Here is a 144,179-nt window from a genome sequence, read left to right as displayed (position 1 = left end):
TGGTCTGTGCTCGGTGAGAATGCAGTTCATATTTTCTGCTGCTACTGTACTGTACCCCTCCCATCCCCGCTGCTCGGGGAAAGAGGAGCGAGCAGGAAAGTTTGATGGCAATTACTTAGCTGTCTCTCTGTATAATGTCGATGCTGGTGATGTGAGAGGGGGAGGAATTATACTTTGGCTGAACTTCGAAGGACAAGCAGCTCAAACTGGCCTGACTCGTCCAAGGGAGCACGGGAAACTGAGACGGGGCTGGAGGCCTGTAAGCCCCAGTTCTACAGGCAGTGAGTCAGGATGGTGAAAACAAAACGCAGCAGTAGCAGCGAGGGTGGGAGAATGGAGCTTGATCAGATCTTTTTAGGCGTTTTTCTTGTTCTGTTTTTATGCTACAGCATTTAAAAAAAAAAAAAAAAAAAAAAAGAGGCAAATTACAGCATTTCACTGTTGTTTATATCAAAACATTCCTCATCCCATCATGAAACATTTTGAGGGAATATTTATCTAAAACCTTCATACACTCTCTCATTACAGTGCTGCTCAAGCCTCACAGCCCTTCTGCTGCCAGCGAACTGAGAATCATGGACAGCAGGACACTTGAAAGACGGTGGAGATCAGATGGTATGTTTGCAAAGGAAATTACACATTGACTTGCCATATATTATTTGTCCTCAAATAAATAATTTAATGGTCAATGTAGCCTTATAGAAGCACACAACCGCCTGTCAGAAAAAGAGTCAAATTTGATTTTAAATCTCCATCTCTCTCTCTGAAAGACAGATGAATTGACAAGCGTAATGTACACACACTCACACTCACACACACACAGAGGCATGCAAACCGAACAGACTTATGTAAGGACACGCTGAAGGACAAGCTGTCAGCTGATGTTCTCATTTTGTTAAATAAAATTCTTCAGTCTACCTATCTAATTTTCTCACCCTTCCTATTGCAAGGCCCTCTCTATCTGTCTTCCTCTGCTGCTCAGCGTGAACAGCTCTCTCCTCCTCTTTTTGCATGCAATATTCCCCCCCCCCCCCCCCCCCCCCCCCCCCCCCACCTCTCTCTCCCCCCTCTTCTTCCCAATGGACCTGAGCTGCTGCTGCACTGTAATTACACCGAAGCTGCAGGGACATATTTAAACATTTATTAAAGAAAAGTAAGGAGGACGGAGAAAATGAAGATAGAAACCAGATACCGACCAGACAAGAGTGCAGAGCAGAAAGGGGAGGGTATAATAGACAGCTCTTGTGGAAACAGAACAGAAAACAGTAATTGAATCCTTACACTAAAAATGTTCTTTTTGTTTTTTTCAGACACATCTTAGAGGAGTTGGCTGTTTTTGTTTAAAGAGGATTTGTGTGATACGTATTATCTACAGGAGCAAGTCTGTGGTGAGAGGAGGAGAGAAAGTGATAGGCATCCGTTTTCATTAGAGGAGACAGAGTGTAACATAAACTGGGCGGTGGGGGTCTTCAGTAAGCACTCACTCCCTGTTTGTCAGGTGAAGGATAAATGGCAGAAGTTGTTGTGTAACATTTTCGGCTCAAAAACTCTAATCTGTTAAGGCAAATCTACCGTCATTGTAAAAAACAAAACAGCTTCCTTCAGATTATTTTTGAGGCTAATATATGTCAGGGAGTAAAGTCAAAGCGCTGCCTTGAGGGGAGTTAATGTGTAAGTGAACCTCATCCAAAATACAGAGAATGAATGGAATTTTAAAGACATAGATGGTTTTTGGGGTAATTGTGGTATTTTTACAGCTTCCTCAGACTCACGCACACGCACACACTCGGGGATGCCTTCTTTTATGTCTGCATGTGAGGCTTGAATGCTGAATTCAGCCAAGTTTAGCTCGATAACTAGATGCCTATGGGATTCGGTGAAAAGGCAGGGAAATATCCTTTCTGCAACACTGAAGCATGAAGACTTTATGCTCATCAGTTTAGCCTTAGTTTTCCAAAACAGCCCTTACAACAACCCTTTTCTTAACCCTATTATTCTTGGATAAGAGAGCAAATAATGGATTTGCCACCTTGTACAGAGGTCTGTGTGCGCTACATATATTGTGTACCGTGTGTAATATAAAAACATTTGGCTCTTGTGTTTGCTCTTAGATAGAAGATAACATCACAGTCAGGGTATATATCATGATACAGTAATCGTTCTATAAATTCAATTAAAAAATGGTTTACAATAACCATATCGTGCCATACGTTTATCATTTCACTGTTTTCTTCTTTCATTTGGATTTTCCATACAAACAAAAAAAAAAAGCTGTCTCACACCCTGAAAAGAAACTGAAATCATCAAAGACTGAAAACAACAAAACTAACTTTCTTTCTGTTTTTAGGATCTGACCTACGCACATGTGCAGAATCAGGCAGGATGCATGGATCCAGTAGTGACACTCCTGCTGCCTAAATCCTGTTACCTTGCAAGGCGGTCGGATTCGCAAGATCATGTGAGAATCATGAGATCACAACATGATTCCAGCCCTGATTTGCTATACAGCCTGCTTCAAATACCTGGTAGAGACACTAAGGGATAGCTCCTATGGTGGAAACAGTATTCAAATCCCCACCGGTAGACACATGGTATAAAGTACATCACCCAACCCTACATGCATGATGTCATAGCAATTTATGAAGACCCATAATAGAGAGGAGGGCATGGTACAGCAGACTTATGGAGTCATATAGAGAGGAAGAGGTAGCAAGATTCATTAATATGAGCACAGATCAATATCAGAAGTTCTGTGCAGTGTGAAAAAAAAAAAAATTCTAATTACATTATGCCCTCAGTTAAAAAAAAGATGTCATTTGAAGCTAAAGCACCTCTTTGCTAAATCATGTACATAACCCAAAGACCTCCTCTTACTTTGCTAAACCATTGCAGTGCTTCCATAGACAATCCTACCCATAAATCAATGGAGCCTGGAGTGGTACTGGCAAACCCCACACCATTAAAGCAATAAAGAGACAGACTGACGACACCACCTACGCATCAATGACGACCACACAGGCACTACACCAGCTACAAAGGCATCCACACACAGAGGCGTTACTGCAATGCATCATGGAGACAGTGCATACTTTACCCAACCAGAGTAGAAAATTGAATGCATGCATATGCAGTCCGTATGAAGTACTTCTGTAAATGTGTGAGGGGTACAAACACATTTCTCTCGCTGATGACTTTGTGCTGAAGGGTGCAGGACGTCCCATACGTGAAACGGTTTAATTATAAGCTGGTCCTATTAGACAGGATGTGTTCAAGGTCAGGGCAAGCAGACAAAGGCAAGAAATTATGTATAGTTACAAGAGTAACTTCAACCCCGATAAAACATAAATAAAAACAGAGTGCAGTCATTTTTGAATGAACTGTGTGTTCCTGAGCTCATGCAGTAACATCCTTTACACATTCATGCGTTCACAAAGTGGTGATCCTCTCTCCGTCCTCGCTTGTGAACGACTGAGCCTTTCCAGGATGCCCCTTTCATACCAGTCATGATCCTATCACCTGTTACCAATCAACCTGATTACCTGTGGAATGTTCCAAACAGGTGTTTTTGGAGCATTCCACAACTTTCTCAGTCTTTAGTTGCTCCTGTCCCAATTTGTTTGAGATGTGTTGTTGATATAAAATTAAAAATAAGCATATATGTACAAAAATCAATAGAGCTAATGAGGCAAAGCTTTAAATGTATTGTGTTTGTACTGTTTTCAATTGAGTATATGTAAAAAAAAGATGGGCAGATTATCCCATTTTTTGGCATCGAGCTTGTTCAACAGAGGCAGAGGGACTGAAAGCCAGATTTTATCATCCTTTTCAAATACATTTCTAACTACTTTTTGCACTGATTTGCCACTTTGTTGGTCACTTTGCTCGTTGTTTTGCTTTAGGTTGAAGGGAGTTCCTCTGCCACTTTCTAATTTGCAAGACAGACAAAATCTTTTGAGCAATTCATGGCTCACGAGGCTAATGCAAACTGTCTGATCATAAAAAATGCTTTGTAGAGAAAGCAACAAAGCCATCTTTTCAAGGTTATGGAAGTCTCTCTGCACAGTGTAACACTGACACCTACAGGTTCCACTCTGTCCTGCAAAATGATTACATATATCTGTCTATCCATCCTCGTGCTGGATGACATCTTCCACATGCCTCTGAAGCTTTAACAGTGACACACATTAGGATTAGCATCATACTTTTCCATTAATTTACATTTTTCAGGGTAGGTTTTTGTGCATGTGTATAAAATGTTGTCTGATAAACTGATTCTAGAGGAATCCCTGATCCATATCTTCTGATATGTTCACTACATAGCAGCTTTGGTGCAAGAATGCAGGGATAGAAATATAGAATATAATGCAGGAATACTACAGCATAGTGTGATGGAAACACAGCATTTAAAAAGTTTTCAGTTCCAGTCATGTGAATTCAGGCCCCAAAATAGTCACTGAGTACGAGCGGAACAAATCTGTCAGACAAAGGAGATTTGAATGACAATGAGTATGAACACACAGATATCATCAGAAAACAGATGACCTCGTACTCTGGCAGTACAGATAAAATAGCGTTGAATGAGCAGCCATCTGTCTGGGCAGCCAAACTTTGAGTGACAACGTATCCAGCAAAGACAGGAAATAAAGACACAATATCAGACTGATGATGATGATGACCGATGATGATACTGGTAACTTTCAGGGTGACGGAGCGGTGCCGATCGCTGTGCTCTTACCAGTGTGGAAACAGCAGAGGTGTACATTGGAGTGTGGCCCGTAGACATCAACACAGGCTGCAAAACAACAGAAGGGAAAGGGTAATTGTGCAGGGCATGCGGATGGGTACAGGGGAAGAACAGTGGGTTTGTTTTGTTGTTTAGTTTTGGTTTTTCATTTATTATATCAGAGGGGATGCTGACAAGTTCACCTCTGACACCCATTTACACCAGAGGCCACCAAAACCAGGTTACCAGGACTGATACACGGACCAAGATCGTCACCTATGAATATTAATACTGAGGTATATCCATAAGAACACCTATAATGAGGTCATACTATATGCTTTGAATATGATACATGAACTTTTGGTGTTGTAGTACAGTGTTGCATAGAATCTGTTATAAACAGGGCTCCCAAGGCAAACCACGAACACTGACTGCATCTACATCCATTTTTACAGCATATATCAGTCTTCAGATCAGACACATGAATTTCAAGATATTAAAACCACTAAAACTGTTCCACAGTAATTATGTGAATGAGTCACTTGCCTGCATTAATTAATCAGATGATGTTCTGCACTGACTGTTACATAGTACACCATAAATTTACTTTGCACTATTCATAGTGTTTGCAAATTAGAATACTGGATTTTCATTTATGTTCTTGTTCATTGGTAGTTTTTATACACATTCACCCCTTTTCACCTAATTATATACATTATTGATCATTCTTTGTGCTCTACTAATCTTTACCTCTATATCTTCAGTATTTGTTGCCCTTGTGCTTGTTTGTTTAGTACATTGAGAGCAGTATAAACCCCGAGCCATTCCTGTGTACACATGCTTGGCAAATAAGGCCGATTCTGATTCTGTTAAGTTTAAACAACAAGACAATCAAACAGAAAATACACAACGTGTGCTTCATGATACAGCAGCTGGTTTCCCCCCAAACGACTCATTGATAGCTGACTGATGAAGAGCTTATTCAGAATCGGTTAACCAATGAAGAACAGTGGCATCGTTACATCTGTTATAGCAGGATGGATTCTACCCTGCACCGCTGAAGCTAAACAATGTACCCTGTGCCTATGAATTTTACAAACAGCAGCAGTGCAGCATTTTCACATGTCAGGAGACACTTTCCCTCCCGCTGGAGAAGTTTTATATTGCAGCAAAGCAAGTCATGAAAGTATGAATGTTGGGACAGCTGTATTTGCTGATCCAAGTAGAACTACCTTGGTGGTGATTCATGCTGATCCTGATGTTTACAGATACTACCTGTGCACCTGTCTTTCTTAATATAGACATGCCCCTCTATTAATGACTCCACTGGAGACATTTTGGACTTTTGCTCGCTGGCACATCAGCAATAGCTGTTACAATAGCAGAGTATGGCATTTAACTAACACTAATTACCACCATCAACACTTTCCTTGCAGGTGAATAAGTTAACTCAGGCAACCTTGTGCTTACAAGTCTTTGACCCTTTTGCTGCCAGCAACCAGAAGAGGAAGGTAGGGGAATGAGGGGAGGACAAGCATACAGCTAATAAGAGATGTGAAAGTAAAGCACGCGTAAAATGGGATTGATGCAGGCGAGGGTATCCACTGAAGTTACTCACCATGTCACACAGTAATGAACGGGGCCACCAAACCAAAAAAAAAATGTCAAGACTGAGCCACCGTGAGGACGCCATTACACTGAGTGAGGAAGCAATTCTGGTGCGAGGGGTGACACAAGGTGCAGATAAACCAAAGCCATCAACATCATCATCGTCAACAGCAAGCAACAAAAAAACAACCCTCGTTATCTTGTCATCGTGAACATTATGATGTAATTACCTCAGATTTAATAATGTATTACACTTATGTAATTATAACTCATCAGGCATGAAATGTTAATACTTGCACGACCCTCCTGACATATCAGAATCGAGCAGAATACACAGTGAAAAAGCAAAATGGCTCCAACCGTGTTTGTCCACAGCCATCAGGCAGCCTCGGATTGAGCTGGTCTCATAAGAATATCTTTTATAACTGTTCAAGGATGCAGACCACTGACATGAAATGATGCAAACAATTCACTTTGAACTGAGTGAGCCCAGACCTTTATACTTCATAGTGCATTCAGTTCTCCCTGAAGAGAAACACAAGACTTCATAAATAATGGCAGTATTCCAGAAATAGAAATCGGGCCAATCCTGGTTCCCAAAACACAGCGAACAACATCAACATGCTCCCTTTCATGTGATAAGAAAAAAATATCCTCAAGATGGAGTTTTGCTGGAGTGTAGGTGTCTTAATAAAATAGTTTTTGTTGCTGTTGTTGCAACTTCGATGTCATAGGAACATTTTCTCTGTATGCACGTATGTGCTTTAATGTCTTCTGTGTGAGGCTCTGTCTCTCTGTCTCTGCTGTGACGGGCTGCAGGTGAGCTTTGGCTGATTAACCAAGTGAATGATTGACTGTGTGAGTGTGGAGGCTGTTACAGGGAACTGATTGGTTCCAGCCTCCAAGCTTTCAGACGACGGTTTCTCCCAGCTCCACTTCCAGCCAGTCGACATGTTTCTGTGTGAAATGTATTTTAAACAAACCTTTAAACGGCTACAAATTCTTTGTTGCCGGTGGTATTTGGGAGCTGGGAAAGAAGGGAGTCTCATTTTTCATGTTGCGCCAGGGTTTCCCCCAGGCTGGGTCCTAACACTGTAGTTTTCATTTCAGTTACTTTTTCCCATCGTTTTACGTGTTGCCTGTGAATGAGTTTTTTTTTTTTTTTTTATCTCACTTTAAAGTTTTCATTTATTATTGTCTGCAAACCTACTGAGCACCAGAACTCAATTTCTGTAAATGGAGGAAATAGTCTGTGTTAGGAGGGTTGGGACTTTATGATTTAGGTGTATTTTTGCACAAAAGTATTACCTGGAGCAGCTATGCTGAGAAAAGGTTTTTGTAGCTTCGTTATAAACCACACTCTCCTGCAGACAGAAGTGCTTTTGTGGTGTGAAGAAACCAAAGTAGCGAGGAAACGACCGTATAGATCTTAGATCTGTCACTGTCAAAGATGTTCAAGTGTAGTTTGTGTTTGGTGTTTCTCTGTGTCACATTTATCGCTTTGTGAATGAATGGAGTGCTTTAGATGCTAGCACTCAAGCTAGTTACACAGCGTGCCTGCCAAAGAGATAATATGGCATGCAACAAAGATAAAATGATGAAGAAATAGAGCAGATTATGCATTCGGAGTGTTATAGCCTGCGAGGTGCGTTCCCACATTGTTTGTAAAAACAGGAAACATCCTCCCAAACAGTCAGTCAAATAGAATGTGGATATTATTGGAGCAGATTCTGTAATTAATTACTGCAATTAACAAAATAGTCGAGCAAAGGACTGATTTATATTCAGGCACGTGGAAAACCTGCATCAAGTACAGGACACAGAAACACTCTCAGCTCGCACAACACTTCATTCATTTTTAATGCAACCTATTGCTGATAGGTGGGTGAAGCAACATTAAGATTTAAGAAAGCTCCGAGGCCTGAGACAAGCATGCTCGAAAAACACATGAATAATACTGAGCTAATTAAGGGTATAAAGTCATGTTATGCAAACACCACTGACTGATGAGCAGTCAAACGGTTGTGTTGCAACCTCTTCAGCTTGGCTACCTTGTCGTGATGATTCTGGTCTCTCCTTCGCTTGTACAAAGACACCATCCAGCAGTAAAATGCACTGATTTGAATGAAATGCACGAAGCAAGACAGTGATGGTCCAGACTCTTAAGGACAACAAAGACGTGTAGTACAGCCAGCAAAATGTTTTGACTGTGCACGGACATTAACATCCTGCAAGGGAACTTGCATCCTGCGCATATTAAGAAATCTATTTTTGATGCTTAGTGAACGTCCTTGACTGAAGCGTTTTGCCTCCTACTGACAAATTTTGATGCGGAAGTGCAGACTGCCCACTCTTTTATTATTGACACTGCAGGTCAGTCTAAATATCACACCCTTAAAATTAAATACTCAGTTTAAGACAACAAATCCAGTGAAAAGACCAAAACTGTCAATGGCATGAATGGTGCATTTGTTGGGGACTATTTTCAGTTGCGGATTAATACACATTGTATTGTGAGTATTTATGGCAGCAGGGCAGTTTATGTGGGATTGACAGTAACTTTGCATAAACTACAATAGACTATAAACACATGATCATTGTTTTTCCCTGTTTAAAGGGGTGGCGTGATAATTTTTTGATACTTTATCTGGAGACTTATTACAGATACTAACCTTCTTACTGACAATGTAATTATTAATTATCATAAAATTATATTTCCTGTAGGTTACTTCACAGAAATACTGGCAGACAGACTTTCTAATACCACCAAGTGTCTGAGAAATGACTGAATGAGTCACGTAATGGAGCTGAAACACTGGAGGGCACACATCATATTTTAAATATTCTTTTAAACAGACTTAAATTACCTCATAATGGCGGATTTTAGGGAAAGGAGCAAGTCTCCTTCCCCGTCACCGTAATAAATCATGCATCCATCAGCTGTGAATAATTACTGATCCCTTGGCATGTGTTGGATGACAAACTCCAGCGGCACAAAGGGAATTAATCATACTAGCAAGAAAGGTCAGAAACGGATGGCACGCCTACCCTTTGCAAAAGCAAACAATTTCATGTTTTTGCTTTGTTTTATTAGTATTTTATCATGATGTCTGTGTAAAAATAAATTAAATGATGAAAAATGCTGTTTTAGTTCAGTTTCCTAACTGTTACAGTACATCACCCCTAAAATATCCCACAAATCTGGTTCAACAGAGACTGACATGTGCCACCTTTCTGCTGTCGACCTCCTCCAGCCACAGGCAGCTGGATTCATTATGGATCATCATGGATTATTTATAAAGTGACAGAGTCAGATTGTTACACATAAAACTTTTGTGTCCTGAAGTGTTTTGTGCACTTCTGGATTTCACCGCTGCTTTTTCATTTGACACTGTTCCTGAACTGAACATCGTTCTCACACAAATCTACACGGCCAGCTCAACCTGAACAGGCCCTGTATGTTTTAAATAGCAGCGGTAAAGCACCAATAACTCAGCCTCTCCTCTGTGCTTATTAAAACAGAGCCTTTTAATGGACATATTTGCTCCTCGGGGGCTTCAGTGTACTCCCATGAGGGAAATAGAGAAACACTTTCCCCCTCAAAGCAAATAAATACAGGAACTCTTAAGTCTTAATAGCCAGCGAGGCTGTTAAATTACATGTGTGGGCATATGAGATGGATTGTTATTGAGTATGCATTATGGCTTACACCTGCTTGCGTTTGTAGCTACAGTATGTATTCATTAATGCACTCCAAGCAATGTGACTCTGCTCATATTCCCACTGATGTCAGCCGTATCTTTTGACTGTGTGACCCGGAGTTCTGTGTTGCCTGCATCAGTGTCTCACAGAGGTTTGTGTCTCTGCGTTCGATTTTGCATTTGTAAGACATGCATCTTAAATACTGTAAAGAAGCAGCTGAGTGTCTGCACAGCTTACATTAGTGCCCACATGTGTCTGGATTACTCTTTCCACTGTGAGTGAATCTCTTTATAAACAAACACATACTACATGCATCTGTTCCTGCTGTTTGCTGTTAAAATTCTTCCTCTACAAAACAATGAGAGATTTTATTTCAACTGGAATCATCGCTGCTATTACACGTTAAAACCTATTAGGATCAATTGATCTCTGACCACATCCTGAACTGGTTCAGGTGATCACGTTACTCAGTATATCTTGTGTCCACTTGCACTTTGATTTCCATGCTGTTAAGCTTCCATATCAAATTATCCAATATGCATGTTCACACAGGCATGAAGCTGACACTTAAAGGTGCCATGGGCCGAATCTCCTCATAAAAGCATTATGTTCCCATCAAAGTATTTATGTAGAAGAATTAGAATTTCAAAAGCAGACAGCTCATCATTTCAAGTGCAAAGTTATAATAGATAATGAAACCACTTGTGTGTGAATGAAACTAAATGTAACAAGCTTAGAGGGTGTTGTGTCTCTGAGTGCAGCAAATTACAATGAGGGAAACCAAATTAACATGACTACAAATCTGTCTGGTGATTGAACTCTGGAGTTCAGACCTAGTATTTGTATTAACAACCTAGTAACACATCACTTTGATTTGAAACATTAGCACCCTTACTTATCCAATCAATACAGTTATCCACTTCTACTGTTGCTACATTTAGTGTAATTGTACAAGTGTTTCTGATCTGCAGCAAAAATGTGAAATATCTCTGATTAATCTAATTAGAATGCAGAGTGGCTCACAATTTATTTCAATATTTGGTCAAAAAGATGTTACCGATGTCTCACACACACACACTCCTGTGGTGAAGATGTAAGTGTGACCTGCTGGTCGAGGAATGATGAGGATGAGTGCTGACGTTGTTTTGTGCTTTCGTAACAGTCCTGATCAACTCAACAATGTACATAAATTAAGTGTGTGTGAGAGTGTGTGTCTTACCTTGACAGGAGAGATATGTGTGTGTGGTGTGTAGCCATGTATGGCCTCCATGGCAGCAAGGTTCTTGTCACTCATATGAAGCATCTCGGCACTTTTCCCTGGAGCCAGATGTGCTGGACTGTGCTCCAAGGGGGGCGTCTCCTCATCCTGGTACCTGTACTTCTGCAGACACACACACACACAGATGCAGGTGAGGCTGTTAGTCCCAATAGGTTTCATGTATGAGTGTTTTTTAGAGGTTGATGATGTTTAAGTTACAAACAGAATTGACTGTCAGCCTCATTTTTATAACCTTTCATCTCCTCATCTCCTTTAAACATTATGGTGTAAATAACACCCCTTCACCAAGGACACAGAGCAGTCCTCCCATCACGGGGGCATCTTTAGCCAAATGGACAATCCATACGCAAATCTCACATATCACATAACATGTGTGACGCCTACAAGTGCAAAGTGGAGACATCACAGGAGGCCTCCAAATATTGCCATTGTGTGTTGAGCAACGCGATCGTCCTCCACAACCACTTGGAGCAACCAGAGCCATGACTCATAATGGCTCTACAGTAGCAGATCATGCAGCTTCTTCCTAGTAACCTTACTCCCCTACCGATATCCCACACCTGGGCAGCGTGCCAGCAGCCCACTGCGTTAGCCACACACGGTAGGTTTCATTCTAGGCGTGATGACACAAAATCTGCACACAGCATTTTCCATCACAAACACATCAGAAGGTGGGCAGCATCGTTGTGGAGATCTGCCACACTGTCCTGTGGGTTAGTGGTGCTTGTGTTTTCGCTTCAAATCCGTACTCCCCCCCCAAAGCCCCCAAAGGCTCGCAATATGCTCTGCTGCACTGCAGATGTGAAGAAGCCTGTTCTAAACACAGAGAAATGTTTGAGGGATCTTCTGAATTTTGGCTGATGGCCTGATGGCCGGCTCCGCCACTCTCCCCTTTCTCTTTTTTTTTCTCTTTTTTTTTTTTTTGGAGGCAGACGGAGAGGGAGGTGCATCACCGAGCCCCGTCTCAGATGGGCTGCCTAGCAACCAGAGCAGAGCAGAGATTGCAGTGCCACAGTTGGGGCTGCCAGCATCGGTCCTGGATCACATTACACTGAGACAGCAAGAAAGAGAGGGAGTGAAACAGAGATGAAGATAAAGGAGAAAGTGAGGGGGATGGGTAAAAATGAAAAAGGTGAGGCTGTCAATAAAGGGAAGCAGAAAACAGCAGCATGTGGGTGGACCTGAGAGAAAATGAATAGTTGTTGATAGCACTGTTCCATAATTACATGTTGATAAGCAGGAAACAATTGATTTTTCTTTATTAAGTGCTGCAGAGGTGGGCATTGCTACATAAATGTAAACCCAGATTACATGTTATGTAACTGTACACCACCAACTTCCTATACACAGTATGTACACGTCGCATAAAACCGAGCAGCTCCTGTTTAATTTACTAAGCTCAATCTTCTCTATATGAGTAACTCTACAGAGTAAGATTGTGTTAAAGAGCACAAAACTTTAAACTCGGAACGATTAGTGAATTACACAGTTCACAGTGGGCCCTTTGGTTTCCTCGTCCTCCCCCCTTTCCCACATGACCAACATTCTTGCTGCCATGTTGCCTTCTGTCCCGCTGGTGGGGGATGTGACACTTAACGCTCAAGATAGGTTACAACGTGTCCTTCTGGACGGGGGCGTTGGTGCATTTCCTCTGACCAGTGAGGTGCATGATTGTTGCGCTCAAGATGCATTTATCTGTGGGCGGTATCTTCACTAAAAAGCTGCTCTTGAATCGCAGTTTGGTATGAGCAGCTGAATGCTGTCAAATGCAAACAGTATGGATTCGTGTGAAGTTAAAGGGACATGTTTCAAACATGAATTGCAGCGCCAACATCACTGACAGGCCAATTCTGATCAGTCAATAAAGAGGCACTTAGGTAATGGGTTCGTTAGTGGTCCAGCTAGTCACTCATCATTGCATTCACCTGGTGTTCCAGATATCAGCCCCTGATTTCCCAGTCCATACCCTTTTACACATAAGCTACACAAATCACACTTTCCACATTTTACCCACATTTGAGTCTAACACGCATGCTACAATCTCGTCAAAATGTAACTCTGAAAAGGGTTAATTAGAGTGTCTTGGTAACCAAATGGTTACGCTCGTGCCACATGGCCTTCGCAGCATCGCCAGTTCCTTTGATGCCTTGAAAAAACAAAAGGATTAATTAAATATACTGTGTAAAAATCATGGATTACATGGATAACGGGTATAGAAGGGCCTGAAATTGCTCATTTGTACTATTTCTCTAAGAGCTATGCACTTGATATTGCATCATCGAGTAGTAGCGCCTGAGCTATGGTATTTAACTGTACTACAAGTATACATTTTGTTGATAAGTGCCTTTTTTGATGATATTGTTCTATGTTTAGTTCAAGGTAGTGAAAGTGGCCTTGTGCATGGGAAACAGTCTAATTTTCCTGTTTTCATCATATACTTTCATCTGTCAAAATTAGGCCTCATGAGACCCTCAAAGTAGTTAAAGGCAGTAAGTGTATTAATGTTTTATATACAAATGAATGATCAGTGGTACATGGAGATAAGCCGGCACTATTTTAAATAGACACTTAAAAGGTGCGAAGTGTACATGGTTTATACAGCTTTGTTGTTGTTTTCTTTAGTCATTCTTGTAATATATACCAAGCTCTCCCATGCCCACTATATGATTAACACAGAGCTGGATTAATACGCCTAAAACCAACATAATAATTGATATTATTTGTTTTAATAAACACAATTGGACATCATGTCAATAAAATTTGTTTTCCTGGGGCCCGTTTTTCACACGCAGGGGGTCTATAACAGCTTGCAGCAATTAAAATCTGCTTCTAACTGTACAAGCAGCCCACTAAATTACCACTGCAACAAAATACCTCTGAGCTTTCCTGGCTTTATTGTATCAGTATATCACCATGGAAGGAATCCAGTACATCTTCAAGGAATTACGCTGTTGTAAAGGTCAAAATAAGGAGAGTCTCCACAGTTTGCAGTTGCAGTCGTTGGCCCCCCTGTACTATAATAAGAACCAAGCACTGAGTAGCTGAATAAGCTGTTCCTTTAATGGTTAAATGAGTTAACTGAATGTAGAGCAAATGTCAAATGCTATCTGCCATCATCTGAGTTTGTAATTCAAGGACCAAGCTGTTAAATTACTGTGCATTAGGTAATGGAATGAAAGCTAACCTCACCTCTCAGGCATATAATTTCCAAGAAAGGCAGACTGCAAACGCATTTGATGTGTAAGGTGTTACGGGAACCATGAGGAGCTCTCCAGGTATCATTTTAAAGGTTGCAAATCCTCACTGCATCGTCACAGAATTTAAGCTTTGGCAAGTTCATCTATTTGCATTTTCGTTAATGATGATTAATCCATTTTTTTTTTCTGTGTTTGGATTAATTTTAACAGTTGCTGCTCTTGTGAACTCAGAGGGATTTTATGCCGGGTGCTTAGTCTGTGCGACGCTTCACAGCGCTGTCAGAATTAACTATGTGCTGGAGTTTAGTTGCGTGCAGTACAAAACATCTCAGTGAGGTTAAATCTGGACAGGAAAATGTACTGGAATTAAATGGAATTTGAATTAGTATCATAAAGAGATGTTTAAATGATGACTAGCCACATTTCTCCTGCTCGGGCATCTGCTAATAATACATTTTCTGAAACCAAACATCTTATTTGAATAATAATCCAGGATACACAAGCAGTAATTTGCTGTCTAATAAATACATGACAGCAGTTTTTCCACAAATGCTGTATGCAGCTCATCTATGAGAGTTAAATGCACTGACTGACCTGTGTCACACATTCTGCTTTTCCTTGGCTCTCTGCAACTATGCAGCTAACTTTACGCATTTTGACTTTACCTCATCGACTTGTACACATAAATAACATACAGTCATTACTGTGCTGCAATATTTAAAAACAACTATTTGAAATTTTACTCACTAGCATATAAAGCACTCACACTTCAGCTAGTATGTTTAAAATCAGACTGAAGACATGTGAAAGAAATGACGCATTAGCTGCACGTCATCATTCGCTCATCGTCACTTTGACGGAGCGCTGATGAGAGAGTGGTGTTTGTCTCTGATGGTCATCTGAACTCCCTCTTTTCCTCTACAACCCATGAAAATACAGTCATTGTTGCCTTCTCAGTTGATTTTCACTCTCAAGTGTCGTCTCAAGCGCCAAACCCCAAACACAGCTTTCATCTCATTTGCATTATCACAACTGCTGTTGCCAGCCAACACCTACTAGTACAACTGTTTTTTTTTTTCATGTATATGTAAGCCTCAGAAGTAGAAAATTCACTCATCTTCTGCCAGTGCTAACTTCAGACTATTCTCCAAGGTGTTTCAGCACAACACTTTGACAAGTGTTATTATCCTGTAGCTATGTATGCTGCAACAACAACAGACTTTACATTTACCATGGGGCAGAATGCTTAAAGCTGCACCAGGAAGGGTTTTAATGTAAGACTTCATCTAGCCTAAATCAAAAAGCTGGGCCTGCAACAAAGAAGAGCTTCTCATCCCCCCACGGAGACGCTCTAGATTCACCCTCTTTGCCCAAATTTAAGTCTTACTTTGGGTGTAGTCACTCTAATCTCTTTGTAATGCTGAAAATTAACAGCAAACACAAAGCTTTTACTGTACCTGAACAACACGTCAACCACTGAAACATGGCTCTGTAACTGTAATTTGTAAAGTGCACGCCAAATTACACTAAGACTAAGAGAGGAGAGTGGAAATGTATTTCCTAATTTATGATAACCTCCGCCAAGGAGGTTGTGTTTTTGGTCTGTTTGTTTGTTTGTTTGTCAGCAGGCGTATTTTTCATGAAACTTGGTGGAAAGGCGTAGCATAGGCTAAGAGAGAACCCATTAAATTCTGGCGTGGATCTGAATCATGGGATGCAAATCACAAATTATTTTTCACGTTCATTAATATTGTGAGATAGGACATTTGGAGGAATAAATCCGACAGAGTATTAAAGCTCAGTAGTGACAAACATGGCCAACAATAGAAACACTCCATATCACAATCCACAGTCACAGGCAGCAGTAAAGTAAAGCGAGGCTATGGAAACATAAATACACAAATATGCAACTAAATATACTCTTACTCACATCCACATGTGAATTGTCTGCAATGAACTAGACCAGAGAAATTGAGGAGAAATGTTTGAACTTTATGCATCGCAAGAACAAACGATAACAATGAAGTCTGCAGATTTGCACATCATAGACGAGTGGACGTCTGGCCTCGGCCTGCGCTCTCCGACTACCCCTCTAGCTTATAATGTATGTATGAATTCATCAGATAAATCAAGCTCCAAATACAGCAGCACAAGCCCATTTGTGTTAAAGGTAGTCACTGAGTGCAGAGGGTCCTCCCGGGCTGCAGAGCGAAGGTGTTTCATATCGAGCATCACCTCGACTGCATCAGTACATGCGTCTCCGACAGGGAGCTAATCTAAGTGCACATTCTGCCCGGAAGCACAACTTAGATTGTCCAACTAAAACTTTGATCAAACATGTAAAAATACTTTCCGTGATGCATGTTTTGAAGCTCATTACTGTCCCACCCGACTTAAGACTTTCTCTAAAAATAAAAATAAAATCCCTAAAGTGCTGCTGGGCTTTCTTCACCACCAGAAGGCTGATAGTACTACAGTGAAACAGGAAAAGTCATAAAAAATAAATAAACTCCCTGGATACATGCTCAGCACTGTTTTAGAAACTCCACATATTTAGTCGTCCTTACATTTCGTTCTTAAATATTCGCTTGTTAATTTATGTTCATCTAACCCAAATTAATGAGATTCTGAATCTTGTTTCTGTGGGATGATTCATCACTGATAAGACCCACACAGATGCATCATCCTCAAATTTAATAATCAGATTAGAGTCATAGATACAGTAAATGGTGCCATAGTGGGTGCTTGGCTGCAGTGCTTCTGCTGAGGATAGTGCGGGCGGGGGGAGGTTTCCATCTTGTCTTGTCTGGAGCCTGCTGTCACTGAAACGTCATGCAAGAAATGAATGATATTTATATGATACGTAGGAAAACTGCAGACCATGTGGCCTCAACCAGGCTGGGTTTTTCTATGAAAAGAAATGGAGCCATGACAAATACTCAACGCTCATCTCACAAAAATAATGACTATAAAACGGACCCAAAACAACAAACACAAATTAATTTTGCTTGTGTGTAACAAAAGAACAGTTTTTCTTTTCATTGTATTGTCAACAGCCCCTACAAATCCACTGAAACAGCTGTGCCACTGACAGTTAAAACGCTTAATTGGCTCAAAAATATAATTCAAAGGCTTTTGGATTTTGCAGTTTACAGGTCAGGTGCAACTTATTCCCCTTCACAGGTCTCTCACTCCCACAAGGCTCAGTAGTCTTGATCATCCCCTCCCCCTCTGCCTACAGAGGCATGCACACACCATTTTTATGCTGAGTACATACATTTTTATGTATGTTGCACTTGTAGTGGGGTATTGTAGTGTTAACCCTCCCCCAGTCGCTCTCTGTCCACACACACAAACATGCAAGTGGAAGCCATGTTAGCGCACAGCACACAGCACTGTAGGGCTGGTTAATGGTTTCACTGGAAACAAACCAGCAATAATAGCAGCAGCATTCTTTTATCCTGTGATCATCCTGGCAAAAACCAGTCTGAAACAGCTCTTTGGTGCAGCAGTATTCTCTTTGCTGCTGTTAGCCAACAGCACTTTGAAAAATGCTCTTGTTTCCAATTGGCTATTCATACAATAAAAAGAGAAATTCAGAGGGTTGTCTCAAGCGTTAGTGAGAGATTTGTCTAAATACAGATAATATAGCCCACTCCAAAATATAAACAAATGGAAAAATTCATATTTTCAACACGGTTCTTGTGGTATTTTTAGATTGTTGGAGAAAAACGATATGTTCAAACAGAAGGAAAAGAGACTTTTTTTGCCTAATTCCTCAGTTGTAGCTAGCTGACTAGCAATGTATGCGCCAACTTTGCCTCGAGTTTCTCTAAAACATCATAGTTAGCAATGCGACCAAATGACCAATCAAATTGTGGAAAAAGAAAGGAACTAAGTCAACAATATATCAGTAAGTTCCACAGTCACGCATTCATCCACCATCACCTGCTGCATGTGTGAACTTTGTCGCTTTTTTGGTCAGATTCAATGATGGTCCTGTAGCAACATAGATTATGATGTAGGAAGAAGCCAACATGGTGGTGTCGGATAAACTGCCGGCGGTGTGTGGGAGTGTGCCTGCATGAGTTTGTGACATCTATGACGCCGATTCATAAAACAGATAAGATGAAACATTTCACCTCACTTCACAAATGTTTATGTCTACACACACCCACTCGCGTCTACGTGCAGTCACCCCGCATCCAGACTTCACCTGGAGTTCTGAGTCTGAGCACACCTTTAGAGTTTATGCGCTCTTTGAATTAATGAATATTGATGTCATTGACGGTGAGTTACTTACTGATTCTGTCTGTGCACCACATTGAGGCTGAATTTATTTCCAAAGGTTGATGATGCGTATCTGTGCCAGGTGCTTAGTGAGAGTGAGCTTTTAATATATGTATGCTTTTGTCAAGATAAATTAAAAGTATTTATGATGTTCAGTTCGAGTGAAAAGGGCCTCTATTGGGTATGCAAGTGGCCCAGCACCATTTCTGAGGCTCTGATGTGTTTACCTCAAGGCTTTAAGTGGAACACCATGTAACTAGGCAACCCATCTTGCAATGATATGCAGATTCAGCTCTGGTGCTTTTGACATTTGTAAAGGATTATGTTGGCAAGTTTGGATATTTGAGTTCTTTCAAATAAGCCACGAGACTCTCGCAGAAAACCCATACGCTCTGCAGTGCCATCCCATCAGTCAGACACAGTTTACTCTTACGAGCAACATCGCCTTGATTGCTAGTATGATTATATTTTGCATGGATTTAACAGATAGCGACAGTAAGAGCCACTTCTGTACAACGCTAGTTTTTCTTCCGTGAGTGAGCTACTTGCTCCTGCAACCTGCACATCCATCGCTCACACAACACCAGCTGCAGTGTTTGATAGCAGATAAGCTGGGAAGAGCAAGTTAGTGAGGTAGAGGCGACCCCGAATGATTCAATCTTTGACCTGAACGGACCATTAGTAAGTATCTGCTGCTGCACATTGTTGTTACTGCAACACTCCCAGCTTAGTGTCAGAGCTGAGGCTCACTGCTCTTTATAAAGCAAGATGACAAACAGCAGGATTAAATAGGTCAAATCCATAGGAGGAAATGTATGTTTGCAAGGTTATAAAAACAGTTACAGTAAGGATGTGAAATGTAAAACCAGTGCCTCGCACACAGCGACACAGACTGCACATTGCACCACAGCACGGCAAACCACCTCTGCTTTGATATCACCTGCGGATAGATATTCTCTACATCATTACTCTTGATCATTTGATTGGTTGGCTGGTAATGAGTGACAGCAGGTCGTTTTCTTGTCCATTTTCCAGTAAGGACGTCTGAGCATCGATTCTCGGGGTGAGGTAATCATCGATCTTGATATTGAGATGAAGCCACGCTGATCCCCGAGTCGTAAATCATTCATCACATTAATACTCCGTCCTCATTTAATCTCTACCCTTTTGGCTAGTTTACATTGTATGGCCCTCAATATAAGCACTGCGCTGGGTCATAGCTTAAAGACAAACTTCAGCGAGGCAGTCCGTCTTGATTAAATGTTGTGAGGCCATCAATGAGCATTAAGCATAAAAGAGCACATTAAAGCACTGCTGAATGCTTCCAACCACATAAAGACCCTTTTAATTAAGTTCCTGAATTAAAGATGACTGGGAGACTCTGCGCTGGGCTTTGTTTAAGAACAAAGGTTATGCAAACAAATAACCTTGGAAGATCACCTTGGGAAAATGACCAGTCACGTGGCGCCAATTGCAACATACAGTAGATGCTTAGCAAACCCATGGCGGCCCCGGAGAGGGGAGGACATTACTTGAAGAGGCAAAGCTGGAAATATATTAAAAAAAATTGTGTCATGATATAGGACACCGATAAAAAGCATGTCCCTGCAATATAGTGAACATCCCAAAAGACCTGGCCACATAAAACCCCACCAATAACAACCCACCATGAGACTGTAACAGACTGGACACAGGCTGTTTGAGGACTAGTAAACCTGCTGGAAATATGTAGTGTGTGTGTGTGCAGAGCAGGTATGTGGGCATGTTGAAGGGATATATCATGACACTAGATGAATTCTCAGGTTAACATGCTGATGAAAGAACACGCTTGGCACCATCAGCGCATTTCAAAAGAAAAGGATTCATTGTGCAATGATAGACCCTGTTATTATTATTTTAAGCCAGATCTGTTAAAACCAGTATTACTGTACCAAATCAAGCACAATCCATTTTAATTGAGAAATTAATCCCATTTTGAATTCTGCTCTTATTACAGAATAGATGTTTGCTGGGGAGTTACATTTCACTGGCTGCCCATGATAACTGTGGAGGCAACTTGAGTCTGTGGCAGGAGAATTTTAATACGTTTTCCCACAAGGAAGGTGTGGTGTCTCAGATGGAGAAACAGAGGAAGATACGAGCCAGGAGGGAGTGAGGCACATGGGATTATCTGTGCTAGTAATACTGAACATTGAGCACAGCAGGGTCTCCCCTCCAGAAACTCAGAAAGCAAACACCCACATTAATTCTACCAGCGGTGTCTCACAAACATGGAAACTGTTCTCGTCTATGAGACCAAATGTAAAAATAATCACGATTAATGAAACGAGGAACACATCCACCTATTTCACATCGAACTAATCAAAATGCAAGAAAGTGAATCAGATTCTAGCAGCAAGGCGGAACACAAACTGAATCCACAGACAAATTATCTGGAGCTCTGTACACATGTACACATCACTTTGGCAAGTGTGCGGACAATGCCTGGCCAGAGCGGACCAGTGTAGTCGGATTTGGCTTGGAAAAGCTAACAGACTAGCATGCCATGTGGAGGGAAACACTGAGCCGGCTGCCATACTGGGAACACCTGAAGCTGGGGGATGGTGGTGGTGGGGGAAGTGTGCATCGGGGATGTGATGGACAATCAGTGCATGAATGAATGACCATACTCTCACTTTGGAAAGAAAAAAAAAAACAGCATCTCCCACACAACATTTAGACCAAAAGCATACTGCAATCACAGCAATCACACAGCTGAACATAATAGCCTGTTTTCTTGTGCTGATAATAAGCAGCTGGGTTCTGATTCATCAGCAGGCTTCAGGAAACAGCAGGGGCACTGTGCATGTTGCCTGGTTTCGAGCGGTGTACGGTTTCTCTGATGAGGAATGATATTTAAGTGGCCCTGAGCAATAAAGTACATTTCCCCAAGGTCACAAGCATGCCATGCAGTTTGCTTTGCTGGGACGCAAAGCTTAATGAGAAGCAATCAGCATGGGTGAACCATATGGTCAGCCACTAACGGTGACCTGGAAGGCGGCAGCTGATGGTGATCCACGTTTCATTCATTAAATCTCAGCAAACATTCATGGTAAAGAAACACCAAACACAAACACGCCTGCCAAGGACGCCGTCGCCTGTTCCGAGTAAATGGAAATCGGCCGTCTATGAGCATAAAAAAAAAGATACTCTGTGAATGAGCTGCTACCTGAAAGCATATGGACGAGACAGGAAGCCGTAGGTGAGTGTGATTACTGCACTAATTGCTATAGTGGCGGTGCAACGAGAAAAGCGCAGTTCAAAGGAGCTACAACTGGCACGAGCACAAACGCGCGATTTCTTCCGGATCTCGCTGTTTGCACACAGATTTGTGCAAACTAAACAGTCCATATTATGTATGTCGAGAAGAGTCGCTGCCGCAACCATCCGGCTGCCCAGGCTTACCTTGCACCCGAACATGAGAGACAGGGTCCGGTTGCTGCAGATGACCTTACACTGGCACATGACCGGCGAGAGACACTTTAGATTCCTGACAGGCAGAGACATCAGTCCAGAGCCTCACAGCAGACAGACAGCACAGAGCAGAGCCCGTCAGTCCGCCGCCACTCACCCACAGCCACGGTACAGTTAGACGAGGGAGCCTGGGAGGGGGGGAGGGGGTGGGTAGGTGGGGAGGGGGTCAGGTCGGTGATGCCGGTTAACAGGCGGGCAGCCCGTTAGAGATGTGGTCGTGGCGGCACTCGGGTCCAGTGTTTTTATTAAACCTCAGATCACGCATGTTTGTCACGGTTAAAGCGTCGGTCTGTCGCTGTACGATGCCATGTTGTCCAAAGGTTTAACACCCACAGCATCACTCATGATTAGTACTGCTCTCTCTCTCTCTCTCTCTCTCTCTCTCTCTCTCTCGCCCCTTTGATTGACCGTAAAGTTTGTACTCAACGCGCAGCTGGAATCGTAAGGGGAAAGAGACTGAACAGAGAGATCCGGTGTATCTATTCTGCCCAAAGGCAGCGTGATAACAATATTGGTAGTAATATTCAAGTTAAAACACACACACACACACACACACACACACACACACACACACACACACTCACGCTCATCTCAAGGCAGAGGAAGCGAAGACATATTAAATGGCCACACATCAAACAGCCTGCTTCACCAGCACATGTTACAGTGTGATTACTGCGCCCCCTGTCGGGTATTTACAGGGACTGCTCCAGGAGCTGTCCAGGGTGCTGAATTGTTTCAAATCAGTGGACAGCTCTTGATGGCTGCAAAATGACTTCGCGCATCTGCTTGCTGATTGAGCCAAAAAAAAGTGTCATTCATCAACACAAGGTTATTGCCAGTGTTTGTCTCTGTCATCTTGCAGCATTTCATAAATGAGACAAAATAGCAGAAGAGGACCTTTTGAACTCATTTCTCATAAATAGACGGAAATTCATTCACAACAGATAGGAAAGCTGATGTGTGATCTACAGGTAAACAAACACACAGCCACAAGCAATAAATGAAGTAAAGTGAAAAAATATCGGACTGAAAAGGATATTCCTTCCTGTTTTTGGGTTAGTAGTTCTGAGTAGCACTGTTTTTGATTTCTTAATTAATATCCCCAGATCCCTAACAGGCAGTTCACGTGAGTGCAGGGCCACTTTTCACATTGGTGCTGTTAAAAGAGTTTAAATTAAGACAGAACATTTAAAAATTAACTGAACAAGATGTGTTTCCCTGAAAGTGCACAGTTAAAACTCTAGTGTTAATTAAGCACTGTTTTTAAATGAATGAATTGACTGAAACAGTGGCCGCAGTTATTTGGAAAAGGCAAGCATTGAATGGAAAGTTGCTTTTTCACTCAGAGGGCTGATATGGCTCCTGGTTGGCTGGTAAAAACTATTAGGTATTAACTGTTAAGATAAGCAATGAATGCAGCTTTATATAAACAACTTAATTAAAATTAGACCTGATGATTGATATATTAATATAAATAGTTATGCAACTGAAGTTAATACAAAACCTCATACAATGCATAATTATAGATAAGTAGAGATATAAAATGTACTGAAGATAACCAGCAGCATCAATAACAGGTCACCTCAGTATGTCTTTACAGACTTCTCAAGATGAATGTCTCATTTAGCCTTCATGTGTGTTTTGAGCCTCTCTTCCTGTGTGTGATTGTGCTGACATGGTGAGCCCACAGGGTGGAGTGAGAGAACCAGGTAGGCTAGATTTAAATATTGTGCATTCATCTCAGGACCGACTGCGGCGCAGGGCTCAACGCTGCCGGGTGACGTCAGCGTTAAATCGAACGCACAGACCGTTCCAAATACACCAGTGTGCTGCTGATAGTTTTTTTTTTTTCTTCTTCTTCTTCTAAACCTTATCACCCTCCCAGAGAGTAGGGGATATCCTGGGAAATCTGCAATGTGCTAAAGACATCAGTAGGATTATCACGGGCCTACAGAGGGGGATCATGAATTTCAACACAGTGTGAAGTAGACTAGTGTCACTTTCTGAGGAAAAATATTCTTTTTACACTCCCCTCAAAGGCAAGAAAGAGGAGCCTATAAATCGACAGATACAATCAATACAAAAAAGTGTAAGAAAGCACCCTGTACAGTAATGTAGAACAAAAATCTATACAGCTAGACAGCCCTCAGTCTTGATCACATAATATTTGAGATGTGTGTGTGTGTGTGTGTGTGTGTGTGTTTCAGTGTGTGGGCACAGCCTGGCTCACATTCTTCTTTTAATACTCCAGGTGCATGACGTTTTTTTTTCCTCTTAACAGTTGGTCTAACTTTATACTTTGACTCTTGTCTCTGATCACGTAAGAACACAGAGAAGACCTTTCAGACAGTTTCCATGGATATTGCTTTCTCCAAAGGAAAACTCTGTCCTTGAATGCAGCGGTGAATGTATTTTAATAAGGGACTCTGGCATTGACTGTGCACTGAAAAGCGATTGCAACGATGAGTAACAGACTTGCAATAGGCCGCCTCTTCAAAATCACACAAGGGTGGTTCCACACATTCTGCTCTACTCCTCTTTAAATTACGTCCACACAGTTTTCTCTGCGTGTTCCCCTTCCATCAAACTGCACTCTGACGGGAACTGACTGAGGTCTCCAAACAAGTTCCAACACCTAATGGTTTCATCAATGATCTGCCGTATTTCAAGAGGCTTTTACAAAGCAGACTCATAAAATGAAGGAATGAAGAAAGGAAAGGTTTGTAACATCGTTTGGTATTGATGACTGTAAGCATCTGGTTCTGCTTTGTCTTGAAGTAACCGTTGACAGAGAAAACGCACAGGAACCTTTTCATTTCTTCGCTGAGCTCTGGCATGTATAAGAGCAACGGAAGGGAAGCCACGTTAGCCCACACATGCCACAGAAAGGCTTTTTTTTTTGTATATAACGCTGTATGGATTATACAACAGAGGCTTTTCTACATTTAAAATGTACACATATTTGATTCAAGCTGCATGTTCAGACACATCATACGTAAAAATGGATACGACTGTACCGCCATCCATAATTGTTATAGAAACAGTGCAATTTCTATAGTGATCCTGTACTGTAAGTGGCTTCCCCTTTCCATTATAGCGATATGTAAGCGTGGGAGTCACATGGAAACCTGAGCTGTGGTGTTCCAGTGTTGAGTATAGCATTAACATCCTAATGCTGCATTGTGTGTGAATGTGTGTGTGTGTGTGTGTGTGTGTGTGTGTGTGTGTGAGAGAGAGAGAGAGAGAGAGAGAGAGAGCCCCAAAAGAGCTGGAGTGTTTCCATGACAACATCTGCAGGGGGTGGCAGATTCCTAACAAACAGTCCACTTGCCAGCAGCATCCTTGGTCACCCTATCTGTAAGATGACTGCTTGTGTCACGGCTGATTGTGTACATAAAAGCAGGTGCCTGTGTGCGACATCAATGAGACTCATGCCAGTGTTTTCTCCAAAACACGGAGAATATGAAGAGGACTAGAAGAACAAGCTTATTATTCGCCACTGGCTGTTACAGCAGCTCATTGAGCCTCCGAGTGCCAGAAATTGTGCTAAGCCTAATACGCTGTAGGTTGAGCCAGATGTGCCATAATTAGCATTTTCTCATCTCGTGGTCGAGGGGAACCTTTACATAAGAGATAAAGGAAGAAATGATCAAAGTCGCCACGCTAAAAATTTTACTGTGTACAATCTGATGCCTCTTCTTATGTCTCTGCACGCAGTTTAAATGTACTGCATGTTGCTCTGCTAAAAAGTCGCTTAATATTAATCATGGAATATTATTTAGTGTCCACAAATAGAATCAAATCTTCACAATTACAATAAAGTTGGAACAGTACAAAGACAGTCAATTTAAAGTTCGACCTCATCAGCTTGATTGATTTTTGTAAATATCTGCTCATTCTTGATTAGATGCAGCAACATGTTTCAAACAAGTTGGGACAGGAGCAGCTAAAGACTGGGAAAGTCATGAAATGCTCCAAAAACACCAGTTGGAACATTCCACAGGTAAACAGGTTCAGTGGTAATCCTTGTCGTTCATAAGCAAATCAATTCAAAAATCAGTGACATGACCACCACAACATCCATCTTCATTCGTCACCACAAAACCCACAAAGAAAAGTACATGAATGCGTCCTTTTAGCTAACTTACCAGCCAAACTTAGCTGGAAAGCTAATGTTAAGTTTAAACTATGTTACACTTGGCTTGGAATTGATTCAGCCTTTTATTGAGAAGACAAACCATTAATGTAAAAGATAATCAGGGGACTGATTCGTGGCCATATAACCAGTTAAACTGCAGGCCCTTTACTAGCTTACACAGCGGCTCATGACTACACGGTTACAGGTTGACCCCTTTCTCTGCTGTTTTAAGTGTCTGTTTAATCCTCTAATATTCAGTACACACATTTAATTTGACTTGCGTGCCTACTCTGTTACAATGCTGTCAATGTTGCCACAACGTGCAGAAAAACGTGTCCACCAGAGACCTAACGTACGCTTATCATACATCACGGTTACTGTTGTATCAGAAATGATCCAAAAAAGGTAGATTATAATTTCAGAGACACACTCTGAGCTTTGTGACAATACATTTTACAGCCAAAAGTGTTTTTTTCACAGCATATTTACCTTAAGAAAAAGAAGATTTTTTTCTCAACACATAAAAGAACACTTGATGCTCATGTTTATCTGAAAAATTCAAAATCACTAAATCAAAAAATAACTAGTAACTAAAACTATTTTATTATAGAATATTTGTCTCTGAGATGTAGGAGTATAAAGTCACATACAGAGGAAATTTGAATTTGAATTTGTGAGGAAATGTACTTAGTTACATCCCTCCACTAATAACACCGTTTGTTTGTTTGTTTGTGTGTTTGTTTGTTTGTTTGTTTGTTTGTTTGTTTGTTTGTTTGTTTGTTTGTTTGTTTTATAGGAGAAGTAGACTAGACTAGTAACTAGATATCGATTGCCAGAAAATGTCAAACATCAGTAAGATTTATAAGGTGTGCAGACTGCAACACTTTTCATTAATGTTGAAAATAAAACTTTCTTTTTCATGACCACGGTCATTTATATTTGGAAACTGTGGGAGATCATCAGAACTTCATGTGACTGGGACTTATAACAGGGACTTGACTTCATTGGCTTCATTCTCACTACAATAACTTGGGACTTGCCTGAGACTTGAAGGTTATGACACGAGACTTGCTTGTGACTTGCACACGTGTGGCTTACTGTACTCCCACCTCTGGAAGAAATATGACGGTGACAAAGAAATTATATGTTTCCACCCTATAATCTGTTTTGGAGTGCAGCACATTCAAGCTGTCTTCCTTGTTTTTAGCCTGTGTCCTTTAGCTACATGCAGGTAAGCCCACACAGTATTGGTAGGCTAACCTGCTGAGAGTGAAATTTTACAGTGATTGTATTCATTGGCATTTGTAACCTCGGTCACGTAAACAAAGCGGGGTATCTAAATTCATCCAAATGTTGTGTGGATCAAATATGCATCGCTCTTACACAACAAGCCTCCAGTCTTCAGCCTTCTCTAACCTCCAGCCCTCAGCAGAAATAGTCTAACTAAAGTGCAAACACAACTGGGAATCTCCTGAGGCTCTGAGACTGCCTCAGCTCTACTGACAAGGAAAACACCCAAGGTGAGAATTATAGTATTCGCACCTACACAGAACCTGCTATGTCTGATTTCACCTGTTTGCGCGAGAAAAATATTATCGTGTCAAGCAGGACCTGCTGGGCTAAAAAATATTTGGAAAATACAGAACGCTGTTAGCAACAAAGTAATCCACTGTTTGAAAATGTCAGGGAAAGATAAGTTGGACTCCTTCCTCGTTTCCCATAAAACGCACTGGGATTAATTCTTCCAAAATAAAAGTTTAGAGCTAAAACCCGGACTTCCTGGATCCTGCGGTAGAGCCTTGCTTCACCTCAACTGAAGGTGAAACAGCACCACTCAAAGGTTGCTCTGCAGGCCAGCTGTAATGTTTCACATCTGATATTCCTGCTTCTGTCTCTTGCAAAACCGTCAGGCTGTATAAATCTAACATGCCAGAATGGACTCATCACCAGCAGTGATGCCATAAGCATGAAGTACGGTGTGCATGTTACACCTTTAACCCATTTTAAGTGACTAGCACGGGAAGGCACTTGTTTTTCTGCTTTCGGTAGATGCGGCCAGGCTTAGACCACCTATTAAATGGTTAAATGGAGTTCTTGGGGATAATTATCTGCACCACCCTCAAATGGGATGAGAACATCTACACCGTAATCATGAAAGCCTAACAGATGATCTTCTTCCTGTGACAAGCAAAGAATGTCTCACAGCAACTACTGCTCTAATTCTATACAGCCATCACCTCACTTCCTCTATCACAGTCTGGTTCTGCTGTGCCTCCTCCCACACTAAAGACAACAGCAGTGTGTTGTCCACAGTACTGAGACGATCCTCTGCCAGCTGTCCTCCATCTGAGACACATACATGTGTGATGTGAAAGAAATGCGGACGCTACGGACTGTCGACTCCATCTCCAACCTGCACCAAAATCTGTCTATTGTAAACCAGAACCACCCACGAGCTAAAAAGCTTTCTCTCAGCAAAAGCAGCCACCATGTGCCTCTCCATCATGTCGAACGGCAGAACATGCAACCACAATGGCTGGCTGTGCTGCATATGCTGTAATGTCCTATATATTCACTGTATAACACAAGACTTGACTTCAGTTCTTTACAAGTAAATCTTATTCCATTCGTATTGTGTGCAGTTTATTTCATGCAGCTCAACCCCGAATCAAATTGCACTGAACAACACTTGGATCATGTTCATTTAGGTTCAGACTCTCGATGATTCCTCTACTTGAATGTTATCAATTTAGAGGACAGTACATGATGCACAATGAGATAAACAAAAATAAACTGCTGCTGAACACATTTCCCTCTTCACTAATGAAAAACATGATGCCAAAAGGGCAGTATGATTAGAGGGGGACAGATTTTCATAGAAATAGAGTTCAGATTTTTCATAGATGGGGCAATTTGAAATACCGTATATTATTGTCTAAACTGTTGTCTGCTTATTAGGAAACATGCACTGCTTTACGTTGCCAAAACTAATACCTGCTACCATGCACCTTGGCCAGATCAGTCAAGATACACACTAGCCTTTTTGTGAGCTAACATGTAGCATTAGCCCAAATATCTTTTAAACGAGCACTTGTTCCATGCAGTGTTTCCATGTAGTGTTGACTTGCTCTCTGTAGCAGCTACAGCAGTGAGGCTCACTTTCACCATCACCACTGAAATATCCTATGCAGTGGATCATGGTCAGACTACAGTTTGCCTGCTATTAGTTCAATTTTCTACTGCCCAGTCTATAATTAGACATGAAATTTGCATTGTGGGATTGTATAAGTTTTTTAGCATAACCACAGACTGGACTCAGTTTACATTGTGGGCACTGCATTGCTAATTATTTCTACTCCTGACTCCAAAATACTTGACATGCTGTGTACAGAATGTGACAATTTTCTAACCCCTTTTAACATAAACTCAATTGAAAACAGTACAAAGACAATATGTTAATGTTTTACCTCATCAACTTCACTGGTTTTTGTAAATATATGCTTATTCTGAATTTGATGCAGCAACATGTTTCAAACAGGTCAGGAGCAACTAAAGACTGGGAAACACCTGTTTGGAACATCCCACAGGTAAACAGGTTCATTGGTAACAGGTGATAGTATCATGATTGGGTATGAAAGGGGCATCCTGGAAAAGACTCAGTCGTTCACAAGCGAGGATGGAGCGAGGTTCATGGTTCAGGGCATGGATGCGAGCCTCCAACCATGATGCTTCTTCCATTAGGGCAGTGGTTCTTAAACCTTTTCTGGAATGCCCCAGTTAAGATGTCAAGAAAAGTTCACAGCTATCATCCCATAATTTTTATCAGCCATGAACAATAATGTGGCAGTTGCACTACGCCCCCCCAGTTTGAGGACCACTGCATTAAGGCAACTTTTATGAGCTAGTAGTAGTACATGCCAATCTTTGTCCGAGAGGAGCCACACATTTACAACACTTAATGCTATAGACTACTGGTTTAAGTCAGCGCGATACAAATGACTTCACTGCTTTTTGTGCATGTTGTTTCTCTCCACTAATATTGCTAAACTTGTTCCATTGATGAAGCCAAGATACCCAAAAACAATTGGTGACTCAAGAATTGTGTTCTGGAGAAGAGTTGTGCGACGTGTTTTAATGATGATGGACTTGCATTGAAGCCCACACTGTTCTGCACCTCGCTGCGTGCGCTTTCTCAAATGTATAAATTGCCTGCCACTTTCAACAAAGTAAAAGCATTTTTTTTTTTTTTGGAGCCACCTCTGATGAAATGCAACAAAGAGGCTCAGACCACCACCGATGGATTTGGCTCGGCATGCAGCGAGCACAGCAGGCTACCAGTCTGGTTAGCCACAGCATCGCTTGTAGCCAAGATGATAAAAACAGAGCCACCACGTGCCAACAGGTAGAGCTGACTGGCAGCATTTCTGCAGTTGACTCAACTGAGCAAATGCTTCTGTAACACAACACTGTTTTATAAAGCCAACAATGTATTATTATGGATCTTTTGCTGTTTTGATAGCAGCAAACAGGGCTTGCAGAGCTTGTAGCAGTAACCAGGACACAGAGGTGATATGTGGTTCTTCACTGTTGGGATTGTTGACTTTGGGAACTCACTGTTCTTACTGGCAGATACAGGCTCTTTAGGTAGGAAAACACAAATTTCACTTAGAATATGAGTGGCAGCAAAATTTTAATGGGCAGCACAGGCCATTAGAACACTGAAAATCTTCAAGTCACACCAGCGAAGCAGCCTGGGTACTACTAACTTAAAAGCAGTAATTAACAGCTTCCCATAATTACCCAGTGTGTTAACTAGTGAGCAATGTTTGGTTGAATAAAGGCTGTTACCACAAATGCAGAAAAAAGGACGAGAACAGCACAATTGATTTCTTGTACAACATTTTAAGAACATACCTGCTGTGCATGAGGTCTCCATCAGATCTGATCAATACTGTCACATGTCAAAGTTCTGATTGTATTCAAGCCTTTGTTCAAGCTCTCTGCATGACTACCTCTGCAGAAGTCTGATTCGTGACAATACAGGCAGTCCTTCCTATTGGCTGATCAGGTACAGCAGTAAGAGATAGACTTTAAAGGACCCTGCCCTCCTATCACTATCACCCTTTTAGCTAATTGGTGATAGCAAAGACCAATCAGCCAATCACATGGCCCATCAAACTCGTTACAAAGCTGTTCATGGCAATGAAACAGCTAGATGTTGAAACATCACTTACAGTCAGCTCCTGATGAGAGAAAAGACAAACAGATGACAATAGGTGCAGAAATACATCACAAATGAAAGCATGTAACAGTACAGTGTCACACCAAGAAAGATTTAATCACTTCGTTACTACTTTGTACAGCCAAGTAGTGACATTCACAATATGAAGCTAATGTATCTGATTCTGACGAGTCTCGCAGGAATATCGGAGGATCATGTTGCCATAGAGGTTGTATGAAGAGGACACTGACACATTTTTTACGGTGTGAGGTTAAACTGCAGACTCTCAGCTATAAAGTCAGGGGGTTTAAATCTACATCAGGTCAACTGTGTAGGAATTGCAGCCCCTTTTACACATGGTCCTCCAAATTTAGGGGACAAAATGTAATCGGACGAATCTGACTGATCTCGTTCTATGTGGTTGAAATCCTTTACAGCCAATGATCGGTTGAAGTTTATGACTTCACAGTCTCATGGTAACTTTCCTGGTGCTGCTCTGACACTCCTGGATTGCAGCCATTTTCATGTTCTAGCTTGCATCAGGTTTTTCCCCTTCAGTATGGTCCTCTGTAAATTAAACACATACTCAGTTGAACTTGAGGTCACATGACTGTCCCGGCTGGTCAAGAGCGTTACACTGTTAGGCCTCACAAAATCTCCTTTGCTGCTGTGGCTGCATGTTTAGGATCGTTGTCCTGCTGATTGTTCAAGGAGTTGTGATGCATCCATTTGGATCTGAGCACTTTCTACATTCATCCAGCCATGACATCACCTCCACTATGTTTGACAAATGAGGCAGTCTGCCTCTTGAATTATGAGCTGTTCTGCATTTTCCATCACTCTGGCACAGGTCGATCTCCGTCTCATCTGTCCATAACATTTGGATTGAAGAACTCTGCAGGTTTCCTGCACCTCTTGATACACGCTGTAACCTTGCCTTTCTGAGGTTTACATCTTGTGGTGAACCTGTAGAGGTTATACTGGCATAGACTTGTGTTGATGGTTGTCTCTGACACATATACACCTTCATCCTGGAGTGTCTTCTTGATCTGTTTGACAGCTGTAAAGGGGTTTTTCCTCAAACTTCCTGTTGTTCTTCTGTCATTCACTATACTGGTCTTCCTTTATCCAGCTGGTTGTTCACAATTTCTGAAGTCAGAAGTGCATTACTGCTTCTTCAAGGATCCCTGTGGAGTCTTAGACCTTCCAGCAGTGCTATGTGGCTGTTTTTCTATGAGTAAGTCTCCTTTTTTTGTTAATCTCGTGTAGATACATGATGACACTATACCCAGTCCTACCGGTGGTGTCACACTATTCCTCTGATGTACAGGTAGCGTTAATGTGCCAGCAAAGATGAGGAGGACTGCACATAAACATGGTGCTAAACAATGTAGAGTTTTAAAAAACTATAAAAACCCTAAATGCAAAAGTCACGACTAGAATCAACTGGAGATCTCTTTACATTGAATCCTCTAAAACTGGAGGATGTTTGCGATGTGCTTCATCTGAAGTGGCTCCAAATAGTCAGGACTTTAACTTCTGTTGTTTCATTTTAAAATCCAAAAGGCTGGTGCACAGAGGCAAAACAACAAAAAATGTGTCAATGTCCAATAAATGATTGACTGCACTCTATATTCCAATTATGTAGTCAATAAAAAATAATGATTCTCCTCCGTCGGAGCCACTTACAGTCTAAATCTGCTGCACAATGAACTGCCATTCGACCTGCTGAAACTGGCTGCCTGTATTTATGTTCACATTTGCAGTAACAGCTCAGATAATTACCAGTGCATAATAAGACCACATGCATGCACACATACATACGCAGAGGTTTCTGGAACTGCATTAAGTGGCATCTTGGTGCCATAACACTCCACCAGCCCTGTGCACACTCACCATGTCTATTCAGCTAATTAATGCTGGAGGAGCTCTGGACTCCTCTTGCCTGCTCAGTGTTTTCATTTTCACAAACACACACAACTGCATATATATGCTGTATTCAACCTAATGGAATATGTGTGACCAAAACCCATCCTCTCACCTCCAACCCTAATCCCTGTCCCTAACCCTGATCCGAAGCTTTTAATCATAAAAACGAAATGACCTCTTTCAAAGTGATGACTGTCATTTTTCAGTCAACTGGAGAACAATGGGCTTGTGTCCTAATGTCCTCACAAGGATAGTGTTGCACAAAAATATGAGCTGTATTCAAATATATATAGACAAAGCCTATTCAATATAGAATAAATCCATAGCATAAGTGAATCTATAATGCTTTAATCAACAAGTCTGCTAGAGTTGTACTCCCTCTGCGTGTCTAAACATGCTCACTGGCACATACACACCCACATGTGCCAGGCCACGTTCATACGTAATACCTAAAGTGCATGAATAAACCTACGCAGAGCATACGTACCAGAAGAGCAAAAAAAAAAAAAAAAAAAAAAAAATCTTCATACACATATTTCTGATTCATCTATGACAGTGGAGGAGATTGCAAGCATGTTCGATGCAATATGCACAGATGTAGATGCAGACCTCCCGTAAGCCTGCCAGAACGACCGGCAGACTTTGAGCTAACATGCAAAACAGAGGCAGCCACAGAGAGATGGAAGGAGAAGAACGACACGAACAGAGAGGTGAATTTACCTACCACACACGGGCAGAGAGAAGGGAGCTTAGTGCGGCCCTTCATGAGCGAGAGACAGAGGAAAAACAGCCTCCCAGACACCCGCAGTAGAGGAGGAGAGGGATGGGGAGAAAGAGAGAGAGAGAGAGATGGGAGGCTGGGGAAGGGTAAGGGGAAATAAAAAAGAGGGAGGGGGAGAGAGGGAAGGGGAAGGGGGGCGGGGGTGTCGTAGCAGACGAGGAGGGAGAGTTTTCCTGGAAGCCAGAGTTGTTGGTGTTGGATATATCTTGATGTTAAAGGCAAGGGTCTGAATAGAGAGGACTGGCAGCCCGCTCCAGCCGTGACTCATAAAATATGTTTGTCACTGCTGGTGAGTGAGGGAGGGGAGAGAAGGAGACGCAGAGACGGAGAGTAAACCTTATATATTATTTTATCTTTCTTCTGCTTTCATGAAATAAACAGTACAGCACGCTGCCATCCGCGCCGCTCTCCGCTCCCTCTTTGATGCACCGTCGCACATAAACCATACACATCAAGAAAAGGCGAAATATTAAGAAGATGACTTAAAGTGAGGAGCAGTTTGACACAGATATCCCTGTTATGCAACCATTATATAATTATTTATCCCTTTCTGGCTAGTGTTTTAGCTCTTGCCTATATGTTCATTTCTGAGGTGCAAATTCGCGTCATTGCCATCCCGTCTGTCTTGACCTCAGCCTACAAAGTCTCTCACTTGAAGACTAAAAATATAAAATATCAGCTTATCGAGGATGCTCCATAATGACCCTGTCGATGTGCAAATTCCGGAAACCTCTGTGCCCATCAAACACTGAAATGATTAATGGAGACTAAATTAACCGCTTGTCATCTATTAAGCAACAAAAAAGCTGCTTCCAGCCTCACAACTGTGAGGTTTTGCTTCTTGTCTCAGTTTTAGACTCTAAGTTAAATACCTTGGTCGGGCAAAACAGGTAATTTTACAGATACTACAAAATAGCAACACTTTGCAGGCAGTCCAGGTGTGTGAACTGAACAGGCCCCAGCAGACGCAGAATGCACTGTGCAAAGATGCTGCCCATTAGGACAGAAGAGCCAAATTCCTTTAAATGACCAAACAACGAGAGACAAGCTTTCTGGTCCACTTTCCAGTTGTGCTGTTTCACAAAGTATCTGAGCAGTTGTAACTTTTTTTTCCCCATTTTGAGTCTTACATGCAAATCCTGAGTCGCTGTGCCTTGACACTCTGTAATGGAGTACAGTTTTAAAACCCGTTTGAATGGCATTCACGGTGAAAAAAACATACTCGGGCACTCATCATTGTGACATCTGCAGAAACTTTATCTGTCATTTGAAGAAGATTCGAAGAAGTCAGTCACTGGTTATAAACTAAGAGTTGTTGGCTGATGTGTTCAGAGTCAGACATCACGGCCGGCTCTCGGAACAGTTTGATAGACTTTATTTCAAGCGAGTGATTTTGTTTCAGCATCATCCTCTAACACTGTTTATACCCTGCAAACTATCTCATTTCAGTAATGATGAATTGGGGCAGTGTGCTCCCTCTGTATATCGATCAAACGTTCTCCATAGGTCATAAATTAGTCATACTGCACTCTGTCTTTTTTAAGTTCATATTTCATGTCATTGTCCTCTCTCTCTCTCTCTCTCTCTCTCTCTCTCTCTCTCTCTCTCTCTCTCTCTCTCTCTCTCTTTTTACACATATAATACCTTCAAAATGTGACAGATAGCTGCCAGTGTTGGCCGCATACTCAGATGTCTTTCTGTTCTAAAGGATTACATCTTAGACTGCCTTAGGAGCAAATATAATCTTAATAGAGCCTGCTGTACCTTATCAGCTCACATTTTCCTAACACAGTCATATCAATAAAAAGATTAAAGCAGCATGTGTTATAATAGGTATTCACATGTTGAAATGGCAGAGAATATTTGTTCCTGCAAAAATATCAGTAATAGTTCCTACCTGGACTGTGAAAGTCGATTTGCCCGTGAAGTTTTCAGGTATCAAATGAATATGACAGCAGCAGTTAACAGTCAAGCGTTTCATGAAATCTATAATTCAGGACCAATACATCACGCCACGTAAGCGCAGAATGTATTGCTTTATCAAACGTAAGCTGCTAAAATCAGTGATAGAAGCCCACAGGCAGCACAAACTTCAGCGTTCTGCTGGCCGAATCTTAGCAAATCTTCTATAACGATCCAGAAATCAAGTATGCTGGAGTTGCGGTTGTCTGCTTTCACTAGTGGGCCGTGCTGTTAGCTTAGATACACTTGATCAATTTGGCATGTCATTTGATCACACCGCTTATTTAATCAATGTTGTCAGGATTTTGACACTAAATGTAATTCTGATCCATACGGTACCTTAACTGGCCTCATAACGGGTGTATTTGTCCCTGCTCCTGCCTTCTGAGGTCCTGTTTCTCTCTGCTACATGGCTGTATTAAGGGGGAAGCAGAGTTGAGCGAGGGAATAAACAGAGTAAATGCACCATGACCCCAATGGGCTGTTTTACAGTGGACTGCTGTCGGGTGATGGATGGGTTATGACACCTGCGGAGGTTAGGCCCAAAGCCCTCTGGACCCCAGCGACACACTGAGCTGCGGCTTCTGCATCAGCTTCACTGTCTGTGACTAAAGACAACTGGAGCACGTCGTGACATTTCCATCTGGAATGAAGCCTGTACTGTTAGAATAGTGTCAAATGCTGTGTAACCCGCGGATCCAGCCGCATAAGACCCAACATTAATTTTCTATTCTCCGCATTCATGAGCATTCTCTGCTGCCGCCTACACAGAGGTCATCCTCCTACCTGCATACTGTGGGCTTCACATTATCAACACCCTTCAATGGCAGGCCTCCCTCTCTCTCCCTCTCCCTCTCTCTCTCTCTCTCTCTCTCTCTCCCTCCCTTCCTCCTTTCATCTCTATTCTCTCCATGATGATACCCCTGCCATGTTGTCATGGCAACAATCGGGCCCTGATTGCTTGGTTGCTAGGCAACTGACATCACCTATAAGAGGAACATGAAGATACAGAGCCAGAGACAAACAAATCACACAAAATATGTGCGCTTGTACATGACTGTCGAGTGTGAGCGTGTCTGTGTGTGTGTGTGTGCGTTTGAACTCTCGCTGTGTCATTGGTTCATGTTTTTCATTCACATTAGTGGTAAAGTCACACGTGTCGGCAGCAAAGGTGTATCATCAGAGTTAGGAAGCATATAATTCAAATATGACCAGTACCCTGGGCAGTCTTCTGCTCTTTGCCGAACAGGAGGTTAAAAACCTCCTGAATCCATGACCTGAATTTCAGATGAGAACATTACAAAGGTCTATGACAGGGGACCGCTCATGAATAGCCGAAGCAGGTTCCATCAATTTCCTAGTTATTATGAGGAGAAACACAAGGCCTCGATTTCAGTGAACGCAGATCACGTATGTACTCTAAGGCTCGGGTTGCTGGACGCCGTGTCCGAGCGTCCAGCTGTTTGTACGGACACGGGCAGCTCAAGTCTGACAATATCCCTGAGCCAGGTCTCCATGGACTCCCGTGCTGTAGTTTACCAACATGCCACAAGGTGTCATTGTGTGCTATATTGAAAAATATGATCACAGCACTGTAAGAAAATCTGATCCCATTTGCAAAGCTATTGCGAGTGCTATTCATATCGATGATATCAGCACAGCCAACCTTGTCATTCTTGTTTCTGTCATTTTTCTTCTACCTTCCTCTTTTTGACACTTCCCAGTCCGACTCCACACAACACTACACATTGACAGACACACTCTAATTACATAACATATGCTAGTTAGTTCAGTCTGTTAACTAAAATGCCTATAGTGTGGTTTTATTGCTGAGGCCCTGGTGAGAAGTTGACCCTCGTTGACCTGCCTAATGAGGCCCACAGGACGTCCTCTATTGAGTCTACCTACATTTTTAAATATACATCATCATCGGCAGTGATTTAGTTATGTCTCCCTCTTATCTACTGAATTGCAACCACAATTTGTTGTGTTTCTTGTCCAGGCTGTGCATATTAACACTGTTAGAGCAGTGTAGCACAGCTGTCAGCCACAGTCCTCCTCCTGGTCCACCAAAGCAGGCTCGTGTTTCGCCATTAGCCTTCTCGCTCAATGTGAGACGACAAAGTCTCCAGCCCAAACAACCCATGATAGATCTAATCTGTCACCTGTCATATGGACAATTTCAGGACAGACAGTGATGCTGACAGCCAAAACACTGAAATTAAGCCTGGAAGCAGGCTGGTGGACAGGAAGTGGGCTTTTTTTTAAATATGATTAAGACCAAAATGAAGATTGAATTACATTCCCTTAATGTTAAATCAACGAGATGCGTTAAGGTTTTGAATGAAGGCTGCACAACGAACGCCTGCTTGTCCAAGAGGGGGCACAGCAGAAATTTGACTTTTAATTCAAATAGATAGGAAGATATATACACACTAAAAAGCAATAACGATGCCTGTGGCCTCTTTGCATTGTGGCATACTGAAATATCCACTAATTATAGCCAGACATTTAAGATAAGATTCAAAAAAGGCTTTGCTCATCCTCTCTATGGATGAAACTGTTGAGCTGAGGGAAGAAAAAGGCAGCGAGAAAAGAGTGGAGCACAGATTGTGTTGTGTGCATTTGACAAAGAGGAGCTCTTAACAGCCTCCTTGCTGGCGAAGGCTCCTGGTGGGGGTGGTGGGCTTTAGAAAGTAGTTGAGAGACTAGAGGTTAGCATTGCACTGGCAATGTTTTATCATAGCGAGGCACTGATGTGAGCTTGGATGAAGTTAATTGAAGAACATATAAGTTGAAAAGAAAGCGTATGTGCAGCGATTTGATGTTCTAAGTCAAGACCACTTTGATAAAAGTTAAAATTATTCGATCGTTTATTTCTGCATTCACATTTGCAGCTGCTTGAATTTAGCCCCAGCAGTAGAGATTAGCACCGTGGAGCAAACCTGTGCCTCCTGTTTAATTAAACCTGACGAGCTTTCTAAGACATGAACTCACTGCAGTTACAATTCACAGTGCAGAAGCCACTTGTGCTAGAGCAGGATGCTCTGCAGTTTGTGTGAGTTCTGTCTGATCATGTAGGTGTGTGTGGCTTTCTTTCGGGAAAGCGGTTGAATGTGTGGGTGAGTGGTGCAATATGTACTTAAAGATGCAACAAAACCATAGCTGACCACCGAAATGTCAGTAAATATTTCACAATATTTCTTCATGGGCGGAAAAAACAAGCCGTCGTTCGGGCCGAAATGATGATCGAGGAAGAGAAAAAAGAATCTGCCTGTGTAGGGTTACATCTCTGCTATCCCCTCGACAATAGAGAACCTCTGCGCTGTGCAGTCAGGGCATCAGACTTGCACCAGGGCAAGCCCTGCTTCTTCGCTCACTGTGCCCTGGGAGCAACTTGGCAGGATCAGTGTCTCTGTGGCTGCATACAAAGGCCTCATGGAAGCTTGTGCCCTTGAGCGAAGATCATATTAGCTGTCCACTTGATCACTAATCCTAACCCACAGCACGCTGTACTGTATGTCACACGCTCGTGCAGACACACGTCGCACACTATGGTGAATGGACACTTGTTAAGATGAGCGGAATCGCGGACGAGCTGAATGAATACTGACGAGGCTCTGTTTGATTCGTGAGCGGAGGGTTTAGCTCAACTCCATTTTGGAGGCTCTTAGGACTAGAGGAGGATGCAGCAGCCATAAGCTTCTCATCCTTGTATGCACACATGCATAAATATTCATATATATTGAACCATAAGAACAGCTGGCAGCACAGAGTTATTACAAATGTGAGTGCTCAAACTCATCCCAGGCAGGAAGATGTTCATGTTGGAGGATGGAGCCATACATGAAGCCAATAATGTGCACACGGAGCTGCTGACTTTGACTACATCTTGTCAAATGTATAATTTATTTGAAGAAGCACTAACTAGGGAAGCCTCGAAAGTGCTGAAGAAGAGGGCAGAAGGTAAGCTAGCGAGTAGCGAGCAGGAAAGGGGAGAGTAAGCAGAAGGGGGGAAAGGAGGTAAAAGGAGATAAAGGAAAGAGGGGAGAGGACTGAGTGAGGGATTACGGAGGTGAAGGAGGCAGGGAGGACAAAAAAAAATGTGGAATTGGAAATGTGAGAGCAGAGAAGTGGAACGAGGGTGACAACAGGGAGAGGAGTGGTAATCAAAGGAGTGTAAGACAAGCAAAGCAGGAGGAAGGCAGGAGCAGAAATATACTGTATTTCCCCCCCAGGAAATACATACGTGATTCTTGATTGCAATCGTTTTCTATCAGACATCACGACAGCAATAAGACAAGTTGCTCTTAGAGCTGAAATCCCTTTTACTGTGCGCACCATCTTTGTTCTTGCCTCTCAAACATCAAACCATCCTTCTCTGACTCAGTGCCATACAGGGAGGGAGAGTCAAAGGTATTGTCAGTCTCACAACCAAATATAAATCCTGTGACGTTTCCTCAAAGCTGAAATGCCATAATATTCTAAAGGTTATGTAATGGCACTTCTGTATGATGCATTGCTATCATATGTTGCGATCTATTTTTTATTTATTTTTTTTTTTTTCTGAGATTCTAGCGTAGGAAGGAGCAGAAAATTACATAAGCTGTTGAAACACTCAAGAGAAAAAAAAATATGAATCAATTACTTGGTAGGAACTGAAAGTTTGAGTGTTCTTGGGTCATCTCTTTTATAAATTGGATGAAATTATAAGAGGCTCAAGGTGGCATCAGAGCAGCTGCTACTGTATATCCGCCTCGATGACTCAACATCACATCGTCATTTTTTGGAGTGTTTTCAGAGTTAGTTTCGTCTAAAAGCTCGTTTTCGAATGAAGGATGCCATCACGGCATGCAGACAAGACGTTGTCACATACTTGCGTCTCTGAATCATATCTGAGGCTGCCTTCAAATTTCATCCACACCAAAGGTTGGAGCTTGTCGGGGGTAGACCGGCGTGTGAATACCAGCATTAGAAAATAAAAAGAAATACTTGACAAGGACAAAAAAAAAAAAATCCTATTCAAATGATAATAATCAACTTCCTCTTTAGTGCAAAGGGTTGCTCTAAGTGCTCTTTATTTTCCTTCACAGTCTTGCACTAATTCTTCCCATTTCGGTCCATTTATTACAGCTCTCTAGAAATTAAGGCTTTCGTCGAATTTCCCACCAAAATACTCAACACAGTGGCTCACTGGGGGTGCCATTTAAGTCTTAAGGACGGCTGAGAGAAGGTTGTGTTGTATAGCATTGCTTGGGCTGCTAGTCTTCAAATTAAAGGTGGCATGGAGGACAGCGGTGTTTCAGTTAAACTTATCAGATATTTGTCACTCGCTGGTTTACTGTGGCTTCACCCACACAGCAAAACTTTGTGCACAGACCCGAACCGGGAAGCAGCATTGTTCACGTAACCTGTTCTACAGTATGTGGGTGTCAGGGAACAGCTCGCCCAGGGAGCTGCTCACCCATCATCTGCTACATGATGGCAAGGCACACTCCTCACCTGCAATGCAGCCAGCCTCCATTAAAGTTTAATAACGCATTTAAAGGAATACACACATTTAAAGTTTGGGGCAAATCAAGTTGAATTTGCACAGTTGAAAGATGGGTGAATATCCAGTTTTTACTCTCTCAGTTATGTTGGATGGCAAAGATTTGGTGAAATGTTCATTGTAGCGTGTTTTAAGTTATATTCGCAGTGATCTACGTGCAACCAAACATCTCCTTAGTTGATTAAACGCTTTGTAGTCAATCAGTCAATATATTCCTTTATGCACTAACTTTCCCTTTTATAAACTGACCATCTGTCTCACAGTCTCTTGGCAATAGTTGCGTCTTCTTTGCCAGCTTTACAGTAAGTCTTTTCTCACTTTGATAGCGATGCAGGATTCTGGAACAAGTTTGGTGAAATATCCACCGTTACCAACTGTGGTCTTTCACTTAGAGCATTTCTCTCTCCTTTTTTTTTTTTTTCCTTCCTCTTCGCTAACTCAGTGAGTCACACTCAAGACAAATAAGATGCATGAGGGACTGATGTTCCAGGCTTACAGGGAGAGATACCTTGACATTTCCCTTTTTGAGAATTTGGCTTTGAACAATAGGCTTTGTGGATCCAACAGGCACTTTGATCAGCTCGGAACTTAGCCGGAGGAAGATGTGAAATCAAGTTTTTGTTAAACCAAAATGTATTTAATGCTCTTTAATGCAAACCCGCACGGTGTAAAAATCAGTCTCTCTGCTCATCTGACTTCACCTACTACATATCTATGTTTAACTGACCAATAATCTCAGTTGCCAAGGAAACTGAGAGGTTGATAAGCAAATGAATGTAATGTGCCACAGTTAAGCACAAATTTATGTAATACGTCTGAAAGGGCCAGCTGCACTCGCTTCTGCTCTACACACACTGAGTCCAAGGGAAACGTTCAAATGATCCCCACCTTCACACAGCTGGAGGAGTTGCGTGTGTGTGTGTGTGTGTTTGTGTGTGTGTGTGTATTTCAGTTTCCCCACTTTTTGTCATCACTTCCTGCCTGAAACTGCATTCAGGTGCAGCTGCTACAGTATATTGCTCACCTGTAAGTATGTCCACCGGAGCTTTTGAGGGTCTAGAACAGATTGTAGCCGTCTGAACAAACACGGTCCGACCCCAGAGCGTGTCTGGAGACCGACTACATTAAAGCTCCTTCATTTTTCATTTTATCAGCCAATTTCATGACGAGGTCTGCCTCCGTGGAGCGTCAGAGCACATGTGTATGATATAACGCATTGCTCATATCCTGTGTGTGAGAGAGAGAGGCAGATGTGTGCAGATGCACGGTGGGCAGCTCGAATGTGTGCCCACTGTCCAGGTTGAGACAGAGCAACCGACAATGTGAGGGGATTAGCATGCAGGATGCCCTCCCATGGTCTCTCCCTGACATATTCTGCAGCTCCGGCATGACACAAAGCCCCGCACAAGCAACCCAAGCGCCGGCTCTCTCCCGCTTTTACTACATCCACGCAGGTCAGCCGGCCCCTGTTTATACGCTCACAAAGCATGACACAGAGTAGGAGATGCGGAGAGAGTGGGAGAGGGGGTCATCCAGGAGGGAAATATCAAAGAGTATTCTGTCTACACACCGCTCAGGTAGCCCAGCTCGCAACATCTACAAAATCTCCAAAAAAGCTCACAAAGATAGAAGCATGTTTGTGCCTCACAGAAGACGAAACGGCGCGTAGACTTTTAGATTTCTAAATGACAGAAGGATGAGAGCTTCCTTCTTCTCTGTGTCCACATACAGTTGTGGCATCTCTCACTCTCTCTCTCTCGCACACGCACACACACACTCACAGCTAAAGTAAGGAACAACAGAGAGGCTTACCTTTGTAGTCACAATGCAGAGGCAGTCCATGGTACTTAGAACAAAATATTGGGGTGTATCTCAACCCCCCCAACCCCCCACGACAGAGGGCTGAGACCCCACACCCCTCTCCCCAGCCTGCCCCACTCCTGCGCTCTCACTCTCTTCCTGCCTTTCCCCCCTTTTCTCTCCTTCCGTGAATCTGTTCTTTGACTAACTGAACCAGCGAGGGAAAGAGAGGATGGAGGGAGGGGGAAACATGAAAAGGGAGGGGGAGGGCCACAGGGAAATAGAGAGAGTGAGCAAAGAAAGAGAGAGGCGAGGAGAGAGGGTGGTCTCGGAATTTAGTATGAGAGAGAGAAAGAGCGGAGAAAAGGGAAGGTGAGCGTATATCCGAGGGAGAAACGGCGGAAAAGAAAGAGAAAAGATGGGGTGAATATGAAAAGAGATGGAGGAGAGGGGGGTGGAGGGGGGGTGGAGATGGAAAGCAGAGGTGGTGGGGATTAAAAAAAAGGGGGGGAGGGAGGTTCACACTGTGGACAGAAAGGGAAAAGAGAAACAGAGAATAAGACAGCGAAACAGCAGAGGATGGAGAGGAAGAACTGAGGGAGGGGACAGTGAAGGAGAGAGAAAAGGAGAGGGAGAGTGGGTGAGTGCGTGTGCGTGCGTGTGCGTGTGTGTATGTGTCTGTGTGCATGTGCGTGTGTGAAGACAGAAGGAATTAGACCGAAAGCAAATGTGTTGAGGAGGAGAGTGTGAATTACATATGCATCACAGAAAATGAAAAGACGAAGCACCGCGAGAGCGACTTAAAGAACACCAAACCTCACACACACACGCACACACACACACACAGACACGGGAGTTTGCATTAACTGGGTGAAATGATGAGACCGAAAATGCATGAAGGCTTTTCTGCTTGTTGTAGCACTCTGCAGCTGTTGCCTTAGCAATGGTGCAGCTGTTGCCATGGCAACGGGGGGGCTTGTTGTTGTCATATGGTCACTGTTGTAGTGCTGAGGACTGAGTGGGCAACTCTGCATCACCTGTGCATCAAAATCTGCATGTGTGTGCAAGTGTGTGTGTGTGTGTACGTGTGTGTAGGTGTGTGTTTTTTGCATTTGTGTTTATGTGTGTGTCCATTCATTTTACACTGAGCAATATAGGGCACAGAAGCATGAAGGACAGTCATATTTAAATAAGTAATCACCAGAAATGATCAAGTGGATTATATGAATACTACATATCTACGGTTCAACACGTGATTTTTTGAATTCCTCCAAACCATTTACAGTAAATTATTATGTTATTTCTTGTACACTTTGTCATCACATTAGATATTTTTGTGTAGCTGAAATCAAGCAGTGTAAAAATGTATGCACTTGTCTCAGCTGTACGCTCTGCCTTTAAGACTGTGGACTGTACCACTCAGGCTTGTGTAAGGGGGAATGTGTGCTTCAGTGTCTTTGCATCATCAGTTCTATAATTGTACAAATCCACCCCTCACCCCACTTTCCAGCTCCCCACAATGCCGGAGCAATGGTGCAGCAATAAAGCAATTCTGAATGATGAACACACATTTATCCCCCGGGGTGAGGAGTAGAGGCTTTGATCGAAATGTACAGAGCAAATACAGCACACACACACAGAGACACTTAACATCCACAGATGGCCACATCCTACAGATGGCTGCTGTTATAAATACCCTCACAGTCACACTTTCGCAAACGTCAGGCTCTGTAATTAAATGCAAGGATGGTCTACCTTAATCACTCCGCTTCTACTCAATTACATACCTGTTGATCCCCACTCAGACTTGTTTTTTCTGTTTTTACTGCACCTGATCATCATCTTTTGACTCATACCGAACAGGTCAAGTACAAACTTAACTCGGTCAACGGCAGCTTAATGTGACAGTTTAATGAGATATCCAGCAGAGATTCCAGCAGAGGAAGTTTCAGCAATATTTCACCATGTCATCATATAACATTTAGTAACTCCCTCTAGCTCTTGATGCCTTCCGACAACTCTATTTATTATACATTTGAAGACTAAAGGACTGTAACCGCAGTTTTTTTTTTTTTTTCTGAGAAGATTGATCTTTTAAGAGAGCACTTTTGTCTACTTTCAATTATGAATAGGGAGAGAAAAATATAATGTGATATCAGGGAATCCCTTAACAGGAGCAGATGGTCTTGAACTGTGTCAGAAATTGTGCTTTTGTCTGAAATGAGTACAGTCATTATCTCAAGACATATTTTTGCTTTGTTTATTTACAGTGTGGACCACAATGATGTTTACTACAGTGGCAACCATGAGCCTTGAACTGCTAATTTGATGTTCTCTCAAGTGGCGGTGTTGCCACAAAGGAACACTAAATGTGTTGTTTTGACTGTGTTTTTGCTTAAAATTTTGCTTGGAAATTCGCAGTGAACGATTATTTTCATTCCAATAAGTACAAGTGCCTCTCACAAGTAGAGCCAGACCGATAAATCAGCGGATATGTAGTAATTGCAGATATATCGTGTCTGCTGGCCAATAGATAACAAGAAATGGCAGTGCAAAAGCCAAACTGGGTTGGAGGTCATTTAGAAGCAATGTCACCGTGACATTTGGTTGTTTGTCCACCAGAGAGCACTGACACGTTGGTTTTTCAACTGTAGAATGGCTTGAAAAACCTAATCTAAGGCGTCTGTATCAAGATCGTTGTTTATGCTGAAAAAGACGCTACTGTCCTAATTTTAAACTCGGTATAAGTTTGAAAAATCTAGCATTGGGTGAACCTGATGAGTTCTCAAAGTCTAAAATGGACCCAAACCTAACCCAAAGGAATTTTGTTTTTATATGAGACAGAGGAAATACAAATATTTGCTGATTTTATTTGATAAGTTACGTAAAATGATCAATATATTATCAAAGCACAAGTCCACACCGAGACTGTCATATAATGAAACTTGCAGGCCCACATGAGCACTGAAATAGTCTTGCTTGCTGTAATCTTTCTTCTTGTTAGTACTGCCTTTTCCCCTTCCTCACATGCTTTCAGTGGAAATGATGGAGGACAAAATCCACTGCCCGTGGTACAAAAAAGTGCTTTTATTCCAAAGAGTATCTTAGGTTAATAATTAGGCTTTGGCAGTCTGAATTTATCACATCAACTGGATATCTTCCAAACTTCAAGCCTCTTTGTGTTTCCTCAGACTCAGTGTTTGGATGCAGTGGAGGGATAGTAACACAAAGAGTGAGTTTCAAATGAAAGAAAGAAAAAGAAGAGGGGAGTGCTCAGTGGATTTAAGGCTATTGAAGCCTCATATTAACTTCACATAAACTCAGCGTATTTTGGGGCAGACCATGTCTTTTATCCCCCATCATATGAATGTGAGGAATGGTTACAGAAAGCAGAGGCTGTTTCAATGTACAAATGAAGGTGTGACTTGACTAATTGTGAACCTATTCTTTAAAATAGTTACAAATTCAATATCTGTCTGTCAACTAATCAATCAAATGCATCAGAATCTGAATGAAATCTGAGAAAATCAGTGAACTCTACTGTAATCACTGCTTCGCCCAGCATTATTACATTTCTTTATAGTGTAGCTCCGCTGTACTACACTAGTCCTGACTAAGTGCCAGCAGAAATGGGTTTACGAATTCACCTGTAAATGTCACAGATAATTAAGTATTCCCACTTATCACATCTGTGATGTGAGGTTTCTGTTGTTCATTTGTTCATTTGTGCAGCAGCACTTGATGTGCCCCCAGCCTTCAGTTGATTTATTTTTCCTCTTCCCCCACTAAACTTCTACACGGAAACACAAAAATGTAAAACGTGAGCTAAAGTGTCCTTATATGAAGGTGAGAACATTTGCTGTGTATTGCAGAGATGAGTTCAGGAACATTTTATGGCTGTAAATATTTTAGTGGGAAACTGGGGAGCAAATCATGTTTATGATTTAGTCATTGCTTTAGTAATTAATGTAAGTGGGTGTGTGCCGGCATGTGTGTGAAGTAATCTGGTGACTATAGCAGCGGTTTGTGTACATTTAGAGGTTGAGTGCTATAATGATTTTTTTTGGAGTTATGGGCCATATACGGTGCATAGCACGTGTTTTCTCTCAGAAGATGATCCTAATATGGCTGACCTGTATACAAGATTATATAATTCTGCTCTCGAGTGAGGAAGGAGCTCTGCACCCACATTTCCTTTGCCAAAGCCTGAATATTCTCTCGAAGTTAAGATTCTTCTGATGAACAGTATGAGCTTCAACTGTCACAAAAATGAGTTACAGGAAAACAGCCAAACATTGATGATAGTTATGTAAATGAGGGAAACGTCTGAAACACACAAACCTTCCACCCACACAGGCACACATTTACACATGCACATGCTGTTAAAAATATACCATGCTGGAAGTAACAAAGAGAATAACCCCTCCCTATGGACAAAATCCTGAGAGCGTTTCCATTGATGTACATCCACAAACCGCCGTTATAATAATTCTTTCTTAGATCTGAGGTGCACTCACCCAAAAGTATGTTGTCTCCATCCTCCTCCTGCACCGCTTTGCTTAAAGACTATTGTCTAGTAGCTGTATGGTATGTCTCTGACCAAGAAGTAGGCCAAGGACAAGCGCTGGTCATCTAAACAGGCTGAACCTAAGCAGAACATCCAGATCATGGGGCTGCTGACTGAAAAGTGGCCAGATTTATCTTTAGCCGGGGCCGGTGGCACAATTTTCATTAGCACTGCCTTACTCAATTGACCGTACAGTTTATTATTTATGGAATATCTTTTCAATTCATCAGGAAATAATGCATACAGAAACAAGGGTTACTGTGATACAGAATATCAGAACAAAAGATGTTAAAATGCTACTTTCAGTTAAGGGATGCAGGCATATATGATAAATTATTTTTAGCATTATTCAAATATTAAAAATAATACTGGTCTTATTGGCTGCTTCTACCTAGCAGAATCTCCCTTTCCCCGGTCCAAAAATATTCAGCTGGCATAAAAACCGAGAGACCATTTCTGAGTTGTCAAGGCCAAGAGACACCCACAGGTGTCTGCACGCTCGCTCGAGGAGGTGTCACTTTTTTGGTGTTGTTTTAGGGGTATCATTGTGAATATTTTGGTGGCTGCTCGCTGGGCCTGCCCACTCTCCGCGTCGCAGCAAGGATGTCACTGCAGCTCCCCTGAAGTACAAGCTATCCTTGGTGCAGGTGACGAGTGCAATGTACCATGCGTGAGTTCCTCAGGAAACAGGCTGCAGTTTGGATTCTGGGACTTTTGTGCATCCCGAGGCAGATGTTCACTGATTTGGCTGATGTATGTAATGTTTGTTTCTGAGTGATATGAGGGAAATATCGCCACCAGATTGCTCTGCATGGTCTGTGCGTGTAAGCAGGCTTTGGGATTTGTTAGATGCTCATAGCGGTGGAGCCGCACACCTGCTCAGCTTCGACAGGAGGTGAGAATGGGAATTTAAGTATATACAGTAATCATGCACTCACAAGACCCATTCAAGTATGCATTTTTATGTGCATCTAACTCCCTCCCAAAAATATGCATTATTTGCTACCTGCACTCTTTATGTTGCCTTATGTGCCCTCTTTTCTTGTCTGCTGCTCATTTTGAGGCAAAATAAGGTCGTAAAGAATCACACCCCAGCTTTGGGGCTCATGATTAAAGGCCCTGAAGGCTCTGCAACATTCAACAAATATTCATGACTAATTGTTCAATAATCATGAGTTAATGTTTGGAAAAGGAATATTATTCATAAAGAGTCAAACATCTGGTCTATGTGGGCGTGCTGATCAAATTTGACTTGCAGTGGCCCGGAAGCATCAATGGACAACGCCTCAACTGTCATCGCATTGCGATTCAAATATTGCTACATCCTGATTGGTGCGTACAGATGCACAACGTCACTGTTTCCCCACAGAGCCCCACCCACTTCAAACCAGTGAGAAGAGCACATAGGAAAACTCCAATATGGAAGTGCTTTATGTGAAATAATACAAAATGTTCCAACTTTGGCAGAAAATGTTCACCATTGCTCAGAGGAGGAAGCTAATTGAGAAAATGAGTTTTCGGAGCCTTTAAAGCTGACGATTAAAGGAACATATTGCTGCTAATTATATGAGGATGGTGCACAGACTGTGTCATTGGTCTTTCCAGTCTATTGAGGGTATAATATAACTGTCTCTTTGCCACTCATGCTGACAGTGAAATTGTTATTCTGCAGCTCAGAGAGCCTGTTTCACTGTGCCTACATGTACCAGCATGCCTCGCACATTAGTGATGACTCAGCTGTGAATAATGTCATTCTTTTGAATGGCTTTTTGGTACTAATAAAAGCAAAAGAGTGCTGTTAACATCACTTAGCATTGTTCAGGGCATGAACACTCCTCACCAAGTGACGGTGGCAAGTGTGTGCCCCAACCATCCAATCGTGTGTTGAGGGTTGGTGGAAAGCCACTTCATCGTCATCTGGTTGAATTTGTGAGACTCTAAGTCATTCAAAAGAACAAAGCTTCATCATCATAGCAAGCCCAGTACTGCTCCTGCTGCCAGGCGGGCATGAGTATGTCTATTTGACTTTGTTGCATTTCCACAGCTGTGGATCCACTGCTTTAACTCTGACTCCACAGCGTCCTCGTCAGATAAACTGAAGTTTAAGAAGCTGCCTGACCGTCCAAAATGCTGGTCTGAGGTCGGTCTGCGCTGTGATACCACCAGGTGGAGAGAGAATGAAACTCAAGTCCTCCCTGTAGTCCTTGATACGTCATAGGATGGTGGAAGTAAACCAGGCTGTTACAGAGAACAGCGGCAAAGCATTGTGGGCGTTATACACATACCAGCACCATGACTAATGCATCCTGAAAATCACTGAAAGGATCATTTAAGCTTCAAGTTCCTTGATGATTACGCCTAAATGTCAAGTACATCAAACACAAACAGAAAAACAGAAAAAACAATCATACATTTAGTCACCATTTGCATCCAGATAGACAGCTGAGGCATTTCAACTCCCTCACTACTGTGCACTGTTTGATTAGCCACCTCACTTCCACTTGCCAATGCATGCTGCTGTGCTGACAGCTCAGTGAATGGCATTTGGCTCACCGATGAAGCAAAAGCAGGAACACAGTGAACGAGGTACTTCCTGACTAACACTAGCCTAGCCGGCTAGTTTGCTGTGACCTATCCTCTCTGTTAATTCCCACCAACCCACAGTTTGCTAATTAATAAGCAGATGGGGCATTCCAAGGCTGCTAATGCATTCACTTGTCCAATGCAGCTCACATTCATGCTCTTGACATATCAGTGACAGAGCTGGTGGTAGGAGTTGTTTTTCCAAATCTAAAGCCTTCAGTGTTTGCATGTTAATCTGAAACATACAGGAAATCTGGATGGGATTTGTTAACCTTGTGTATGTATGTATGCATTTAAGTTGGCGTAGGAAGGTGTGCTGCAAACCTCTTATACCCACATGTGAGTGATGATGTGCATTAAGACAGATAGATAGATAGATAGATAGATAGATAGATAGATAGATAGATAGATAGATGGTGTTTCCTTAGGACACATGCCAGGAAAACGCACCTTTTGCCCCCTGAGTGTTGACTGGAAGGCAGCCCCCTCTAAGGCTGCCAACAGTGGGCTAACAATGTTCACCTCGCCAACTACACGCCATGTGGCAGCGTGCCTTGCTCATATTCTCAGCCAAAGATAAAATGCTAAATTGTAAAATATAGCACTAATCACATTATTTCCCAACATGTATCATACAGTTGATCCTTTTCAGTTTCTTTTCAGGAAAGGGTTTAATCAAAGCTCAATATGACCATGATTAGGACAGATTTTACTGCCCACAACCAGATTTTCTTGTGCTGAAGAGCAGTGAATTTAGGAATTTACACCTTCTCAGAAACTGAACAGCTTTAGAATCTGATTGATTTATGTATATTGTTCAGTATTGTGCTGTTCTACTGAATGAAAAGAATGCATCTGTGTTTACATCCGTCATTTGTCTCAACTGTTTTCAAGTAGAATCTGGGATCAAGTTTGTCATCCGCTAAATGACTTAAATCATGTGATGTTTGTAGTCATAAAACATAATCCTTATTGTTAAACTTTTCACCTTGATACTCAAAATGACATTGTTCACGTTGTGCTGTGCTTGATTTTTAATTTGGCGTCTTATTATGTGGAGCTGAACGCCATCTCCTGGTAACATTCTGCACTACATGAACTCACATTTCACACATGGCAAAACTAATGACTAATTGTCACATTATCTTTTTAATCATGTAACTTTTGCATTTGCTCATGTTGACAAAACAATGCCACGAGTATGGACAAAAATCAATGTGAATGTGACTATAGCATCTCGTTAAGGTACACCTGATTATCAGAGGAATAGTCCTCATGGGAGACATCTTGAGATGCCACAGTAGGAAAAGCACAGCTGTAAACAATAAAATGAACGATGGCTGAGTTCCATTTATCTGCTTCAGTTTCAGGGTCCTTCTATTGTGCCTGCTGGCTCTCTGTCACATTGCCATGGCTTCCTGGGACACGAATAAAACAGATCCATTGTTAATGTTATTAGTAACACCTGTGCTTTTCCTACTATGGCAAATCAAGATGTCCGCTGTGAAAAGCAGCCTGTTTCTCGGTCTGTAACCATGTGTGTAAAGCCTTAAATAAATAAACCCTTTTCACTCAGAGTTGTCTTTTCTGTGATGTTTGGGGTGTTTTGGGGGGGTGTACACTATTTCCTGTTGATGTATGTCAGATGGGTGCTGGCAGCAGTGAACAGGGTTGTGCCTATTAAAGCACGGCTTGTGGCTACAGTGTCTGGAACTCATAACAAATTGAAAACAATTGAAAGAAAGTCAGTGAGAATGACAGAACAGTCAAACTGTATACTGTCAGTGTATTTTTTTTTAACTGTTTGCTCTTTGCTTGTTGAATACCTGTACAGATACCAGTGTTATTCAACTGCAGGCTATAGATGCCATTTCAAGGTTTTCAACTCTTAAGGATTTGGGAGGGCAGGTGTAACAATACCCTTAGTTTCCTTTGAGGAAACATGATGGCTTCAAGACCAGAACATAACTGACATTGAGGCTAGTTAATGTAGTAATACCAAGTAAAACACTGGTGAAAGATGTGCTGACGTGTTGTAAACCCTAGCACTGCTCAGGTTTATACGCCTAATTTACATATCCATCATCCAGGCAGCATCACCATTGTACGCAATGAATGAGGCCATTGAGTAATTTCAAGAATAATGGGGAGTTTGACCTTCCATTTCTGCCCATACGAAACAATTGCGGTCCGGATTTGTGGTAGGACCGGCCATGTGCAGAAATAGAAAGCAGCCCTTCTCTCAAAGCCCCCAGCAGTTGACAGCGGGACAAAAGGTAGGATGTCAAAGTCCGAGCTTTGAATTGCTCTGACGTTCTTTCTCGTACCCACTACCACCTGCCACGGCTCCGACTGCCAACCGGTCACCTGTAGTGTCATTCAAGGTCTTGGCCAAGCTCCTGACAGAGCAGCCATTGAAGGATGAATGTCCGTGCCTCCTAGGGAGAGGCAAAAATTGCTCAGACACTTTTTCCCTCCGCCAACACCTGGAATTTACTCACTTGAAGAACAGCCATGTCCAACTGATGAGCTTCCCAAGGCCTTCGGTGGAGCCAAGTGCACCAGAGCACTTATCGTCATCGGGTCATCCATGACATCTCTAAAGGGGGGCATGGGGGGCTTATGGCTTTCCGCTTACTGACACGATTTACATATTGATGGGAAGGGTGAAGACGATGACTCAAACGGTATCCTCAGTGGAAAATCCTCTGCACGCCCTGTGACTTCATCCAGTTTTGATTTTAGTACTTCACACTTTTTAACCTCATACGAACATCCGGTTAACATGAAGAGTTACACAAACGTTGTTTCAGGTAAATAAAAATAAGGAGAAGGTGCTCTGCTTCCAGGCAATTTAAAGGGACAGTTCAGCCAACAATCAAAACTCCATTTTCTCCCCTTGCCTTTAGTGCTATTTATCCATCTAGATTATTTTGGTGCGATCGTTGAGTTGTGGAGATTTCTGCAGTAGAGTTGTCTGCCTTCTCTCAAATACAATCAAACTAGATGGCACTCGACTTGTGCTGCTCAAAGTGCCAGAAAAAAAACTGAAAAGCTCAACAGCAATGTTTCTTTCTGGAAATCATGACCTGGTTACTCAAGATACTCCACAGACCTTGTTGTGAGCAGCTTTATGCAGGAACTATTTCTTTCTACAGAACTACACCTGCCAACGGTATCACTGCACAGAAGGAGGCGTGCATCTACTCTCCTAACTGCAGTCTGACATTGCTAGCATGTGGAGATTATCTTATACCTTATAGAGTTTGGTAGAAAGAAAAAAGTTCCTTTGTGAAACTGCTCAAGACGAGGCCTAAGGATTGTCTTCAGTAAGAAGCTCATGATTTCTGGTAAGACAAATTGCTGTTGACTTTTTTAGATGTGTTTTTTGGTGCTTTGAGCAACACAAGCCGAGTGCCATCTAGTTCAATTACATTCAAGCAGGCGAACATCTCCACAGGTGATATCTCCAGAACTTGGCAACTCACACCGAAGCAATCCAGATGGATAAACAGAAAAAAATGTTTTTTTGATTTTGGGGTGAACTGACCCTTTAAGGCAGTGTAACAGCAAGATGTATTGAACGTAGACTTGGATAAAAGTTGAATTATAATGAGGGGAGAGGAGTCGTTTTTAACATAATAGTCCAATTCATCACCATCTAATCACCATTCTGATGCAGTATGTTGGTGCTTGTGGCAAACAGAGGTGAGATGAAGCATGAATCACAAGGCAAAGAGTTGAGGAAGAATCTGTGGAGCACGGTGGCGCGTTATTCCTCTCTCTCAGCCACGAGGCTGACACAGACCGAGGCCCTTGCGAGATGAAAGACAAGTGAAGAGGCCTATTAATCATTCATACCATTTGGACCGTGTTCCCGAAAAGACAGCATTGCGATAACTCATTTATGTTACCTCAATTGTCTTTCTAAAAGGGACAAGCACAAGGTAGTGTTTTGGTTGAACTCTGGTTGTCATTGTTTGAGACAATCACAGGCTCAGCCTCACAAAGCAGTTCAATGCAGTAGTATTAATTCCTTGAATACATGCATCTGTGAGTTGTTTTATGAGTAAATCGCTGCCCTTTGACTCACTGCGCCCTGTGCTGCATCAGTTCTCGTTTCATTTCTATCCAGCTGTGTAAATCTTCTCATACAGCAGTGGATAGCAGAGCACCCTGGCTGTACATGAATGATTCCTCGCTTTGCTTGCTCTGTCAGAAGTTTGAAGTACAAGCAGCGCTCCCGTGTGAGGGCAAATCAAACCAGCGATGAGTTAAACCTGACAAACAAGCAGCATTTTGCACATTCTTCGTGTTTCTTTTCTTTGTATTTCTTCCTCTAAAATCCTTAACCTCAAATGGTGCATGACTCATGGAACAGTTGGTGCTATTCTGTAAAAGCACAAGAGCTACAGTATTTCTCTCACCTCACACATGTAACAGTACCTGGATAAAATAAGTACAGTTTTACAGTTTCTGCCGAGTCTGATGACACCGAAACAGAAACAGAAAGGAGTCCCAACCCAAAAGGAAGAAGAAGAAAAAACATTTGTCAGAATGAGAGGAGGCCTATTTTCTGTCACATCTGGCTTGTCTGTGATCATTTCTTGTGAGTTTCAATGAAACATGTAATACTAATGTTGTCACTGACATACTGAACAGCCACACACACACAAAAAAAGTTATTTTAGGCCCAATAATTGACAAATTAAGACCAAAGACCAAATAACCAGAAAAAAGAGAGCGAGAGAAGAATATCTAACAAAGCAATCTTATTGTCTCTACTTGTCAACTATCTGCCTGCAGCCAGTTTTGAAGATGAGAGGCGAGAAGCTCTGCATTGCAAACTTACTGTGCGTTACAAAATGTTGCAAGCTTTGGGCAGTTTGTAAGCTATTTTGATTTTAATGGCCATTCATTTTATCTCTGCAGAACATAAAACGTTACATGGGACAAGACAAAGATGTTGTCTTTGCTGTTGTGTCTTTATAACCGAAACTATGGGGTTCAGGAAGTAGAAAGATGGTATCACTGGAGCTGCTGGCTGGCTCCCCGCCCACCATGCCGTGTCATTTTTTCTGAATATATGTTCCAGTACGCTGCGTCTGTAATTACTGAGGGTGTGAATGAGGTCACATTGTCATTGTAGACACCTGCACGCTAGCATGCTTTCAATACATAGCAACAATGATTAAGCAGTGGATTGACATGCATGTCACCATATGTTTCCATGTCCATCATTTTGAGTCATCATAGCATAATTAAGTGTCAAACCATGACAGAGTATTAAGGTGTGACTCTCTACACTGGAATTTATAAATGGGTGGATGCCCTCGAAATAGCATAGAACAATGATGCTCTGGTGACGCTGTGGGAAGATAGTTGTGGAGTGTGGTGTGAAAGCCTGGTCTCACACCCAAAACGTCAAATACCGACACTTTGCCACAGCCAAACAAACAAGTGCTATGAACAACCAAAAGTAAATTCAAAAGTCTAGTTTTGGTGCCTCAAGGTTAAAAAAAAAAAAAAAAAAAATTAGTTCTTGGGCCTAAAGGTAACCAAGAAGTTTGGGTGCCTAAAGCTAACCAAGAAGTTTTGGTGCCTAAAGGTAACCAAATATTTTTGACCATTTCACATGTGTTAGAAAGGCTTTGCGGCTGGAAGGCTTTTTGCATTCCTTGGTTGAGAACAGGTTGGATGGCGTCAAGTATTGCCGCAGATGAGTTTACACTGGAGTTAGATGAAAGCCCTGTGCATCTCAACGCCCAACGCCAAAAGGTACCTTGGGCATCTGAATGAGACGCTATGGGCCATGACAGAGGATTGGTGATTGATGCTCTGGAAATGACAATGGCTAGGGTGTGACCTTGCCGACTGGTTTAGCCTCTTTAGGTAAACTATGCCTGACGCTGAACAGGACCAGAGGACCATACCACACTGCCACACTTGTGTGGAATACTTGAGTCTTTGCTGGTCTCGTAAAAAGAGGGTTTCATATACAAATAAGGTCATGGTAAAGATGTTCAGACTTAACATGTGACCAAATACAGAGCGACCTCAGTTAACTCCCGGACTGTATACAGTACATATAAGGCTGTGGTATGTTCAGCATGCTGATGTGTTATATAATTTTATATAACTGTATGACTTTAATTTTGTGTTATTATTCTACAATACCTCAAGTGTTATCTAATATCTATAGCTGACAGAAACTGAACCTAGACCTAAACTGCTTTCTGCAGTGCAAATCTTATATGCTTGTCACCTGTAACAGCTGCAGGACAGAAGAGCATTTTCGTAACAATGAGAGAGAATAAATAGAGCAATCCTGAGAGTAGCCCTGTTCCTTCCTACATAGTAAAACAGCACAGGCATAGGAGGGTACATTCTGGACAAAAATAACATTTTAAGTGCAGTGCAGATTGAGAGAAAACTAATTGCATCTGTCCAAAACCAGTTTGCACATTGTCATTTGCCATTCAACTCGTAATGAGTTGTCGAGACTGTCTGTGATGAATAGCCTGTGGGCCGGTCACTTATTAAATATATTTAATATTAAAATATTAAAACAGAACAAGACACATGAGGGGGAGGCCTATGAGTGGACTCGCACAATAACACTCGAGTTAATACAGAAGCGATAATGATTTATTTTCAAGCTGTGAGGTAACTGTGCGGTAATAACCTGTCTTGTCTTGTTTTTGCCCTGAATAGTTTGCACACTTCCAACTCAGTTTGGAGTACAAAGTATGTTGATAGATTTGGCAGAGGAACCACAGTTTACACTGATACTATCATTTAACTACACACTGCCATGAGCTACTAGCCATGTCCGGAAGATCAGAGGTTGTTTGCAAATGACGGAAAATCTGTGGCACACAGTGTATTTGAATAGGGGAGGACCGCATAGAAGCAGAGTAAATGAATGAATGAATGGATAAAGAAATAAATAAATGTCCATAAAGAGAAGTCATATTGCTGCCCTCTGTTGGTTACATTTAGAGCTGTGTGTGACATGACTGGACCTGCCAAAGTGAAATTACAGTCTGTTCCTGTTCTAGCAGAGAACATTTTAACTGTGGCAGGAATTCAGTTTTCATGTAAAATATTAATCACAACAAAATGCGGAAAGCCTTTCTGTTTTGTGCAATATCGTGGGTTGAAAGAGGTAAAGTCAAGGTTTAATGAAATCAGATTTTAATTGAAAATGTGTCTGGTTTTTTTTCCTCTAAACTATGCAGCTTTTTATTGTATGAATTTTTACTTTGGTATTTATTAGTGGGAAAGTGAATGAGCAATTCATCAGTGATGAATAAACCTCAGCAGGAGCTCTACACATGTAGAGTGTTTATCTCAGTCTGTGTCAGTTACGGTGGTCAAATTTGACAACCAGCATGCTTGTTTAGCGGAAGTGGCAAGGTTTGGTTTTTATACCAAAAACCAAAAGTAAATGCTGCCATCAGATTAAAAAAAAAAAAAAATCAATTCACTTTCAGTTCTTTTCTAGATGTAGCTGAATTTAAAGGGCCACAGGATTTTGTTTTTCTTTAAGCTGACACTTTGTGCCTCGCTGTAGTTTTGATGAGGAAGGACATTTATTACAAAAACTGTTAGTGTTGTAGTGTGTGTGTGTGTGTGTGTGTGTGTGTGTGTGTGTGTGTGTGCGTGCGTGTGTGTGTCAAAGAGAGAAAGAGAGAGAGCGCTAGGCTGTTCACAATCCTGGGAAGGCCTTGCCAAGCAATGGTGACTTTTATTTTTTCAATTATTATCATTTATTATGATATTTTTCTTAAATTTTTATCTTGTAATTGATGTGTGGAAATGTGGATATTTTATTTTTATAAGCTTTTTTTTGCTGTAGCATTTTTCCATTTTCTTATTTAATTTCTTATTAATGTGGCACAAATAGGGAAAATGGGTGTAGAATTGTGCTGTAATTTGATGCTCAGCATTTGTCATTTCTATTGCACATTTATAAAATAAAAGCAGATGTAGTGATGAGCTTTGCTAAATAACTCATATGTCATTACACGTGTTCTACAAAAATTGCAGATTTCAGATTGTATTTTTTTCCTTTTTTTTCTTTTTTTTTTTTGTGTTCTCCTGGTGGCAACAATGGGCTGCCACAGAGGGCAAACCCGGTCAAACGTGCAAAGCACTTAGCGCGTCCACTAAAGCAAAATGTTCCTCCCTGCACGTGCTGCCGGTTGGGCCACGTTCAAGCGAAAATATCCGAAACACTGTTCCGGGAAGGCGTGCACCGTACGGATCCAGGGCGCTCATTTTGTTATCCTAAAATACCACAGTTCTGACTTTTAATGAACGTTAAAAGTATTTTTGAAACGCGCTTCACCGTCGGATTGCAAAGCAGCGCATTAAGGCCGGTGGCGATGTTCCTTCGGTGTTCCTGGTTAATGTAGGTCAAAGCAGTGACGGAAGGGTGTCCTCCGTTGAACCCGCGGTATTAATCCACATCGCAGTCCTGCAGATGGCGCGCACAGTCAACCGAGTGCCCTGGGTGCTCACCACGGTGCTCACACAACAATATCCGTATGGAGCCTTCTCTGCCTGAGAGATGGCGATCGTCTGAAGCAACACCTCTGTCTCCCCTGTGCAGCTGCAGGGGCTGTGAAAGCAAAGTTCAAGAGTGCAGCTTTTCAAACATGGACTTTTTCACACCCTGAACGTGCCGCGGCTCGGGAGGCAGGACGCTTCATCAGACGGGCTGCACGACCTTAGTTGACCTCTTTGTCAGTCAAAGCCTGTCTTTCAGGATGCAGAGCACAGAACATCCTCTGCTCTGTGCACTGCACACAGAGCACATACATAAATCATATACTGACACTGTCTATTAGCCACAACCCTCAGCTTGGTTCATTATTCTGATCTGAACTACAGACATGCGTGTGCGCACACACGCACACCTGTCACTGTCTAGACAGGGAGGGGGCATCAAGGCGGTGGGTGCGGGGGGATCCCACATGACCCATTACTGCTTTATTCTATGCCAGCCAGAATATATCTCAAGGCGTTGGATAATGACAAAAAAATAAAAAATAAATAAAAAACAAACAACAACAAGAGAGAAAAAAAGCATTCGCTTTACTAAATCTGATTGGCCGGCTGAACCCGACACGAATTTTTTCCCCCGCTCGCTAACTCGAGGTCAGCTCGGGACGTTAAAAAATAAATAAATGAGAAAATAGAAATGCGTAGAAAGTAGAAGACACGGCAGACAATCTAGCTTGTTGGTGCTGGAGATGATTGGCGGCGCCGCCGTCCAATGAGAGGCCGCGGCGCAGCTGGCTCACTGTACTGGCAGAGGCGGCGTCCAATGCAAAGTTCAGACGCATGATGGACACATAACTGACAATTCCCCAGTCCCTTTGATCCAGACTGGGGATAGATTCGAGTTCATTCACAACTGCGAGCGCTGATATTTTGAATAGCTCACGCTGGAGCCCACACAACTATAAAATATATGTATAGAAATGAAATGAAACAGCTGGGATTAATGGGTAAAGTGAACGCTCTCGCTCCGAGCCGCCTCAAAGCCTCATCCTTTCCAGGTTTCATTACGCAGCATGACTTCCATTTATAAAATTGCTGCGCTGCTGCTGCTGCTGCTGCTGAGGCAAACTCAAACACCTCGAGTAGGAGGAACACCACTACTACAACTACTATTACTATAACTCCCACCACTTCCAGAGAGCCATAATGGAGCCGGTTTCACCGTCCCACTGCGCTCCCTGCGATTGGGGCACAATAATGTTGACGGATTTCTGATCCAACCCAAGACAGTGCACTGTTCTTCCAATAGCAGCTTTAAGTGAAAAGGCGTGCCTGCTTATCCCCCCCCCCCTCCACCCCGCACCCCTCCTCCCACCCTCCCCCCTCACCCCTTCACCACCACCACCACCACCACCCCTCAAAGTACTCGATGTATAGTTAAAAAATGGGAGGGCACACTTGAACCGAGCTCCTCTATGAAGGTAGGCTGCAGCGTGTGTTTATTGATGAGATGAAAAGAAGATGGAAGTGAGAAATGAAACAAAGTAAAGGAACGTATTAGGAAAAAAAAAAAACTATACGCGCTTCGTCGGGGGAAAACGGGGGGAGCCGTGGAAACGCTGTCGCCACTTTTTGAACGAGCTTCGAAGTGCAGGTAAGAAATTGAGAAAAGTGGGGAAAAGGGATGGGTCTTTGCACTATCTGTAACGCTATCATCACAGGGGAGAAATAAGAGCAGTTTCCTGTACGAGAGATGAAAACACGCACGTTGACTTCAGCGTGAAATTGCACGAAAAGCCTCTGACTTCCATGTAGTTGTGGCTGCCTCTAACAAGCAAATATCACTCCATAATCGGAAACTTCATTCTTTTGGAGGAGCTCAGACGCTCAATAAATGTGACGCCAGCCTACGAGATGATGTGAAGGGGGTCTCAGTTTTGGCTGCCGGGGGGTTTTGTTGTCCATTTCTATTCGACTACCAAAAAACGCGCTGCCCTGCCATGACGCAAGTTTCCCATCTGTCATTATTCTCAACATGCCCCTTTACCTTTAGCCCTTTACTTTGGGATTTGCCCGTGAGCCGGCCAGGGGGGGACACTTGAGAACAATACTCCGGTCAAACTGCGTTCACAGGTCCGTTTCTCTCAATCAGCCAAAGCCTCCGCGATGCTCGCAGGCTGCTTGTTCACATTTCACACACTGTGAGCCCGGAACAACTGTGGCAGCCGACGTGCGCATTTGGCTTTTAGGTCAGATATTTGAATCGGAGGAAACGCGTCTCCTTATTGCAATTAACCGCAAAGAGAGAGAGAAAGAAAGAAAAAAAAAAACACACACTCGCCAGACATGTGTGTGTGTGTGTGTGTGTGTGTGTGTGTGTGTGTGTGTGTGTGTGTGTCTTCAAATACATTTCAGTTTGCTGAACTTGCCGGGAAGATGGTTTCGATGTCTGGAATACATCGTTCGAGCAGCGGCTCACACCAGCGCGTATACTCAGACAGATGTCTAGCCTACATTTTTTATGAATTAATATCAATACGGCGTGGCATTTATGAGACGGGCTCACATTAAGATGTGCTCAGCAGGCGGAGAGAGGCTGCTTCATATTGTGTCCGAAGGTAAAACAACACCGCAGGTTCAGCTTTGAGAGATAAATCTGAACTCGATCCAGCGGGACTCTGGATTTTGGTGTCATGGCTCTCCAAAATGAATGATGATTTTAATTGTCGCAATCCGCTTACGGTATGGGAAAATGTTTGCGATGTGAGGATGTTTTTTTTTTGGCGACGGCTGGCCTAGATATGGTGCCATGCTCTGGTGTAATTAAAGTTGCAAGAGGCGCTTCCTGCGTGCCTTTTGAGACATTTTGTTGCAAAATATTCATGGGCCACTCGTGATTCCGCTGCGCTTGCTCGCTAGATGGAAGCTACAACTGCTACTTGGCCTCTTGGATAAAGTTAAAATGCGTGGATATGCTCGGCGGTGGCGCGATTAAAAAAAAATAAAAAATAATAAATAAATAAATGCAGCAATGACTCCCCAAAATTCACTGAAAGGGCCGTGGGGAGTTGAGACGGAGCAACATGTCAGTCTGGCTCTGAAGGGCTCCATCTATCCCGGCGCGATCCTGCGCGTCTGCGTGTGTGTGTGTGTGAGAGAGAGAGATTGAGAAAGGGACAGAGAGAGCGTGCGTGTATGTGTATGTGTGTGTGTGTGTGTGGCAAACAGACGTTGTCCCAAAGCGCTTTGGCTTTGTCACATAAAGAGAGTAATACATCATGTACGTGTGTCTGTAGGAGCGCCTCTGACAGTTTGTTCAGTCCACGGTCAGGGTCTGATTCATCGGCACACACTCGCCTGTAGCCCAGAAGTTGTGCGCAGGTATGAGGCTTTGCGTCGACACGTTAGTCGTGTCAGATGTTGGTTCTGGTGTGGTCACTGAGGCTGTTTCCGTGCGAAAGGCCGGGTTGGTCCCGGGTTGGACACTGGAGGAGGCTGAACGAGAGCGCAGCGCTGCGTCCAGCCTCCTCCAGCGCGGACCCGGTCCGTGGATGTGCACCTGTGTGTGTGTGTGTGTGTGTGTGTGTGTGTGTGTGTGTGTGTGTGTGTGTGGAGGTGTTTAATACATAATTGTGCCTTCGTCCCTTTTCACTTTTTGCTGTTGATCACTTCCTCTCCCCTGCCTTCATTCAGAATATGTCTCCACAACGTAAACGGGCTGCAATCCTATAGGCTCGGTTATGTAATTGATGGCTGCGCTGGATGATTTGTTTTCTGAATGGACACATTTGGAGAGACACAGAGCTGAGCGTGCAGCCCGGTGTAGCAGCGTTTCACTTTGATGTAAGATTTCAGCTGGGCATAATTAGAAATCTGTCCTAAGACTTGGAGCATATTGATTGACAGGCTGCATGTGGGTGAGTAAAGTGAAAATTATGTTGTCGCACAGAGTGTGCTGGATGGAATACCCTTCATCTGAAAAGAAACTCCACGTTAACTTAATGCTTGTGTTTTTGGACATTTTATTGTTTGATGAATTGGAGGGTACTTGTCTTGTGTGTGTGTGTAAGTGAGCTCTCACCACGGCTTCATGTCAAAAACTCTTGGTTTCGTCCGCTCAGAGGTGTACAGTAGCTGCTGAAAGAGAGACAGCCATTATGTGCCTTGTGAGTGTTTGTAGTCCAGAGTATCAGGTGCCCAGTTTCATCTCAGCAAGTCGCTAATGAGTATTTATATGTATATATTCCACATGTGCATTAATATTCACAGTGTTTGAGCCATCGCCATTTGCCCGCTTTCTGTGTCACGGCTAAAACCCACCCATGACTAATGAATATTTAAGAGCATGTCTGCAGACCAAGGAAACTCATTATTATATGAAGGAGACCCAGCAGATAAACTGTAGACCTTCTCAGATGAAGGCAGGGGAGGGGGAGGGAGGTGTTCAGCTAATCCACACTCAGCAATCAATCCCAATTTTCTTTTGGCTTCACCATCCTTCACTCGTCCTCTGTAGCTCGTCACCCTCTCTTCACGTTCAGCAGTCCAGTATTGACCAACAGACTGACTTAACGTGTCGATCCTGAGAGGCTTGCGAGCTGATTCAGTCACTCTCCTGCACATTCGTCCCACCTGATTATTTGGGCTCACTCTCGGGAAAATGTGCAAGGGTGCCATGCTGCACTCATGGAATGAGTGCTTCTTTGGAAGAGACATGTAACAAAAAACCAAAAAAAAAAACCAAAAAAACAATCATCTTGTACTGTACATGCACACAGATGGCAGGTCAGTATTCCAAAAAATTTTTAAAGAGCAGCAAAGGCTCTGCTGCCCAGATAGACAAGCTAGAGATATCTCTCTGAAGCCTCCACAATGGCACATTTCTGGTTGTTGTTATTCCCACACCATCGAGCCATCTTCACCAGGCTGTTACCAGGTAATCCTGGTGGCCCATCACCTGCATTATTAAATGCATGAATATACGTTCATTGTGCTGCTTCAATACAACTCTCCTGAAAAGATTTATTTTTGGGTGGTTCATTGGACAGTATTCAGCGGAAAGAGGCCGGGAGAGGTGGGAGAGAGCATGTAATATTGGTTATGAGTGGAATTCACCTCAGTCCACCGAATCACGCGGTGCTGTTTGTTTTCTGCCGTGTGCATCGTCAAGTGGAAATTTGGTTCATTCAGATGTGTAATTTCCATTTAGAAATTGTAAATTTGGCTGCAAATTCAAGCATGGACGGGCAAAAAATAATAAAAAAAAGTCAAAGTAAAATTAATTTTTGTCAGTTATAATTCCAAGTAGTGTATTTTACCACGATATGAGAAAAGACTTTAAAAAATATGCACTTGAGTCCATCCTGGCACTTTGTCTACCCCAGTTGAACATATTTGGCAGCCATTTTGGGAATGCAGTAGAGATCCATCGATATAACGAGCCACTTTGTGGATTGCATCCAGAATGTCACAGTGCTTGTTAACTGCTTGGCCTTTTTGTCTCACACAGTGTTTATCCTTTTCTCCCCCCTTTTTTTTTTTTTTTTTTTGTTCCTTTATAATACTCGTTAGAAGAATATTCCCCCATGGAGCAAAACTAATCTTTGATGTGATTGCCAGCTGAGGCTGTTTTCAGGTGCACACCATAGCCTTTAAGCCTTTAATAGACTTTAAGATTAAAGATTTGTTTTTGTGTAGGAAGAACGCAGAAAGTTTCTCACCTGATGTTCACTGCAAAGACAGTTTTACAGCAATCGCAGCTTTAATACTGCACCAGTCCCTAGTTACCATAGCAACCTTAAAAAACCTCAGATAAGCTTCAGAGGTGTCTCATATTATTTTATACTATACATTTTATATTTTCTCCTGATCTCTCGATCGTAGTGAAACATGAGCGCGCTGCTGGCTAACCCCGCCTCGCTGCATTGTTAGCATACAGGGATTTCTGCAAGCTAGGAATTATTGGCAGGCTAGCTGCCTCTTGGCTAACTGGCTTGGATCCGTCTACCCACAAAGCACCTTTTTCACACATAACATGCTTCTCTTCACATGATATTGTTTTTTTTTTGTTGTTTTTTTTTTTAATTCTTGAAAATACTAATAACACAATTGCAGGACCTATTTTGAATCCGTACAGTTTGCCTTTGTAATTATGGAGAGAATTTCCCCTTTGGCCACACAGAATGCTGTTATGATGAGCCGTGGTGATTTCCTTCCAGCTATAAGGAAGAATGGAAAATAATATGCCTGGTTTAAGGGAGGGACAACTGTGTATTGTTTATTGACAGGGTGATAATTTTCTCGGATAAGAACGTTTTGCAATAAACTGAAGATTTTAATTTCATCTGAAATAACCGGTAAGTTATACATGACGCCCCGATGGTGCTCAAAGAAGACAGCTCGACTTCACATTCTGTGTACACTGGCTCAATTTGTAAATTCATTGAAAAGGGATTTTTAAAATGCTCTCAGTTTGAGTAAATTGGCAGTCCGAATGCAAAAGACTGGTCATAAAAGCAACTTTTATACAACTTCATTTCACTCAGACCTCAGTGACTTTCAGAGCGTGCAGCATGTGGAAAACTGACAAACCAAAAACTTTAAGGCATGTTTTTAAGTTTTCAAAGGACTTTTGTTTTGGAATCTCCCCGCGCTGCAAGTATCACAGGAATGCGTAATGAAAGCACACACTGAGACTCAATAAGTATTTGCGAATGTGCCATGCTGTTGTCAGGAAGCTTTTGTTCGGTTATAAAACTTTATAACGTCTTATGAAACCCAGTGAATATCCCTCTCAGATGGTTAAATACAGCGTTGTTCTAGGATCGACTGCTGGACGTTTCCAACATATATCTAAATATAAAACACCGAACCGTTCACCACACACTTGTTTACACATGAATTCTGTGCAGCGTCAGAATGAAGCGACTCATTTTCTGTATTTTTAATTATTCTCAAGATCTGTTTGTTTTTTTTTTGGTCATGTGAAGTCAAATCCACTCGTTTTAACTGCCACTTGTTTTGAATATCTTTCTATATGTCCTGGTGTTGTTGTTTGATACATGTACAGTATAGACAGTACAAACACAATCCAGTTGTGGGTGTGACCATGTGTTTCCATTACCTTTGCTGAAATTGCTAACAGGCTCTTAAATCATGCTTCTTTATATCTGCAGTGCTGTTTTGTAAGGCTGTTTGTTAGAAGCCAGCAGTTATAAGGCCCAGATATCACCAAACAACTCAAGCAGAGGCCGTTTGACAACAGCAGAAAAGATTTTTTTTGCAAGTAAAAAAGCCCAAATTGAAGTGCAACTAGTTGTAATGAAGAATGCCTGAGTCCTTTACAGACGCTTTGTGTTTTTGCATGAGAGGAACCTGATTTGTATTCTCTCTCTTTAAACACACACGGCAGGCCCAGGCATTCAGCTGATGTGAAAAATGTATCCTGGATTCTAATAGCGAAGTTGTATGTTTGCCAAGGTGCATGTGTGTCCTCAGTTCACCCTGCTGCCCATATGGTTTTCTCCAAGTCACGGTGAGATCACTGCCTCGCTGAAGGAGAAAAGTAAAGCGGATTTAAGAAAATTAAACAACAACAACAACCAAAAAAACACAGTCTTTAGTAACTTTTGAGTCTGTTTTACAGAGAAGGAGGGCTGTGTATGCTTCTATCTTGGCTTCAGGAAGACCTTTTAAGCCTCGTGCCAGTAAACAGCACTCACAGCAGCCAAAATGTTAAGGTTGTGCACAGTCTTACTCAAGGTGCACCGGTATGCAATGGCAATGGGTAGACTTAGGAGGAATTATTTACACAATAGTATTTGTGTTGTGGCTTTATCACAAAATGAAGATTGTTGGAACCTTTGAGCGTGTCCACAGAAGCTCAAACTGTATTTTATCTCTTCTTTCATTGTGTAAGTCATTAGTGTATTGAAATCCAGTCGCAGGAGATCGCTGTCAGACATTTTGTCTTTTGAAAGAAAAATTCTTTCACAGAAGAATTTCAATTTTCATTTTTTATCACGACAATGAAAGGAATATCTGCTCTGATACTGTCTACATTGTTTATTGCCCCGAAAATGACCTTGATACAGACAGATTTCAAAATAGACTCCTTCAAGACGCTGGAAATCATTATCAATTTGGCTTACAGCTTATTGTTTTAACAACTAGGAAATGGGTGCTTTATCTTTTTAGGCTGGTTTACGACAGTTCGCCTGTGTGACAAAGGAAAAGCATGCGCAACCTGTTCAACCACAAACAAATTTTCAGTTTATCAAAGTTGCAGGGCTTGTTTTACGATTGACACTTCTAGACGATGAAGACCATTCTGGTAGCATTAACTCCTGTTTGTGTCACCTGCGTTACATTTGCAGGACAGACGCGGTCCATGTGTCAGGCTCCCGGAGATGTTGAGGTAGTTAGTACACCGGTGTAATAGCTGGCACAGTGTTTTTCACTTAAGTGAGAACTTCGAATAAAATACCTTGTGGCAGCTGCTATGTAAACAAACATCAAGCTTCGTTTTCTTTTATCATTCCTATGAATAGGTGAAGTGACATGAATGCATTTTGTGCTAAATGTCTTTCCTGGCCTTTGACTGGAGTTGGCTCTGCTGCTGGCTCGTATCTCCACGTTCATTCATTCACTCAATCTTTTTTCACTCTTGCTCCCGTTCAGGGTCAGTTCAGCGTATCCCAACATGCATTTAGACGAAGGCAGGGCAACACCCTGGGCAGATCACTGGGCCAACACACAGATAAACAGAGAAACACACTCGCAGAGGTAACAGGAGCTCGTCGTTCAAGGCGTACTGTTTGATTTTCTTAACATAAAACCCTCCGGTGCACAGAGATGAGTGAAAAATCAAAATGAAGCGCAAACCTTCCCCCACCTCTAACCATGACTGTACAAATGGCTTCGAAGTAACACATTTATGATAGGACCTGCCGAAAATACTCGCAGCCATGTGGCATGATTATTATAGTAATGTTACTAGAAACAGCTGATGGGCTTAGGTTACACTCCGGGCTTTGTGAGCTATAGATTGTTACCATCAAAGATAATAATTCTGCTGCATTCAAACAGCCCACACTGACCAAACAATTCATGTGCATTAGCAAGGCCAAAAGGCCAAATGATTATCATAAACAGAGCTGATGGGTGGTCATGTTGGCGCTCCACTGTGTGCTGTGAGTTGACTCTGTAGGGACTCTGCTTTCTGAACATAGAACAGCTCAGAGAAGGCTAAACACTAAACCAGCGTTTAGCAATTATAATAGGACGTGCAGAAAACGCTTGAAAAAGAGCAAGTAGTCGCTTCCGTGATGAGTGCACAGCACAACACTGGCATGAAAAACACGGCGTTATGCCTTTGCCACAGAGAAACGTGTATCAGTGGTAATATATGCTAACACAGTGTATAACATGCTATAGAACTGGTATAACCACTCCAACTGGTGGCTGCAACATAGTTTTTCCCTGCAGTCACTCCTGAGCTTGGTAGGCATTAAAAAGAGGTTGTGTGTGCCCGCCTGCAAAAGCAATTCACAACAAGAATTTACACCACCAAGCACAAAGCACAGCCTGTGATTAAAAAAAAAAATAATAATAATCATTTACCAGAGCGTCAGTTTGAAAATATTTGTTCAAATTTGGGCACACCATTTTGCAGTTTTGCTCTCTCTGGTGCAGGTTGTACACGAACACCTAACAAACACTCTGTTTTGTCGAGGCTCATAGGCGGTGTGAGGCGTTTTAAGTTGCAGCTTATATGAATTTACTGGAACTTAACGTGTTTATTTCTCGTCATCGGTTGCAGGGCTGGCGTTTGTTTGGTAGTAAATGTATAGTTTCCTCCAGCATATATTTGCTGACTAACAGTGTGTGTTTTCCAGTTTTCTTTGGATACATGACTCTGTTAGCTGACACTTTCTATGGATGTCTGGCCTCATATTTGTTTTCAATCAGCTCAAATTTCCACATAATATCTCATCTCCTTTGTGAGTTTGTCTTTACTACAGTGTCATTGACACAAGACTAAAAGGGGAGAAATCCTGAGTTTTGGCCTCTCTCTCTCATTTCTTGTGAAATTCTGTAGTTGGCTTGCTCAACACGTTTGTCTTGCAACACGGTATTGTATGGATAAAGTTTCCTAATATGGCTAGATTGCACCCCCTCCCTGCCGGATTACCAGAAGAGCTTACCTTTGTGCCAACTTTTGTTAATTTCAAACTGCGGTATGTTTAAGTCATTATACCTGACTCATGTTGCTCAGTTAGCCTGCTGACCTCTGGACCAGAGGTGCTAGCACTTGGTGAAAGTGTGTATAGGGCACTCATGCGGTTGACTGTGTTTCAGTGTGTCAGCATGACACTTTTAGATGGGTCATATGTCAAATGAGCTGATGAGACATATATAATCTGTATTTACAACCCAACAGCTTGCCAAACTATAAATACACTAAAAAGTGCTAACAACCATAAGGCTGAAAATAAGCACAGAATATTTGTATAAGTCATCTGCCTTTAATGTCTTACTCACATAACGAGCAGAAGCTGGAGCTGAAGACACAACATGTCGAAGATATCGTTAGCGTACCTGAATAATGACTCTGTTTTATCTCAGCCCGATGGCATGCGTGTTGTTGTCGCGGTAGCTACAGGCTGGAGAAATATATTACACCCAAAAAGCTTTTTTGCAAAGTCCATTCCACTGTTTCCTTTTGCGTCTGTGCTGTTAACATGCAGCACGTTAACGGCACGTCATTTTTGTGGACTAGTGAACCCTTTTAAAAGGCGAGCATCGAGCTCGCCACAGTCTGGGAGAGAGGCTGACCCTTGAAGCACAGGCCGGCGAAACAAAACGTGCAGGCTTGTCGCTGAACTGCTTAAAGTACCCCAGTGCATTTGTGAAAGTCCAGCTCTGCTGTGGACCACCTCGGTGCTGCTGCTCGAACACATGCTGCAGAACTTCTGAGGCCGCTCACAGTCACATTCAGCATTGGTGAAATAAATGAGCTGTTTGTTTGTCGACTTGGATTTTCGTAGTTTAGATGTTCGCATCGTAGTCAAAGCCTTGCTGTAAAAAAAAAGAACCAAGAAGCAATTGGTATTGAATCGGCATTGATAATCGATTAATCGATTAATTTTCTCAACTGTGAATACTTTCCTCTGCGACAGTAAGCAGAGTATCTTTGGGCTGTGGACGAAAAGAGACATTTGAGGACACAACTTTGGGCTATGGAACAAAACCGATCGGCACTTTTTACCATTTTCTGACATTTTATGGACCAAACAACGAACCTATTCATCGAGAAAATGATCAAAAGATTAATCACTAATGAAAATAACCATGGGGTGATGTTTCTGATTTTTATTCTCGTTCCGTTTATCACCACTTCATCAACACCTTTACCATAACCCTCTAAGTGCTGTATATGAAACAGAGCCTGACATGAGGCTTAAGTGGGCACCATCTCCTCGGAGTGTGGCTTCGTTCTGTTCGGCGCCTCCGGTGACAAACATTGCATACATTAACCCTAAACACATCCAGAGGCTAAGCTGTTCTCCACAGCCTAAGAACCGCGTGCTTGTTAGCAGATAGGTCCCACTCGATCCTCTCATAAGAATCTTTGTTGTGGTTTATCTCTCAAGGACGTATAATCAGAGGACACTTTGTTTTCCTTCAGAGGTATAAAGGTGCTGGAACCTCTCCATACTACACAGTCCACTTGATGAGATCTTGCCGAGCTTATACAACCATCCAGGAGAGACATGCGAGTCGCGTGTTTGACATTCCTTGCCCAGCAGAATTAACTAACCGCCCTTTATCATGATACAGCAGTAATAGATAGTGGAGTCCTGTATGAGCATCTTTGCAGGTTCATGAAGATCTCTTAATGGCCTGCGAGGTCCTTTGTTGGAGAGGCGAAATGTCCTCGACATGTGTAGTAGCTGTAGAGAGGCAGTTGCTGTGGACACTTGTGCCTAAATGATAACTCTTGAATTTAGCATTATCTGCTTCGGGGGTTAGAGGTGTTTTGGAGGCTGTCATATGAGTAGTCAGATGGTTCTTTTTGGTCAAATGCTCATTAACAAAAGCGCAGCCATTTGCCAATTCTGAGAAATTTCTTTCAAGCCTCCGATCCAGGACCAAAGCGAGTCACTGTCTTTATCATTTTAATGGCCAGAAGCCAACACTGGCTTTTTGTTTTTTTGCCCTCCGTGCTCTTTTAGGAAACTTCATAAAATACAGTAGGAATCATTTACTGGCGGCACTAATTCATGAATGTTTGTGTGGACTTTGCCTGAAAAAAAGTATATTAGAAGTAGATTATCCTCCCATCTGTAAACGACAACAGATCTGCTATGGATAACGGGTGGTGGTGGGTGTATTTTTGACAGAAAATGACGAAGTTGAACAAGCTGTCCTGTCAAAAAATACTTTAACTGTCCTTTCCTTGTGTGATGGTATTGTAGTGTGCATTGTTATTTGTTTGCTTGAGGAATTTATTTGAAAGCCGCACATCCTGTCACACTTGAATGGCTTTCTGTTGGACTGAATGTCGTATCGCATTGATCTGCTGTGCTATTTAAGACATTTTTAGTGGCAGTGGAGCTAAACATGAACAATGAGATTAAATTTAGGCGACGATAAAGAGTTAATAACAGCTGCAGTTTGTGTGTGATGCACAGAAATTCATGCGATGCCATATAGTTATTCAAGTGATGAATGGAGAAGTGGCCATAACGTTACAATGGCGCTGTAATTAGAACATGAAGCTCTGTCAGAACAACAGGGCACATTCACAAAATGCTATTTTAACACCCTTTGCATGTTTTTCCAAACTGTCCCTGATGGGGAGCTTGAAATGGAAACCGCATTTGTGAAGGAAGAGCCGCTGGTTCTACACCTGTGCTGTAGGTGAAGAGCCAGTTCAAAGTTCAGGACGGCGATCCGTGCCAGAGCTGTTACGCTAACGCCCGGTTCAAACGTAATTCATCAGACATTTGGACTCATTTCAGAGATATTTCATCGGTGATGTTACACCATGCAATTTCAGTCAAGGCAGAAGGAAAAATGAAAAAAAAAAAAAAAAAGAAACGTTGGCTCAACTTGTCAACAGCCTACGTGTGCTTGTTGATTTTCAGCAACTGCCTTAAAGGCAAATCAGTTAAATCTTGAGATTGTGAGGTGTCTCCTGCTGCCTCTCCTGAAGTGCCTGTGATTAAGGTGCATTAGTTACTTTACCTGTTACTGCTTCACAACCTCATAGACGCACAATCAAATGTAACAGGAGACATGACGCTCCAAATTGCTCCGATTCAATCAGCCAACACGTCGTCGTTGGGCGGAGATGAATATTGAGTTACCTAAAAGAATAATTTTTAATTGCTCTGATCAAAAAGAACCACGGCACAATAGCATTAGCTGCGGCTTAATTTAATTTGCTTTTGCAGAAAAGTTTGAGATGTTGACTGATTACAGTGAGTTACACTGTTCAGTCAGGGGAGTGAAACGAACATATTGTGCCTTTATCGAACACACCCTCGGTTATCACTCGTCAGATCAACACTTCATCACCGGGCTGTTGCTGCACGTCTTGCAGTGTGCACGCCGCACATTTACATTGTGCGCTAAATCACATTAGATCCCATATCCAAACCATACTATTAAAACATGATTTCTGGTAGTTTATATGCTAATGCACTTGGGCTGAAAGGATGATTGAAATTAATAATTACAATGTTGGACAGTGATCGTTAAGCAGTAGAGGTTTCAAACAAACTCATAAATTACTGTTAATTAGGTGTGACACAAAACACTCTTGATAAGTGCAAATCTGCATTGGATTCATGGCGCTGCTGTATGCACATGCATGGACATGAGCTGTTCACAATGCCCCGTGGCCCTTTGTCTCTAGATTTAAATGTACCAAGGGCCTTGAATATATGCTTCTAGTGTGTGTTGTAAGCAGTATTTGCATATTCAAGATGTATATTATTCACATGGCTGATGCTGCTCCTTTCATAAGCACGCCTCTTATGTCTGTTCTCAACCCCATCCCCCATCCTCACCATTTTATCCCCCCCCCCCCCCCCCCCATGATTAACTAATGTCCAATTCGATGCAGCGTATTTCATCAGCCTGTCACCTAATACAGGCAGCTGATTAACCTGGAGTCTGGCTGGTGAAGTTGCAACCCTCTGTCTTAATTTTTTTTTTTTTTTTTGCCCCACTCTCTCTCCCCGTCCCCCCCCCCCGTCCCCCCCCCCACCCCCGCCGCCCTCCTCCCCTCCTCAGTCTTTGTTGTGGCGGCAGCAGCAGAGCATGCATTGCATTGGCGGTCTGAAGCATTGTGTCTGATTTCCAGCAGACAAACTGACCTCTGGGGATTTATTGACAGCAAACTCCACAGAGGCAGACACAGAGCTGGGAGCATGGAGGCAGCCAGAGAGAGGGCGGAGGGTGTTGGGGAAGGTTCGTAGGGAGGGAGGAAGAGGAAGAGGGGGGTGTGTGCACAGACAGACCGAGAGACAGACAGATGGAAGAAAAGACGGCGAGAGAGTTTCAACGTGGCGAAACAGGAAGCAGGTAGAGAGAGAGAGAGAGAGAAAGAGATCAATACGAGGAGGGAGGATACACACCCCGCATTTAGTTTGATCCAAAATTTTGTGTTTTTGGTGGAGCGTTAGGAAGTGAAAGAAAATGGCCGCCTCCTACAAGGATCTAATTAATTTTGAAGGATCATCAGCCCCTTTAGTCCAAGGCAGGGTACAGGAGGGAGGGAGGGAGGGAGGGAGACAGACCCCTGGGCTGATTAGAATTCACTGCAGGTAGGCACTGGCTGCTGCTCACCCACTGTGTCACGGCTAAAATGGAATCACTGTTGTGAGTGGCAGTCTGGGCAACTGAAGCCTGCTTCCCTTGGCCTGCTCCTTTGTTGCCTGCGTTCACCTCACTTTACCCCCTTAGGCAGGTGGATTTACATGTCTGGATGGGGAGGGAAGCCTGAGAGGGAACATATATGTTTGCATTGTCGAACAGCTGCCAGATAAAAAAAAGGCCCATGGCATCAGAGTACAGTTACATCTCAAACTAACCCCTGCTGTAAAAGGAATAAAAAAAAAAAAAAAAGGTCAAATATTTGTAATAGATTCAAGCATTTTGGCACATGTGCGTGTGTGCAGTACAGTAAAGAGAAGGCCTTAAAATGATCGCTTTTTGTTGGTTTTCACTTTAACTAAGTCAATTCTGAATGATATGTGAGCCAGCAGTGAGGTTAGTGAGTTAGTGAGTTCCACCTCCAGAAGGGTTAATGATTTGGGCCGGATCTAGTTTTCAAGTTAGGTATTAGAACAGGGCTAGTTGTGGGGGGATTGTGGGTTACTGTTTGAGTTTGGTTCACAGCTAAGGTTTGAGGGGAAAATAAGGAAAAGTTGGATTTTAGATTGAGGGGGTCACACTGGAAATGTATTTTCTGTCCTGGCCGAGAAAGAAGAGCAAACCAGTGCGTGTGTGTGTGTTTGTTGTGCCAAAGAACGGTCGCTCTCGGTATCGTGTGATCACCCTCTGCTGCTTAACGCGCTGTTACTTGTCTATATCTAATCATTAGATTAGTCAGTTGACAAGGACATTTCAAGAAAACAAGCGCACGTCTCGCTGCCCGCAGTGCTACTCAACATGAGGCCTGTGGACACAGAGCTATTTCAGTTCCTGCTCTTTAACCCCTCAACTCTGCTTTTCTCCCAGATATCCTGCTTCGCCACACTAAACTATTTATAAAATCCTATTTGGAGACGTATTTATGGCCTAATATGTATCTGTTACCGTGGCACAGCAGAGTCCATGGAGGAAAAAACACAGAGGTCACTGTAAAATCACGCCGGTTTCACCAGCGCGTCTCAAAAGCGAGAGGTGTGTTCTTAGAAAGTGCTGGAGATTTGTAAAAGAATAATATGTGTCAGCATTAACGTGCAGGTCTGGTCAAATCCTAGCCCCGTTCTGTTCATTCAGCAGCACACTGTAGTTACTGGCGCTTTACAGAGAGCACTTGATGTCCGTGTTGTAGCCAGCGTGACAGCACGCGGAACGTTTTTTTGAAATTTATTCTTAAAAATAAAAAAAAAAAGTGTAAGATCACACTTGTAATTATGATCCAAACTCCAATTAATGATAAATATTCACATCCCAGCACACGCAGTCATTTCCAGATAGTTTTAAAGCTTCACTGGCTGAGATGTGTGAAGGCACTTTGACCAGTGTGGGACTGGTAAGAGAGAAATTGTACATTTTATTAAGGCTGCCTGACCTTAAATGATACTGCGAGTATGTTACTGCAATGTGGTCACTTTTACATCATTTTCCTCCCAGTTTTGAGGTAAAACTTGAGCATACTAATGTGTGTACAGTATAAGAGCAATTGTGTAAGGCTTGTTAGCGTCACCAAAGCAGCTCATCACATGCTTAACGTTGTTGAATGCCTTTCTTGTGTTTTTCAATGAATGCCTTGTGTGTCTAATATTTGCCTCTTTTCTATTATTACAACTTCTACTGTCCACTCGACGTCTGGATCGAATATTACACACACACACACACACACATATGAAATATATTGTTTCATTTGTGCATTTAAAACCGAAAAAAAGAACACACACACATCCACACATACCCCCTAAACACACACACACACACACACGCGCAGGTTGTGGTGGCTGGGACCTTTTCTGAAATATTTAATCTATGTTAATTTATGAGGAAATTTTGATCGTTTTTCTTCAGAAGGGTGTGGTTTTGTTGCCCTTCGGCTCAGATAACCGCTGAGAGAAGAACTGGCTCTAATGCCAATATTATTTTCAACCTTGATTTGTAATTGGTGGTCATGTGCGCACGGGAGCGTCCTTCCGTCTTGCTTTTTGAGAACTCTTCACACATCTGTTGCAGCGTGCCTGTGGTGGTAGATCCGAGTGTTGCTGTGGCTCCGGGTTCATTAAGGGAGTGGCAATATCGACGAGGCAGTATGTGGCATTAAGATTTGTCTTTGTCTTTTTTTTTTTTTTTCTCCCCCTCCAAACACTGTGGCAGAGCAACACATGATTTGGACAGAGAGGACTGACAGCCTTGCCTAGCACCCGGCCTCTGATCAGCCATCTCCACCAGCAAACTGAAGCTTGACCCGCACTTCATCACCAGCCTCACAAGCATCTTCAGAACAAAACGTCATCTAACTGTGAGTACTGGACTGCTTCAGCTTTTTTATTTTTTCCCTTTACGTGGAAGTTAGAAATAACTTGGCTGGAAATAAGCATTCATACTTTGTGCTAACGCTGCTGCACTGCTTCGTCACTTCATTTTAGCTGAATTCTACTTCATTGGGACAAACAAATCTATTACTGTCGAACGTGGCTTCATTATTTGTATCGCTGTTCAATTTATTTCTATTGGGTTTCTCTTTCTCTTTCTATTAAAAGGCATTTCTCCACATGTTCCAAGTTTTTTGGTAGTGCGCAGTTGTTGAGTTATGTGTTGATTCTGGCGTTGGATCACCGGTGCGTTTTCAGAAATATATTTGTTATTCATTAACAGACATAGTGTAAAGGAATTACGTCTCATTTTTGACAGGGATGTGTCCAGTTTCCAACATCAAAATAAGGGCGGCTGCACTGGGAAATGTAGTGTTTTATAATCATTCAAATAAGGTCGAGTGCTTTACTTAAATTATACTCAAGCATGTTTATAGGCAAAAGAAATTAATTTTACAGCTAGAATGAAAAGCCACAATTTGCATAATTCTTACTCGTACTACCAATCTAATTTCCATGTAGATTTTCCATTCTTTTAACACCTAACTGGGAAAAAAAGGATCTTAAGTTATCTTACACACTGATCAGCCGGGTCACATCTAGTGTATTCCAAGGATAGTTAGGAGACGCCATCAAAGTGAACACATGGCTAACAAAAGAGGCCTGTTGTCCCCTAAGCCCAGTGCACCACCTAATGGTGGTTGGGGGAATTTCAGAAATACGCAGTCTAAGAGGGAAACTTGTAATTATTAGACGGGAACCATCTTAATTGTCTTACACCATGGCAATGTGGAATTTGCACAGCACGAATCAAGAGACAAATTTAGCTCAGATGTTGAAATCATTTGGTTCTCATCCTCATAATGAGAGACTGGACCGAGGGAAAAATATTAGAAATGCCACGTCTGGATTGTCACTTTAGGAGTCCTCTAATGAACACTGCCTGTTTATGATAAACATCATCAGAACTTTTCATACGTTGAAACTGATGGCAACAGCCGGACATGGTTGTGTTTTCTCATATAAGGCAAACGGCCATTTCCTTGCATGCAGAGAGCTTCTTTTTGTGATGCATCTGCTCTTCACTATTCTCTTGCGTAGTGTATGTTTAATTATTCAATTACACCGTTTTATGACTCCTGTTAAATCAGTAATACTGTAGCCAACAATGAAAATGCATTTTTGTCATGTGTGAAAAGAAATCATGACAAAAAAAAATGTGGTTTGTCATAAAATTCTTCATTTCAGGCACATCGGTGTGTTTCATCCAGTTGAATAACGTGGTGACGTGTCGCTTCCTGTTTGCAGGTGACATCAGTTGCAAGGGGATGACCGAGCGCATTCATAACATCAATCTCCACAACTTCAGCAATTCTGTACTTGAGACCCTCAATGAGCAGCGCAACCGTGGGCACTTCTGTGACGTGACTGTTCGGATCCATGGAAGTATGCTGCGAGCTCACCGGTGCGTGCTGGCTGCTGGAAGCCCCTTCTTTCAGGACAAGCTGCTCTTGGGCTACAGCGACATTGAGATCCCTTCTGTGGTCTCAGTGCAATCCATCCAAAAGCTGATTGACTTTATGTACAGCGGGATCCTGCGGGTATCTCAGTCAGAGGCCCTGCAGATCCTCACTGCTGCCAGCATCCTACAGATCAAGACCGTCATTGATGAGTGTACCCGCATCGTGTCCCAGAATGTGGGCCTGGCTGGGCCGGGGGGGTTCCCTGTCATACCAGGAGACTCTGGTCAGGAAACACCCCGTGGCACGCCAGAGTCTGGCACCTCTGGGCCCAGCAGCGATGCAGAGTCAGGTTATATGCAAGCAACATCACAGCAAAGCATGGATCGCGCATACACATCACTGTACTCCTACCCTGGTCTCTCTCTGCAGAACGGCACCCGCGAGCGCCCCCTGTACATCAACCCTCTGACGTCAAATTACGATTCGGCTCTCAGCACTCAGAAGGACCACCAATCTCAAGATCCGCCCTGGATGAACCGCATCCAGGAGAGATCGCAGCAGGTCGATCGCTTCATCTCCACAGCAGAGTCCACCCACTGCCGCAAGCAACCCCGACCGGTACGCATACAAACAGGAGGGATGCACATAAAGCAGGAGGCCGAAGATGAGTTCAGCTGCTACCAGAATTTGGGGGACTGCCAAGACGACACTGACCATACTGAGGGTGTAGAGAGTGAATCCAAGGTTGAAAGTTTTGACTCAGGGGTGAGCTCCTCCATCAGTACTGAGCCAGATGCTATGGAGCAGCAGCCGTACCTGGGCTTCGGACGAGACGTGGGCGAGGACGGTCAGCAGGGTGAAGGAGGAGGTCCGGTGCATATAGAGGTCAATGACTCGTCCCCAGAGCAAGTGCAAGAGACAGAGGATGGGGACACATCCCACAGCACTAGTGACAGTAGCATGATGCAGCCCCTGCCAAACTCAGTCATGTCCCAGTCCCTGCCAAGTACCACGCACTACATGCGCCAGGCAGCAGACTCACACACCAGCAATCTGAGGGTGCAGATGTCCATGACCAGCAATTCCCAAGGTTTGGGCACTCCTGGAGGCACCTTCCTGCCCACAATCTTTCCTACACAGCCGGCTAGAGACAACAAGCCTTTCCTTTACCTTCCTGGCCAGCAGCAGCCCCAGTTTGTGGCAGTGCCGCCCCCTGCAATGCCATCATTCCCGAACCCCATGTCGGTACAGCAAGCGCCAGCTCAGCAGCAACAGGCTACAGGAGGAGTTGGCTCAGGGGAAAAGAAGCCCTATGAATGCACTCTCTGCAGTAAAACCTTTACTGCTAAACAGAACTACGTCAAACACATGTTTGTCCATACTGGTGAGTCCACATGTCTTACTTGCGGTAAAGATTTTTTTAAGCCAGTCAGCTCTGTTAAACGATCGTATTGTTCACAGTTAATGTAGGTAGTCGCTGTACTGCCAAATACTATAGAAATGAGGGTGACAGGCGTGACTACACAACACACATTGTTCAAAACATGTTAGAAATGATTCTTCTTCATAATACAAAAACAATATGGGACAATTTTATTTTTATTAATGCTTTTATTGCAATGACAGCATAGCAATGCGTGTACACAGGGTTTTTTCACACTGAGAAAGGGGCAAAATTAAACATACACATTGATGTCAGTGGTTCTCCATCACCCTGTCCTCCGTGGTTAGGATATTGTCAGGTGCCACAGACATGACTGGTTGAGGTCAGGGTTGAGGTTGGGTTCAGGTTAAGAGAAGACAAAAGAGAACACCAAGAACATCTGAGAAAAGAGAAAGTTAAGTCTTAGATATTTGTTAAATTGAATTGGCGGTCGAGTAGATCAGTGCCCATCTTTATCCTTTCCTTCTGGTCCACATTAGTTTACAAAATTACAAATACTGCGTATAAAACAGTACGCTATGAAGATTTGTACATAAAACATACACTGCAGTGTGAAGCGTGAGCATGTTAGCTGTGTTTTCATACCGGAAGCCTCAAAATGTTCATTACATTGGGTCACAGTTGCGCAGCATCTTTCTTATAATTTGAATCTGACTGACAGAGATTGTTCATGCAGCACATCGCCACACTGTGCACTGCTGGCCCTGACAGCCTTATCAATCACAAGCTGCAGAAATCATCATCACAGAAAGGAAGAAATTAGATATCTAATAATTAGATGATCTCATAAAATCTGCCTACTCATACAGCCATTTTTATTCATTAGAATCCATTGCTTTGCCAGAACCACCTGTAAATGCTATTTCAAACCAGATCTTACTCACACATCTGTGCTGAGTAGAGCGATAACATATTGATAGGCAAAGTAACTGATTAATCAGTCACATAGATGGAATCTGAACACGCCATGGCAGCTAATGATGGATTACATTTACTCAATCTCGTGAAAAGCATTATTTAAAAACTGTCGTGGTGTCAGTACCATTTAGCATAATGTTGCTATCTGTAATGTTAACATACATGTAATACATATACAATATAAATTGTTTTTAGTCCATTAAAAAAAAAAGGTAATCAAAAGGTACCTGGCATATGTAATATATTACATCTCAGTGCAAATCAAGCTGAGGAAAGCCTCCAGTGTCAACAGTCATTACAAAAGAGTGCTAAAAATATGGATTTGTGTAATACTCCCCCAAAATAGCTGTAAGAGGGTGGACACACCGGTATTACTGCATGATACACATGTGCAGCAGAGGCTGCGATCAAAAATCAGTCAGAGACAAAAGAGACAGCTTCAATTACACGAGCTGCCCTGAAGAACGGCGAGACAGTAACACAGCTGTTCTACGTGTGCGAGCTCCACGCTGCTGATCTGTAACCGACCCTGACTTCTGACCCTGCCGCCGAGCGGATTAAGTAGAAAATAAAAAAGGCGACAAGTAAAAGTATAAATAATTTGCTTCATTAAATCAAAGCAGGTAGCTGCACATTAATACACTCCGTGCAGCAGCAAACAGCAGAAACACAGGACTTCATTAACTTGTGTGATACAACTTGCCCATTTGCAGTGTTGTCAGTCTGTCTCCCTCTCTCTACCTGTTAGTTGTACGTAATTATTAATATGTTAATATTTCACAGCCGGTAATGTCAGCAGAGACAATTATGTAAAATGAGCTGATAACTCAAAGTGAAAAAAATACCAAATAGATTCATGAATTATTTGGTTCGTGATCATATGGGAATTAACATTCGAGCGTGTTTTTCACACTTTTCCTCGTAGCTCCACCTTTCTGTGTCTGAAAAGTCATCACAGCAATTTAGAATTTTCCACAAAATATCAATTGTACAGTTTCGTTGTAACCGTGGCATTATAGGAAACCTTTTCTCACAAAGCTGTAGCATGCAGCACCTGGTGAAATCAGCATCATAACAAAGCAAATACAGGTTTGAATAATTCTAGCCTGGGGTATGTTCCTGTACTGGGAAAGTAACACTGCTGGCTCCAGGCGTCCAATGTTGCTGCACAAATTCTTCCATACTTTGCAAACCTAATCCTCAAAATGTGTCTCTTCCTCTTTCCTCTTAATGCACCATGTACATCCAGGTGAGAAGCCTCATCAGTGCAGCATCTGCTGGCGCTCGTTCTCCCTGAAGGATTACTTAATCAAACACATGGTGACACACACAGGGGTGCGGGCCTACCAGTGCAGCATCTGCAACAAGCGTTTCACCCAGAAGAGCTCTCTCAATGTCCACATGCGGCTGCACCGTGGAGAGAAGTCCTATGAGTGCTACATCTGCAAGAAGAAGTTCTCACACAAGACCCTGCTGGAGAGGCACATGGCCCTGCACAGCACAGGCAGCGCCATCACGGGCCTGTCGGGGAGCGCGGGCACCCCGGGCCCGGTCTCCATCCCCATCCCCATGGCTGTCCCTGAGCCTGGAGCTGGAGTGGTGGCCCTCGCCATGCCAGTGAGCGGAGGTGCTGGAGTAGGGGCTGGGGTTGGAACAGGAGTGGGTGTAGCCGCAGAGGCGAGCTGCCAAGAAGGGACCACCTACGTGTGCTCCGTCTGCCCTGCCAAGTTCGACCAAATGGAGCACTTCAATGACCACATGCGAATGCATGTCTCCGATGGATAAGTACTAATAGATAAACTTCTTTCAAAAAGAATGACAAATAAAATGGCACTAGATTTTCCTTTTCTTGTTTTGAGGTATGAAGAGTAATGAGTATAGACACTGGCACATTAAGTTTCCCAAAAAAAAAGATTTTTTTTTTTTTTTTTTTTTCTGTTATTCTAAAAGAAAAAAAAGATGGTGGCCTTAAGGCTTAGTAGTTTGATATTGATCTACTGGATGGATCCTAACTACAGGCCTCTAAATGTATGCTTTCCTAGAATACTGATTTATGTGTTGAACACTACCGAAAGGCCTACGAAAGAAACACATACACACAAACACACCTTTAGTGTAGATACGTCTGAATGAATATACATGTGCATATGTGTTTGAGGGTTTGTGTATTTGCATGTGTCTGTCTGTCTCTGTGTGTGTGTGTGTGTGTGTGTGTGTGTGTGTGTGTGTACATTGCCGTGAAACATAAATCATGGCAGTTGTGAACCCATACTGACCAGTTTGGAAACTATAGATGTCCAAGCTTACTGTGGTATAATTTACAACACCAATAACAAAAAATCATCTGGGGTTGGGCTACATATTCCCTCTAAAAATACTGATGGTCACAAGATTGCCTTCTTATGTAAAATAAAAAAAGGAGAGTAGTTAATTTGACATTGGGTTTTATTTATTCCTATGGTATTAAGGGATTATAATGCAGCTGTTGTCAAGGTACCAATTTCAATCATTTTACTGAAATGTAACTTCCCGTCGGCGGCGGCGGGGACAAATATTTCTCATATGTTTTGTAATTGTTGTCCATGCATTTTGATGGTTAAGATTATGTTTACTAAATTAGGGTGTGTTGATGAGACAGTATTTGAGCAAAAATCTGTTTCTTTTTTTCTGAAGTTTGGAGTTTAACTCATTTGCATACACTGCCACTAATATCTTCAAAGACTGTTAAGGCTAGTTAGACCTCTTCCATTTCAAAACATGAGAAAAAAAGAAAGATTCTTTTGCTGATGGGTTTTTGTTTCTTTAGCCTTTCACATTCACAGTTATGGCAGGCTGGCATATGCGAGTAAACTCTCTCCTTCATAACTGCTGCTCCTCAACTTGCACCTGACTGTTATGGGATGTAGATTAAAAAGCAAGATTTGTCACTTTAACTATTGTTGTTATTGAGTAGCCTTCGTGGTTTTAATTTGATGATTGAATTGTTCTAATATTGAGGCGAGGCTAGTTGTTAATTGGAACAGTGTGAAAGAGGGAGGGATTTCATTTGAGTCAAATTCGAATTGGAAATAAATACCATCCTTATCGTAGAACCCCTGTATAACCACTTCAATGCTTTTGCAAAGCTATTTCAGCAAGTGGGAGCTAAATGCATTGCTCTGAATGTATTGGCTCCCCCTGAAAGCTCAAATGGCATGTGACGTTTTGAAAGGAAATACAGTGTCAAAGCAAAGCGAGTAGCTCCATTCAAATCACACTGTTTCCTGATATACCACAAGTTGCAGATGGACTTTCTAGACAATAGTATACATTCCTGATTTTTCTAAAAAAACAGAAAAAAAAACCTAGACACAGCATGTACAGAGTAGATTTGGAAGCTAGTGTGCGCAAGTTGTCATCCATGCATCACATCACTTAAGGCTCATTTCTGATATTTGAATTGTTTTGTAATTGCTTTTTACTCCAAATAGGACACACACACACACACACACACACACACATACACTCTCTCACACACACACACACACACACACACACACACACATGCAACTGCCTGCAACTGCAATCTGAAGGATTTGCTCATTTATGTGAGCAAACACTTTCGTAGTTGTATTGTTAAAAGAATAACTGCGCGCAGTGGTCTTAAACAGACCCACTGTGGATTCAAAAAAAAAACAAAACAAAGTGCTACTTTGCACATTTTCTTAAAATGCCTGTGCTTAATATTTAATCATTTTCCTTAAATGAACTTCTATGATTTTCTTTTATTCAATCTCAAAGGAAAAAAAAAAACATTTTTTAAAATCTTGATAAGTGGACTGCATTATTTTCTTGCATATATGTTGCACTGCTTAAACCAATAAGTGCACTACTGTTAACAGAGATATTATAGTTTTAGAAAAGAGGATTTTTTTTGTTAAAAATCTAACATTTGGTTGTAGAGTTCACATGTAATAGAATAGCTTTGTTTCAATTTATTCATTCAGTAATTCAGCGGTTCTTGGCTTTTGTTATTGCTTGCAGTTACCTACAGTATATACTCGTGCCGTGTTAATGCAAGCATTTATTTTTATTTAAACGTGTACCATTACGTGTGCTCATCTATGTTTGAAACCTTTTGAATTCATTCTTTTATGGAGTCAGCTCCCTATAACAGTTATTCAATTGCATTTCTTTACAAACAGACAGAATTTTCCTATGAGAACATCCAAGCCAAACAACATTAACAGTGAAACAACAACAGTAATAATAAACACAACTCCCGTCCAATTCCGTTGGCGGAGGTAATAATAATAACTATTTCTATATTATTAATAATAATAATGATACATTATAATGTGTGTGTGTGTAACATAAATGATATGTGTGTCCTAGAACAACTTTCTGTGGGTTTAAAGGTGTTGGGAGGTGATGGAATGCAGCTTCTTTGATATCTGTCTGTCAGTTGTACACAGTTGTGTCCCTTCCTTAGTGTTTGTATGTCTGTGAGTGTCTGTGTGTGATATATAGCCTAATCAAACTGTTGATAAGTGGAATATCTGAACTGTAGGGCTTCCTTAGCAATATGCAACACAGGTACTATGAGAAGCAGCTCTCCAAACCTTTTGGGCTAATGTGACACCTGTAACACCTGTTCTCAGATTCGACTAAAGCCGAGGTCAAGCACGGTCGGCCTCGTCGTACCCGTTTGGAGAAGTTTTGTCCGGCGTTCTGATGCTAAACTTCACATAATTGCTACTCGATATCCTGTGGAGTCAGGTGAAGTGAAGCCAAGTGGCCAACACGTGAGAGAGAGAGAGATTCAGTATCCTGATTTCTCCTCAGCTAAAAAAAGAAGATATTGACCCGCACGTGAGAAACGCACTGAGGAAGCGTGAGGCTAGTCCGCAGTGAAAGCAGCACGTTATTTAACATTTGATTGGGCCTGTCTCCTATGGTGTGCATATAAGCCTAAATTGTATGGTTCCTGTTTGTAGCTGTTGTTGCCAGGATGGCAATATTGCTGCATGCTAGTGCTATATTTGTCTCTACACAGCACGTGGAGGGTAATCTCATGCCTTAACAGACAATGCACTAAATAGAATATGTAAGCAACTGCCGAGATCTCTTTCCAACAGTACTGCCACATGTATGGCACACAGCTCATGATGTTGGTGTTTGTTGTCTGTTCAGTACCGAGTTAAACACTGCCAAACTAAACATCATCACTTCTTCGAAAGCAAAGGCAGAGACATTAATTGAATTGTTTCAGTGTAATGTACGTATTCAGTAATCTAGCATTCCTTCATGGCACCTAAATTTTACATATTTTGTGTAAACACATATATCAAATGCACTATTGACTGTAGCTAGATGAGTACAACCAGCTTTGTGGTATCATTGGTCTAAATAGTAGGTTAAGTAGCTCGATGTTGGTTTTTTGAAATATTTGATTTCAGAATTACACTATCAATTCTTCTTTTTCTTTTTTGTTTTTTCTTTTTTTCTTTTTGGAATAACAAAAGTAGCCAATCTCAACGTTATCTGGATGAGGGCTAATAACTCGTCCCATTGTCAGTTGACTTCTTGTATCATAAGGTGTTTGATAGCAGACCAGGCTTGGAAGGGGAAGAACCTTCTCTCCAGTGTGTCATGACGTGCTATAGCGTACCCCAGGCTTTTACCCCCCCCCCCCGTCGCATTAGCATCACATGCTCTTCACTGTCCATAGTTATATATTCCTTATACTGCTTCAGCTACTCGTGGTGGTGCTTTAATTCTCTTTTCTCAGTGTTGCAAAGGAGTCGGTTGAAAATTGTTGAGAAGTTGCAACATTATCCAGAAAATAAGTCCTTAATCTCAATCGTGCTTCTTCTAGTTGTTAGTTTGATAAAAAAGAAAAAAAAAAAATTTAGGCTTTATGTTTGCAAAGTGTTTGCATATTTTCCAGAACAAAACATATTGAAAAGTAGATAATAGCCTTGAGCCTGCAGCTGTTTGTATTGTGTTTCAGATATATTACTGTTCATGTTTTGTTTATCTTAGTGTAGAGACACAGGGTCTACAGTACATTCTTGTCCTTCTTGCAGTATGTTTAATTCATTGTTATACTTCTTTATTTCAGGCTTTCCTCCTGCTTTTTTTTTTATGGTGATCATAGTGGTGTTGTTTATACATACATAGCTTCACGCAACTGGATAAAGGATAGTCAGCTATTGAGTCATATTTCACAGTGTAATATATATACGCTTATACGCTTTGCATTGAGATGAAAACGAGGAAATGGAAGATAGTAACGGTGAGGGTCGCGTTGAGTAAGGAACAGGTTTGTTTTATTCTGATAAGCACGTGTCTGTCTTCCTGTTTGTCCTTCAGTCTGTCTCCACACATTTTAAGTCAGATTGTTTCATTTAAGCATGAATAAAGTCACAAAGTTAAGAGTAGAATACAGAAAACTCAAGAAACCGTTCAGATGAAACGTAACTGCATTTTTTTTTTTTTTTTTTTTTTTTTGGGCCTTCTACAGTACACATAAGAGTGAAATAAATAACTTCTTACAAATAAACTATATATATTTAAGTATCACCATCTCCACACAGATGAAGAATACATTTTCAGATAGTTTGATAAAGACATAACTGCAGCTAGAGTATACAGTACCTTGTGGGATATAGGGAGTATGCCTATCAAGTGCCTATCAGTACATAATACAGCAACTATACAGAATATTCATAGTTTTTCTCTCCTACATTGCACAGATACAGTATATACACAATGGTCTATTAAAAATATACTATTTATACTATTACTGCTAAGACCTGGTGGTTGTGAGTGCATCCTAAGAGAACCCTTTAAAATACCTGAAATGTTCTATACATATACAGTAAAGGCTACATCTGCAAGTTTTATTTTTTACCTTACATTTATACAGTTTGGAGGATTCAAAGATATAAAATGCAATCACACTTTTAAACACATTTTAAATGGATTATACTAATAGGTCGAGTAGGTTCAGACGGTACCTGGAAAAATAATTATGCGAAAGCTGAACGACCTTCTTTTTTTCTTTCAAGTTGCTCTCTCATTTTGTGCGTGCCCTTTTTTTTTATTTTCAGTTTTTTTGCCATTTGCAAACAAGCCATATACTGCACTGTATGTTTTTTCTTTTTTTTTCGGTTGGGGGGGTGTAAGGGCAGTGGCACTTTAGGAACAGCAGAGGGAGCCACACATCAAATGGAAGAGGTGAAGTTAACACACTGCCTGCCTCAGTGAGAAAATCCAAGTGAAATATTTGGATTTTTTATTTATTTTGTTGCCGGTAAATATCGCCATGGTTCCGATTATAACATCTGTAAGTGCTGCAGTGGTTAACCCCCACCAGCACTGACTGTGAATGAATTTTAAAAAATGGTTTACAGGCACCAGGACCTGGCAGCTGCTCTAGTAGGATTTTTTTCCAAAGTGCACTATGTGTCCTTTGACCCCGATGGCAGGCCCTTCCACATGCAAGCCACTGCCCGGTTTCCCCGCAGCGATCATTAAAGGTTTATCTTATCTGACGGCCTTGGTGTTTACATACAGCCTGAAACTGTAAAGGGCAGACGACGAGCAACTTGAAAAAAGAAACTGGTCATTAAACGTTGGACTCACAGTAGATATTTATAACCGCTACTTGGATGCAAAATGAGATTACAAATTGAAAGTTTTGGCAATGGAGAGCACACACACACACACACACACACACACACACATGCATACAGCATTCAAAAGTGGCTGGTTTAACACAACATGAAAAACCAAACTAAAATGAAAATGTTGTAGAATGAAAACCATAACTCAAGTTTCAGGACTGAGTGGCTGCGAGAAAAAAGGTTTTGGGAAGGCTTATTATTCTGTCCCCTGTGGACTAATTACCACAGTTTTCTCTCTAACCTTCTCCAGCCTAGTTACTGTGCCAAATTTAGGAGAAAAAAAAAAAAAAAAAAAAAAAAAAAACGACACTTTTTTAATTATGCCACTATTGTTAAATTAGATGTGAGAGCCGAGCAGGAAAATGGAAAATAAAAGAATCCTTTCAAGTAAGACGTTCCTGTAAGACCTATAACATAAACTTAACACGCATCACAGCGAAAGCAAGCGATTGCCTTGATTTTGGATCTTTTAATCCTCCGTAATACATAGTTTTCAAGTAAATAGGAGAAAACAGCTATGATTCAACAAATGCAGGCTTAGTTTCATACACATGTAACGATAAAACGAAGCATTAATGATATAGGCAATGTGATATAGCTAGTCCCTGTCATCCAACCGTCACAGTATGACACAGCATCCGCTCAGATTCTGCCGTCAAACATTCACGTTCTGGTTTTGATTTTGAGCTTTACACACTCACACACACACATACGCACACACGCGCCGTGCAGCAGCTGTTCAGATTTTAAAGTACGACACAGCTAAACTAAGCTATAACGACATCTTAGATTATTTTATTACTTTCTCCGAACATGCAGTTATCACACTACCCTGATGAGGTTTTGAATAAAACATCATCATCGTCATCAGGTGACTACCATCCGTCAGTCCAGATGAAGCATGCAGTCCTGTCTACACAGCTTCCTCCTGTAGGGGGGTACTTTGTTTTTGATGGAGCACAAACTGTATTTTGAGTGTCCCTCGATAACAGGCTTTCTGTGTCTTTTTTTATCGCAATGGTGAGGAGACTTGGGCGTGATTTAGCCTCTGGAGACTAAACACTGAGCCTCTTTGTCTTCTCGCTCGCTGTAGTCTTTTTTTGGCTTCGTCCGGCTCGAGACGACAAGTTTAAAAGTGTGCAGCAACTCAAACCCATGCATTCCTGTTCAAGTCCAGAACATTCCAACTCCTAGTCTGGCATTCGTTTTCCACACTTAATCAACATTAAGGAGGATTTCCAGCACTTAATTGTTTTACACATCTGTTTTGATTAATGTAGTCACCAATATTGGCCCATGATGTCAAAGTTTAGTACAAAACTTCCCTCATATAGATCATTTTCTTTCAAAAATCTCATCATTTATTCAAATTTTACCACAGGATCACGAACCTCATGAGCTCTGAGCTCAGCTTATGCTTGTGTGGACTGGCTCTGTAGACAACATGCACTATGCTATCACTCTGTTTCTCTACGTAGGTCTTCTATCTATAGCGCAGAGATGTAAACTAAAACGAATGGCGAGAGGCTCTTCTTCACCGTGACGCCGGTCACTGTCTCAGCCAGCACGTCGTCCGCCATAAGGGACACGCAGACCTAGATTTTGAAATTTGCGCACTGTAATTTTCCTAAAGGGGCTGCTGGTGGTAATCTGTAAAACGGGGCCACGCTAATCATAACAAGTCAAATGGGGGGAGGAAAAAAAAAAAAATTGTACAAGACAATGTTTGTTTTCACAAACCAAAGAAGGGTTGAGATAATTTAAGTTTTATGTAGAGAATAACATTTCTTTTCTATGTGTGTGGGCTCGATTGCTACAGTTGTTTTTTTTTTTCGTTTTTTTTGGTTCGTTCTTCTTTGTTTTTCTTCTCATTGCAGGGTGCTTGTGAAAATGCATCTATGTTTTGTCACTTGATCGGTTGTTTATCGTTCTGTGGTTGTGTTCATTTGCCTATTGTAGACCAAAATAGATTCTTTTTATAAGAAATGCAACAAAAACGTAAAAATGAATCTGACACAGTAGCTGTGATGTAAACTACCGCATGTTAAGACATGGATGAAATTGTAAATGTTGCATTGTTCCTCAGACATAACGGAATACTCAGTAGTCATTGGTTATGTCTCCTATCCACACATTTAGCACATCAGTGTAGACCTGTTCACCTTCACATTGGATTATATCTAACAGTTGTGTTCTAGCAGTTCTCTCCAAATATTGGCACTGTCTAATATTTTAAGGCTGTCCCTGAAGTACTAATCTGACATCGTGACTCAGAGTACATTTAGCCATTTATACATGAGATGGACCAAGATGTTAAGTTTGCACATATTTGTAGGTTGTTTATGAAGCCAAAAAAAAAAAGAAAAAGAGAGAATAACGACACACAACGTTGAGCCTCGGCAAGTCAAATCTAGCTGAAGCGCTCGTGATCTCAGAGCAGATATTACAGTCGTTCATGTTCACTGAAAGAGGAAAAAAATATTAAAAAAAAAAAAAGCATGAGAGCCAGCCATCACTACACGACTCAAACCAAACTGCAACACGAGTTTAAAGTATCGCAACGTGGTCCAAATATTTATGAAAGCGATTACAAGACGATATATTTTTGTAACGGCGACACACATCGTCTGCGCGCGGAGTGTAGAACCATTTGGCAAAAATCGGACAATATTTTATTACTGTAAGGTCTAATTCTAGCTGAACCTGCTGTACATGTTTCATCCTGTGTGTTCAGAAGAGGAAGTTGAATTACTGTAATTCGGGCCATGTTTTGTACCTGGTGTGAAGATAGAATTTCTCCAATATTGACATTAGAAATCAGAAATGACACGTGTCCTGATCGAAGCAGCTTAGGTTTTCTTTGTTTTTGTTTTTTAAAATCCGGCTTTCAGGCTTTTTGCTGCCATATCTTGTATGTACGTAGATGCTTTTGTAAACATGCACTTGAGTTGAACTATGAGATGTGCTTATAAATATGTGTATATTTTGTTAGGCTCTTTTTGGCCTATACGTTGGCTTGATATTTTATTATTTCCCTAAAAATACTTCTCCTTTATAGTTCTGAACTTGGCAGAAGTGGAGCTGTTGTAGTAAAGGTAGTTAACATCACAACTAAGCAACCCTGAAATATATGCTGCAGTAATGTGTTTTCAGTTTGTTTTTTGATAATTTATGCTCCAAGTTGGTTTGTATTTTATTATTATTATTGTTCTGAAACAAGCTTGTTTGAAATGTATTGACTGCTGTTTTGAAATAGGGGATAAAGTTTCTTTCTTTTCTTTTTTCTTTTCTTTTCTTTTTTTTTTTAAATGTATGTGCAAGGACGTTTTTATAATATGATTTGTCAAACACTGGACTGGAGTGAGTTTTCCAACATTTCCAAGTTGAGAGATGTATTTGACAGACATAACTGCACAGACGACACCCGTTAGCACAGACGTGAGCTGACAGACAAAGCACATCCTCCCAGCTGTACAGGGGAGGGTGACTAACATGGCCGCCATCCTCCTGCTCAAAATAGGAGTCATTTAGATGCAAGAAGTTAAGACATTTCCTTTGTGCTGGTTAATTGCATTCATTGGGTGTTGGGTTATATATAACAGGAAATATTTATTAGGGTTTTCCTTCCAAAAATTGTTGCATGGCATCAGCTGGTGACAGATTTTTTTTGTTTTGTTTTGTTCTGTTTTGTTTTTTCTGAAAAAAAAAGGAAAAAAAAAAAAAGAAAAAAAAAGAGTGCTCTCGTTAACATTCAGAAAAATCGTAAAGGGATACCACTTGACAGCTATCCGGTTATCAGAATCACCTTCTCGCTATGGTAGAGCAGATGTGACAGTCGAGTCTCATTTCACCAAAACCACCACTTCTCAAACCAGAAAAGAGATTTGCACTAGACTTATTTTGGTCTTCTTCTATCAAAAGCAATATAATTCACTCAACACGTTTTCAGACCATAGCATGTGACGGTTGTCGCCCGCAGTGGCATTGCTGAGTAAATGGTGATATTTGACACATTTAGATTTCTTTCTTGTCTTCAAAGGTACAGAATCAGTCATCTTTTGAAATGCACATGACATTCACATGTTGTTTTAAGCAGTTTTTCTTTTTTTTTTTTAACCCAGCAGCAACCCCACCCCCACCCGAGTATAAGTGTCCAGATTTGAGGGGCATTAAAACTGTTGTTTCCTCCTGTGATTGTTTTGGACAAATCAAGCAGCTCTTACAGATTGAAGTGAGAGACGGGATGTATGAGGGATGGAATCATTTCCCATGAGTCAAAGTGTCGATCGTCTTCATCACATAGCCGACAGCATTATTAAAAAGATGAATACCAAAAGATAAGCCCAGCTCTCCGCTGTCATGCACACCTTAAAAACACTTGTCTTCTCTGCATATTTGGTCACTTTGAGTGCTTCTCGCTGGGACGTTACGGGGGGAGAAAAAAATGCTTTAAAAGTGAAATAACTAAACGCTCCTGAGAGGAAGAAAAAAAACCCCCAAATGCACCTTTTGTCGTACAAACACAGCATCGTTGGCCACGTATGTAGAGAATCTGTGTCCACCAAAATGTATCATACTTCATCCTTTTTCAATGAGGTCACTCAGCAGCAGTAACTCTTGACCTTAACGTTGTTATTTTGTTGATGGATAAGTGTAAATTTTTCAATAATTCACAAACGGCAAAACTTCACCATTTTATCTGGATGTAGTAGCTTTCCTGTTTTCACCGCTTCGTGGTGTTGTTGAAAGATGTTGCGGTTTGTCTAAATATGTTGCGTGTTAGAGGAAGCATAAGTATGTGCCTTCTTGTAATCTCCTTGGTGAGCTTGTTATTATTGAGAAGCTGAAGCCAGCCAATTGTGTTTGCACTAAAACCAAATTGCTTTTGTGATGTAGACTATTTAAGCAAGCTTGTTGCGTCACTTTAACCGTACAGTATGCATGAGGGTGAAATTGGTAAGTCTAGGGCTAGAGCTCTCATCTGTTGACCTGTAAACCAGTGCAGCTTAGAGGATCTTGTGAATATATCTTGGCTTAGTTTCGCATTCAGTTTTCAATTCCATCTCCTTACTCATCGAGTTTGTCACAATTTCAACAGTTCAGAAGAAAAAAAAAAAGTAAAAAAAATCGAATAAAAATAGGGGGAAAAAAAAGCAAATAACACATACCATTAATACAATACAGCTTTTACTTTCACATGCCACATTTAGAGAGTTACACACCTGCAGTAGAGATATTCATTTCTCTGAATCCATGGGAATGCATGAGTATACGAGGTCGCCTCAAGACTATTGGTCAAATTAATTTAGGTTGTTTTTTGAAAACTTGTATTTATTACATATTTTGTTTGACATCTAAGAAAGGCCTACATGCTTTGAGTCTTACAAATGCACCTTATTCATGTCAGTCCATGTGGGGAAAAAAGAAAAAAGAAAAAAAAAAAGGCTGGCAATGTAATATCTCTGATTTAGCACCTTACTACACAGCATGTTTTCACTTTATGCCAGTTTAGCTATTCTTCCATATGTATGATTTCGAAAATAAATCTCATATTTTGTGAAATTGTTTCATGGGATGTGCCAAAGTTTGGAGGCGATCTCCCAAGTGTTTATGCTTATCATTTTCTTTTCCTCGTCCTTCAGTTATAGCAATGGTATGTCAAAACTTTCCTATAACAGTGTGTGGAATCAATTTATCTCAGCAAACAGTATCATTACTTGCCATTTTACAATAAGCCCTGTATTTCACATATATTTACCAGTGATGTGTATTTGTTATTATAAAGAAAATAGCCGTAAAAGCTTCATTATGTTACATAATATTGTGACTTTTTTCGAAAAACTGTGAAGACTTATCTTGCATATACTTTATACAGAAGTATTAAGCCTTAATACAAAAGACTAAAAAAAGTGTGGAAGAATAAACTGATTGTTGCTAAGTAAGGATGATTTTTGTAAATGTTACCAGCACTTTTTTTGTAATTTTCACTCTCTGAGGTATTGTACAAGTTCAAGCTGTTTGTGAAGTTTGATTATGAAGGAATAAAAACTAGTACTTTCCTGTACTTCACAGAAAGTTTTGTTGCCGTTTTCTTTTTCTGTGCTTTGGCCGGGTGGCTTTCCGTGGCTCTTCTCATGAATATCCTGCCTAGAAATCCATTCAGAGAGTAACCTTTTGCCTTTAAAAGTGCAGAGTTTGTGCAACAAAGCTTCCACGCATGACCTTTCACACAACTGCACTGCCAGAAACTCCAAAATGACTACCAATGAATGCATAAAACCACATAGATAGATAGATAGATAGATAGATAGATAGATAGATAGATAGATAGATAGAATTCTTGGAGTCTATATAATGAAATAAATGAGCTGTATTAACTGTACTGAAACGAGGCCCATAAGTAATATTAGCCTGCTGCTGTGTTGATTCCAATTACAGTTGGAAGTGACGAGATCCTGAACAACAGGCTGGACTGTATCCCAGAATGCACTGGGCAGAAGGCAGGAAACACCCTGGACAAGCTGCCAGTCCATTACAAATCTCACAGTGATTAATAAACAATCACAGTCGCACCTCACTTCACACCTACTGTACAGGCAATTCAATAGTGCACTCCACTTCACTCACAAGTGTTTGGACTGTGGGAGGACGCTGATGCGGCCAGCATGTAAACTCTACACAGAAAAGATTTTCCAGGAACCAAAGTCCTGCTGTGTGGTGTCTGTTTTAACCCCCGAGCTGCTGTGCAGAGCCACACACAGCTGTAATAAGCCATGCATGATTCATTTCCTCTCTCCGATTAACCTGCTGCGTGTGGATCCACCAGAACGGCGTCAATATTAACTTTTATTGATACTCAGACGAAGACCGTGTGCTGCAACGTTAACCAAGCAATCACTGATAACTGTACCCTTCGTCCTACAAATAAAAATCATGCTCACTATCATCACCAAATGATTAAAATAAGAATGTGCTTCTGTAAAATTCATGCATATGTGCTTATAGTGATCCAATGCAAACCTCCTAATAATACCCACCTTTAACTTTAGTGTCACGAGATTGAGAATAAATTAATATCCTCCAGTGTCAGCCAGGATGAGAACTTACCACAGTCAATTTTTAATCAGATTTTTAATATTAGATTCAGTGTTCAGAGTCTGGTTCCGTATAGGTTGTAATCTGGTAAACCCAGAAGAGAACAAAAAGGGGACAGGAAGTAGATAAAGAGGATGCTCTGCGCTGTTTTCAGATTCTGGATTCGGTTTGTATTGAAATATTGGTTTGAAAGATTTATTTGGTGGAATAAATTATCAGCATTTATGAATCCAGAATGAGCTTGTCTGAGGAGAAAAGATGGTTGCTTCACACTGCCACGGCTTTTTATTTCCTCATTATTTATTTTACTCTGGACTGTTACATTTTTCTTCGCTCCCAAGTTTATGTATTGGCAAAACACACACACACACACACACACACACACACACACACACACAGTTGGCACAAATGAAAATAAGGGCAGCCTAATTAACAAAATGACTGGTGATTTTAAAATCACTCTTTTTCCTTGTTTGTTGAGTTAATCACAGTCTTCGTACCTGATCATCAACTGGGGCCATCCTGACAAGATGGATGCTGTTTGAGTAATGTGCAGCACACAAATTAATGAGGTTTGAGGCAAATTCATTTAAGACACACTGCAAAATGCTCTGAATGATTGTTTAATAAGCCGTCTTTAATACCCAGACAGTGTGTATGCTTATTTAGTGACGCACATGGTTCCTCCTTCATTTTGCAATAGTGACAAACATCATATTGTGAGGTGTGCTATTTCTTACAAGGTGATGGTGGGAAACAGCAAAATTATATTCTACAATGCAGTCTACTGCAAAACCCACCAACCTAGACTGTATCAGCATCTCTAAACTTGAATTAACCAGCAGTAGCTCGAGTATTTGAGTGTACTGTGCAGTATTACACTGCACAGGTGTGTATGATAGTGCTGCTTCCACCTTCATTCACTTGCCACTGTGTCACAGTATCCTGATGAGGAGCTAAATCAAATTCAGAGGTCACTCCTCATTGAGCAACTCGAGCACGAGCAGGGAGCTACGGGAACGCGGAAGTGCCGCACTTGTTTGCCGCTGGCGCCCCCTGCTGCCCGCAGTCAGTATCCCAGGCTAAATCGAGGATTAAGAGCGTGGTGGGCAGGCCACCTTGAAACTTCCGCGTCAGTGTGGGGTCACCCCTAAAATATCTTGCGGAATCTTCACCTTCATCTGACATTAGAGAGAAAGTTTTCCAGTGGTGTTTGAGGCATGAGGGAAGAAAAATGACCTGTGTTTGCCTCGAAGTGAGGGGAGAGCATATTTATCTACAGGACATCAGGTCACGTCTACTTTCAGGTGTCTTGGTTGTTAAATGAACCTGCATTAAGTCTGTTCAAGTACTGGTGTAGTAAGTCTGATTACTGTCTGTAGATTTGACTACTGAAGAAGGTGTTAATCATCCACTGGTATCTGTCACACCTTGTAATCATATTTGTAGCAACATGTTTGAAGTCAACGCAGCACACGCAGCTACGTTCATTCTGCATGGAGCATCTTTAATATTGATTGCTGCCAGAGTAGATTTCCATGCATGGCTTATGGAACACAGTACACTATATATTGCAGTTTTTCTGCATTGCAGGGTGTTGAACGTTTTAATCTTAAAATCCCACCTCAAATTAAGTTGAACATTTTAGGGCAACATATTCAGGTTTATGAGCAACATGGTGTACTAGTGTTTAAGCATTGTTCATGTATCAAATGTGTGTTTTTTAAATTTTTTTTAAAAAGGAAAATGAACCTCTCATGAGCTGATCTACCTTTCCCTGCTGTTAGAGTAAGTGAGCCTGCACTCCTGAAAGCCATCCAGATTTCCTGTGAAACAGATCCTATAAACAAAACCTCAGTGGGGTCTGAAACTTTTATTGCTGCACAATTAACAAACTTGAAACTCATTATCTGCTGCTGACTTTTCCCCAGTCGCCCGTCAAGCCATTTTCAAAGGAGCCAAGTCTCAGGAGTGCTACTCAACAATCCTAGTAGTGACCATGGTCAAACCAGGAAGGCTCAGGAGAGATAAGCGCGAGTAAATATAGCAGTTGGGTGTAATCCACTTCGTGCATTTCATTATCCACTGGGTACTCATCTCATGCACTGACAGTAGAGGAGACAGTTGACGTGAATGGTTTAAGTTTGTTCCCCAGAATAGGTTTATTCAACTTGGGACCATACAAACCTAGTGAATGACAGGAGGGTGTAACAGATTTCATTAACAGGAATGACATCGGTAAAGAGGATGTGGAACGTTTAAAATCATAAAGATGCACAACTTACAGCCATCCCCCACGGCTAGGGGTGAGACACTATAGTTTGTTCCCATAAATAAGGCAGAATGTAGAGTCCATAGAAATGGAAAGTTATTACATTTAGCCAAATTGGACAGTGACGTGACAATATGAATTAGATGACTTTCTTCAGCTCATCGTACAACACCAGCACAAAGGCGCCGCCCATGCCTCTGAGCACGTTGGACCAGGCTCCCTTGAAGAAAGCCTTGCCACCCTCATCGCGTGCAATCTTGCGCCAGCAGTCAAGGGTCCCGCTGTACATGATGTCAGCTGAGGAAGGAGGAAAAGGGCCGAAATTAGATAACGTGGGCAGAAATAATTGTATGGAAAATGTCTAATGTGCACTTAGTCTATTACCTGCGTAATACACACACAAAACAGCAAATAGTCTCACCTCCTTTGCGTCCAGACTGCATCATCATACGTCTACGGACAGTGTCGAAGGGGTATGAGGTCAGACCAGCAACAGCTGTGACGCTCTGTGCAATCATCCAGCTCACCAATATGTGGGTGTTCTTGGGGTCTGGAAGCATACCTGTAAACAGGGGGAAAACATTACAGATCTGGAAGATGCAGACTAGTCTCTTCAGAGGTTTGAGCATATGTCAGTGTAAAATCAACGTACCCTTAGCCGTGTCATAGATGCCAAAGTATGCAGCCCTGTAGATGATGATGCCCTGCACAGACACATTGAAGCCCTGGTACAGGCCTCTCAGACCATCAGACTTGAAGATTTTAACCAAGCAGTCTCCCAGACCATTGAACTCCCTCTCAGCTCCAGCCTTTCCCACATCAGCGGCCAGACGGGTACGGGCGAAGTCGAGGGGATACACGAAACACAGAGATGTGGCTCCGGCGGCGCCGCCAGAGGCCAGGTTACCGGCGAAGTACCTCCAGAACTGGGTGCGCTTGTCAACGCCATCAAGGAAGATCTTCTTGTACTTGTCCTTGAAGGCGAAGTTGAGGGCCTGGGTGGGGAAGTATCTGATGACATTGGCAAGGTTACCTCTCCAGAAGGAAAGGAATCCCTGCTCCTTGGGGATACGGACGACACAGTCCATGATACCCTTGTACTGCTTATCTGCGGTGATCTGCTTGCTGGCATGCTGGACCTGGAGTAGAGAAAAAGAACAAAGAGTTCAGTTTAAAATGAGGAAGTCAATTAACCTTTGAGCAAGTGTCTCCTTGTTGTGACCTTGGCACATTTAAACCTGCAAAGTTGTTGCAAAAACTCTGAGCTTGTACAAAAATCAATAGAGCTTTTAGTGTTTACTAGCAATCAAACGATAATGGCTGCCATCTTAATCTGCTAAACATTTGTCAGGTGAGGAGAAACAACATCCTCCAAAATCGACATAACATAGTAAGAAGGTCAGTGGTCAATACAGCAGCAGGTGTCTGTAACAGTGTTTTTGAAATACTGTCGCAATGCAGGTTTAACAGGAGGGGGATGTGAAACTTGTTGACCCGGCTGTGATTGACTGTACCAGGGCCTTGGGGCAGCCTCACTTAACGCTAGCTATCGTCAAGCAGTGCATTAGCCACCATACAGATTTCATTGACAATTAAAGCTCAAATATCATCGCCATGGTATCTTGTTATAACTATGTATGAAACAGTAGAGTTGTAAATAAATCGGATGTGTTGCCGTCTATCTGTACATAATGTCCCAATTTCATTTCAAGCGTTTGTCCTTTGTTAGCTATACCGGCTAAGGTTAACGTGGGAAGCTAACATTAGCAGCCAGGCTCGCGTAGGTCATTTCCCATCCCATGATGACCTTAAATCCTTGGATGCATCACTCTTCAGACTTTCATTAATTCTATATTGACACATGTTACTGACTATGTATAACTCTGCACCACAGACTGCTGATGACAACCGGCAGAGTTACGTGCTTAACTTTGTCCAATGACAGCTTAGCAAGACCGCGCAAGCTAGCCGGCTAGCGTCGTGAGCCTTCCGGAAGGCAGGGTTTTACCTGAAGGAGAAGCTTCACTCTCTCAATTGGGGCGACGGCTGTTTTGGAGATAGCAGCAGAGATGCCGCCGGCCAAGAAATCCTTGGCGAAGGAAATAGCTGTCTCACTCATGTTGCGATGTTCTTGATGTGCCTTTCAAATAACCAGTACACAGGATTAGCCCCACTGCCCTCTATGGCTGATGGCCTGCACCGACGAAATGGCCGATTGTACAGCCGCGTATAGCATTTATATAATACAATAGATCGCGATACAACACGGGAACTGCAGTTTGAGGGGATTGGCCAACACCCTAACGTCACGCGGCTCCCCGCCAATTAGACTGTCTCGGTAATGTGTCGTCACTTTGCGTAGACGTGTGTGCCTCAGTGAGTACATCCTGATATTACAAAATACATATTCAGTAACTGAATTTAGACCTAAAACCAAACCAGTGACTGTGTTGTCCTTATTTAGTTTCCTATGCAGAGTCACGCCCATGGACCACTAAAGACTACTTGGCATTCTGGCCGTCATACTTGAGGAAAGTCATGGGGTCGTACAGAGACCAGTCTTTCAAGGACTTCACAGAGAAACATCCACCATTATAACTAACACCATGTTAGCTATTAGTAACCACTGACTGCTAGAAAACTAATACTCCATGGCTGCTTTTTAATGAGGTGCATTCCTCTGAATTCACATGTCTTACATAACCTAACCTATCACTAATTGACTGTTATCATGTGAACAGCTGTTGCAGCTCGTGGACGCCTTTCAAGCAACATCTGAATCTGTGCTGTTTGCGAAAATCACTGACTCAGGTGTTTGTCAGTGTCCGAGGTTTGGTTAAGTCTTAAGGAGAGTTCTTGAGCAACGCACGGTCACGTGTCTGCACCTTCTCTGACGGCACCGCGAGCTGATGAGCTCCCCTGCTGCAATGCTACAGCCTGGGTTTCTGGAGGGGGTTAATTCGCGTTGCTGCGCATCTTGGATGGCGACAAGTGCTGCACAGGGGGCCAAAATTCCAAAATAAAAGTTTCATTCATTCAGTCTGGGTTTGATCAGAGTTGACCACTAGAGGGCAGCAAGAGACCTAATGCGTGTATTTAGCTGGTGAACGTGACACAGACCTCCTGCATGCAGATGGACCTCATCTATCTATCTATCTATCTATCTATCTATCTATCTATCTATCTATCTATCTAGTTTATTTGTTTTATTTTAATGAGAATCTCACATGTTCTGGTGGATCATATGTTCTTATAACAGTTAATGAATATACTTCATGTTTTCATTCAAGCCCCATCAGGCAAAATATGTTTGTCATTAAGATGATGCCAGCTGTTCAACACAGTTGGCTGCAGGGCCTCCTTGATATATTATTATGCCAAACCACGTGGAGTGTCGCCACACAAAACTCAGATAAGACTGTTCTGATTAAAACAGCGGCTGTACATTAAACACCTTTGTTTCACAGTAATAAAGCCAATGCTCACATTATTTGAGTCCACAGTAACAGCTGCGTGTCTCATGTAATGCACAGGGTTGACCAAAGGGGGGCGCTGCTGTGATGCCATTCAGTCAACATCAAACCTCCCCTGAGGAGTCCTGCCACAGACCAACTCCTGCAGAAGGAGAAGACCAGGAAATTCTCATTCTGCAACATTTTGTTGAATATGAGAAGCAACTTCAGTTGAGCTAAAGTCTGCGTGCAGTGCAAGGTCTCCTCGTGCTGCCGTGGTCACTGTTGCCTAATTACATGCACCTCTCTGTTGTGCTTGTTTGGTTGGATGTGCATTTTAATGGCAGTCACTGTCCACTTGTGTTTCTTGCTGCCACTTGAGCATCCAGTTGAACAGGATGTGTAAATTAATCCACTAATCCCCCCGCCGTCTTTTAATTGCACTGAGGACGACAGGTCAATGGCATGCACTTTGCAATTTCAATTTGCCTTTGTTCTCTTTTGGCGAGCGGCAGCAGTGTCTGTTTTTTCAAATCATATTTTTACTGCAGTATTTTTCACTGTAAATTGGGTGATTTAATGAACTTCAAAGAAATATTTCAAACAAACATTAGCTTTAAAGAAAAAAAAATCAATACCTAGTGACTTAAAAAAAAAAAAGTTGATCCAATCTGCACTCACTCTGATGATTTCTGTCTCTCTCTTTCTTTTTTTTTTAAATGAAAACCTTCAAGGAGGCTCTGTGACTTTTTTCCTTTCAGAAGGTGCAAGCAAAAATGACAACTACTGTGCCAAACTCGCAAATGCAGTTTTGTGTTTATATCCTTGGAGAGAATAATACAGAGAATGTAAGCTTTTGTTGATGTGATCATGCACAGGCACAAACTGCACGGGGAAACAGTTTGTTTGGATAAATAAGAAAAAAGAACCCACAGTGCTACAGGTGAGTAGACGATCACAGCTTTTAGTATTTCTCACTGCATGTCATCCTCTCTGGACCGACCCTTTCCACCCACAGGTCAGCTGCAGCAGTGGAACAAGTAAAGATTTCACACTGCCAGTCCTGCTGTAAGCTGATAGGAATGGAAAAGGGCTGTGAGGCTGCAGACTGGTCTCAAGGCAGAGGAGGGAACATGTTTAATTTAACATTTAAGCTCACCTCAGCAGACACATAAAGACACCTGTGGGGGGAAAACAAACCAATTTTTATAGCCAGAAACATGTTTCAATCAGACAGGTCCAAATGGAAATAGAGGACACACTTGCTCTGTTTGCTTCTTCAGCTTCTTTCACTGAACCTTATGGGTGCAAAATCCATTATCATGAATTCAGTGTCAAAGTCATATCTGTTTATTCAGTGGATATTTGCTGTGAACAGTTTTCAGGCAACACACAATGAAAGCAACAAAAACAGCTAATTAATTGGATTAGTGAGTGATAATTCTGTTGTTAAACATGACATTCAGTGCTGTCTGTAACATACACCCTGTGTTGTTTATCATGCCTGGACTTGGCTACTGCAAACCTACTGTTCTCTCGCAGGAAACATTTTAACATCCCACGGGCTTATTCAGTCTTTTCAGGGGCCAATCACGTTGCGCCTTTGACAGAGATGCGCCATGCAGTCTCAGCGCCCTGATCTCAAGTCCGGCTGGACAACTGTGGAGCTGCAACCACACGCAAGTCCAAATGCGACACAGCCAGGCTGTAGTCTGACTGAAACTGATCAGCCGCGCACCAACTTTTTGGATAAAGCTCTTGGAAAGCCACCGAATGCGTCCGCTTGACATCAATATAATCGGGATCGGGAAAATAAATGGGACAACAAAAATCGCGAGAACTTGAGTCGCTCCAGTTGTGTGCACGGTTCAGTTTTGGCAACTTTGTGCGCTAACCCATCCGATCTGCTTCAGTCCGTGCGGGCGCAGCAGCAGCAGAGCAGGAGGCTGGATGTGGCAGGAGACGGGTCACTGAGCTGCAGCGAGCCGGGTGCGAGTTTCCCAGTCCCCAACTCTCCAATGTCACCGGACAGGATGATGATCATTGGACTTCTGCTCAATGTCTTCTCTCACGGTAAGAGGCGCATTTCTCAGTTTTTAGTGGAGAATGTATTTCCACACCGCTGAGACTGTATCATTCATTTAATCTGTTCAATAAGGTCATGCGGGGCTCAGAGTATGTTTCCCTTTTGGAAAACATCTTCCAGTATCCAGAACTTGAACAGGAATGCAGCCATGAATTCTATGTCTTTCATGCAAATGTGTGGTGAATACCGATTATAGATTCTAACAAAGACCACCAACCCAGATGGGCGCGAGAACGTTGATAATAATGTCCGGCAGTGTTTGGATTCCTCACGCAATGTTAAGAACTTAATCATCAAGTGGGAACTTTTTGGAAATGATCTATATGTGCGTAGTTTAGCTTATGCGTGTAACCTGACAGAGGACAGTTGTTATTTTAAAAAGAAAAAAAAAAAGGCATAAAGTAGGAAAGATTGAGTGTCGAGGCATGTTCGGTGTCACTGATGATAAGACTGTTCCAGTGGAACTTTGGAGATGACCCTCAAAATATCATTGACGAGGTCTATAAAGCCAGTTTGCCATTCATTACAGCAGCAGTTTTAGGTTTTACATCTGGATGACATCATGGGTTCCGCTCTGTAATTTCTGCCTTGGACGCGTTCCAAAAAGAGCTGTTCATCTCCCAAATATTGATTGGACTGTCCCACATCATGGGAACATATCACACATGAATTGTTCAACGAAATGATGTTCTCCTTTGCATGAAAGCCCTTCGGCTTCCACAGCGTGTAAATCATTGACATTTTACATAAGTTGTGCATTAGAAGTTGACAGGATGAGATATGTAAGCAGAAATTCATAACTTCATGGCAGCAGCACGATGGACCGGACTGTGGTGTCACTGCTTTATAAGTCTTTGTCTTTGCTGATGAGCCAATGTTCAAAAGATGGTGAAAGATCTGCCTGAGATTTTACAGTACAGATTTTACAGTACAGTAGATTAAAGTTGATTCCTCTGCTACAAGACACACACACACACACACACACACACACACACACACACACACACACAAGCTCCTGCAAAATTAGATATAATCATTATAGTCAATAATGTGATTGTGGCTGGATAAAAAAAAAAATCTCCCAGCGGAGCGTAAAGCGTGTTGATCTGTGGTTATTCATATTGAATTATGTCATTTTGGATCATAAGTGCTTTTCAGTGCTCAAGCCGGAGCAGAAATTCTTTGTCCTTATTTGAATGTGATCGCCAGCAGGTCATGTGTCCGGATGCACTGATAACACAGACCATATGAAACAGTCTAAACACAACTCGCCCGCTCGTCAATGAACTACATGCAAATACTGTAATTGTGATTGTTTCAGTAGTGCAAGACGAGCTGGCTTCACTGCATTCAGGAAAATAAATTGATAATGTCAGGTGAGGTTGCCCAGTACAGATTAGTATCTTAAAATGATGAATGTTTTCTTGTGAATGTCAAACCTTTCAGGCACCCAGTATATCATCCAGTATGTCAAACCCTCCTGCCAGACGCTGAGGTGGAATCACACCAAGAAATGCAGTTATTTTCAAGTGCCATTTAATAGACATCTGAGTCATTGCAGATGCAAATTAGACAGACTGTCAAGATGTTGAATTCTTCCATTGTAACTGATGGCAAAAGAAATGATTGGATTTCAGTTTGTTTATTGACTTCATGAAAGGAAATCTATGCAGAACTCCCTTGACTTTAATCTGGTTTTTGGACAAATCTGCTGCAGTTTCCCAGCCTGCTCAGGAACTGTTAAGTGTCAGTCTGATGGGCCTTCCCTGTCTACATCTATAGGTGCTGCACAAATAGCCCATCTGAACTGTATTCCCTTTCATACAATGCTATTTATGCCTTGTAACACATCTGGCCTTGTACAAACATGCGACCCAAACAGTGGCAGCAAGAACTTTAGAGGTCAACAACACACTGTCAGCACTGATGCAATTCAAAGATCCTTTTTGTGACATGCACAGGGCAGTGAACTAAAGGGGACGCTCAGCTACTGTGCACCAATAATCAAGGAATCAACAACAGAAACAGTAAATTGATCAAATAAGATGAAACTACATACATAGCTTACCAGTTTCCAGAATCTGCCATTTACTAGTGGCATCATTAATATGTTTACTTGAGATTAAAACAAGCAAAATGATATAAGAAAACACAATGAGGACCCTGTGTCTAGAAAACACATTTTAGAATTTAGGAACTCTACTCAGGATGTGACATGTCAGTCACTCTCTCTGAGTTATGTCTATTATTTGTACGTGTTGTTGAATTCATCTTTTTCCAATTCAATAACAGTGCGATGGCATGTCATCTCACAAATAATGCATGAGATCACTTTGATTCTGTCCACACGGCACCTTTGCCAGATAAATCAATGGAAAGCTGGCTATTGTTGAATGACATTAAACCCGACTTTGACCCTTTGCTGCGAGGCCTCTGTGGATTACTGCTAAAGTCCCAGTACAGACTGCAACTGGTGATTGAGTGTTGCTATTTCAGTACTTCATTTAGTGGACGTGATTGAGCCATAACACGGTTGTCATACATTTATTAGAGCTCATTTTCAGGCTGTGCAAAGTCGCACCGGTCTTAGGTGGACTGATGTCTGCATGCTCGAGCTGTTTCTATCCAGGGTTTGACTATTTGATATACACACTGTGCAGGTGTTTGACTGCCCTCGCCTCGTGCACACAGGTTTATCCAACCCTTAGCGTCTTTATCTTTCCCACTGTGTCGTAGGCTCTTCTTTTTTTGCTCTCTTTCTGCTGAGGCATTGTCTTTATGTACTCTGTGCCTGTAATTCAGTTTCGTCTAGGCTGACAGCACACAAAGATTAAATTGGCAACCTGCCCATTGGACATTACTTAGATAAAAAACATAAAATACAGTTTCTGAATATGCAATTATTTCATGTGTTTGATGTTGCACTTTAAAGAAATCATTTTAATTAAGATGTCCACATCGAGGATAACTCTAACATCAAATATAAGTTTCTGTATGGCCCTTGATTTCTCCAATAGAAAGTTTTCTAATATTAATTTATATCATTTATGTGTCATTTCCCCAATATTCTTAATTTGTGTGGGTAAGCGTGTGTGTGTGTGTGCGCTGCATCTTGATTGTGACTCCCGCTCACTTGATGGCACCAACAAAAACCGACATGCCCGATGGAAACAGCCGATCTGTGTGTCGCTGTCTGGCCAAGAAATTATTTGGCACTTCGAAATGTAGGGCTGCACTGGGCAGCAGAAGGCAGAAGTCTGAAATATTCACACAGCTCTTCACATCCTGACTGGCTGATGCAGCACCTGATGCAAGTATGTATTTGGACCTTGAGTACCTGGAGGAGGGGTGTTGTGTGCGTGATGTGGCTGCACAATCCAACAGTAGCACGTCTCATTAGAAGAGATGTATGTATGCATGTATCTATGCACTGGATACACTGGGCGACTGTTAATTCTGAGTGATGATTCTCGTACACACCAGTAGAGATGTAACCTTTGGGTGGTTGGACCCTCATCACATGCTGCCAGATCACCCAGATGATGCTGAACAAGCCTAATAAAGTCATTTTATTTTCTTTTTTCAGTTTTTGGATCCAGTTCTCACTGCTAATAACCCGTGTGTTATGTGATCAAACAATAATTCGTTGTTGTTTTTTTTTTGGTTGAACTGTGCGTCATCATATCTCTATGACATGCCATAATAATGATGAAGGTCACACCTTGAGTTATGTATTCCTCCCTGCAAGTGTACATCTTGCAGAGGGCTGCAGAGAACTGTACATAACTCCAGCGCCAGAGCCATCTCTGTGGGGTGTGCACATAAAAATTGATTAAAGCAAATTCAACTGTGCTGCTCTTTTGAACACGCCAGTCTCACAGAGAGTCAGTCTTGTTAGCTTGCACAAATTGAGGAGCAAACAAAGGTGTAATTTGCCCCCGCATGCAAAGTGCTTCTGGGCAATTTTGGGATCAAGGCATGTGAAACTGTATTACATCTTCAACTTTCTTGAATGAAGTTGGCAAGGCACCTGGCTCTCAGCTGGTGATGTGAGATTAAATGAAATTGCAGCTTTTTGTGAAGTTAGTGTATTGTTAAAGTGGGGAAAAAAGAAGTTGTTCTCAGAAGTGGACTTTCTACAGAGGATGCATTGTTACTGTGCTGATTACAGAGTGAGACTGTGCACTGCATGTGCTCCTCACGCGTCATGTTATCACCACCATCAGTGTGGTCCTGATGTGACCGCGTGAAGAAAGCCGTGGGAGCCTCTTGTGGAAAGATGTGGAGCAGACACATGCAGTGTGGAGAGATTCTGGAAGATTTGGCCAAAAGTGGAGGCAGGTAGTTTGAACAGAGTAATGAAATCTAGCAGGTACAGCATCGTGGAGGGATTGAGGAGGAAGGAGTTGCAAAGATGGCAGTAACAGTGGGAAAGATGAGCTTCAAAACGCAGAAAAATGGGGAAACATTTTAATGAAATATAAGTTTTTATAACAAGGAATGGCAAATTAATTTATGATTAATATATATGACTTATTGTTTAACAGCTGAGGTATTTGAGGGCAGAGTTTAGGTTTTCATGTGAATGTTTATTCAGGGCAATTGGAAATCCATAACGCCCAACACGTTTGAAAGGAGGAGGAAACTCTTCACAGTTCTAGTAGTTCACACAGTGAGAAAGCAAGCACATTTCTTTAAATTAAATAGAATTTATTCTGTTTCTTTAAAAAGAACTGCTCGACTGAGGTTGCCCAGGGCAGTGCCTCTAACTTCCCTCATAACAAAGAAAATATGTGCAAACTTTTAAGCATATGTTTAATGTTAAAAGAAAGTTGAATGTTAGAAGATGGTGAGCTGATGGGGGAAAATGTTGAGCTCAGCAGAAATGATAAGTGAATGAAAGTGTCAATAAGGGCCCACACAAGTTTTAAGCAGCACTGATTAATCAGCTGTGTCCTTCTCGAGGACATGCCTCCGTCCACTGCTACACAAATACAGCAGGGGCCAGCCAATAAGAAGTTTGTTCCAATACTCGACAGGATTTAATCAAAACAGTCAAAATTGTGTTTTACAAACTGTGAATCAGTGCAGAGATCCTTGATTGTGGCACAAGATGGTTTTTAATCAAACTTTACTGTGTGAGAGAAGTCATTTCTATTTTTTGGAATGAGATGGGGTCAGTCACTTTTGTTTATTTTTAGGCTTGGACGTAATCTACTAGTGACTGATGTGTTTAAAGACCTCCCTTACATTTGCCATCTGCTCTGTCCAATCATTAATAGATATGATTTTGAATGTAGTAGCTTAAATCAAAATTAAAATAAGCATTTTGGCAGGAAAGTCATTATTTTGACTTACAAACATGTGTTCCATTGTCCTGCAGCTTACTTGCTCCCATTTTTTAGTCCCTTGTTTTCCAGTGTGGTTTCTTAAGGTCAATTAGTCTGTTTACATGCATATTAACAATATAATAACTGCACAGTATATTGGAGATATTTATATATTTAGTGAGCATATATGAATACTAGATTGCACTTACGCTATCCACATTTCATATGTACCATACCAATCCTTGTACAATAGGTATCAGGTATCACAGTGGTGTACTTCAGATTTCAGTAGTACATGTTGCATGACATTAATGTATGAGTATGAGCTGAGTCCCTCATGAGGATGAGGAGGGGATGGCGGTGGTGTGAGGGCAACAGTGAGACAACTGCTAAGCATCACTGTTAGAGCTGTGTGTGTGGCCACAAAAACAAGTGTTTTTGATAAGAGGTCGGGACATTTTCCAGCAGTGTTTGTGGTGACAAAACTCTAACCCCTAACCCCGACCCTTTAAGCCAAAACATGATGTTTTCATAACCCTAAGCAAGTGTCTTTAGTACCTAAATCTAACCAGACCTTAGCCTTGACCTTCACCTCAGCATTGGCACAACATAAAACTGAAAACTGAAACATAATGTTTGGGTTGATCTCATGTTCATACAGTCACAGCAACAAAATAATCAACCACGCATGAACACAATAGAATATTAGACTTCAAAATTCAAAAAGTCAATTTCAGCCATAAAAATACAGTTAAATTAGTCTGCAACTAATAATAGTTTTCATTATCAATTAATCTGCAGGTTATTTTCTTGATTCATCGATTAATTGTTAGGTTTAGAAAATGGTAGAGGATACTCCAGTGTACGATACCCACGGAGCGTCATGTATCCACTCAGGATTCCCACTGGTTTTCCTGCAGGTCAGATCAATGAGTTCAATTCATAACAAGTCACAGGAGTCATGTTTGAGCCTCACTTTTGCTCCATCTTGTCACTTCGCTGCCATTTCCTCCTCGAGCCTGAGACTTCCTTCCAACAAGTCCCTTCTGTCACGATCCCCCAACACATTTCACATCAGAGTCACACTGTCCCGCCGCCGTCTCCTCTCCAGTCAAATTACTGCCCAACAATCTGGACGCTCTGCTACTCATCCCACGCCTTTGAAAGGACGGAAGAGGAATTCGCCAAACCGCTTTGCTCCCCGAGAGTGTCTGTATGTGGAGTGCGGTTTGTCGTTTATGGCGTTAACCTTCATCAGCTTCACAAATTCTATTAATCACTCCAGTGAGAAATCAATAGGTTGTATAATGGCTCACGTATCACAGTCATTTATCTCCCATTCGCTTTTCTCCCCTTTTTTTAATTTTAAACACACACGTACACACACACACACACACACACACACACACACACACACATACACACACACAGAGCATGCTCAGACCAACAATTCCCTGAACCCAGAGAGTTTTACTTTAGCAATTTGTTGCATTTCAAACAGCATAATGTGAGTGCAGAGCTTCTTTTTCATCATGACATTAAATGATGTTTGAGTTATTAAAATAATTATGACCTGTCTGGTGGAAAAGATTTAACAGAGCTGCTCTATACTTCACATAGGTTTTTCTTATCTGTCTGTATGTGTGTGCGTGTGTGCGTGCGTGCGTGCGCAAAGAAAGGCTCTCGGAAACTAAATTTGCTGATAGTCTCTCTATCAATGGAAAGCCCGAGGGAGCAAACACTAGGAAGGAATAATGAATAAACTGTTCGCTGCCCAAACAGAAGATAACATGAAGCCTGTTGAAATTGCAGTTAAACACGGCAGAATTTAATACTTCAGCGTAAGAATCAAGGTGTCACGATATATAGATAGACAGGTAATCATCACCTTTGCATACCTTGGGGAGCTGGGACTGTGAGTATGACTCATTGCCTTGTGTGTTGCTGGAGTTTTTTTTTTTCTCCCCACCTCTCCCAGTGGATTCACTGCAGTAGCCTTGGCGGGTTTCCTGCAGCTGCGATGAAGCGCAGCCTCTGTTTATGATATGTCTCATGCCAAAGTGAGACGTGGACCTCATGTGGCGCCTGAGATTGCAAAACATGCAGCAGCAGAACTGGATTGCAGCCGTGCTTTGTGTCGCCAGTCAGCAGGAGCTTAATCGAAGTGTGTGACCGATGTAACACAAAACCGCGTGTGTACGACTTGTGTGATGTATATGTTAATGTAAAGCGCACAAGCATGTGAGGACAAAGTAAGCGCAGATATTTGTTAACAGGCGTGCACGAGGTTCAAACATAAACATTTACTTTTTTGTAGATGCACTGTGTATTTTTCCATCTCTGCCAGTCCGTTCCTTTGCTGCAGTTAAATAGTGATGAGATATTGCAAATTAACGAGATAAAGCGGGAAAAGTGTGTGCATATTGCCTACCCAAGCTGTTTTCTTTCTGTGGAATCTCTGTGTATAAAATGTAATTTGTGGGGACAATTATGTGTCACATTTGAGAAAATTAATTTCCTGAAATGCTCCATCAGAATGCAATTTTATGAAGAGGCCTTCCTCTTTTTTCTCTCGTCTCCCTCAGGCTGCCTCTGGCCTTCCTGTATTGTGTTTTTTTTTGTTTTTTTTTTTCACAGAGCAACAATCATTATTATGAAATTATTTGTAGTTTTTCACTTTCAGTCATTCTAGACAGAACGCTGCCAATCAAAACACTTTTAATGTTTAATGACTATGGACCAGCATGACTGTTTTTCCACTGAATAATGTATTTGTTTTAGAGAAAATGTGGTTGTTGATATGGAGCACATTTGCACTCGACGACCCTTGTATAACTTAATGGGATGAACACAGCTGATGTAATTCTACTGTATCTTCAAGCAGCATATTATGTAGGTGCAATGTGTGCTGATGCGTCTGTCAGATGAAAAGTGTTTGCCTCAGACTATTTGTCTGGGGGAACTTCAGGGAGGAAAACATTCACATAGTGGACATTTGATATGAGCCATTGTCTCAGTGTGATACCCAGGTTGAGTCTCTGTCTGAAAGCAAAATTGGAAGCAGAAGTATATGGGGTTTGGTGGGAAAAAAAAAGATGGACTGTGCTGAATAAATTGGTTTTGTCTCTAGCGTTACATGTGGAGACAGTATGAGACGTTGCTGAAAAGCTTGTTCCAAGTGGATGGGACCCTGCTGCAAAAGGTTTTGCCCCCAGCTGTTCATGTGTCCTTTCACGACAACAACAGCAGTGCTTTTGTAACGTCCATGAATACATGTCTGTGAAGATGCTAAATATGTCACATGCAAAATGCTCAAGCACCACACCAGTGTTTTTAGATCTTTCAGTGCATTTTATTTGATATATTTTACATTGCTACCAATGATTTTCATTAGCATATCGCAGTTTTTCAGATGGATGAATGCGTGTTTACTAGTTTACAGATAGCCATTTCTTTGTATTTACACCAGTATAACTAGAGTGTGATTTCATGAGGATGGTAACACTGAACTCATGTAGCCTTTACTTTTTCAGCCAAAATGTTATTATTCTCACATGGGAAGAGAATATTTTGGAAAAGCCCCCTTGTTGGTGGTTCAAGTACTTGCAGGAAGATCCAAGAGGCATCCAAGACTTGAGAGTTGGCTGTTGAATAGCATCCTTTTTGATGCAGGAAACTAACTAATTCTCTGTTCACAACATCCCCATTTGGCCGTCTTTTGAATTTTATTTTCAGACGAAATTTTGAATGCAGTGCCGTTTGGCAGCTGACCCTCAAATCTTGGATGCCCACATCTCTAAGAAGCACTTGAACAGACCAAAAAAATATTGCAAAATTCCTCAATTTAAAGAGCAGAATGCAGTGGCCATGGCCAGACATCACGGCTTGAAACTTGACAGAGCAGCATCATAGATTGATAAAATCTCTCTAAATGTATGGTAGCATGTGTTGAGCTTACCACTTACTGGGTGGCATTGTGGCCTGTGATAAGAAAGATGAGGGCTGGCTCCACACAGTACCACAGTGAGAGGTGAGTGGCAGCCGGAGCATTTCGATGGACATATATACAAACACTGAGACACTGTGCTAAAAAAAACTATGGTAAATAAAGTCCCAATGAGAAGATGAAGAAATGATTATGAACTAATTAGAACCCCAACATAACTGTATAGTGTTGTTTAGTTATCCAAGAGACTCCCATGTTTCTATGAGGAACATTGAACTTTCGCCCACATTGTTACTTTATTACTCTTGTGTGCTTTCAATTTAATCCACCTAGATGAATATTATAGTCACCTGTAGTGCAGTGGAGGGTCTATGGAGTGCGCTCAACTTGCTAATTACATCCTATTTAGCTAAAGGACTTAAACTGGACCATAAACCCAGCTGCTTTGCACAGTACAGCCGTGCACATATTGGTGGCAGCGTTGACAGTGTCATCCTCTCCTGCAGGTAGTGCGCCAGTATCTGCGTCCTTAGACTGTCTTGTGGCAGAGCAGGGCTGCATCCAGGAGCAGTCCTGCATGGTGCTCTATCGACTGCTGGAGTACTGTGCAGCTGAAGAGGCCGTGTCGCCCCTCGGCCCAGATGCCCGCTTGGAGTGCCTGGAGGCTCAGAACTCCTTGCAGCATTACCGCCCCCTTCAAGTTTGCAAGTGTCAGCGTGGCTCTCGCAGGGAGGAACACTGCCTAAGGGTCTACTGGACTGTGAGATTTGCAGGTAGGTTTAAGCACTGGCATATGTGTGTGTGTGTGTGTGTGTGTGTGTGTGTGTGTGTGTGTGTGTGTGAGAGAGACGGGGGTGGAGGTTGAGGGGGGCTTTTTGGATCTTCAGCTGCATAATCCATGTGACAGAACTCTTCATTGTTGTTTCAGCGTATGATGAGTATGAAGTGTCTCCATATGAAGAACTGCAGGTAAATCTGGTGAGAAACATTGAGATGTCACGTATGGCCTCCATCATGGCAGGTACTGCTCTTATCACAAATATTTAAAACACTGGCACCCAAATTTCTGCTAGTCATGGTTTCTTTGTCCTGATTATTACATTGTTGTCTTCTTCGACGACCTCCAGCTTCGGCTCTTTCTGTGGACGGCCAAAACCAGTGTCTGAAGGCAGCCCAGGACTGTGGCCTGTATGAGAAATGTGGCTCCCTGCGGTCAGAATATGTTGTGGCCTGCACCAAGCGAGCAACAGTCTCTGACAACAGCTGTAACCGCCAGAAATGCCACAAAGCCCTGCGGCGCTTCCTGGAGCGTGTGCCAGAGGAGTACAGCTTCGCTCTACTCTTCTGCCCCTGCTCTGACACTCTATGCGGGGAACGCCGGAGGAAAACAATCGTCCCATCCTGCTCCTATGAAGAGAATGGGAGAGGAGAGGAAAGAGTGGGCAAGCCCAACTGCCTCAGCCTGCAGAACTACTGCTCCAGAGACGAGCTGTGTAGGTAAGAGTGGGTATGATGTAGTACATTAAGCACGATTAAGACTGGTTTCAGCATAGAGCAACACCGAATGGAAGAAATACAGATTTCACAATGCGCACTATAAGCACAGAGGGAAGAAAATGTACTGTAGGTATTCAAAAATCACTGTTGCAAGATGATTTGGAGTCCCTTTTTATTTTGATTTTATTCTTTCGTCGTTGATGGTATGGGAATATAAGCAACAGGCGACAATTCTTTTGGACCCACAACAACCCAAGAAGGATTAATGTGATTCAGGCAGAATAAAAGGATTGGGATGGGATGGGGGTCTCAGAGCAGTTTGCTTACAGTGGACCAGAATTCATGAACTCACCCTTGCTCACAGTGTGATTATAATGGGTTTTGTGAGGCTAATTTTAGTCTACACTCTCTCTGCATATTGTTCATAAATGTAGAGGACTTTCTTACACTAATTACACTCTAGTCTGTGTGCAAATGTTAGAGGTTATTGATGATAAGAGAAGAAAAATTCTTAAGAGTTATTTGAAACTGAGAAGGTCATGCAAAATCCCCCTCTGTAGTATTAGTGACAGAGTTAAAAGAGGAAGAGAGAGGAGCGTTAACTGCAGCAGCAGTGTCCCACACGCATGGCTACCATGTGTTTCCTCTGAAAGGCTGAGAGACGGATCGAAACACTCAGCACATTCTGATAGTGTCTTCAGTTTTAGCTCAAGATATGAAGAATTATAGATCTGCTTTAGATTATTCATGAAGTGCTTCAGCTCTAAATGTTTTGGATGGTGTGTGCATGTTTAATAGAATAATTGCAATCTTCGGGCATCTACTTGTAAAATCCATAGCTTGTAAACCTCTGAGATTAGCTGTGACTGTATCCTCACCCTCAATACCAATGATTGGAGGTGAAACTGCTTTGACTAAACTACTGCATGTGACAATGGGTACACTATGCAATACAATAATTGGACTAGTCAGGGTTTCTCATGCCATATAAGAAAGTTTGCCAATTAGGTTTCCAAGGAGAAGTGAGAGATGTTGGTGGGCTGCTGATATTTCCTGTTTGCACTGAAACAACACCTGGTTTTGAGTGCACATTTTTCTCTTTCTCTTTCTATGCGCACTTACACTCTACTGTGGTTTGTGCTGTTTTTATTTTCACTCCAATCCCAAAATGAAACTGTAAAAAAGGCACTTTAATATGCATACTCCGTTGCTGTGTGTGTGTGTGTGTGTGTGTGTGTGTGTGTATGTGTGTGTGTGTGTGTTTGTTTCAGATCCAGGCTCGCTGATTTCCAACACAACTGCCAGCCCTCCCCTCTGTCCGCCTCTGGCTGTATACGAGAGAGCAGAGCCATGTGCCTGAAGGCCTACGCTGGACTCATAGGTGAGATGGAAGAAAAGAAAACAAACAAAATAAAGAAAAAAAAAAAAGCAGACAGAGAGCTGCTCAATGGACTTGTTATTAGAAATCATCATATGGTGTCTAACGGTGATATTTGCTTTAAATCATTTTCATTTTGTTGCACAAAAGAACTCTGCGGGCGTTCATAAATGGTCAGCTGCCAAAAGCTGCTGCTCCGGGGATTCAGTCAGCATCACTTCAAAAAACTTGATTTAAAAATTGCATTTCCAGCAGCTCCGTGTTGTACGAAATCATCCGGGTAATATTATTTTCTTTTGTCTCCCACGCTGTATTTTTCAAAAAGTAATTTTGTGTACCTGCAATTATCACCATTGAGAGCTGGAAAAGTGGTGACACTGGATCCCCAGGGGACTAATATTGTTGGGTAGACAGAGGCTTTCTTTCTATAGAGGTGTGTGCTGCAAATCAAATCTTCTGCCTCGGGGAAATATTACTTTAAAAGTTTGGAAAGTTGCACCCGCACCTTGACTTTTGTCTTCTTTTGACAACCAGGAACCATCATGACTCCCAACTATGTGAGCAACAGCAGCACAGAAGTGTCCCAGTGGTGCACGTGTGACGGCAGTGGGAACGAATGGCAGGGCTGTCAGCGCATCCTGCACATGTTCAGCAACAACATCTGTCTGCGTGAGTAAAACGTCACGAGTGGGGCTCTGGCTGTTCAAACTACGGCAAACATGATGGTACATTAAGCGTCGTGCTTGTGAAGTTTTTCTTTTTTTTGGTCAGCGGTGAAATCAGCCCAAATGAGCTATTTAAGTTATATATTGGCGTTGCCAAACCACAGGTGTGATCTGACAAACCTGATCAGCGTTTTTCAATAGATAATTGGATAATTGCTTATGTGGAACATCTCCAGTCATGATAATGATACACGTATGAATATTTTAATTGAAAACAAATGGTATGCTTGGGCAGGATTTGGACTCAATAGCAGACACGCAGACAGGGAGTAATAGGAATTTATTTGAATGGATAATGAGCGGAGACTCAAGGTACACAGGGAACTCATAGCTGGGAAGTCCTGAGAACAGCAGGTGAGGTGCAAGGTACTGAGGCAGAGAGCAGTTCAGAGATACGCTGGAGCGCACAGAGCTCAGGTGGTGTGAGTACAGCCTAGAGGACACGTGGTGGAAGAGACGCTGGAGCTGGAGATCCATGCAGGAGAACTCAATGAGCAAAATGAAAAAGACACAGGAGATTAGGGACTGGTGATTAACATGAGAGAACAGAAGCTAAATATTCACTTAAACTCACAGGTAGCTCTGATAAACAGCCAACAACACCACTAAGCAGCAGAAACAATCTGGCCTCGAGGCCTCTGCAGTCCACAGTCTTTATCCTGTCCTTGATTGTGACGAGTCCCAGCTGTGTTGGAGTCAGCTCCCAGCCACCTGCTGAACCACGCCCAGCCTCTGTTTCCAAAAAAGGACACACAGGAAACAAAGGCACACACCTCTCCACAGCACACAAGAAAACATGAGAACATGAGAAACCACCACAATAAAAACGTCACAGATTATCTGAAGTGATATTTCACATGAATGTTGGCCATGTCAGTAATAGTTTGTTTACGGTATTGAAACAGGTTCCTGAGAGTTTTGAGTAGAAGCTGGAACATTTGATTATTCTCACAACTCAGTCCAGTAATTTAAGTGACAAATCTTCATTCTGACATAAAGTAATTCATACACAATAACCGTCTTCTTAGTTAAGAAGATAACAACAGAGGAACTGTTCCCTTTTAGCGGTCAAATATGGGTATTAACAAAATTGATCTTCAAACTGAGGGTTTTATAATGTGCATTAATACAGAATTCAGATGAGGTGGGTCATGATTGATGACTGAGAGGGCAAACCGCTGGACCGTAATGTTTTCTCATTCATAAATAAATGGCAAGAGACATTCTCCCCTGTGTTTGCTTGGCTGCCAAATATGAATGTGTTTTCCAAGTTGTGTGGAGTCAACGACTCCTTTCTCCAAATCTGATAAATATAAAGTGGCTTCTTGTTGAATTGTTGCCAAACCAGCTGGAAAGAGCTCCTACTCAAGAAGTATGAAAGAAACTCTGTTAGATGTACTCGCAGTACCTATAATTGTTATGTACTGTGTAACACTAGAATAGAAGAATAAGGGTCAGAGGCCTGCCAGGCTGGCAGAATGAAATAAGTGTCTAAGTGTTGACCAACAAATAAACCAGTAGATGCCGTTTTTACTCAGCACTCTGTTTAATTTTGCTCCATGAAATTATTTCTCCTAGTCATCCAAAAGTAGTGTTAAATATTAACAACGTAAAATCAACTGTGACTGTAATGCAAACTGAAGATAGAGGAACAAAGGAAGCATAGCCCTTGCTTCAGGTAATTGCTCAGTGTTTATTTGCCTTATCCCACCCTTTTGCTACATGATCAACTTATTTTATTCCATTTGTGTCTGCGGGGAGCCAACAGAAAGTCACCCCGCTCGGCTCGAGAAGGACTGGAGTGAGCAGGCAGCACAGACCCGAAAAACCTGCAGAAGCTTTTTTGGCGTATGTGCCCCATCAGCGTGTTTCATAGGAATAAATGGGATGCAGTCTATGAACTCTGTGTCACTTCTCCTTAATGCAGCCATGGCTCGTAATGACAACGATAACATGCTAATGTTTAACAGGTATAATATTTACCATGGGTCTCGTTGCGTAGCATGTTAGCATGCTATTAGTTAATGAGATAAGATAAGATAAACTTAATGGATCCCACGCTGGGGAAATTTAGTTGTCAAGTATGAGAAACAAATCGAGAATGAAAAAGGATGCTAACAAAAGCACTACTAAGGCTAATGGAAATTATTGCAATCGTTGCTTTTGCAGGTATAAGATATTTAAAAAAAGTATTTGACCAAAAAAGTTTTAAACTGATGATGGGACGAAGTTCATCTACATGGGGACGTGGGTGTCTGAACCGAATTTAATTGCAATCCATCCAGTAGTTGTGAGATAAATCAATCTGGACCAAAGTGGTGGACCAGCCAACTTACTGATGTTTCCATTCCAAGAGCTGAACCAGTTGTGTCTTAAAAAGTAATTTTCCAAAAAACACATTCAATAGTATTTTGACCAATTATGCAGCATTTGCAGAGTTGGTGGCACTAAAAACGCATATAACAGCCACAATTTTGGAGATGCTTCAAGGATGAATAACGACGTAAACCTAATGAAGACGGCCCCTGCTGATTCTGTTTCAGGCAATGCCATCAGCTCCATGGGAATCTCCGCACCTCCTCCTGTGGAAAACACTCCCGTGCCAGCGTCTCAGCCCTCCCCGCGCATCTACCAGGAGAGGGTCCACGTCAGCATTAACACTCTGCCTGAATTCAACAGTGTAAGGCCTCTCTCCTTCTTCACCGTCTCACCATATGCTAATGTTTGACACTTGCTGCAAGATGGATTGAATACGAGGTTGACTGTGTATCAGGTGGTAACACCTAAGTATCAGCAGGCGCTGTAGCTGTGAGTTGGGCCCAGCAGCTCCGTCCTCTACCGCTGCCTCTCATTGTTGCAGAGCATTAGCCGTAGGTGTTTACAGCGTTTCCCTTACTGTTAATATTCATATATGCACACCCATCTGCTCCACATTCCCCATTTCTCACCAGTTTAATCCTCCTCATTCCACATTTCCTCTTCCTGCCATCCCACAATCCCCGACAGCACTGAAACCCTGCCACTGGTGGGCTGCATACTGGACGTCCAGAGATACAGTTTATTTAAAGACAGTGCGTTTGAGTTTCCTAATTATGACGCAGCGAGATGATGCATTCTAAAGGCAGCTGTTCCATCTGAGTGTTGAATGCGCGAGTGGTTGGGGATTGGTTAGGATTACCCATTGGTCAGATGTTAGCAGCTGACCCTGCATACACGTGCGACTCTGATCGGGTAGTGACACCAGCAGCAAAGTGAATGTCTCCTCTAATGAAACACTTTGTTTTGATGTTATTAAGCTCTAAATTTGATTTGAATGAATTTAATTAATTGCATTCAAACTGGAAAATAGAAACTGAAAATGGATTGTTTTTGCTACAACAGAAAGGAGGGATAACAAGAGATCTCCTCTAGTTTCTAGTTTTGACACGCCAAGGCCATTTTTAATGAAGTTTCAAAAATAAAGCTCAAGCAAAGATCTTAGATAAAGGCTTGGTCTCTTTCCAGCCAGTAAACCCTCTCATCATCCTCTCTGTCTGTGTTTAAGTGGAGGCTTCACTGTATTGAGAGCTAACTGAAAGCAGTTAGTGGGAAGAATATGCAGACTATAAAACCCTTCAATAGAAAGGTTGCTGAATTATGATAGTATTCGTAATTTAAAGTGGAAATGCCAAGGAAAGAAACACACTATATAAATTTTGATTATTCATATAAACCTTTGTTATTTTCCTTATTTACACAAATTTCTACCTTATTTTAAAGAGCAGACTGAGCAGGCAGCAATATCTGTGTTTGACCTCTGACCACATCCAGCATCACTGATGGCTGTGGTTGGGTGTGGTCAGAAGTTTGCTCTGTTGCACCTGTAACCACACCTATCAATGATGTCACGGTGCACAGACACACGCTGGAGTACACTTCTGCATCACTGCAGTGAGCCTACATGTAGGTACCACTATGGCTATCCAGCTAACATGCTAGCACATTTCCTGCTACTGGCTATGTGAGCTATTATCATATCAGATTGGGATTATTTTGACAGATATTGCAATGGTGATATGAGCCATGATTTTACTGGGAATGATCATTTAAACTTAAACTTTTGATTTTGATGCGATTTTTGCGTGGGGTCTGTACCAAACAAGCATGTTTCCTTACATTTGGACAATATAATTTGTGGACTGCAGCATCTCTGTAGCACCAAATTTACATTATATCATATTAAATATTACATAACACCGATTTATTATAACAGTATGCTGTGACACATTTTGGCTTTATTAAAAAACTGCGGCTCCTGTGATTTACAATTTTGATAATATTTCGATTAATTATTCAGCCCTAATTCATCTTCATAATGTGCAAATGTCATTATATATCATATAATATTTTGGAGGAAGGTTAGTTTGCTACAAGTTTTCAGTTTGTTTCTCATGATTTCATCATTTTTACATTTGAAAATGTTCACATTGTTCAACTTCAGAATCTGTCACAAAAAACAAAACAAATAGAGGTGGGCTCTGTATCCAGCTCTAGACAGCAAAGAGTGGAGAGCGGTGAGTGTGTGTAGGTACGGTATAGTGTCCCCCCCACAGCTTTGTCCTCCACAGCTGCAAATGGGACTTCATGCTGAGTGGCCCTCTGTTTTCAAGTGCTTGCGAGGAGGGACACAAATCAGATGGCGAAGGCCGCTCTTGCTTGATGCACACTGGAAGTGTCTTTATACTGTGTTTTTATTTTATTTCTGTCAGCAGCAAGCCTCAGACACTTATCTTGCTGGACAGATTGGTTTTGAGCCAAGTCATTTTCAAATAGATTGTGGTGTTGATCTAGAGCTGGGAGTCCTGCCAATGCGGTTATTGTTACGGTTATTTTATGGTTATTGTTTCCCTCGCCACAGTGATACATGATTGCTTTTTATAGATACCTCCAAATCAGGGCTACTGTGTGATAATATGTAAGAAATGTAAGTCGGGCATTTTCTTGCTGAACTCATATTACCATTTTATTAGCAGCATCAACAGCTTCGTGCTTCAGGAGGCCAGTTGGTTTATCTGATTTGGTCTAAAAAAAGAAGCTTCTAGGAAATACAGAGCGTAGATTAATATGCAGATGCATAAATTTAAATAAAATCCACCACAGATTGACTTTAAGGGTGTTGATGGGTGTCTTGTTGTCACTGTTTATGTCTTTGGACAGCCCAGTGTAGCACTAATGGCATGTCTTATTCAGACTCTCACATACCAGGTTAGCTTCCTGGTTGCCTTGGCTGAAGGTTGAGGATATTTTCATGTGTAGTTTGAAACTCTGTGTTGAATGTTGTGGACTTTCTCTCCTGGAGTTTACATCCTGAACTTCCCTCCACGCTCCACCACTTCTATTAATTGGAAGAATCACTCTTTCCCCGCTTTTGCAGATGGAGGACAGCGAGGACGAGGAGCAGGAGGAGGAGGAAAGCGAGGAATTCAACGTCATCCCACCGTATTCCGAGAAGGACTCTAACATCGAATCAGGGGCTAGAGGGAGTAAACGGGGAGCAGCTAGCCGAGCGGTACCCTTGTTACCATTGTTGCTGCTGCCTATGCTCATCCTGGACTGGGAGTGTTGGAGCTACTGAAGCCTCCATCTCATCCTCTGCTCATATTCAACTCCTGCTACCACTTTCAAATACATCACAGCACTCAGAATGATCCACAGAGGACATGTGCGAGGAAGAAATGCTCCATTTCTTTTTCTTTCTTTTCATCATTTTTAAAATACCCTGACTTTATTTTATGATTTAGTTTCTGCTATCACTGCCTCCTCAAGAGTTAAAAGATATCAGTAGTCCTGCAGGATCTGCCACGTCTGCGCTCGAGTCCTCTCCTATGAAACGAAGCGAACAACGTGAGCAGATATATGAGTGCATGGGTGAATTTAGAAAACGCCGTCTGGGCAAATACTCTATCTAGAGCCTGCTTCACACTCAAAGTACATCCCCTCTTTTAACAAGAAGCACATCGCCCAAGGCCACAACCACTATACACACTCCCAAAAACCATAACCAGTCTACTCCACTGCAACCAGGCCCGAGCACGGCTTTTGATTTCTATTTCATGACTCATGTCACATCCGTTTCTCTGCTGCCCTTTCGGCGCTTCCTCTCCCTCCTCCATACTACTGTTGAGTAAGATAATCCACTTTACAACAAGCTAATAAGAAACTGCACCACACTTAAACTGCTTTGTACCGTTGGAAAAAAAAAAAACACTTTTTAAAATTGCCTCATTTAAGAAATGATAAGAACCAGCGTGTTGTCACATTATGTATTAGAGGCCGTGCGCCTTTCCAACCTTTGCTTCTTCTCACTTTGTGCACCATAAAACAGAGAGCAACAGTCACTCTGCTCTGCTTCCTTTGTTAAAATGCCACTTAGTATTAGTCCTACCAGGGTGAATGGCTGAGAATTCAACCACGGGCAAAAGTAATGAGATCAGGTTCTATTGTAGAAATGACGAGCAGAGAAAAGCAACACGAGCAATTATAGCACAATTCAAACTGCTCAGCATGCAGGGAAAGTCTGGAGTAAGGCTCAGGGGAGGAAATAGCCAATTTACTGCTGTCATACCCTCTCACTTTTTTTATCCTTAGGTGTGTTTTTAGTGCTCCTTCCCCATCATGTGCTTTAGATGTTGTGAGAGCGGGATGCGGAGATGGGGACGGACACAGGAGGCTGTAAAGCCTGCTGGCTGCTCTGATCATTGAGCAGCACATTGAGCCATTCTCTCTGCCTGAAATAGCTTTTGCTGATGTTAATGATTTTTTTTGCCTCTTATGGCTCATTTTCTTGTGAAATTACGCAGCTGCGGGGATGTAGGTAAAGAGAAGTATAGTGAAGTTTTTGTAGAGGAGTAGTTTGCAAGAAATAACTTATCCGAGCTCAGCAAAGATGTTGTATTTTGGTAATGCACTCATTTTACTTCACTCGCTGTGTGAAATAATTACAGCGATGCAGCAGTGGGCGACTACGAACATCAGTCCACTGACCTCACTGCCATCGACCAGATCAGAACATTTCCAAAGACCTTTCACATAAAAAATAATTGGAGATGTTTGATCACTTGAGGAGGCAGTGTGGTGCCACCACTTTTTTCCACCCCCCCCCACTGCTGGACTTGTTTACATGGTGGTTCACTGTCATGGAGACTGAGCTTTTGCAAAGGACACACAGTATAAAGGCAGAAACGCACTGGAAGCGTATGAGCTAAGCTTCAGCAAAGGCCGGTCCGTCACTACATCAAACTCGGGTTTGATTTTTAGAAGTCAAAGTGGGACTTAAATGGATGTTGTAAGGTTAGTATACCTGTAGTGACTGTTGCCTACCTCAGGGCAAAATGACATCATGCAGGTTTTTGACCACTTTCTTGTTGAGTTTGGCTACAGGAAACTAAGAAGTGGCTGAGGAAAAGGCTCTGAAGTGTGACTGCAAGCTTAAAAGGTACAAAAAAAAAAAAAAAAACATATTTGGGTAGAATCTTTGAAAAACAAAGTTTGACTGGACCACTAGTCAGTATCCAAATATATGACCCAGAACCATGCATGATTATTTACTGATAAATAAACATGCTAAAGACAGATTGCCCTTCCCAGTGTGCAGGATTATCTCTCATCTGCAGTTATTCATAAAGAATCAAATTAACCAGTGACAATAACTGCATCCAGTGCGCTCTGGCCTTAATGACTGAATGTGAGTTTACATGTATTTCCACATTTCAGCAGGTTTCTTTATATTTGTAAAGTCTGTAAAGTAAAAATTTACATTAAACATGGCTTGTATTTTTTTTGATAAGTTTCAAAGAAAAAAAAAAAAAGGCTTTTTCTGCATCCATAGATCCAAATTCTTTGAGAAAAAGATGTGAATATTCCCCAAATTAGTTTTTAGAGTGTATCATCCAGTTGAGACACTATGTACAGTACTATGCTTCACATGCTAACCTTCTTTTAAAGACATATCAAACATGCCAAATAACTCTGACTGTCATGTGCTATAATTGTGTAATTTTGTGACATAGAAGAACAATGTGCCGATTTGTTTAAGAATAAAAGTACGATCGGAAATTTCCACGTCTAACGGAAAAAAAGAAAAGTGCACTTCTAACATTGTAACATGGTTCTGTTCCTTTCACACGTGGTAGATGGAGCGGGCTGATAACAGCATGCTGGCGGGATTGGGACTGTTGCTGACATGTTTAATGTTCGCTGCAGACTGGCGAGTTAATCAGCTCAGTTGAATTTTTAAATACATGTTAAAATATGCAGCTTCAATACTATTTGGGCTTTAATTGCTTTAATTAAAAGCTGAAAGGTTGGAAACTGTAAATAAATGATAAGTCACTGGTTTTCTGTGGCTCACAGCCACACTGGACACACTGAGCCAGGACTCTCGTGTTTATAATTTAACTTCTGACTGATGGAGGTGATTACAGGGTCTTGGGGCTTCTACATCCAAAATGACACCACTGTGGCAGGAACAAGCTACAGTGGAATGATTTTGAGAAAAAAAAAAAAGACTGTAATAGAAACTGGCATTGGCTCACACTTTAATTATAAAAAGTACAGCATGAGGGCTCCTGCCCTTTTTTTATGTCCAAATTCAGCCAACTGTCTACAAAGTTAAGTTATGCTTTATTAATCCCCTCGAGGAAAAAATTATCTTCTGCATTTTAACCATCTTAAGTATTTAGGAGCAATGGGCAGCCACCAAACTCTCTGAGGCCAAAGCCTAAAAGAACCATATCAGCGGTTTGCATGTTTTAGCCTGTTTACTACAAGTCATATACACTTTAAATCCCAGCTTAACATTGTGCAAACAATGAACATTAAGTCAGTTTCTGTTAAAGTTACTGTTGTAAGGTCACGCAGTGCAGACTTTTCAAATCAATCTGCACTTAAACTATATATAACACTGACATTAATAGAGCATTTTCACGGCAGACATTTTTGTTTGTCATAATGGGAAAAGCAGAGGTGTTTCTAAAAACATTAACGAAGGCTCCATTCTATTCAACAGTGTGACAGTTATGCACAATACCAGGACCCTGAGGGTGAAGCAGCTAAATGGAATTCATCCTTCATTGCATTATCTATTCTGTGAAAAAGGTTTGTTGATGCTTGACTTGATGTTCACTGTTAAAGACAACACATTCTCAGACCTAAACGACTGAATAGGTTGAATGCCGGAGACTCCCAAAACAACGTAACGCTGGCGAGAACCAGTGACAAGCTAAGACCTTTATCAACATGTGGTTAACATTGTGAAACGGTTGCAGTTTAATTGCGTTTAAGCCCCAAAGCTACTTGGTTAGGCTTCAGAAAACATGATGATTCTGGTCAAAAACATTATGATTACATATGTTAATGTAGCTTAAGTAAGCTATGTTAGCTCAAATAGTCAGTGTTGAGTGACGCAGACTTTCTTGCTGTTTATACTGTGTCACCTGATTTCTTCCTCCTGTCATTAAACTACGGCCAGTAAAGGTCGCTGCTTCACGATTAACATAAATATGGATGGTAAAAACCCACTGACACCTATGCAGCCTTATTTCTGGCGAGGCCTTGCTGGTCATAGACTGCAGAACTCACGCAGGCTTCAAATGACATTTACGGTATGCTCCAGGGAGTGATTCCCGACCTTTTTAAACTCCTTTATGGTACTTTCTTCCATGATACTCCTCCACTTATTATTTTTATTTGCTTTGTCTCGAGATGTCTTTTGAACATATTTAGCACCATTGCTGCATTTGACAGTTTTTCCTACAGATGATGCTTTCAGGTTTGGGACAGCTGAGCTTTCCCTCTTCATTAAACCATGAAGCCAAAGTGGTTTTCAGTCTAATTCAAGACTGCATGGTGACTCTGTGTTCAGGGCTGAGGTATTTCTGCATTTTGAGCACAGTGACAAATCTTTCCATCACTGCTGTGACAGTCATTATTTCTGACAGCTGATTTTTGTAAAAGTCTAATTATTGTGAGGAGGCAATTCATGTGATTTCACGAGTGTGCCAATTGAATTTCAAACTCTATTGAAATGAATGGAAACCAACAGCTGCCTGGAACAGCAAATACGTTCGAAATAAACAAAAGAAAATCCATATTGCATGCATGTGAAACTTATCAACACTGGTCTACTGCTGAACATTTTAAATTTGGGTTGTGGGGAGAAAGGAGTGCAGTCAGCAGAGCTCTGTTTGGGTTCAAACTCAGGACCCTCTTTCTGCAAGGCGACAGTAATCACAAATGAGCCACTGTGCTGCCCCAGGAGGCACTTGAGCTGCCTAATATCCCAGCACCATCCTCATAATATATATATATAAAAGATAAGCAGTTATGTTAATGTGGTTATTAATTAAGTAAATCAGTGCATTCATTTGCAGATAATCCTATGTCAACATATAGTGCTTGTCACATATTGCATAGAATGCATTAATATGAACTCAGGCATGAACTCAGAATCTTTAAAGCACTAAGGAAAATTAGGTTTTCTTATTAATATGATAATTTGTGCAGCAAGAAACTCCGCAGTCTAATCAGATCACCCACTTAGTTTCTCCCCAGTTTCTAATATTGTGTGCCGTTTCTTGTGTTTTCCCAAGAATTTGTGTCCTCGCAGACAAACAGGCATGTGACACACAGTAAACATGAGCAAGACTGACTTGAAAGTGGACAAAAAACAAATGTTAAATACTCCCTTTGGTATGACCTAATGATTTTAACCTGCTTGCCAAAATCATGCTGTTAGTGTAGGATATGTGGACAAAGTGTGTCCAGAAGAGGACAGACAGTGAACTGCCATGTAATGATCTCGTTCAATGAGGAGGAAGTCTCTTCACATCAGGTCAAAAAAGGATTCAGGTAAAAGTATTTATGTCATATATCATTTCATTTGTTTGGAGCTGAGTGATAAGGGCAGAAGGGACTATGAAAAAGTGGCTATATGGCAGACTCATTTCCTCATATTATGGACAGCAATCACACAGCATTGGAAATCTCTTATAGAGGTTTAGATAGCTACGAATAGGAACTGGAGTATTTGACAGTCTGGAGGACGCGGATGTAAGCATAGCTGTAGCACACTTCACATGTAAACATTCAAACTCAGAACGATTCCCGTATTTCTAAGATATTAAGCAAATGAGTTTTTAACAGTTATATTATTTTCTCTTCATCTGTTATAAATGTCAACTCTAATTTGTCTGCTTCCATCTCCTCGGCTTCTGCTTATTATCCAGCTGACATGTTTTACTGCAACCCTGTCGTCTAGAAATTACATTTATATACTACTAAATTGTTTTCCCAATTATGTGGTGATGAAAAATGTAATCGCTGAGTGTTTTTTAGAGCTCTTCAACAACTATAAACACTTGATTTCCGACTGCTATTGCAAGATGGGATATTTGGACAAAAAACAAGTGAAGTGTATCCACCTGCATTCAAAACCTTATTTAAGTAAAAGTATGTACGTATTATCAGCAAAATGCACTTAATGTATTGAAAGTACATGTACTCACTGTGCAGTAAAATGGGCCCTGTCTGTGTTTTACAGTGTTTGTATATACGATGTTTTTTGATTAACATCTGCATTAATGCAGTGCACTAACTACTTATTCTCAGCAAATCACGTAATCTTCCAGTTTATTAGGGAAATTTAAAATCAAAAACACACATAGTGTCATGAAATGGAAATACTCAAGTAAAATACAAATAATTTGAATATGTACTGCAGTATTGATGTGTTAATAGTTACATTCCACCACTGTGTTTCAGATGGACATATACATTCATTAACATTATGTTTCAAGTGAAAGTAACATGTTGCAAATTAGTAAAAGGTAATTGAGGGAGTGGCTCGTTTACTCATGTCTCCTGTAGGAAAAGCACAGGTGTAAATTATTGAATTCATGATGGATGAATTCCATTTAGCTGCTGCAGTTTCAGGCTCCTGGTATCGTGCTTGCTGGCTCAGTGTCACACTGTCATGACTTACTGGGAGCCCTCGTCGATGTTATTAGTAACACCTGTTCTTTTCCCAGTGTGGGAAGTCAAAATGTCTGCAGTCAAAAAAAAAAGAGTTCCCGCCCTGGCCCATCACCCGACTCATCTCCTGCCTGCACACCTGCTCGCTGTTAGCCATTAGCCTCAACCAACATTCACCACTGTTTTGTGTCTTTCTGACTGAACGTATTTTGAGGTTCAGCATTTCACCCCAATACGTAGATCAAAAATACAAGAAAGCTAGAACTTTTTTTTTTAAATGACGGTAAATCTTAATGGCTACAGTCAAATAAAAAGTTACAGAGAAACAGTTCCAATGTAGGGCAGCTTCTGTGCCACTGCATCCTGTTTTCCACACTGGAAGCACACTAAATCATGTTCTCTTGCACACTAGACCACCGTGAATGGCGCTTTATCATGATTAATGTATCACAGTGGTGTCCAAGAGTGCACTTTTGCTGAAACATAGGGGCACCAAGAGGGCCAGTGAATCTGCTTCTCACTAAATCTAGTTTATCTCTCTTGGATTTACAGGATGTTAACTGGATTTAATGCAGCTTTCTGGCATCCAGTGTAGTATAATTTTTCTCAACAAGACATGTGAAGATATGTGAGAATTGAGTCAAACACTGTAACCAATGGTAGTTTGTAGCAGAAGTGTGATAATAGAGAAATAGAGAAGAGGCACACAGAAGAGTCAGGAGGGTGATGCTATGCAAGGCTGACACTGCGCAGCAGAAGTCAGATATCAAAAGATCATATGAGCCTATATCTGCATCATGGGTCTTTGGTACTTTCCATGGTTCTGCAGGTGTCTCTACAGCCGGTGTTGGTTGGTTTTAACCGGTTTTGGCCGGTATGTGCTGTGACCTTGCATAGCCCTGTGTGTCCTCATATAACCTTACTGTATTCAAGCTATACTACGTATCTGTCATTAATCATGAAAAGACAACAATGTTACCAATCATACTGTGATGATGATTATCAAGCATACTATGATCAATGAATGCTGATTTTTGATGATTGTTATGATTATACATATTTTTAAAAAAAGAGAATGCACGACGAGCAAAAGCTAATGGTGTAATTGTAAGAAGTAAATACTTTTTAAAAAAAAAAATAATAAGAGCCCAGGACGACCAGAAGCTAATGGTGTAATTTGGAAGAATAGAAAATAAAATAAAAAGGAAGCATCCTCAAGACGCACCTTTGATGTATCAATACAAGTTTGGATAAGATAGGGAAAATCCGGGCAGGAAAACTGCCAAATGATAACGTAATGGTGTATAACAAATAGAAGAATCAGAAAAAAGAAGAAGATACCCCAAGGGCGGGGGTGACCTTGAACAAACTGTATAAAAGACAGACACAGACCCTTGTAAGTTGGAGAGACTTGGAGAACTTCATTGGAGTTGCACCTTGTGTTTCCCCTTTGTTGTCGACAATAAAGTTGCTTCTCGGACTTCGACTCCTGCAGCCTTTTTGAGCATTTTTCTTGGACAGCTGAATCTGATTTACAACACCAGCCAAAGAAGGAGCAAAAACTATTTAGCATTTGCAAATAGAACTGGCAAAAAACAACAACAACATAGAATAAAAAATAAAATAAGATTAAAAAAAATCCCGTCTCAGAAACATATTGCAATAAGAAAATCTATCTTTTCCAACAGACAGACTTCAAACAACGAACCCCTCGGCCGGTCAAGTGCAGGATTTCATCATGAGAAAACCGTGGATGATTCACTGATTAGCACACCTTGAACCAGAAAGGGTAAACTAATCAGTGAAAGCAGGTAGTGCTGGATTTGTTGTTAACAGAACCTCATTTCAGCTCTGCTTTTTTAACAGCAATGCTTGTATTTGCGGGATGTTTTCAGCTGCGCCGGAACAGATTGTACTTTAAAAGCTGTGGATGTTCCTTTGTGTTCATATTGGACATTTTCTGCGTCCATGATGTGCTGCAAATGGACTTCAGATGTTTAGTCTCCACAGTGATGTTTGCTAAAGGGGCCCTGTATGGCTTTTACACTGAGGTGCATGTTGTGATTGTGGTCTGAGGGCAACAGCTGAATGTTGTTTGGTTTTTTTGCTTCTTTTCTGATAGTGCCTCTTTAGAGGAAGAGTGCAACATTTCTTCCTTTCTTTTCTTTCGTGAGAGATTTAAATGAGAAAATAAAAATCACTATGTCTCTATGCCGAATATGAAGCTACTGCCAGTAGCAGGTTAGCTTCGCTTAGCACAATGACTGAAGTGATTCGTGTTTGCATCATCAAATACTCAATCCTTACTTTGCAAAAATGACAACATTTAGCAAAGACAAATTGTACGGTGACATTTTGTGGCCTTCAAACTTTCTGCAGAATTAACAGCAGTCACCACACCTGTGAGTACAGTACCTGTGGAGCAGATTTCCGTCACACCAATAAAGGTGATGATGGCGAGCAATTATTTTCATGCATGCGTGGGAGACCTTGATTGTAATGCGCTCTGACATTTTGCGAAGAAAATGCTCTCAGTTCATGGTGATTGCATGTGAGACAGAGGGAAGGTCTGTAACTGCAGCCAGAGGTGAGAAGTAATCGTCACTTATCACCTGTCAAAAAATGGAAACTGTTAACATGAAGAGACTGCAGGTGCCCAAACAGGTTTCTGCAATTGCTTTAATGCATTGAGTTCTATTTAGAATTCTGTATAATTTGATTTTCTATAGTCAAGTTTAGTTCTATAGTCAATTATGAGCAGACTTTAACATTTTCCTGTCACACAACAGTAACATATTGTTGCTATTTCATGCTTCATTACAGAAATTAGAGAAACCAGGGAAACGTGTGTGTGTGTGTGTGTGTGTGTGTGTGTGTGTGGTTTAAGTGCTGAGATATCCCTTATTTCAGTACATCTAACCTTTCAGAGTAAACGACGTTCATAACGCGTTAAAAAAATCTAACTGAAGCAAACAAAAAGTAGATCCTGGCTCTTTTATTGTAAGAGGAAGAGGAATATGAACCTCCCATTGAACAATAACAGAGTTCCAGTGTCCTTGACTGCCTGGCACAAATCTCGAAAAGAGATCATAAACAAGACATCAATTTTAATTAGCTGTAACTTTTGTTCTTAATTTTCTTTTGTAGGCTTTTATCTCTCCGCTCAGACATGTGACAGGGGTTTGTACTGCCACCGTTCTGCTGCCCTCTTGTTTATAAGGGTTTTTACAGGTTTTTAAAAGGGGCTCGTGCTGCTTAACTGCAGGTCCAGGTGTGCTTTTACCTCAGATGTAACAACAAGAAAATGTTATGTTGTTATAGCTCTACCAATCTGTTTCAGCGCCACACACTTCATATTTTCTATTAGGCTGTCCTCATCTCAGCCAGCTAAATGTGTTCATCTCATCCTGTCTTTTCATTATCCACGCGGCCTCCAAGTCTGTCTGACTCCGTTGTTAGAGAGCAATTTATCTTATTACAGCAGTGAATGAGGCCTCGGCGGCAGTGGCGGAACAGGGCTGTTATGACAGCCATGTAATGTCCAAATCATAAATCTAAGGCTTTTGGTGTTTGATGATTTCAGGCTGATGAGCTGAATTAGATATTGTTTGTTGTTTTTGCACTAACGCTCCTCCATTTTTTATGTGTCTCGATATGATAAAGTCTGGTGCTACAGAGGGAACAAATTTCTTTCAGTCGCACTGTTTTCCTGTTGAATTGTGCATGAGTCTGTGTGTGTGTGTGTGTGTGTGTGTGTGTGTGTGTGGTATTCATTACGCTGTTGGGACACAGATATGTTTACATATTTGAGTCTGCAGAGGGAGACCATTATCTGAACTCAGACTTGGTTTTAGGTTTCAAAGATGATTAGGGATGAACACAGCCGTCGCATGGACTGTGCGAACTGTGCAAACGCACAGGGCCTCGCGCCACTCGAAGGAACTTTCCCTAACTGTGAGATTGCACTCAGGATCCTATTGACTTTTCCAGTAATGGGGGCATCGGGCGAGTGAAGCTTTTCAAAGTTGAAACTAATTAAAAACTATTTGTGCACCTCCATGTCACAGGACAGACTGAGCGGGCTTGTCCTGCTATCAGCTGAAAAGGACATTGCATCCAAACTGGATTATAAAGATCTTATTGCTGAGTTTGTGGCCAAGAAGGCAAGGAAAGTGAAAATAAAGTGACTCAGTTTCTGCGCGATTTATGCATGGTGAGTCCATCTCATTTGTTAAAGTTACAGTGCAGGAAATATGTTGTGTATAGTTGTAATGAAAATGAACGTATATTATGAATGGAAAGTGTCCTAACCTACTTCTTTAAAATGTCAAGATGCCAAAGATAAAGTGACTGAGCTGACTTGATGTAAAGCCACTCATTGCACAGCTGATTTTCCCCCCTATGAAATAAATAGCAAAAAGCCATAGCTGAGACTATGTGTATGTGTGTCCGTGTGATGGCCCTGGGGGCCAAATTATGATGATTGTGGTTGTGGTGTCATGACGAGAATGAATTTGTCAGTTGCAATATCCTCACAAGAACAGAAAGTGTGTGTGTGTGTGTGTGTGTGTGTGTGTGTGTGTGTGTGTGCGTGTGTGTGTGTGTGTGTGTGTGTGTGTGTGTGTGTGTGTGTGTGTGTGTGTGTTTCAGAGCTCAAATGTCATTGAGCCTGCATTCCACCTGTCATGACATTTCTGTCTCTTCCCATTTCCCCTTATTGGCAAAATGGATGAATACATTATCACAAACTTTAGCTAGTTTTTGGCTTATTTTTGTTGCTCTCTTGCAGAGTGTAAAACATGTATAGAACCAGCAGCTGGTTAGCTTAGCTTAGCATTAAGTGTGGAAACAGCCAGTCTGTCGCTGTACAGTGGTAATAATATCTGTCAACACCTTCAGAGCTCACTGATTATCACATTCTGTCTTGTTTGTTTAATCCGCACAAAAGACAGAGTGCAGAAGTAATTTATAAAGGTTTATGTGAAGGACTATTTCTTGGCCGGCAAAAGCGTTGACTCCAGACCAAGAAATAGTCCCGCACAACCCCCCCAATAAAACCACAGGTTTTTAGTGTAGTTGTCCCAAAATGACATCAAGAAAACGTGACATTTAATCCAAGTGTGTGCTTGAAATGTAGCAGGCAGCTTCTATGTTTAAATGCTCGAAGCTGCCACAAACTTATGCAAATGCTCACAACCACAGTCCCTCCTTGAATGTACCTCAGACTGCTGATTGCCTTAATGTTTGAAAAAGTGACAATTTACACAATGTCTCCCATATGGACAGTTGTCATCGTCACTGTGGTGGCTACGCATATAAACGCTGCCCTCCAGTGAAACACATCCACTGCTAAATATCCACTATGACAGTGCCGCAACTCCAGGCCTGGCAGGCTGCAATACACTGCTGCTAAAGTCAACACATTTTGTGAAATGAGTTTTCCTGAGAACTCTGAAATGCAGATTTTGTTTTGTGGACACAAATTTATGTGAACATTGTGTTCATCTGCCATGGAAGGATTATCTGCCGATGCCATAAATTGAACTTTGTGATAATAGTACTTTTATAAGCTGAGGGCCAATCTGATTTTATTGACCATACACGCTATAGCTGCAATGACACGGGTCATTGAATCTGTGGTGTACTGGATAGTTTTCAGTGATGTCAGCAGGAAGTTGGCTGCTATGTGTGGCAGGCTTTGTGCGAAGGATCCAGGATGTTTTGATACCTCTCTATGGGAAACAATGCACTGATGCTTAGGTCTTGACATTTGAGCTGATTTGAAGACAGTACCTCATGAACACATGAGTTGAATTAAGTGCTTCGAGACTCAATTCTAATACAGAAAGGTGGTTTCATCCAGATCAATAATTCACCCCAACTCTGTCCAGCTGGGTTTCTTTGTGTGCTCACAGTTCAGCCTCTGACCCTGCTCTGCTTAAGAGTGTCCTTTAACAAGCCTTGCTGCTTCCTCTTGTGTTTGTTCCATAAGCATTTCTTTTCCCCGGTGGCCCTGTGGCTCATCTTGCACCTGCCCAACAATATCCCATCATGTCTGAGCTCTGACTGTGCCTGTTTGCTTTCATCTGTATCCTGCTGAAACAGTCCTGCACCACTGGCTATTAAATCTTTCCACTCTAATGCTGTCAGGTTCATTTTGCATTATACATATGTACACTTAAACTTTTCAGTTAGTTTGGATAGGTTTATCTCCCCTGCTAATACAAAGCCACAGGAAGCCTTTAACTTCTGAATCTGCTGTTTACCATTTAAGACTGCACTTTATAATCTCCTGCCTGCTAGCTTGATTCATGTAGTGTGAGACTACACTGTATACACTGACTTTGAATTTACAATTACCCTGTCTGCTAACTATGCTCATTTTATTATGAGACAAAAGTATCACAATAAATATTTGGCTTAGGAATTATTAGGAGCTTTCTTGATACGTTTCTCCCCCCCATATTTATGCAGTGTCATATCCCAGTATTTGTGTTTATGCGGTAAGCACACCAGTTCTCATGAAGTGTTCAGGCAATATGAATATTATGAGATGTACACCCACTTTTTCAGTTTGTACAAATATATTTACATGAACATTTCCCTGAAGTAACGCACTGCCAGTGCTATAGAATATGACAGCACTGCAACAACTAAAGACCATGCTCTGAATCAATCACCTCAGCAATACAGGCACATTGGACAGACTTCACACCATTACCCCGACCGTTAAAAACACGAAGATGAGGGTTGAAAACAGAGGAGTATTCCTTTAATGAGAATCTGACTGCATGTGGACACATCTGTCCTCAACGTATCTGTCAAAGCTGATATCTCTGCCACTTCATGAGGGATGATGCGTCATTATATTCTGTTGTGTCCTTGTCAGGCCACTATAATTAAGGGAAGTGGCCCCAAACTCCCTAACACACCCACACACACACACACACACACACACACACACACACACACACACACACACTCAACCCTGAATAACCTCCTCCTCCTCTCCTTTGTTGATATTTTGTGTCCGAACATAAAACAGCCTGAAGTGTTGGAAGCTTTTCACTCCATTGACCACTCAGCGGCTTTAACACAAATGTTTTACAACAAATAAATAACATTATCATTATTCTCAGTAAATGTCACGCTTGTGTTTCTACCAAAGTTACATAAACAGCTTGGAATGAATCCAGCCGCATTTCATATTGAGGGAAATACGTAGAACTAACAATACAAAGAAAACAATAAGCGACTCAAATGTAAGAGTGAGTGATAAAATACTGTATAAAAATAAGAATCTGTGAAATGAAGCTTCATCATACACTGTATTATTCACTTATACTTCCATACCTTCATACTTTGTGGTACTGGAGGTATGGGGTAAAACAGATCCAAATCCAGTTATTTTACTTTTAAAGAGAGCTGTATGAAACAAAAACCACCCATCAAGAACCAACAAGCCTGCTGTTAATTCAATTAAAGGCTCTAAAATTCAGATACTTGATAGATAATACCAAAGCAGTACCTGAAAGTATCTAAAAAGTTGTTAAAATGAAAGAAAGTGGACATGATTTGAGAGGATTGTGCATCTTTAAGTTGTCGTGAGGAACTGAAAATGTGTGGCAAACTTTTTAAGAGGTGTTAGATTTGACTTTACATTCTCTGAGGTCAAATTGCATCATCTGGGAAAACATCCTCATCACATCACATTTTCAGTAATGACTATCATAAAAAGTTAAGACAAGAACTTGTGCAGCACATATAACCACTCAGCCATGTTTGGCGCATTGCAAAACCGGTGCAAATAAGTTGGTATAAGTCTCTGAAAAATAATCTAAACTTTGAATATTGGACAACTGCAGTGTCCACACAGAAATGTTTGGATGTAGAAATGATAGATTATGGGGAAGCCCAGGATATAAGACAGGCCGGGAGAGGAAAGCAGCGAGGCGGAGAAGAGCCTCGGCCAAAACACAGCTGCTGGCCGAAAGCCACCTAGAGGAGGAACAGAATGATGAGAGGAAGCAAGAGACAGGAGCAATTCCCACAGAGTCTATCAAACACAAGGACTGAGAGAGCGTATGGGAGGATGCGTGAGGGCTGCAACCGACACCTTCATTTTTGCTGCAAGAGGGACAAGACAATGCAGATCTGGAAGGAGCTGTGAGTGGAGAATGAGTGAAAAGGGCAAAGAGAAAGCTCATTTCTGACCAAGCGAAATTACCGAAGCAAAAATCAGGAAGGAGTGGGATTGTGAGGATGTGGAGCGGCGGCTTTTTGAGGAGATGTTGGTTGATGGGGTGATGTCGGAGGAAATGTTTCTGTGAACGAGCACATAGTGAGAGACGCGAGGCAACAGATGGAGAGACGAGGCCCAGAGAGGCTGACAACAGGCCTCCAGAGAGAGGAGGCAGCAGGGGGTGAAGCCCTGTGTCCACTGAATCACTATAAACAACCTTATTAGGAAAAGCAATAATGTGCCTCCAAATTAGCCCCGAGACAATGTTTTAATATGTATGAGTCTATTAAGCTTGAGGCAGGGATTTTTCCTGTGTCCTGATACCAAAAGAGTGAGCGTTTTCATTTAATATTTAAACAGTGATGGTAATTCTTTACCTTTGATTGCATGAAGTATTTCTCTCCAAAAGAATGTATGTCATTAAGCCTCATCATTCGCCAAATTGCACACACCGAGACAACGTGCAGGTAGAATGTGTCCGCTTGAGGAGAGGGGAGATAGAAGGAGCGAGGGAGGGAGGAGGAGATGGAAAATGAAGATGAAGTGTTTGATGTATGTCTTGAGAACAAGAGGAGCCTTAATGATAAAACACTGCCAGTGAGCAAGTCTGCCAGTGGACAGGGCAGAGCTGTCAGCGTAAGCATAAAAGGTGATGAGTGAGAGCTTTGCACTGTTAAACCTTCATGCTCCAGGATGCACAGTGTTGAAGGTGCAGATGAAACATAACCAGAATTGAGTGCTGGCATAGAAGTGGCATGCATTCTGTTTAACCACAGATGAAGAAAAGAAGAAAAACATGATTTGTTGATGAATCAGAAACCTTGATTTTAGTAAATTGTTTGCAGAGTGTGATCAGAATCATACCTTTGGTACTGCACCAACTTTAAACATCAGTCTGTCAGACTGGACTACTACTACTGCATATGTAAAAACAGTTGCATGAAGCTGTTTGCAGCTCCAGAGGGAGCTCCGTAAAGTCTGATAACTTGCCACCAGTGATGTCACTTGAGTCAGTTTCGACTGGGGCTGAAGACTAGTAGACTCCAAGGAAAGGACAAAAATCTGGGGGAGCAGTCAGGCTAGCAGCTCGAGGCTACATTAGCTGCTAATAGCATATTACACCCGAATCTCTGACATCATCAAGTGGGTAATGCAGGCATGAAACAAAACATGGAATAAAAAAAGCCAATATATCCGCATTCATTCTGATTTAAAAAAAAATTAAAAACACATTTGTATGAATGTGATGTTAAATCTGCGGCATGCAGGCAAGCGTGGGACTTGAGGGAATGAAAGAAAGTCAATTTAATGTTCTCACTATTACCCATTAAATTAAAGTGTGGTGCTGTATGTTATATGTTCAGTAATCTATAAATTCTAGCTTACATTGACATTTTAAACTTCTCCATTTTCATATTCCTTTTTCATTTCCACAGTACAATCAACATTAGCTGGTCTGAATATTGCTGGAAGCCATCATGGCTTCATTAACATTTCATTTCATTAACACCACTGACGATGAGTAAGAAGCTTGAGCCAGTAATTTTGAGGGCCAACAGGTTTTCACATTCAAATGATTTTTATTCTGCTCCGCTGTTGCCATATCTACAAGTTATCAAAACAAGCTCTCGTTTTAGCCAACAGCCATTTTTATCACATACTTGACAACCTGCTTTGAAAAGATTAGCATGCATGATGAAGTCTGCGTTTTGAAAGTCGGCAGAAATCTTGTTTTGCACTTAGTCTTTTTATTTCCACGACCTTCGTGCTCCTGTTGTCTCAGAAACTCCAAACTTCTACTTTGATATGAGCACATTAAGATATCTCAAATATTTCAGCACAGTTTTACTAAAAAACTGAGTTTGTGACAAAATATTGAAATGTTTTTGTCTCATTTGTACACTTTGTACTTAAACCTTGTGGTTCCATTCATCATGTATTTGCTTGTGTGACTTTTTAAACCCTCGTCAGTGTCTCATACGTGTCTTCCTGTTAATTACTTGTCTGACACCATCAATAAACACCTAAATAGCCATAGGCTTTTCATTTGGTGCCATCATCAATTTTTAATTTGACCAAAAACTTGCACAACTAATCAATCCCATCAGCCTCATCTGTAGGTTGCGTTTAGTGCTAATTAGCAAATAATAGCATGTTAGCACACTGAACTAAATGGCGAGCATGCTAAACAATATACCTGCTAAACATTATCATGTCAGGAGCATAATTGTGAGCATGTTAGCCTGCTGATGTTAGCATTTAGCTAGTGGCTGTGGACCCTCAGCGTCTTTGAAAACAGAGGACTCTCACTTGTTGTATTTCACCTCGAGGTGTAAAATCCACCTTGAGATTTGAAGTGTTTACATTCATACAACATAATTTTACACACACACATTTATGGACACGCACACGCTACCTGGAAAAACACACTGCGACAGATGTGCACAAAGTGAGACTGTTATGACGTTATAAATGCCAGCCAGAGTGTGTCTCCGATGAAGTCACTGCACTTACGCATGTCACACTGACGTGACAGCCCTTTGTTCTTCACACCCACTCGCAGATCCACAGTATCATACTGTAAGCAGACATAACCAAAACACTTAGCAACACACCCACAGAATCTTACCAGAATGATAACATTAGGAGCTAATTTGTTATTTTTTTCACTGAATATCAGTAAAAGAGATCTCGGGGCAGATGTCAGATGATTCCTGGCTAGCTTTTTAGCCCTTTGAGTGCACCGGGGCCGGTGGTCAGACCTTAAAAGCCTACAGTCTGGTAGGGTGAGGTTTACACAACAGCAATTCCTCTCTATTGAAACACACACAATGGCAGAGGCCCATTTTAGGACTTTTGCTTTGCGGGTAAATTATGCAACTTAATGGATTCATCTCTGGTCCTCTCTGCTGAGATAGATAGGCGGGAGAGAACACAGCCAAATGTCTGGGAATGTGGAGAATTACGTGGGGATGAAGGGATATAAGGCTGGGAGCGAAAAAGTGGAAGGAGAAGAGGAGATGGGATATCTCAGAGGTAAAGATTCAGCCAAGGGCTTTAAAGCTGTAAATCCTCCTTTCTTGAAGAGATGTGGGTTTTGTCCTTCTTTCTCTCTCTTACTCTCCTCCATATCTGTCCCCCTCCCTGGCCTTGATGATAAACACATAACAGACACTAACAGAAATGCACAAACACAGAGATTCTGCTGCACTACCCTTAAGAACTGAAGAATAAGAGCACAATTACACTGTAAATGCACTCGTGCTGATGATGAAGGAGCAGTGTACACAGAACCTTGAGACCAGAAAATCTGATTTTCTGTTAACTGTTTTGGTAGTCTTTCAGCTTCTGTGTCCACTCTAACAAGGTACCGTACGTTTACTCAAACTAGAAAACTAACACTGATCTGCAGCTTACATAAAAATATTACACAGTTGTGACTGTGCACCTGCGCTCAATTGTGCAGTTCTCTTCATTTGTGCTCTTAGACTGTACAAATTGATCTCAAATTTTCTATGAAATCTAGGGACTCATCACAGTGTGCCATATGCAAAATTCATGTAAGGTAAAAGTAATCAGAAGGATTTGGTGGTTTACATAACACAACAAGGCAAAGCAATAGAAAAATTAAAAAAAACAAACAGAAAAAATATTTTCTCTCATGCACGTCAAAATTTGGCCCCATATGTGTCAAGCTGGCATGAATTTCAGTGACATCCCCTCTCTTAAATTCCTACTTTGTATGTACGCCATTGCAATGCTATCATTCATATGTAAATTACTGCAAGATATCGGTCGACATCTGGCAGCCAATAAGTTATTTCCCGGGATGAGAGCTGACAACAGTGTGACAAACAGTCAGTCAAGATGACCAAACAAGGAGGGATAACTTATACACAAGATATACAAATACACGAGAAAAGACAAGTAATCAAGTCGACTGGCAGGGAGTTGATGTGCACATAAATTCAATAACATTGTGAGTGTGCAGTTTGGTTTGTTTATGCGCGCTATAAAATCTAATATGAACAAGAAAGTGTGTAAAGATTTGTCTAGGATTACAGATATGAAGGCAGATTGCACACTGTTCTATACTTTGCACTGCATCTGTGAATTTTACATGAACTCTTCTGCTATGTTGTTCATGCATTACCATACAATTACAATGCACTTCCCTTCATTCCCAATATTAATTAAAGTTGTCTGTACTATAATTTACATATTACGCTTGTATTGCACATATTTTACGTTGTGTGTGTATACATACAATATATGCATGTGTATGTTCCTGTATATCTTTCCTGTAAATATAATTTAGTTTTTCCTCTTTCCAGTAAGGCTATATCTTTTGTTGTTGTTTGTCTTATTGCTTATTTCACTCTGTCGTAATTTAAATCTTTTCAATATTTCTCTATACATTTACTGTGTGTGTAGCATGGAGGGGGCTACACATGCATTTCACTGTGCAATTCTGTATTGTGAAATGACAACAAAGCTGAACCTGATGATATTTACTGTAGTTGTAGTACAGAAAAACCAATACTTTCCTTATAAGAGTAAACATAGCAAGCAAGTCACTGCAAAAGATTGATGTACTGTAATGAAAAAATAACCTTGAATATTAAAGGCAAGCTGAGAGGTTCAAAACAAAAAGTGGCAGGTTAATGATTTTACATGTGGACAGAAGGTAAAGATCTGACAGCAACGTCCACAAACAGTGTTTGAAAGACTGAAGGACACATGCTGTGGGACAATATGTCAGCCGGTGTGTTGTGAAAATGAAAAGCGTATAGAGCGGAGGAAGGAAGTGGAAGTCTGTGCACGTGTGATGGAAAGAGACAAGCAACAGAGAGGAAGAGACGTGATGCAAGAATGGGCGGTCAACCTATCGTCTGTTTATTAAGTGAAACCAGCATTGAATCGAGACACTACAGACGGTGGGTGGGAGCAGATAGAGGGTGTTGGAGAGGGGTGTGTACAGATTAAGAGTGGTATTAATTCTGACCCATAATCTCTCTGCCTCTGTAATTGAGGTCGCACATCAGGGGAGGCTGAGTTTGGAAGGAGACTCGCTTTCTGCTTTACTAAGCTCCAAGGAGGGAGCAAACAGACACAGAATTGAACTGAGGGGATGCAATCCTCCCCAGACCTTCTCGAGTTTGTGTTTAGAGACGAAGTGAAGGGAGACAGCCAAAGACACAGTGCGGACGACCTCAGTAACGTCCTACAGACGTAAAGTCTAGTTCAATTAAGCACAAGTCTGAAGAGAGGTTTTGTCAGAGTGAAGTCTTACTTGAGACTGCTTTGAAAATGTGACGGTGATGAAACTCAGCTTTCAACATAATACGCAAAAAGGCCAGCAGATAAAGAGCATTTTAAAGATCATTACATGGTCAAAACCGTAATTACCAAAAAGCACCCCCGACATTAGTGTTCTCCAGTGGGTGGTGCAATGTCTGCTTCAGCAAAAAAATTTCCTAGTAGTAGCTCACTAGCTTCCACTTTCCAAGTAAAAGGAGTAGAATTTGAATTTCAGTTTGACTGTGAGGTACACCACAACATCCAAGCTAAGTAACTTCCAAATAAAGTCATTTTCAGCACATGTACCAGCCTGACAGAGCCGGTCTGCAAGGGGCTGCAAACATAAAACACACTGTACACTGTACTGCACAGTAACCCCTGCCGGTGTGTAACTCTCCCATAATAAAGACCTCAAAAACCAAAGAAAAGCATCTCTTGATACTTAAACCGTCTCCCTCTTTTGGAGCAATAAGCCTACCAAACTTAGCCTCGCGTGCTTGTATGTGGTCCCAACCCATCGATTCGTCTCACTGCCTCCGAAACTTCACTCCTCTATTCGCTCTGTTCCTCTGCATCTGTCTGAGATCAATATTGTAATAACTAGAGAGGAGAAAGCCTCATCATAATCAATAAGAGCAACGTATAGCGAGGCAGAGGTAGACAGAGAGAAATCATTCTGCCCAACAGCAGAGCTGAATGTTTCTGACACCTCATTCATTACACTATTGAATAATCCATCGGCTCTGTCACAGCCACAGAAGAAGAGACTAAGCTCCGGAGTGAGCACATCTGCAAGCGCACGCAGCGGGAGGAAGACATAAACAAAGCTTCATATTTATTTGATTACACAGAAGATTCGTATGAGTTTAAGAACATGCTAATGTATCCACAGGAGTCTGGAGCAAGTCTCAGGTCAAGTCCTCGAGGGCAAGTCTAAACTGAAGTCTCTCGGGTTTCTGAAAGCTGCATGTCAAAGCTGGCCTTTAGTGTTTATTGAGATATATTACACTACTATGCTGTTTATTTTTTTTTATCTTACCAGGACAAAACAAGTGTGAAATAAGGCACGTCTCAGAGCCGTCATGCACTCTGGCTTGCCAAACCTCTGGTTGATAATACCGATAAAGTCAGTTCAAAACAAAGAAATGGCACTGATATCAACAGCATATGTCCATTATGGCCATTAATAGCTTACTGGTTTCTTTTTAAGTCTAATGAGGACCCCCTCAAATCCTCTATTCTCTCGTCTTTGTTTGGTCTGTCTCTCATTGTGCTGCGTTTTAAAATATAATGTATTTCCACCTTGTTTGTTCATTTAAATGTCAGGAGTGTAGGAGAAGAACTTTGTAACCGCATGCTTTAAAAAGTGTTATATAAATAAGGCTTCACTTCCTTAGTTACTTCCATAATTCAACTTCTGAAATCAAAATGCGTCTGCGAAATCCTGCACAACAACTCTGCAGATATTTGCTGCGGTTCCTCGGTTCATTCAGTCGCCTCTTACAGCTGGAAACGGCGACAACGTGCAGAGTTTCAAATTTGGGGGTTTCAGCTTTTAAGAGAGCGATTTTATTCTTTACCAGTTCGTCCATTGACAGCGATATCAGTTGCCTAAACCCTGAGGTTTGAAAAAAATCCACACACCTTAGTGGCTTATCACTTGCCACCAAAACATTGGAACCTTGCTCTAGTTTCTGGGGACAAGTAGGACACTTACCGACAATGTGATGTTATCAAAATGGCTCAGGGAACATATTTTTTGCTTGATCTTCAGATCAAATTTCACCTCAATCGGGTCAAAGTTATTGCAGCTGCCATGACACGTAGACACCCACCTCCACTGGAGTCGGTACACCCTAACACAGATGCCAAGGTGGGAGGAGAAACTCTCAGACATAAGATGCAAAGTCATCAGCTTAGATCCACATGTGTCTGACAGGGAGAATGAAACACTTCTTAAGAATTGCTCTTGCAGGGCCTGGAGGGCCTGTCAGTTGACTTCCGTGCGCTTTAGACCCAGGGCTAATAAGGATGTGCTGTTGGGAATTTGTGTGCATGACAGCTAAGCAGAAAGAGAGGCTTTGATTAGCTACGGGGCTCGTGCAAATGGAATCATAGCACAGAGACCAGTCGTAAACCTGAGCCGAAAGAGAGAAAAGGTTAGAATACTGCAGGGCTTCAAGATGGTTTAAGGAAATCAAAGCATACAAGCGCCATCTTCTCTGGATAGACTCTCATTTAAAGGTCAAAAGGGCAAAGAAGCTCAAGGTCAAAGACCTCTCAGCACTGACAAAAACAACACACATGTTTTAGCTGACCATAAATCACTGCAGACATTACTCGTCAGCAACAGCATCATGTCAAACCTTTGTGGCATTTCAGCCAATCACAACAATGGACATTGAGGACGTCAAACTGGATCATGGAGCAGAACAAAAAGCGAGTGATTAATGTCAGAAGGTAACACAGAATCAGTTTCTTCTTCTTCCCTGCTTAAAAATGACCTTAAATCATGAAATATGACAGAGAATGATTAGAAAACAGAGCCCCGGTCCAGACAGGTGGGTGTTGTTTCCAGTCTATTTCAGATAGAGATGTGATTCATCTTGATTGAGGGCTGCAAAAATTATACTGTGGCCACTTTGTGGGAAAAAAAAAATAAATCAATGACAGCACAGCCACAATAACAGCAA

The 144,179-nt window shown here is 41.7% G+C and overlaps 4 protein-coding genes across 13 annotated transcripts in view; 2 read left to right on the top strand and 2 right to left on the bottom strand.

Annotated features, from left to right (window-relative positions):
* dlg4a (discs, large homolog 4a (Drosophila)) overlaps nucleotides 1–44,392 on the bottom strand; it is a 63,387-nt gene extending 18,995 nt beyond the window's left edge. Inside the window, exons 1-3 of one of the 10 annotated variants that reach the window (XM_076750745.1) lie at nucleotides 43,707–44,392; nucleotides 11,253–11,414; nucleotides 4,736–4,792 (exon numbers count right to left, since the gene is read on the bottom strand). In XM_076750745.1, coding sequence (XP_076606860.1) covers nucleotides 4,736–4,792; nucleotides 11,253–11,414; nucleotides 43,707–43,736 — 249 coding nt within the window. In that variant the 5' untranslated portion in view covers nucleotides 43,737–44,392. Of the gene's footprint in view, nucleotides 1–4,735; nucleotides 4,793–11,252; nucleotides 11,415–22,243; nucleotides 22,674–34,324; nucleotides 34,661–43,706 lie in introns of those variants that run through there. The other 9 variants (XM_076750746.1, XM_076750744.1, XM_076750741.1 and 6 more) reach the window with 9 other exon arrangements.
* A 16,382-nt stretch (nucleotides 44,393–60,774) lies between these two features.
* On the top strand, nucleotides 60,775–83,416 carry zbtb20 (zinc finger and BTB domain containing 20). Its single transcript, XM_076750338.1, has 4 exons — nucleotides 60,775–61,009; nucleotides 76,441–76,585; nucleotides 77,967–79,505; nucleotides 81,733–83,416. The coding sequence occupies exons 3-4, from the start codon at nucleotides 77,987–77,989 to the stop codon at nucleotides 82,266–82,268; spliced, it is 2,055 nt and encodes a 684-aa protein (XP_076606453.1). The 5' UTR covers nucleotides 60,775–61,009; nucleotides 76,441–76,585; nucleotides 77,967–77,986; the 3' UTR covers nucleotides 82,269–83,416.
* Nucleotides 83,417–97,382: 13,966 nt separating this feature from the next.
* LOC143332727 (ADP/ATP translocase 2) lies at nucleotides 97,383–99,738 on the bottom strand. Its single transcript, XM_076750485.1, has 4 exons — nucleotides 99,529–99,738; nucleotides 98,173–98,659; nucleotides 97,942–98,082; nucleotides 97,383–97,817 (listed from the first exon to the last, which is right to left on the bottom strand). The coding sequence occupies exons 1-4, from the start codon at nucleotides 99,637–99,639 to the stop codon at nucleotides 97,660–97,662; spliced, it is 897 nt and encodes a 298-aa protein (XP_076606600.1). The 5' UTR covers nucleotides 99,640–99,738; the 3' UTR covers nucleotides 97,383–97,659.
* A 2,822-nt stretch (nucleotides 99,739–102,560) lies between these two features.
* On the top strand, nucleotides 102,561–124,065 carry LOC143332342 (GDNF family receptor alpha-4-like). Its single transcript, XM_076749695.1, has 8 exons — nucleotides 102,561–103,045; nucleotides 112,841–113,107; nucleotides 113,263–113,355; nucleotides 113,462–113,831; nucleotides 115,103–115,212; nucleotides 115,744–115,878; nucleotides 118,478–118,614; nucleotides 121,348–124,065. The coding sequence occupies exons 1-8, from the start codon at nucleotides 102,991–102,993 to the stop codon at nucleotides 121,546–121,548; spliced, it is 1,368 nt and encodes a 455-aa protein (XP_076605810.1). The 5' UTR covers nucleotides 102,561–102,990; the 3' UTR covers nucleotides 121,549–124,065.
* The last annotated feature ends 20,114 nt before the right edge of the window (nucleotides 124,066–144,179 follow it).

The sequence above is a fragment of the Chaetodon auriga genome, chromosome 15 (genome assembly GCF_051107435.1).
Source record: "Chaetodon auriga isolate fChaAug3 chromosome 15, fChaAug3.hap1, whole genome shotgun sequence".
NCBI classification, from domain to species: Eukaryota; Metazoa; Chordata; class Actinopteri; order Chaetodontiformes; family Chaetodontidae; genus Chaetodon; species Chaetodon auriga.
The sequence above is the reverse complement of the archived record's forward strand: the minus strand, read 5'-3'. Positions and strand labels throughout refer to the sequence as shown.

Coding starts and splice junctions, on each gene's coding strand:
- zbtb20 (XM_076750338.1), top strand. CDS start 77,987: ATGACCGAGCGCATTCATAACATCAATCTCCACAACTTCAGCAATTCT. Junction 79,506..81,732: donor ACACATGTTTGTCCATACTG/GTGAGTCCACAT, acceptor ATGTACATCCAG/GTGAGAAGCCTCATCAGTGC.
- LOC143332342 (XM_076749695.1), top strand. CDS start 102,991: ATGTCACCGGACAGGATGATGATCATTGGACTTCTGCTCAATGTCTTC. Junction 113,356..113,461: donor TATGGCCTCCATCATGGCAG/GTACTGCTCTTA, acceptor GACGACCTCCAG/CTTCGGCTCTTTCTGTGGAC. Junction 118,615..121,347: donor CTCTGCCTGAATTCAACAGT/GTAAGGCCTCTC, acceptor CCGCTTTTGCAG/ATGGAGGACAGCGAGGACGA.
- LOC143332727 (XM_076750485.1), bottom strand. CDS start 99,639: ATGAGTGAGACAGCTATTTCCTTCGCCAAGGATTTCTTGGCCGGCGGC. Junction 98,660..99,528: donor GAGTGAAGCTTCTCCTTCAG/GTAAAACCCTGC, acceptor TCTCTACTCCAG/GTCCAGCATGCCAGCAAGCA. Junction 97,818..97,941: donor GCAGTCTGGACGCAAAGGAG/GTGAGACTATTT, acceptor CTCCTTCCTCAG/CTGACATCATGTACAGCGGG.